The sequence below is a fragment of the Vicia villosa genome, linkage group LG1 (genome assembly GCF_029867415.1).
Source record: "Vicia villosa cultivar HV-30 ecotype Madison, WI linkage group LG1, Vvil1.0, whole genome shotgun sequence".
In the NCBI taxonomy this organism is placed as follows: domain Eukaryota; kingdom Viridiplantae; phylum Streptophyta; class Magnoliopsida; order Fabales; family Fabaceae; genus Vicia; species Vicia villosa.
This window is the reverse complement of record NC_081180.1, coordinates 113,364,812-113,508,990: the sequence shown is the minus strand read 5'-3', so window position 1 is coordinate 113,508,990 and position 144,179 is coordinate 113,364,812. Positions and strand designations below refer to the sequence as shown.

Below are 144,179 nucleotides of genomic sequence, written 5' to 3'. Positions count from 1 at the left end.
TAATTAAATGTGGAGAGAGAAAATTATTACTTATTATTTTTAACCATTAGATTGAGAAGAATCAATGACCTAGATTTGGAGTAAGTTATAATAACTTACTCTTGGAGTAAATTTAACCCTCCTCCCTATATATATCCCTCCTCTCTAGATTTGGGGACGACTCAAGCAAGAACACTTGGTTATTATGAGAAATGAGAACAATAAATCACGACCATTAAATTTTAATTTGTTGAGTTTAATGGACTAGATTGGTTTCTCTTTCTGTGATCCTTAATAGTTATTTTAAATCAACCTAGAAAGAGAAACCAATTCAGTTCATTAAAATCAACAAATTAAAATTAAATGGTCGTGATTCACTGTTCTCATTTCTCATGATAACCAAGTGTTCTCACTTGAGTCGTCCTATATATATATATATATATATATATATATATATATATATATATATATATATATATATATATATATATATATATATATATATATATATATATATATATATATATACATATCATATGAGAATGACATATTTATATGAGAATGTGAGAATGAATCTGAACAATTGAATTTTAAAATAAATGGTTGAGATTATGGGTGAATCTTTTTTTTCTCTCTCTTACATTTTGAAATAAATGATGTATGAGAGAGAAATAAAAGATTCACCCATAATCTCCACCATTTATTTTAAAATACAATGGCTCAGTTTCATTATCACATTCTCATATAAATATGGCATTTTCATATGATATGCCCTCTATCACAAATATATATCATATGAGAATGACATATTTATATGAGAATGTGAGAATGAATCTGAACCATTGGATTTTAAAATAAATGGTGGAGATTATATATGAATCTTTTTTTCTCTCTCATGCATCTTGAAATAAATGAAGTAGGAGAGAAAAAAAAAAGATTCACTTATAATCTCCACCATTTATTTTAAAATCCAATGGTTCAGATTCATTCTCACATTCTCATATAAATATGTCATTCTCATATGATATGCCCTATATATATATATATATATATATATATATATATATATATATATTTGTTTAATTCAATGATGAAATTGATTAATGACTAATTTTATATTTATGTTAAAATAAAAATATTTTTTATAAATATTATGATTTTATTTAATAAATAACTGTTCATGGTATTTATGAATAGCAAATAAAGTGTACGTGTAAAATATAGTGTCAAAATGGCATTATTCAATTAACTATTTTCATTAACTATTTAAGAGGATAATTGATTTGTTTCGAATGATTTTGGTTTGATTTAAAATATTTATAAAATAAAATTTAGGATTGTGATATTTGTCCTTGATTCGTCACGTAGGATGATCGGTAAATTAGCAAGTATATTAATTTGTCAATGAAATAATATTGGTGGTTACCGAAATATTGATATTAATGAATGCGTTATATTCTTGAGTTTGGTTTAACTTTAGAGAACAAGAAGATATTTTGGGGTTTTGATTTTGATTGTTTGCAACAAAAGATAAAATACAAGTAAATTTAATATAGTAGAAAATAATGTGAGAAGAACATTATAGGGATGAGAGTTTGATCTTAATCAATTGGTATCATAAATCAATCTTGTAACAATTAAGGTTATCTCCTTCAAATGACTGGTTCTTAAGATTATCTATTCTTAATTCCTTGATGAATAGACCTTTGGTACTCAAATCAATTTTCATGACTATTAGTAAATTGTAAATGAACCCAAACATTCAACTATCAAGAAAAAAACAGTTTCTAGCTGATATTCCTAGGTGTAGGTGATATCTAATTTAAAATATTTCAATCAAATCTTAGTTGTTGAAATGCCTTTTTAACATGTAACCAAAAATAAATTCTCAATTTATCAATAGAGCAAAGCATTAAGCACATAAAAAGTTAATCATATATTAAAAAAACTCTTGGTTATTACAATCATCAACTCAAAACTTCAAACTTTATCAAGAACTGTGACTCATTCATAGTATTTGGGAGTTTAACTGCTCATAATCCTAACAAAATAAATTGAATGAATTGTAAATATTATACATAAATTCATGATGAGGAAACTTTAAAGTAGAAAGTCATTAAAATATGTTCTCTGCCACTCTTTATGTGTTTACTCTGCCCTAAGGTATTATTTCACCGTCTAAAACAAATAATTCCTAAGAAAATTAGGTTTCCTTCATTTAATACTAATTTGGGTGTTTGACTCTAGCATACACATTTGGAAACGTGTTTGGTCAGACGATAAAAAACCGACTTAGCCTTTGATTTATTCATGAATGTTGTAGCTCTAGATGTTAGCTTTCATTTTCCTCCAGTCGCACGTCAACGGGGTTAAGAAACTCTAGATATGATTAAAATACCTTACATACATCATGATGTAGAATGTGCTGAAAAATATAATTTGTGAATCCTTCTAAAAATTGGCCACGTTCCTTTTTTTTTTCTTCCTATTTCTCTGACTTCTTTCAACCTACAAAACACATTAAGCATTTCCCAAAATATCATATTATTAAGAAACTATACTTTAATGCGCGTCATCTCGTAGGTGATGGATTTGTTAAAGTTGCATCCCGTGCGTGAAGTTGTCCATGACGCGCACGATATGCCCTTTTTCTGGGCAAATTCTGAACCGTTCTGACTGTTTTCTAAAGGCTTTACAAGAGAATTTTTGACATCTTTTTAGGGGTTCTGCGATTTACAAGTGACGATTTACAACATCGAAAGTAAGATTTGGAGCGCATTTGAAGCCATTGGAGGCCAGTTCTTCAAGGATTATCTTATGCAAACTTCTTATTATTATTTGGTATTGTAATTTAATCCTTATGAGTAGCTAAATTTCTCTAAGTTAGATTTTCTATGATGAACCTATTTTAACACTTGTTGGGAGATATGTTTGATTTGTTATTGCATGAATAATTTGAGTTATAATTCTATTCAATTGCTTCTTGTTCGTAATGCTTTTTATGTGAGATAATCTTTTAATTTGATTTTGGACACATAGGAAATACTGACCATTAGTCTATTTGTTGGACATAGAGCAATTGTTGTACTTATTCCGGTTGAATAGGGATTGGAGACCTCAAGTAGTGGCTAATGAATTAACGTGTTATTGCATCGCCTAATCTCGCTTAGCCGATTGACTAAGGATAGGAAACTACTAGTAGAGATTAGTGAGCTTTAAGGAATTGGGTATAGTAGTTTTGTTAATTCGCCGTGGAATTATAGCAACAATATCATTCATGTAATACATTGAACATCAACAAGGGAGAAATAGGGAATTCTATACAAAATGTGTCCGCTTTCAAATCTGCCATGGGTAGCGTTATCCCCACCAGAACCGCCGGATCAGAGTTGCTCTATAATTGCCGCTAAAAAAATATCACTCATCTTGAGTTCAATGTTGTAGTGGCTACTCTGGGAATTCTTAATGAAGATACACATGGTCATTCCAATGTCAAGGGTTTGAAAACAACAATTGTTGAGGGAGATGTGGTGGGAGGTACATGCGTGAACAGAGGTTGTGTTCCTTCTAAAGCTCTTTTAAGTGGTCGTATGCGAGAGTTGAGGAATGATCATCACTTGAAATCACTTGGTTTGCAGGTTTCTAATGCTGGGTATGATAGACAAGCAGTTGTTGACTATGCTAATAATCTTGCTTCGAAAATTCGCAGTAACTTGACCTGCTCAATGGAAGCACTTGGAGTGGATATACCGTTGGGTTTTGGAACTATTTTGGGTCCTCAAAAGGTGAAAGTTGGCTCTTCTAACAATGCAGTAACTGCCAAAGACATCATCATTGCCACTGGTTCCTTTCCTTTTGCACCTAAAGGAATTGAAATCCATGGGAACAGGGCCGGCCCAATCAATCCGGGGGGCCTGTTTTAATTTTAAAAATGGGCCTAAATTTTTAAAAAATATAATTTTAATAATTTAAAAATACACAAAAAAATAAAAATATATATTAATCAAATAAAATACCAAAAAATTTAAAGTATTGTTTAAAATTTGTTCTCTCAAATGCTATGCTGCAAAGTAAATTCAAGGAAGTGAGAAACATTAGTTTTAGAAGTTGATGAAAGATATTTTCCACACAATCAGATAGCACTACCACAAGTAACTATACCAGCAATGAAAATAAAAACAAGTAACTATACCGGCAAGAAAATAAAAGACACCAAATATAAAGAGTTACGAAGAAGAAGATCAAATATACATGTAATTAAAATTAAAAAAAAACTATATATAAAAACTATGAGAAATTAAGCTTAAGAAAACAATTTTAGAATCAATCAAAAATTGAGAATGTGACACAACCCAATAAAAATTTGATTTTTTAGAAGCTTTCGTGAGGTTTCTTTAATTCTATTCTGTTGCAGTAAATAAAAATTAAGTAAAAAGGGAAAACAATGATTGAAAAAGAAGAAAAAGAACATGCTTGATAGAGGAGAAATAAAACAATTCGTCGCCGCTTTCGTTTTACTGGATCTCCCTTGACGTGTCGTAAAATGGTGGTGGTCGGTGGTGCAGCTTTTCGTTATCATTTTTGACAGAACAAAACATATAATAACTCTAATGAGAGAAAGAGGAAGAAGATTGAACTTGTTTTTTTATAACTTACCAATTATGATGGATCTGGTAAGCCAGAGAAAAGAGAAAGAGGGAGGAAGATGTTTAGTTTTCCTTTTCCTAGTTTTAATGTTTTTTACTTATTTAATAATAATAATATTTTAATTTGGGGCCCCAGGATTGTAATGGCCCAGTGCTACAACACTGCCTGCACCTAGAAAGGGCCGGGCCTGCATGGGAATACTGTAATCACTAGTGACCATGCACTCAAATTGGAGACAGTTCCTGATTGGATAGCAATTGTTGGAAGTGGTTATATTGGCCCTGAATTCAGTGATGTATATACAGCCCGCCTTTGGAACTGAGGTTACCTTTGTTGAAGCTTTAGATCAGCTTATGCCTGGATTTAATCCTGAAATTAGCAAGTTGGCTCAGAGGGTTTTCATAAATCCAATGACATGCATTCTGGGCAAGTAATGTTTTTGGCTGCTCAAGTGGACTGTTGTGAAACACTTGAAGACATTTTCTCATCGCGAGAGAAAGAAGATGCCAGATATATTGAATTGGTTTGGTTGGTGTACATGGGATGCTTTCTATACTAATGAAACTTCAGAGAATGTGAAAAAAGGATTACGCAGTTTTGAGGATGGTGGAATTCCTGCTAAATTTGTGATAATTTATGATGGATGGCAATCTGTTAGCATGGATCCCAATGGTGATGAATGGAAAACGGATTCTGCAGCAAACTTTGCAAATCGGTTAACTCATATCAAAGAGAATCACAAATTCCAGAAAGACGTTAAGAAAGATCAACGGATAGAGGATCCTGCAATGGGACTTCATCATATTACCAATGAGAAAAAAAAGGATCATGCCGTAAAGCAAGTTTACGTGTGGCATGCGATAACGGGATATTGGGGAGATGTTAAACCTGGTATTAGTGGCATGGAACATTATGAGTCGAAGATCACATTCCCTATCTCGTCTCCCGGAGTCAAATCCAATCAATGTTGAAATCATAGGCTAATTTTTAATTCTTTAGTTAAATAAGTCTATGATATATTGCTGTATATGTGGCAGCTTGTGATAGGTTGATTTTACCTCCTATCTTGTTGTTCATATTGTAAGGATAAAAGGCCTTGTGCTGTGACTGTAAAGAGTGTGAAGCATAACAAAATCTTTGTTTTCTCTCATTCTTCTTCTACCTTTTTCTCTGAAAAATGCTTCATCATAATATGGTATCACTCGCCATTTCGATCCAATTTCCTCTATTCCGCTGTTAATCTTCGTTAACCTTTTCTTTCTCTTTCATTCATGGCGCCTCCGCGTACCCCACCCTTGATTCTGCTTTGGATCATTCTTCACCTTACTTTGTACATCCCAGCGACGGTCCTGGCTCCGTCACCGTTCTTCCCAAGCTCACTGATTCCAACTACCACTCCTGGGTTCGATCCATGAAGAGGGCTCTTGGTGGAAAAATGAAGATTGAATTCATTGACGGATCACTCCCAGTTCCTGATGCCACTTTCGATCCCTCTGTTCGCGCTTGGAATCGATGCAACATGCTCGTCCATTCTTGGATTATGAATTCTGTTTCGGATTCAATTGCTCAATCAATTGTGTTTATGGAGAATGCTCTTGATGTATGGAACGATCTGAAAGAAATATTTTCTCAAGGCAATCTCATCAGAATTTCTGAGCTGTAATAAGAAATCTACAATCTCAATCAAGAAACTAAATCGGTAACTGAATTTTTTTCTGATCTCAAGATCCTTTGGGAAGAACTGGATCTTTATTTGCCTTTACCAATGTGTATATGTCGTATCAAGTGTTCTTGTGAAGCTATGCGTAGTGCGAGATCGAACCATCAAGTTCTGCAAATCATACGTTTTTTGACTGGTTTAAATGATCATTTTGGTGTTGTAAAATCCCAAATATTGTTGATGGATCCCTTACCATCTATCAATAAGATCTTCTCTATGGTAATCCAACATGAGCGCCAAATCCAAATTCATACAACTACTGATGAATCACAATCTCTGATAAATGCTGCTGATTCAAAGAAAGTAGGTGGAAGGCAAAGTGGTTTTAAACATGGAGCTAGGGTTTGCACATTTTGTGGCAAAACCAATCATACAGTTGAAAAGTGCTTCAAGAAACATGGAGTTCCACCCTATATGCAGAAGCAGTTTCAATCTATTGCCAATAATGTTGCTTCCGATGGAAATGATGATGGTTCCGCATCTAATAGTGCTGATACAAGAGATGACAAATCCCCCATGACTCAAGGTCAATTCACTGTTCTAATGGAGCTGCTTCAAAAATCAAGTCTTGTTCAAAGCTCAGGAAATACTGCTTCTTTAAATCAGGTTGCCGTTGGCCATTCATCAGCAGGTAACACATATCATTTCATGCATTATAGCAATGTTAGCCCTTGGATCATTGATTCAGGAGCTACTGATCACATATGCAGCTCTGCTCATTGGTTTCATTCTTATAAACAAATTATTCCTGTCAATGTTAAACTACCAAATGGCTCATGTCTTGTTGCCAAATATTCTGGCACAATCAGATTTTCCCCTGAGTTAGTTGTTTGCAATGTCCTATTAATTCCTGAATTTTGTTTAAATTTGTTATCAGTTTCAAAGTTATGTGCTTTCTCTAATTGTATTGTCAAATTCCATGATTCACAATGCACTATACAGGACAAGATATCCTTGAAGATGACTGGTTGTGCTGAACAAAGAGATGGACTGTACTACCTTGCGCTAAGAGATAGTGCGTTGCATGATAAAGCCTTACATTCACCTGCACCAGATCCACCTTCTTATAATTTAGCAGCCAATGTTTCTTTACCCGATAGAGCCTTATGGCACTTTAGATTAGGCCATTTATCTCAAAATAGACTCATGTACTTACACACTGAATTTCCCTTCATTACTTTGAATAATAAAGATGTCTGTGATGTATGTTGCTATGCTAGGCAGAGAAAACTTCCTTACATTGTTAGCAGAAATCGTGCCAATAACCCTTATGATATGGTTCATTTTGATATTTGGGGTCCTCTTGCTGTAAAATCTTTTCATGGGCATTCATATTTTTTAATAGCTGTTGATGACTACAGTAGGTACACATGGATAACTTTAATGAAATCCAAATCTGAAACTAGACAGCATATCATTGATTTTGTTAAACTCATTGAAAATCAAAAGGGGGTTACTGTTAAAGTCATTAGGTCTGATAATGGTCTTGAGTTCAACATGCCTGAATTTTTTGCATCTAAGGGTATCATACATCAAACTAGTTGTGTGGAATCTCCACAAAAAAATGGTAGAGTGGAGAGGAAGCATCAACATTTATTGAATGTTGGAAGAGCTCTTCTGTTTCAGTCAAGGCTTCCTAAGAGATTTTGGGCTTATGCTATTTTACATGCCACATTCATCATTAATAAGTTACCTACAAAAGTTTTAAATAATTTTTCACCTCACTTTATGTTGTACAATGAAGTACCTGATATGCACAGTCTTAAAGTTTTTGGTTCATTGGCTTATGCATCCACTCTTCATATGCATAGAACCAAACTTGAACCAAGAGGCAGAAAATGTGTATTCTTAGGATACAAAAGTGGTATGAATGGTGTTGTCCTCTATGACATTAATAGTCATGAAGTTTTCACATCTAGAAATGTTATACATCATGAGCATATCTTTCCATACTCAAATGAAAAATCTTATACTTGGGAATACCACCCCTACATTGATCCTAAGGATACACACATGCCACATTCAACTCACATAGATCCTGAACAAATTCTCACAGTTCCACAAAATCAAACTCATGAGCCTTTAGGACACATAGATAAGGAACTTGATGATACTGATTATCCTCATGATATAAAAACTAACACATGAAATGATACTGTCCCTCAAAACCAAACTAACACTGTCCCTCAAAATCAAACTGATCCAAGAACTAATATTGTTCCTCAAAATACTGAATCTGAATCACATCCCAGATCTGCCAGAACTAAGCATGCACCTCCCTATCTCTCAGATTATGTGTGCAGTACCAGTGCATCTGATGGTTCAACAGCCAGGCCATTTTCAGGTAAATCCAAAGTCCTTTATCCTATCTCCAATTTTGATTCTTTGTCTTATATGTCTGCATCTCATCGTGCATTTACATCCAATATTACTTCCATACGTGAGCCAAAGAATTACAAAGAAGCATGCTTATCTGAACATTGGATGAAGGCTATGGATTCTGAACTAGAAGCATTGGACAATAATGGAACCTGGATCACAGTGGATTTGCCATAAAATGTTAAGCCTATTGGTAATAGATGGGTGTTCAAGGTAAAACACAGAGCTGATGGGACAATAGAAAGATACAAAGCGCGACTCGTTGCCAATGGTTATAATCAAATTGAGGGACTTGATTTTTTTGATACCTTCTCACCTGTTGCTAAACTCACCACAGTGAGAACATTAATTGCCGTTGCTGCTACCAATAACTGGCTTTTGCATCAGCTCGACGTGAATAACGCCTTTCTACATGGAGAATTACAAGAGGATGTATACATGGTAATACCTGAAGGAGTCAAGGGTTGCAGGCCTAATCAAGTATGCAAACTTCAGAAGAGTCTCTATGGTTTGAAACAGGCTAGCCGCAAATGATATGAGAAACTTACAGCTTTACTTATACAGCTGGGGTATACTCAATCCACTTTTGATTATTCCCTATTTACCTTGCACACAGATACTGATTTTACAGCCATTCTTGTTTACGTGGACGACATAATACTGGCTGGTACGTCTATGCTTGAATTCTCTAGAATTAAAGCATCTCTGGACATGCATTTAAGCATCAAAGATCTCGGGTTGCTGAAATATTTTCTTGGGTTGGAAGTAGCTTACTCCAAAGAAGGAGTCTCACTATCCCAACGAAAATATTGCCTTGATTTATTGTAGGAATCTGGACTGCTGGGATCCAAACCAGTCTCAACCCCCCTTGATCCTTCAGTCAAACTTTATGCTGATAGTGGAAAACCATTTGAAGATATTGGAGCTTATAGAAGACTCATTGGTCGTTTGTTGTATCTCAACACCACGCGCCCCGACATTACATATGCCACACAATAGTTGAGTCAATTCCTTCATAATCCTACCATGGCACACTATCATGCTGCTTGTAGAGTCATTCGATACTTAAAAACCAGTCCTGGTAGAGGCCTCTTGTTTCACAGAAAATCTGAGTTTCAACTCCTTGGATTTTCAGATGCTGATTGGGCAGGCTGCCTTGATTCTAGAAGGTCTATTTCAGGATATTGTTTCTTTCTTGGAACTTCTCTCATATCGTGGCGTGCCAAGAAGCAACAAACTATCTCAAGATCTTCATCAGAAGCGGAGTATCGCGCACAGTCGTTTGCTACTAGTGAACTACTCTGGCTGAAGGTCCTGTTGCAGGAATTGAATGTTACATGCTCTAAACTTCCTGTTCTTTACTGTGACAGCCTGAGTGCAATGCATTTTGCATCTAATCCAGTATTTCACGAACGAACCAAGCATTTAGAGATTGATTGTCACTTGGTTAGAGAGAAACTGCAAAATGGATTACTTCGGCTTCTCCCTATCTCAACTCATGAACAGCTTGCAGATTTTCTCACAAAAGCTCTATCCACTTCAACTTTTAACAAGTTTGTTTCCAAGCTTGGCATGATCAACATTCACCATGCTTAGCTTGTGGGAGGATGTTGAAATCATAGGCTAATTTTTAATTCTTTAGTTAAATAAGTCTATGATATATTGTTGTATATGTGGCAGCTTGTGATAGGTTGATTTTCCCTCCTATCTTGTTGTTCATATTGTAAGGATAAAAGGCCTTGTGCTGTGACTGTAAAGAGTGTGAAGCATAATAGAATCTTTGTTTTCTCTCATTCTTCTTCTACCTTTTTCTCTGAAAATGCTTCATCACAATAATCAACCAGATGAAGCTTTAGATACAATGGCCATCAATGGACTTGGTCTTGTGAATCCTGAGAAAGTTTATCACTTTTACGATGAACTTCACTCGTAACTGGCGTCTGTAGGTATTGATGGTGTCAAAGTTGATGTTCAGAATATTCTTGAAACTCTTGGAGCAGGACAGGGTGGGAGAGTGAAACTCGCAAGGAAGTATCATCAGGCTTTGGAGGCATCAATTTCTAGGATTCCTGATAATGGAATCATTTATTGCATGAGTCACAATACAAACGGATTGTATAGTGTAAAGCGTCCGGCCGTTATTAGAGCATCAGACAATTTCTGGCTAAGAGATCCTGCATCGCACACGATTCACATTGCGTCAGTTGCATACAATACTACTTTCCTTGGAGAGTTTATGCAGTCAGATTGAGACATGTATCATAGCTTGCATCCAATGGCTGAATATCATGCGGCTACAAGAACTGTTGGAGGATGCCCTATTTATGTCAGTGACAAGCCTGTACACCATGATTTTAATCTTCTGAAGAAGCTTGTACTTCCGGATGGTTCTATCCTAAGAGCTAAACTTCCTGGAAGACCCACTAAGGATTGTTTAATTGTTGATCCTGCTAGAGACGGAAAGAGTCTTATAAAGATATGGAACATGAATGATTATTCTGGAGTTGTTGGAGTATTCAATTGTCAAGGAGCTGGTTGGTGCAAAGATGGAAAAAAGAACCTTATCCATGAAGAGAATACAGGCACAGTAACTGCATGCATCATATTTTTGGTTGAGATGGCAGTAACCAACAATATGGAGCTCAAATATTGCCTCACTATAGTTGCAAGTGCATGCTCCCATGTTGTTTGAGTATTGAGTTTATGACTACCACTCTCATGAAGTTGTCCCACTCACAAAAAATATTTTCTACATTTCTTTGAACCTTGAGGAAATAGTTCAAGTGAACCCAATGAAAATGTTAGAGTATAGAATTATAATTAAAATATTATGTTACAAGTTGAATTTAATTTAGTTGGGCTTTTATTATTTAGTTGGGCTTTTTAGCTTTGAGCCTCTTACTCTATTATCCATTATTAGTTCTATATATGTACTCTCATTGAGTTTTATAATTCCTTTTATTTTACTAAGTCATTTTAGTGTTCTTCCTCTTTTTTAGTAAAAACCTTAGTTAATAGCTTTGATAGGAATGGCTTCCTATCATAGTGTTGATTTAAAAGCCATCATATTGTTGGCTGGAAATGGCTTATCAGCAGCGTCAAACATGGCTCAACATGAAGTTCAGGTACCTAGCTCAAAGTTGACTCAAATGGTTGGTGATAAATCTTGTGAACTTCTTGGCAATTAATTTATATGATTTTATAAAATAAAAAAAAATTAGAGAATGTATTGTGGCAACTATTTTATATCTGCTTTAAATTGCCTATTGTTTTACTTCTACTTACGTGATTATAATATGTGTTATGATGACACACTAATTAGGCATTTGTTTTGTGTTTTGGTGTAGCAGCTCAGTTTTCATTAGTTGATGCTTTGTTAGGGTAACTTTATTTCTTGAGTATGGAACACTTTTTTTTTTATGCTTGCGTTTCTACTTTCTACCAATAATCACAATTATTTGAAAGATGGCCATTATATTACACCTGAGGATGTTGTTGCTATATGTAGAACTACAGTCTATTGGTTGGACTCTAGGAAGTTATCCACTATTCCATCTTCACATCTTATCTTATTCCAAAAGGATTGAAAATGGAATCAAGTTTAAGAGTTTATAGTAAGTTGTTATAAAGAATTGTTCTTGTTATTGAGATGTTTGTTTTCTTTATTTAGGGATTAGTAGGGATCAGTAAGACCAAATTGATGAACTCTACCTCTGCATCAGAAGTTGACAAATCAAGGGCAATATTGATCTCAAGAAACTAATAACAGGCAGCCAATTCAAAAAATCTAGATAGTTTATCAACCCAACAATTATAAGCATCAATTAAATTTCGAAAGCACGTAGCTATAAACTAGGGGTGTTCAAAAATATGGTTAACTAACCAAGTGTTTGGGCTCGAGTGGCAAACGAGTCTCTGCAAAGGACGATATTCGGGAAATACCGAGTTGAATTCTTGGCAGAAACAACGCTTGGCCAGTGCACGTGCCTCCGTAGCACGAGCCGGATTAGTCGATCTACTATGTAGGTCGGAAACCGGTGCGAATGCAAAAAAAAAATGGAAAAAAATGGTTAACTGAATTGTATACTGGAATTGAATTGTATTGCATCATTAAAAAACTGAACCACTTAGATGGTTAATTCAGTTTAAAACCGATTTAGAAAAATATATTCACTATATGTAATATTTTTATGATTCAATAAATTTTTTTACTTAAAACTTTAAATCCATTTAAATACGAAAAAAATCAGCTTTTTCCAAAATAAAAAAAATTAAGTTTTTTGAAAAAAAATGAAAAATTGAGTTATTTGTAAACATAAAAAAATAAGTTTTTTCTGAATTTTATATTTTTTTCTGCTCCTTTTTCAATACATGAATCATTTTGGCACAAGTAGAATTGATTTGGAAAAACAATGAAATTTGGCACAACGTTTCTAAATGCTTAACATCTGAATCAATATGGATATGAAATTTTAATCAAAATCATTTGTGTTTTTTATAATTGGAACGAAACAGTCTCTATTTTATTTATTGAAAAATGGTGTATGACTGAGTTGATAAGTGATTTGGGTATAGTTGATAATGAAAGATGGAGAGACATAAAAATTCACAAAATAGTTTCAATTTAAAAAAGAAAATTAATGGAGATAATCAAAATGGTTAATACAAAAATAATACTTGTTTTATTTTATTCAGTAGACCAATTATTAATAGAGATAATGATAGAGAGTAGAATTTAGTATTTAAGTTTATTCAGAATTTATATAAGTAGTAATTTTATTGATATTGTTATTTGGGCCTTTATTAATATTTGGGCATTATAGTTGTTATCCACTAGTAACATTATATATTGTAGTTTCTTTGAAACACTAATGTCTCAATGAAACTACAATATATAATGTTACTAGTAGATAACAACTATAAAACCCAAATATTAATAAAGACCCAAATAACAATACCAATAAAATTATTACTTATATAAATTCTTAATAAACTTAAATACTAAATTCTACTCTCTATCAGATAAATTCATTTTTGTCAAAATGATTCATGTATTAAAAAAGGAGCAGCAAAAATAAAATAAAATTCAAATTTACCAAAACATTAACAAAGAAGTAAAATAAAAATGGAAATATTGGAATGGGGCAATAAAAAATACGTATATTATTTCCAGGCTAACAATAATGGTAGACCAATTATTTGAAGAGAGAAAAATCAAAGAGATATCTTTAATGACAATTTAATCTTATTCATTAATATTAATCTAATGGTTGTCAATTGATCCTCTCATCATGATAAAATCTCCTCTTACTTGATATGCTTTATATATATATATATATATATATATATATATATATATATATATATATATATATATATATATATATATATATATATATATTAAAAAGAGGGATAAAAATTAAAAAAAAAAACAATTTTGAAAACAATTTATAAAATAAATTTTACTTTTAATTATAAACTGGTTTTAAATCAGTTTATAACTAGAAATTGATTGTAAACCAGTTTATAGATACGATCTGGTTCAAAACCAATTTAAAATTGAATTGGAACTGCTTTAACAGTTAATTGGTATTTTATTAAAGTGGTTTTCAAAAACTGAACTGAACCATTAATTTGGTTTAGTTCAGTGCAATTCTTAAACCACGAACACCCCTACTATAAACCTATCAAAGAAGCAAGTGAACTGAATCTAAGGAAAGAAAAATATTCTATTACCTATGTTTCAAAGATAAAAACAGAATTATAACTATAGAAAACATATGAATAAACACTAAAATTATGTTCATATATAATTTGCCTAAGCAGGAGAGTGTTTCTATCAAATCCCTATAATGCTAGTTGTTATACAAGGCAAACTTATGCCATCATTTAACTTTTGTGTCAATAGAATGAGTTTTCTAATATTATACCAGGGGAATTTTCTTGGCAAATTAACATAATGTTAATAGTTAACTGAATCATTTAACAAATTATTATGCATGTGATATATACTAATGTCGTGCAATCATGATGCTAATATTATGTTATGTTGAATACTATAATAATAGAGTCTATCAAAAACTGATTTTACTAAGTATCCATTCATGCACAATTTCTGTTACGATTTTGATTCTTGAAGATTTTAGTTTCTTAATCATATGTTTTAAAGTGACGAATGTGTAATCTACCGTGCACAGCTAGAACACCTGACATATAAAGCTTGCCAATTAGGACAGTGATATCCCTTTTTCAACTTAATGGATAAAATCTCAAACGCCTTCTTGTTACTTAATCTCAAGAAGTTCTATGGAGACAATTTGGCATGATTCTCACACTTTTAAGGACCATAATAATCATATTCACGGTTCTAACAAGCTAGACAACTATAAGAACAAATAAATTGTTCTAAAAGTCAGTAGACACAATAGCACCACAACACCAAATCAATAGACACAAATTTCTCAAAATAATAATATAACACAAATAAGATTTTTGAGATAACAACTTATACCACTTGATCTCATTAGTAGTTCTTTATCTAGTTTGAAGAAAGAGAAGCTTAAGAGAGTGTTGAGAGAGAATAAGGGAGCACATGGATGGAACATGTTCGATTTGAAGGGGAAAATCTAACTAATTGCATAGGACCAAACTTGATTTCAAACTAATTGAATACATTAATACAAGTTTGAAAGAAGAACCTTATTAGAGAATCAAAAGGTCAAGCTATAAGGACCTTAAAAAAGCACCATATATTTGAGGCAACCCACGGAATTGTGTAAATTAATTTTCCATTTTGTTTTTAGTTCCTTTGATGCATTCGAAGTTTTTAGTTATTATATTAGAGAATCAAAAGGTCAAAACTTGTTGAAGAAAGAGTATAGAAAAAATGAATGATTTCATAAAAGAGAATTTCTTTATCCACCTCCATATTTTTTGATCACCTCTGGTGAAAAATTCAAAATACCCTCACTTCGGAAATGCATTTCCAAAACGCTTTTTTTATTTTAAAATTTGTCTTATTTCGGAAATGTACTTCCGAAAACACGAAAAAAATGTGTTTTCGAAGATGCATTTCCGAAAACACATTTTTTTTGGAGAGGGGTGTCTTCGGAGATGCATATCTGAAATATTCCGAGACCAAATTGGTCTTGGAATGTTTCGGATATACACTTCAGAAAGAATTCAATAATTATTAAAAAATTAAAATCACGGTGAATCAATACAATTAATAGGTATAAAATCAAGGTGAATCAATAAATGAACGTGAATCAATAAAATCAAGGTGAATCAAAATGTCCTAAACAATTTTAAATTTAAAAATTATTTTACTAACTTATATAAATCAAAAACATTTTAATTCCATAAGTAAATTTTGAATTATATAGAATTAAATATAAAATTTATTCATTAAATAAAATTAAGACAATAAAAAATTTTGAATTTTTTTTAATTTTTTAAAACTAAATAAAAAATTATAACTCATTTTTAATTATGAATCAGAATAGAAATATATAAATATATAATAATAATTATTAATTTTGTAAGTGAAATATATAAATATATAATAATTAATATATAAATATATAGTAACTATTATAAATTAAAACACTCATTTTTATAATTTTTATAATTATTATATAAATATATAAATATATTTATAATTAATATATAATAATTATTATATAAATATATAAATATATAAATATATAATAATTATTATATAAATATATAAATATATAAATTAAAACACTCATTTTTATAATTTTTTTGTAAATACATAATAATTATTATAAATATATAAATAAAAATTTATAACTCATTTTGTAAGTGAAATTATTTTAGTTTTTTTAATTAAAATTATTTTAAATTTTAAAATATGAATCAGAATAAAAATATATAATAATTACTATTCATAACTCATAAATTATATCAAAATATATAATTATTATTATTCATTACTCATAAATTATATCAAATTTATGATATATGAATTAATTAATATCCTAAAATTAATTTTTGGGATTTTTAGATTTTGTTTTTTGTTTTTTCGGAGATACATCTCCGAATTAATCAAAATCCTAATTTTTGGGATTTTTTCGAAAATGCACTTCCGAAGTCTGGAAAAATTTAGAAAAAAAATATTTCGGTAATGCATTTTCGAAGCAAGAGTAAAGTGGGGTTTTCGTTGAGGTGACTCTTATAGGGAGGTGGGTAAAGAAATTTTTTTCATAAAATAAAAAGGGAATTGAAACTGAAACATATATAGAAGTAAGGATCTGAGAGTGAGAAGAGATAGCTGTAACGGAAACTTGACGAAGAAGAAACAAGAAAATCCAAGATTTTAACATCTAATGTAACGTTTATTTAGAGGAATTTGTTTTAGCGGTATTTTATTAATTTAGCGTTAGATTTAGATTTAATATGTGGAATGTGGCCGTTTGAATTCAACTCCGCTCTAACAAAAAATGTATAAAAATTAGTTTTTTGGGGTTATTTGGCATATTTGTTTTTGGCATTAATTAGTTTTTCGTCAGGCCCATGGCCCATTATCATGAGAAAAACCCCTCACTATTTAATGTACTGAATTTGTGTGTTAATGGTAGGAAAAATTCAGATTGTTGTTTTATGTTTTACCTCTTATGCAACCATAGATCTAAAGTTAGTCTAGTATAATCTATCATATATGCTTTGTATGTATCAGATTGAAGGAATAATACACCAAAAATAAAATTATGAAGTGTATACAGACAAAATTTTATCTTAAGGACAATTTTGGTCTCTGAAGACCAATATTGGAATGTTTACAAGGTTGAAGAGATTGTAAATGCATGTATATACAACAATAAGTCATGAGTGTATGTTTCATATTCTTCCTTAAATGTTTGGTATATCTAGGATTTCCTGAATCTAATACAAGCTGAAATGGTTTAGTTTAGAAGAATTTTTGCATGGTTTATTTCCATTTTGAACATTACATCTTAGCATGCAATCTTTTTTTTTAGTTTATACATTTTAAGCCTCGTGATTCCCAGTTGAGAAAGGTTTCTTTAGGATATGCTTAATTTAATATATAGATACTTTTCATATTCATGTGGAACATGCTGTGCATTTCTTACCATTACTTATAAGATATTTGTCTTTGAATCTTTTCAAATTTCCACTCTAATCATTCCTTGTTTATTGAATCAGTGATCCATATGTTACTGAAGATGAGCTAAAACGTAAGGAGTGCAAAATTAAGTGGGGGCAGTAGAGAAGAAGAGCACGTAATGAAAATGAAATTTCATGAATCTATTAGCATTACAAAACTGTATTTCTACTGATGCATCGAATTATTATGTGAGTTGAAAATGCAGTTTTGTTAAATAGGAACAGGATTCAGATTTTTCTCAAAACATAACAAAATTTCATGTGCTTGGTGTATGATTAATTGAGATATGCCTTGTTAACTTAAATGCTACTTCTTCTTACTAAACTACATCCAATTTAATTATAGGGTTAAATATGATTTTAGGCCTTATAAATATGATAACCTTCAATTTTAGTTCATACAAAAATTTTCTTCAAACAATAGTCCTCACAACGCGACGTCAGTTAGATTCCATTAGATTTCACTAATAGGGACAGAAAACATTACTAGAATCATTGTTTGAAGAAAAAATTTGTAGGGACTAAAATTAAAAGTTTTCATAATTATAGAGACCCTTGACATATTTAACTCTTAATTATATAACTGTAATCTACGAGATATGATTTGAAAGAAACACAAGTTGGAGATGTTATGACCCCTCTAGTTGATGTTGTTGCAATTGATGTAACTGCAAGTCTTGTTAAATTTCAGACTATGTGGGTAAGATATCCATACTCGAGGTATTTATAGACTTTATAGCTTTAATTTAACATTGGCCTACATGGTCTATGTATGGACTAGCAAAAATAGGTTAAAAAAATGATTTTTAGAGAGGTTTTGCAACATTCTAAATATTAATTTAAAAAAATCCATTTAGTGTCGGCCAAGCCGAAGCTAATTAAATAAATCTGAATAATAGCATTCGTTTAAAGATACGTTAATAATTAGCGTCGATCAAAGGCAAAGCTAACTATTTAAACACATTAACGGAGTAGCGTCTCATTCAATTGATGCTAATAGCGTCGGATTTCCATCCATGTCTTAGCTTCACTTTAACGTCTCAAATAACAGACGCTACCTAGCGTCAGCTAGACGCTGTTGTTAGCATCAAGGTCGGAGATCCGGTTCGTAAGAGGAACCAAATGTTAAGTTGGTACTACATGCATATGAGTCATTGTTGTTATCATGAGTTGCATAACATGAATGAAATATATGCGTGACATATGGCTATGTGTGATAATGTTGTTGTTGTAGATAATATTGGGGATGATTTGGATGTGAGAATGTGATATGTTATTGTGCATGATTGTGTAGATGTTTTTCTCTATCTTACATTCTATTATATTATTATTGAAATAAATTATCATCCCTTCTATTTGAATGTTGCCTTTACATGAGCATCGTGCAGATACTCTAGAGTAGAGACGATGTTGTGAGTGGAATTTAGCTCTTGGAGCTATTTCTTTTAGTCAATTCGTTTTAGCTTTGGTTATGCTCTGATATGTAACACTGGGGAGCGAGTTATTTGTTTTATGTTGAGCTTTTCTGAGAGACAATGTATGCTCTCGTATTTGTTTTATATTTTGGTGTGATAGCACTTGGAAAAGACTCGCGAGTTGGTGCTTTTGATTTTTTTATGTAAACTATTATGAGATTTTAAATTGCTATGTTTTAATTATGATTCCGCTGTAAATATATCAAATGAGTTGGATGTCGTGTACACATTTGAAGTACAAATTAGATGTGTTGGATGTCGTGCAAACATCCTAAGTATAAACGTATGCCATAAAATATTGTGTTGCATGTTTGTTTAAATTAAGTGTTACATGATCAACAGGTATGTGTGTTTCTATATGTGTAACATCATATGTGCAAATGTTTGTGAAAAAAATCTTTGATTTAATTATAATTATGCAATGGGGAGATAGGGTGTTACAAGCGATGTCGTCCACAGTAATACTCATCTTACCAAATGGCATGTGAAATAAAAATGTCTCTAGATGATGTCTCTTTACAAATGCGGATATCAAGTTTGAGTCTATCTTTGTCAAACTGGTTCTCTAAAGTGAATATATATATATATATATATATATATATATATATATATATATATATATATATATATATATATATATATATATATATATATATATATATATATATATATATATATATATATATATATATATATATATATATATATATATATATATATATATATATATATATATATATATATATATATATATATATATATAGACATTCAAACCTCCATCTCTGCTAGGAGAGCAACATGAACCATCTGCGTAAGCTTCAGCTCATGTCCAACAACTTTCAACTCTTTCTTCACACCTCGCTCCTGAAAACAAATAAAAAATACACATATTATAAAATACAATTAAAAATTAAAAGAAGTTTCATATAAAGTAATTTTTTTTACTTACCTCACCGAACCATAAATGTTGAGCAACATAATGCTCGTACTTTACCACAAGAGGCGTATCGTACGACTCTCTTGGAAATCCAACTGGTTGTAGATCGGATGCAAATGCACCAATATGATCTTCCTCTCGTGCCAACATCGGTGGAATGTTTCGTCCTAAACTATTATTTAAAATCCTACTGCCCCTGCCTCGCGTTCACACCATTGCAAAAATAACAAAAAATACATAAAAAAATACCAAAACCAAAACACATTTTAAAAGAGTTCCGGAATGCAAAAACTCAAAAAATCTTGAACACTTTGTGAAAGCATTCTAGTATGTAATAGCACAAAACGAAAGATTTTTCAAAAGTATCTCGGATCATAATACAAAATCAAAAGACTGATAAAATGTGTTTTGATTTAAAGAATCTAAACCGAAAGACTCACTTGATCTGTTCCAGTGTGTTATTTATGAACTAGAAAAATAAAGAAAATTGTTTCGATTTGAAAGCGATTTTTGTTTATCTCGAAAGAATCTGAATCGTTGGGTGAAAAACTGAATTTTAAAAAACTATTAACTACTTATATAAAGGTATTTTGGTCAATAAAACTTTAATGTTGGGGTATGGGAATAATTGATGGGATATAAGATAAAATTTTCCTTAACTAGAGTTTTAGTAATGTAAATGGGCCATAAACCTCTTTTGAAAATAAACATTGAAACTGTTAGAGCATAATGCTAATCACACCTCCTCTCCTTTAATAAGAGTAGAAATCTTTTAACAATACTGATTTTTTTCATCTTCTTATCATTTTAAGGGGGAAAGAACCATTTTGATAGCGTCATCTCCTCATTAATTTATAACTTATTTCAATATACTATTTCTAGTAATTTATAACTTATTTTAATAAACTATTTCTAGTCATTTATAACTTATCATTTTCTATCTCAATTTTATTCCTATAACTTAATTTAAAAAAATTAAAATTTTAAATTAATTAAACATTTCCTATGTCATTTCAAATTTATAAACAAATTCAACTGCTAATTAATTTTAGTTAATAGAAATTCAATTAGTTAGTTTATCACTATATCAACTACTCTCCATGTCTCACAATTAATAACTTATTTAAATATTACACGTAGATTATAAAAAATGTACAAATGAAAGGAAAACAAAATATTTTACCAAAACACCTTATCAAGTATCAATGGAATTACAATTAATATAAATAAAAAGTGAAAAATATTTGATTAAGAGTGATGCATGCAAAATATTAATTAGATTGTATATTTTTTATATAAAAAAAATATTGCATGGAAAATTCAAAAATAATTATTTATTTTAAGATAACTTTTTTACAAATAAATCATCTATTATAGGATAAATTGAGTATAATTTATAAGTTAACAAATGTAGTATTTTCTAACAAATTAAAGAGTCTAAATTTTTATGGCCAAATTAGTTGAGTTATTCAAGATCTCTTTCTATTGTTTTTAAATTTAACCCTTAGTGAAAACTATATGCTACGTAGTTCTCTCCCATGATGTCCATTTATTGAAAGAAAAAAAAAAGTGTGGAGAGCACGTAATGCAATGAGATAGATTTTGAGACGCAAGTTAAAATACAAACAAACAGAAAAAACGAAATGGAATATTAGGGGAGTGCATGTATGAAGATAATCCAATAAGCCACGCGTATAGTTTTGGTGTTTGTGTGTCACATTAGCATTACAAATCTCTTTAATATAGGCAGTACATAGGTGATGATTGAACAGAGACAGGCATGTTATAAATGAAGTCTTTTCCATTTGGTGGGATTGAACGAATCGGCACAACAAGACAAAACCTGTTCCTAGTTGTTGACCTAATGCACAAAAGGCCAAACACATTGGTGGCCCGCACGTTATTCATTCTCAAGCTTTTCATTTTACTACTACTGGTAATTGTACTCACACACACCATAAACAGAAAAGGTAACCAAAAATGAATTTTTAAAGCTTGTAGTATGCTACACGGCAATTTTGTTTGGTGTAGTTTGAGTTTGTGTGTGGCACATGTATAGCCACCGGTTGAATATCACAACCAGACAAATACATAAATGCATGCTGTGGTTTCTTATGGTCCTTTTATTACTCACCATAAGATCATTTGTTGTAAAAATTAGTTTCACTTGAGGAAAGAATAATCAATACTTGTCAAATATGTCCGTTGCTAAAAAAGAATAGTGTTAAATATGTAAAAGAATTCACAAGTGCACCGACCTTGTTGGTGAGCTTGGTAAGCTTACAATTATTATTATTACCAAGATTGATGGCTAGATCTATGTTGTATATTAAAAAATTTATGTGACTATTAGCAAGTTGTACTTAAATTAATTATGTGGTATCTATGACTTTTCTGCCTTAGTAATACTCTTTGTCAGTTTTATTCATAGAGTTGGTCTTTTGTTTGTATATAGAGTACGTCATTTTTAAAATTCAAAATAATGATAATTATTAATTATTTTGTTACTATTAATTATTTACTGTTGGGGAAAAATAGATGTAAAAAGAGGTCGGGCTATGATGAAAAAACCATTTAGCGGGGGTTATTAAACTCAAATACCAAGTCCTGTAAAATTATTGAATATTAAAAAAAAAATTAAAATAGTAGGTTTTTTTACTGCAACGAAATAACTCCGTTGAAAATCAATAATCATTGTCAAAAATCAAAAAAGAAAAAGAAGGTTTACCGTAACAAAATATTAAAAATCAAAATATCGTTAAAAAAATTTACAATTTCATAACAAACTAAATTTTACGAGATTCTTCATTTTGTGTAAAATAACATTAAACAACACTTATTTGTATATTTGTCATTTATATAAATTTGTAACAATTAATGTTTTATATATAAAGGACAATAAAAGTTCAAACAAAGTAGTTACAAAGACACTAGAGATATTAATGTAATTCGGAGAAAAAACTTCACAAAAACAAAAACAAGTATAAAACATAATCAAACATGTAAAATAAATCTCTAAAGACGGGACTCTGAAGAAAGTAGACTAGCCAAAACGATGATCTCAATAAGAAAAGCCAATTAAAGTCCAGCACCATAAATCACCGTCTATAAAATGGAATTCTTCAAAAATACCAAGAACACTCATTTTTAAGAAAGGGGTCGAAACTTTAAAGATCCTATTGAGTTAAGTATAGAATATGATTTTTCATCCAATTAAGGAAAGTACACGAGACTACGAGAGTATGTCAAAGACATGTAAATATACCATTTTTAAGTAGTGAAAATACTTCTATCTTCTAAAATTTTGAAAGAAAAAAAAATCGCATCATTTGGAATTTCTAAATAGATATAACCATTAAATGTTAAATTATAGCTAACCAAACTTTAAATCTCGACTAATTCTCTAATAAAACAAACACCTCAAAAAGAGAAGAAAAATTTTAAAGAGGGATAAACTACCACTCAAGCCATCTAAAATCATATATCACTTTGTAGCGACAATCTCACATGTCACAAAAAGGTGAAAAATGGACTCTAAGGGTTATAACACAATCCATAGGAAATACTATCAGAGTTGAGTAAGACTTGCCGTTTAAATGAGTTCTCTTCCATTGGTATCGTGTTTTAAGAAGTTGTCAAGAGAATACAATCTCTTTAGAGAGAGTCTAACCAACTCAAAATAAGCGCAATATGATATCTTCTCTAATCAAATTGTTAAAAACACAAATATCAATTGGTCTAAATAAAGGTATTACAAATTGAGGCAACCAAGAAAACATTATCATTCCCATGTCACCACCACCAACGGTCATTATCAAAAGAAAATGTAGTTTTATGAATTGTCAATATGAGGTTCTTAGTCAACACAAATATTCCTAATTAAAAGAAGATGTGGATAATGAAATCTTTATTTCAAATTATTTATCTTTTCCTCGTTATATAGATTTCATGATTGAAAGATGTATTTATTATATGAGTGACAATAGGGCGAGACAATTTTTAGCATTATCAACCCCATCTCATCTCCCTAAACCACCCCACCTCCAAATTTTGCCGGAGGTGATTATTGAACATTACCCCCACCCCCTAATGGACATGGAGTTTTCAACAAAACAAAGCATGTTTATATTTTTTCCAATATTCATATTTCATTTCTTCATATTATAAAAAATAAATAATTAAATTAATACTTAAATAAGTTTTTGGTCCCTCTAAATATTTCAGATTTTGTTTTTAGTCCCTCCAATATTTTCCTTCAAGAAATCGTCTGTCATACCCCAAAATTTTCCCATACATTTTCTCCTGCACAAAATCAAATCAAAACACAAAGCTCCAAAATACACTCTCCTATACAAGGCCCTGAAACTAGGGTTTGGTGCATTCAAAAGAAAATCATTGAATCAATGGCTCAAGGTGGTTCCATAGGGTCACTAACATCCCAAAGTATCCCCATATAAAGTTTCAAGTCAAACAGAGCAAATTTAGTCCCTCAAATCCTGATTAGGTCAACAGTCGACTCTCAAGGGCAAAACAGTCATTTCAAGTCAAAATACAGTCGAAGTTCAAGATATTTGGTCAACGACATCCTCATAACCCTAAAATCACCATTTGATCAAGGGTTGATCATGATGATGCAAGGAAAAATCAGAAAAGTCAAAGGTCAAAAGTTACTATTTTGGGCATGAACTGAAAAAGTCAACCAAACTTTGAAAATTCACCAAATATTCATACTTCATCAGAAAAATTCCCACCAAAGCTCATTTTGAAGGGAATTCATTCCTCTATCCAATGGCCCAAGAATCAGAGCTCATAGGTCAATGGTTTAAGAGATATGGCTTCATGCATTATAAGTCCTTTTCGAAAGTCAACAAAAAGACACTTTTTTTAATGGACATAAAAGGAGAATGGAAAATGATTTTGATATGAGACCAAAGACACTGGTTAGAGGACTCTTCAAGGTTTCCAAAAAGTCCACAATCTTGAAAAAATATTGAGATAGGAAGAAATGGCATGGTGTACAAGTTCACCTATTTTTCAAGGGTGTACAAGAGGAAAAAGCCTAAAACTCAAAATATTTCTAAATGGGCTTGCATTCTTTTTGTTCTACCCTCATTATAAGCCCATCCACGTGATAAAAACAAAGACCTTTTATTTTTCATATTTTCATTCATTATTTATGATTTTAATTCATTTTAATCATGATTTAATTATATAAAATATGAAAAATAATGAAAGATTTGATTTTCCTTCAATTTCAATCATCATTAATCACCAAAATATTCCAATATTCATTCCAAATTCGTGCATAGGCTAAATGGTTGAAAAAAAATGAAATTGGCCATATTTAGAAATATTCCATTCAAGTTTCAAATCAAATCTCCAAAGATTGATTCACAAAGATTCAAGCTAGTTTTGTTACCCTAATATGTTCCTCTATATAAACAGAAGAATAGCAGGGTATTAGGGGACGAAATTCTGCAGCCAGGGGCGGTCATCGAACTCTCAAAATCCAACAAAAAACTCAAGTTCGAATTTGGATTATAAGGAGGTTTCCAAGAGATTTAAGGATAGGAATACGTTCCTGGAGGATAATTGGTTGTCTCCCGATCATAAACGAAGCCCAAAGCATCAAGAATTGTGACCCCTAAGCCACGGTTTGCTCTTCCTATTTTCTGTTCGTTTTGAATAATCCATGCATTGTTAATGAGTTTTTATGGCATAAATATGATCATATGAATGTGAGGAGACTTTCTGGATTGTTTGATTACGGTTTCGATGCAGGTTTAACACGAAGCCATTGTTAGGTTTTCGAATTCTGATTTAGGGTTTCGTTAAATAGGCAAAATTAGGATTAGAGATTGATGCCGTTGAATTCAGAAGATGAATTACAATCGATCCATGGCATCGTACGGTGTTTTTGCGTGTGTTCTTGTGTTTTTTTGATTGCAGGTGCTATGGCTATGGATTCTGGCCGTGGGTATAGGGAAAGGCTAAAGCGACGGCTGAAGGAAGAAGAAGATGTCGTGGCCGTCGCTGATTGGACCGTTTTGAAACGGGAGGACCTCGCACGCGTTTTTGATTATGCATATCCAACTTTAGTTTATGTTAGGCGTAAGGAGGTTCACTAACAGTTGATGAGACATGGCCTGGTGGTTCAAGCAAGACGCGCGTGTAACGAGGGGGTGTCGGTTCGATCCTTGGAGAGCACAGGAGTTTTGCCATTTTTATTTGGATTAACTTGTTACGAGATCCAATATCCACAGTTGCTTGCATGCCTACCGTATACGCTCAGCAAACAGCCATAGGATCGTATCATTATCAGATCAAACACACCCAGGATTGGAGACGCACCATGGACACTCAACAGCCTGTCACACATAATCCTAAGCTAAGTTTTTCTTTTAATTTTTATTAATTTATTATTATATAAACTATTCTATTTATATACTAATTTCCACTATTTTTAATTGTTTTTTTCTTCTTTATTATATAAAACTATTATATATTTTATTTTTAAAACTTTTTTATAATAAATATTTATTTATTTATTTATTAATTTCATATATACGTTTTCCTTATTTATATTTATTATATTTATTATATTTATTAAATTTTATTTATAATAATTTTATTTTCTTAATTATTTATTTATATATTTAATATTTATTCCATATATTTATTTTGATTATATATTTCCTTTTTAATTTAATTAATATTTAATTATTTATATTTATTCAAAATTCATACATATTTTATTTTATTGTAAAAAATCCATAAAAAGTCATAAAAAATATTTTTGCACCCGATTTTATATTTTTGTCTCGATTTAATTAATTAGGTCGCGAGACCAATAATTAATTAAATCGTCCGTGTTTCTTATTTCCTTTGTACCCTAATTAGGGATTACAAGAATATGCCCTACATTGATGTATTTCTTTTCCATGCCTTTTTCAGGTCTACTCTTCAAAGATCCTCCCGATCATGCGCCTTCAAAAAACCGAAGCTAAGTATTCGACGCTAAAAATTGAAAATCTATTTTATTTCCTACTTTTAGGGTTTATCCTTTTAATCCTTTTGAACACCGCATACTCTCACATCTATTATTTTGCCTTTGCCTTTGTTTCAGGGTTCACCTCTGAGCAACCTCTGACTCTAACCATATCAGATCAAATCCAAATCGAAGCTAAGTATTATTTATTTATTCATTATTAATTTATTTATCTTTTATTTTATTAGGGTTAACCCTGATTGTCTCTGAACTAATAATGCACTCACTATACTTTGCCTTCTTGTTCTTCCTCCTTTTCAGGGTTGTCAATTGCCAAAGCTACGTTATTGGTAACCCTAAACCCTATTTTTTTATTTTATGCCTTTTATTACTTGTTGATCGGAAAAATAGCAAGTGTACTATTCTTACGAAGTAGTAATAAAAGGTTGAGAACCAAGTATCGATCACGAGGACTGCGTTGGAATATAAGTTTTATAATTATTCAATTAAACAACAAGGCAACTGGTGTTTTTGATTGATTTATAAGTTCTAAATTTAAAATAAAAATAGCGGAAAGTAAATTTAAGCTTTTTCACTAATATGAGTGAATGCCAAGGCAAGGTGTGTAATTTGCTCTGTAATAACTCTGAATCCTTATTTGAGATCTTTTCAACAAGTTCATGGTATTCAATTACTACATCTTTAGAGTGTTTGCCCCTAAATCCTTATTGGGCAAACCTTTGGTTTTTCATCTACAAACCTAAGTCCTTAGAGAGAACAGATAAAACCAAGCTTGTTTTCCATCAAGAATTCATAGTGACCATAGGGTATCCCTAGCCCTAGGTGATATCTACTATGGTTCAATTTTAATACAAACCTTAACAATTGCGAGCCAGCAACTTGTTAATCACAGAACAATCTTTATTGGTCCGATAAAGAAGGCATTAAGAACAGTATAAAATTGAATTGAATAACATAAACATGAAGTTGATCAAATCAGAATATCAAAAGTCATTACAAACCAAATCAGGGACACCCCCCTAGCATTGGGGGGTTTAGCTACTCATATTGTTCAAAAGAAATTCAAAAATATCAAAGTTAAACATTACAGATAATCGGGGAATTTGTGATCTTCAATTGCTCTTGCTCATGAATGATCTCTCTTCTCCAATAATCTCATAAGTTGCTCTGCTTCAGATTCAATTCCTTTGGTTGTGTAAAAGATGCCCCTTCTCTTCTCAATTCCTCACTATATATTGCAAACCCTTCTTTTTAAGTCGTAAAGTCCAAAACGCCCTTCTGGATCACTTTTTGAGTGAAAATCATAAAAACATGAAAATCTGCGTAACCAGCCAACACGGGTCGTGTTGGGCAACACGGGTGCCCGTGTTGGTCCTCTGGATCCATCAAAGAAACAACTTGCGCTCAGTAACAGCAACACGGGTCGTGTTAAGCAACACGGGTGCCCGTGTTGCACCACTGCTTTCTCCACTTCTTCTTTCTTGACTGCCCAACAACACGGGTCGTGTTCCTCAACACGGGCGCCCGTGTTGCACTGCTGATCTTCTCTTTTCTTCTTTCTTTTGCTCTTTACGTCCGACACTTCTTGCACAGGTTCGCGTAACGAATTTCCTAGATCTGAAGTACCATTGAACAACCAAACCAACGCATAAAATGGGAAAATAAACTCGAAAACTAACAAACGGATAAAACTTGCAAAAACAAACAAACTTGCTTAAACAGATTAAAAAGACTATACTATGACATTAAACAGTGCAGAATACCTGGATTATCATCAGGAAAGTGACAAAGACATAGTGAGAATCGTGACCGATCACAACCCCAAACTTACTTCATTGCTTGTCCTCAAGTGATGCTCGAGAAACTAGCAAGGATCCCCCAATTTATCGGCAGATATCGTACCACAGTACTGCTGAGATCTTTCGCAACTTTCTTTTTGTTGGCCTTTCAATTGATTCCTTCTTCCCTGAATTTAGCGATTCAGCCCTACTTCCACAATGAGATGTTTCTTTACCTGTAAGCTTATTCACACTCTCACCAAAACTCTCGGGTTAAAGTGTTTTCACTCAAAGATCAAGGCATGCAAAGTCAGCTCATAGGTTTGTATAACATTTATCTTCATCTCCTACACACAAGAAACACACTTTTTGAGGTCTTTTACGGTTGTAACGGGGCTAAGGGACAAGGTGGGATCAACAAACAAATGGGAGAACTAGTGGCTTTTGGCTTAGAATCAGAGTTATTATCTCGCTCACTGTGTTAGTATGGAGTTCACAATTACCAATGTCGGGCACCGTTTCTTAAGATCCTTCACTGACTACTCATGTATTTCTTTGAGCATCTCTTTTCCTTCGCATTTTTATTATCAGATAAAATTCTCCTATAGGTAAGTGCCCCTTTTTGTATTTATCATTTCTTTTTCTCTTTGTTTTTTTTTTTTTTTTTTGTTCTTTTGCACTTACCTACTTTTCTGCTTTCGGTGTACCGACCCCAAACTTAAATTGTTTCACAGCTTGCAACCATAACAACTCTTATCTAAGCAGGGTGAGGAAGTGTTTGGGTTATTGGTTAATTCATGCATGTAATCAAACAAACAAAAGGCTGTATGGCTCAAACGGGGTGAACAAGGGATAACGTGAAAAGGTTGGCTTGAAAGGCTCAAGTGTAAAACAAACAAGTGCCTCAGTGTGTAAACATGTGCATTAGAAATTCCAACAAATACTTACACAAACCAAAAGTGACGATGACATACCTGACAACTCTCATGATGATTTTGTATTTGGCTTTTTATAATCCTCACCATGTTTGGTCAAGCTCACAGGATCCAGTAACACTTCTTGTGTGGTACAACTTTATCGCCTCATCAGTTCTACAGGTCTATCGTCTGGTCCAAAGCTTAGAAGTGCGTCCGATCATTAAACTCAACAGTACCAACTCTTTGGGGGTTCCTTTCATCACTGTGAGGTGCAATTCGGTTCACTATCTTAGGTTCTCGTCACTTGTCCTGCTACAAATATCAACATCCTGCACTGACATGTCATAGCTAACACACAAACTAACATAAAGTAATGATAAATTTAAAGGAAATACGAAATAAAAAGAAACTACTGAAAGCGATAAATAGAACTCCCCCCCACACTTGAACTAAACATTGACCTCAATGTTTAAATTCAAGATAGTGAGGGTGAACTCACAGAGGGTACTGCGACTCCAGCTGCCTCTTCCTTGCTTTCACCGGAGAGACCCACCCTTTTTTTTTTCTGAACACAAAACAAAAATTAAACTGCATTATTAAAACCGTGGGTTGCCTCCCACGAAGCGCTTCGTTTAACGTCGCATGGCTCGACGGTCCAATACCCTTTATTAAGGAGGGTACTTCCTCTTCCAAACTTGGTTGCTTGTCACTTCCGCAACCACAAACTTATGAAGCCGAGAAGTATGGACCACTTTTCTCTTCAAGTTACTACCCACTTTCATCTTCTCACCTTTACTTTCCACTGTTTTCTTCTTCTTGATTTCTTGAATTACCGCAGGAATTTTTATAGGTGTATGAGCTGAGGCCACCTTAGAGATGATACTTGAAACTTTTTCGGGATGGTGTGGACTTTTGCTGGCTCCCTCACTTCTGATCATACCAACTTTAGATTGATTATTCCTACCAGCCGCTTCTTTTTTTACTTCTATCACCTTCAGTGTTACCTCCTCATCAAATGATTTAACAACGAGTTCCCCTTTTTCCATATCCAAATTGCAGCGACTAGTAAGCAGAAAGGGTCGCCCAAGAAGGATTGGAGTCTCTTCATCCTCAGGAATGTCCATGATGTGGAAATCAACTGGGTAAACAAACTTGTCAATCTCTACCATTACATCTTCGGCTATCCCATATGAATTCTTAATAGTGTGATCAGCGAATTGCAACTTTGTTTCACTCTCGCTTATTTTTCCAATCTCCAACTTTTTGAAGATGGACAATGGCATCAAACTCACACTAGAACCAGAATCAATTAGCACCTTTTTGAACACTCTGTCATTTATGGTGCACGGTATTGCCACCACTCCAGGGTCTTTCTTCTTAATGGGGATCTTCCTTGCTGGCGAGACTCTACCACACTTTTCAGTCACAATTTTTGTTTCATCTTCCACTTGTCTTTTCTTAGAAATTACCTCTTTCATAAATTTCTTGTATAAAGGCATATTCTCAAGTGCTTCAAAGAAAGGTAAGTTAATCTCTAACTTCTTGAACATTGCAGCAAACTTCTCAAAATCTTTCTCTTTCGAATCCTTCTTGGCCACTCTAGAGGGGAATGGTAATTTTACCACCGGTTTAGTTTCTTTCTTATTTTTCTCTTCTAGTGGCTTAACCGGTGATATCACTACTTCAGGCTCTTTTGGATTTTCTCTAATTTCTAGATCTACCTCTATGACTAAGTTGTCATCTATTTCCTCCTCTTCTTTAGGCTCTGGCGCTTTCTGACTTCTTGTTGTAACAACATTAATTTTTTCTTGGTTTTTTGGATTTGCCACAGTTGAGCTTGGAAGAGTACCTTGTGCCTGTAGAGTGAGATGTTGTGCTATTTGACCCACTTGAACTTCCAGATTTTTGATTGAAGCTGTTGTGTTCCTATGGTTGTTTCTTGTCTCTTCTTGAAACTGGGAACATTGTCCGGCCAATCTCTCAATAGCTATTTCCCATTCTGCCTTTTGAGGAACTTGTTGTCGATCTTTCCATGAGAAGTTTGGATGATTCTTCCATCCCGGATTATAGGTGTTAGAATAAGGATTGTTCTGCTTCAAGAACTTGATTTCTTCAATTTGTTGAGGAGTTGCAAAACAATACACAGTTTGGTGAGGACCATTACAAATCTCACAACTGACCGTCTGAGCCGGTTGAACTTGAGCCACAGTTTGAGTCTCAACAGTCATCTTCTTGAGTCTTCTCTCGACTTCAGCTGCAATTTGGTCTTCCATTTTCACAACTTGATTAGCCAACTTTAAATCAATCATCCCTTCCGGCTGGCTCACACTACGATCATATAATTCCAAATGCTCATTCGCAGCAATGGCTTCAATGATCTTCTTGATGCCAGTGGCTGTTGTAAAATTAGATGAGCCACCGGCAGCTGTGTCAATGAGTTGCTTAGTCTTCATCTTGAGGCCATTCATAAAGTTCTGCATCTGTTCAGTTGCATCCATATTGTGAGTAGGACATGCAACTAATAATCGTTTAAACCTCTTGTACGCATCTCCAAGTGATTCTCCTTCCTTCTGTTTAAAATTTACTATGTCATACCTCTTACGAATATACACAGAAGCAGGAAAAAACTCGTTGAGAAATGTCGTCTCCATTTGTTGCCAAGTTGTAATGCTCCCAGCAGGTAAAGAGTAGAACCACTCTTCAGCATCTTCTGAAAGGGTAAAGGGAAACATTACCAACTTTTTCGCTTCCTCGGAGTGTCCTTCAATTTTTAACGACGAGGTCATCGTGAGAAATCTCTGTAAGTGCTTATTTGCATCTTCATTGATTTTTCCCAAAAAAGGTCTCTTTTCGAGTTGCTGGATCGTTGAAGGGTGCAACTGAAAATGAGCAACATTGACCGGTTGATTTACTATTGTCAACCGTCCAGTTGGAGCATTTGTTCCTCCATAATCACCCAGAAGTCTCTCCACTGGAGGTGGATCTGCAGCCATGGCTTCAGACTCGGTGTCTGAATGTTCAGAATGAACCGAAATTACTTCTTCTTCTTCAGATTCAGAAACTATCAGTGTTGCTTTTGATGTTTCTGGTCGTTCTTGCCTGGCTTCACGGAGTCTGGTACGCAATGCTCTTTCTGGTTCTGCGTCAAAAAGAAGTTCAGCTGAGGTCTTACCTCGCATCCACAGATTAGACAATTATTAATAGCAATAACTCAAAATATAAAAAGAAAAATTTTGGTTGCAGAGCAACAAAAATTCAATTGAATTATTATTTAACTTATATTTGGCAGTCCCCGGCAACGGCGCCAAAAACTTGATCGGAAAAATAGCAAGTGTACTATTCTTACGAAGTAGTAATAAAAGGTTGAGAACCAAGTATCGATCACGAGGACTGCGTTGGAATATAAGTTTTATAATTATTCAATTAAACAACAAGGCAACTGGTGTTTTTGATTGATTTATAAGTTCTAAATTTAAAATAAAAATAGCGGAAAGTAAATTTAAGCTTTTTCACTAATATGAGTGAATGCCAAGGCAAGGTGTGTAATTTGCTCTGTAATAACTCTGAATCCTTATTTGAGATCTTTTCAACAAGTTCATGGTATTCAATTACTACATCTTTAGAGTGTTTGCCCCTAAATCCTTATTGGGCAAACCTTTGGTTTTTCATCTACAAACCTAAGTCCTTAGAGAGAACAGATAAAACCAAGCTTGTTTTCCATCAAGAATTCATAGTGACCATAGGGTATCCCTAGCCCTAGGTGATATCTACTATGGTTCAATTTTAATACAAACCTTAACAATTGCGAGCCAGCAACTTGTTAATCACAGAACAATCTTTATTGGTCCGATAAAGAAGGCATTAAGAACAGTATAAAATTGAATTGAATAACATAAACATGAAGTTGATCAAATCAGAATATCAAAAGTCATTACAAACCAAATCAGGGACACCCCCCTAGCATTGGGGGGTTTAGCTACTCATATTGTTCAAAAGAAATTCAAAAATATCAAAGTTAAACATTACAGATAATCGGGGAATTTGTGATCTTCAATTGCTCTTGCTCATGAATGATCTCTCTTCTCCAATAATCTCATACGTTGCTCTGCTTCAGATTCAATTCCTTTGGTTGTGTAAAAGATGCCCCTTCTCTTCTCAATTCCTCACTATATATTGCAAACCCTTCTTTTTAAGTCGTAAAGTCCAAAACGCCCTTCTGGATCACTTTTTGAGTGAAAATCATAAAAACATGAAAATCTGCGTAACCAGCCAACACGGGTCGTGTTGGGCAACACGGGTGCCCGTGTTGGTCCTCTGGATCCATCAAAGAAACAACTTGCGCTCAGTAACAGCAACACGGGTCGTGTTAAGCAACACGGGTGCCCGTGTTGCACCACTGCTTTCTCCACTTCTTCTTTCTTGACTGCCCAACAACACGGGTCGTGTTCCTCAACACGGGCGCCCGTGTTGCACTGCTGATCTTCTCTTTTCTTCTTTCTTTTGCTCTTTACGTCCGACACTTCTTGCACAGGTTCGCGTAACGAATTTCCTAGATCTGAAGTACCATTGAACAACCAAACCAACGCATAAAATGGGAAAATAAACTCGAAAACTAACAAACGGATAAAACTTGCAAAAACAAACAAACTTGCTTAAACAGATTAAAAAGACTATACTATGACATTAAACAGTGCAGAATACCTGGATTATCATCAGGAAAGTGACAAAGACATAGTGAGAATCGTGACCGATCACTTGTGTCAAACCCCATTGGGGATCCGCTGGTTTCATTGTCCCCTTCCCCTTTATTACTTTATAACTGCGTGGTTAGTAATTTAGGGAGTGCAACTCTGAATCAACTAGAATAACTAAATACAAGATAAATAATTGAATACAATCACGTGATTGGTGCACACACGCACGCTTTTGGGTAACCCTCTCTGTTGCCTTGTTGCCTTGTTGCCTTGTGTTTTTTTTGCAGAATAGCCAGTCCCTCGAATACGAGGATACCTCAGCCATGTTGCCTCGATAAAAAGGTCACGACCCTAAATGATGCTGCCTTCGATACACAAATGACCTCGACCCTCGGAAGTTGCCTACGGAAAAAGGCTGAGGTATCTTCTGGCTGCCTACGAATAAGGCTTATTCTGATCCTTCCCCTTAGACTACCTGCCCTCCTATGGCATGGGACAGTCTTTGGGCAAAGGATATTTCGATGACCCTTCTACCTCCAAACGAAAGGCTTCCTGCCCTCTTATGGCAAGGATAGACCCTTTCATTCTGAAAGGCTAAAAAGAGACCTATCATCTGAGTTTAAGGTAATTGCCCCTAATTGCCTTGCAATGCTCAAACCTTTTTATTATATTCTTTCTCATAATTTTTCAAAAGGGCAACGCTTATTCACAAGCTAAAGTCCCTATCTCTTTCATCTACATTCTCTAAACAAACGAGCAAGCAAAGCAATTAAGAGCCCATGGAAAACCATGGATGCAAAGGGTGCTTTACACCTTCCCTTTGCATAAATTACCCCCCGAACTTAGATTTCTCTAAAAAGGTTTTTTTCTGTTTCTTTTAGCCTTTCCGAATTTGTTTGGATAAAATAAAAGTCGGTGGCGACTCATGCTTAACCGCGACATTTCGATCGATAAAAAGTCAGTTCACCGTATTACAGAACTGGCGACTCTGCTGGGGATATAAATTCGATAAAAGAGGGGTTACCTTAAAAGTTTAGGAATCACTTAAATGTTTTCTATTGTTTGCTTTGTTTGTTTTATTTTTTAGGGGCGTTTTGGGAAAATTGAAGGACGAATCCTATTCCCGGATTCAAGAACACTTAAGATTAGGAGTGGCATAGTCATGGAGACCCCCCTTGTGCATGCTTGGGGTTGGTCAAAATGAAGTTCACACTTGAGTTAGGCCTCCACTGGTTATTGTGTACCTCTTTTGCATGAGAGAGGTTTATGCATGTATCTTTGGGTGCGTCGGAGCTCAAGGACCTTTAGTCACCTTTAACCCATCCTGACTTTTAGGAACGTAGTGGGAGGGCTATTCTTGGTGCATGCCAAGTTATGGTCGCTATCCGATACTACAGCTCAGATAGGTTTCTTCCTAAAGTATCATTGTGTGGTATGCATTTACCATGTTCGAGGGTGCTTTAGAGGGGGCTGACAATTCTGAGTCACTTGGTAGAACCCGTTGCTGAAATCTCCTTATCCATAGAAATACCCTTGGGAAGGACACCTGATCAGACTCCATGCAAGCCTTAAGCCAAAAATTGTGTGACCTGTGTGACTTGCGTGACTCGTGTGACTTGTTTATGTTTGTTACTAACCTTCGTTCTTCGCAGGTTTTGTTGAAAGGACTTGTTTGTCCTTACCATCTCGCATTAAGTCTAACAAACTGCATTCGCATAACATCATGACATCATGACATCATAAGCATAACATAATTAACTAACCCTTTCAAGGATCTTAGGAATTTAGGGCGCGCAATTTCAGGTACTCTTATCAAGGCTGAATTCCTAATCAAGGGGCAAGAGGATTTATTTTCCTCTGGCCACGTACCTTCCAATTCAGAGACTCAGTACCTATCAAGGGGCAAGAGGATTTATTTTCCTCTAGCCATGTACCCTAAAATTCAGAGGTATCCCGAATCAGAGGCGATGACCCACTCGATATGGTGAGCTTGATTCTCAAAGAAAGACGTTCAAAGACAAGGTTCAGATTTCTTCAGACAAAGGCGCGACCAAATCATTTTCTAAAGCTTGCAAACTAAATCTCCTATAGATCCTTGAAAGCATTGCATTTGCATTCATAACATCGCATAACAGGTTTTTTGCAATAGGTTTCTCATCTTTCCTCGCTGTTTATTTCAGCATCATGGATCTCGAACAATCAGTTAAGGATCTCCAAGCTCAAAACACTGAGTTCCAAGCCTTGATTCTGAATTTGTCCAAGGGGCAAGATGAGCTGAAATCCCTTCTGACTAAGAAGGAGAAGAAGACCAAGAAACCTAAAGGTGTTCTCAATCTGGGAAGAAGATTCAAAGGCCCTCTCAAAAGGGTTGAAGAAGCTGAAACTCCCAAAGAGGGTAAGAAGACTCGAGTGAAAAATCTTAGACCGATATTGCAACTCAGGGATGCTGAAACCTCTGAAGAGAGTGGTGAGGATGAGCAAGATAATGATATTATCAAAACCGATGCAAAAAGTAACCACGAGTCTGCCAAACTCTCTGAAGAAGAAGAGGACTATTACCATGAGGACGAACATCCCGATGACAAATACAAGATGTTAGAAGAGCGTCTGAGAAGCGTGGAAATTCAGAAGATACCTGGGCTGGATTTTGAAGAGCTTGGACTTGTTCCTGGGGTCGTTATTCCTCCAAAATTCAAAACTCCCGCCTTTGCTAAGTATGATGGAGTCTCTTGTCCTAAACTACACTTGAGGTCTTATGTAAGGAATATTCAGCCTCACACTGCTGATAAGCGGCTCTGGATCCATCTCTTTCAGGAAAGCTTATCTGGAACTCAACTCGAATGGTACTATCAACTGGAAAGTACCAACATTCATACCTGGGAAGATTTAGTTGTTGCTTTCTATAAGCAATACCAATATAATTCCGATCTCGCACCAACTCGCATGCAACTACAAAGCATGTCTATGGGACCTAAGGAAAGTTTCAAGGAGTATGCTCAGAAATGGAGAGATCTAGCTGGAAGAGTCAAACCCTCCTTAACTGGCAGAGAATTGGTCGATATGTTCATGAATACACTGACTGGACCTTTCTATAGTCATTTGCTGGGAAGTTCACAATCTGGATTCACTGAACTCATACTGACTGGGGAACGTGTTGAAAGCGGTATTCGAAGCGGTAAAATTCAAGTGGCTACGTATGCTAATACCTCAAAGAAAGCGCACAATGAGAGGAATGAATCTAATACTGTGGGGACGGTCCTAGCCTCCAATCAAGTGTCGACACAACAAAGGGGCAACCAACGTAAACAAGGTGCATCTAAAAGGCAATTCACAAAGATCAACATAACTTTGGCCGAAGCGTTACAACAGTTGCTTAAAGCAGGGTTGATTACTTTAAAGGATCCTCCTCTGAAGCCCAACACCTTATCTCATCAATATAATCCTAATGCAAGATGCGCTTATCACTCTGATAGTATTGGACATGACACTAATGATTGTTGGCCATTAAAGAACAAGATCCAGGATATGATCGACGCCGGAGAAATTGAGTTCGACCCCCCTGCTCCCATGCCTAATCACAACAAGATTGCTAATACTATGGATGGCTAGAAGGATGAACTTTTTAGATCATTAGATTTACTTTTGCTTGCAATTTCTATTCTGTTTGTTTAAACATTCGACTTATGATAGACATTATTTGCTTTAATAATTATCATCAGTGCATTGCATATGTTTGTCTTGAATTAATTATTTCATTATCATTCATGTCAAATCACGTATTTACTTTGCATATGTTTTGTGTTTACTCAACTCCTGCTAAGATGTAAGCCTTTTGAGGGAGGATGACGAAAACGATACCGCAACCTCATACAGTATGCTTTTAAGCGGACTATGCTGACGATGTACATGCATTATTTCAATTCCTAAACAGTGGAGATATAAGGATGTTAATCCCTCGCTAACCCCTTTGAGCCTAAGAAGTAGAAGTTTCTTTCTTGTACTAATTAAAACCCTTGATCATAACCTGGGGCAGGGTAGTTCTCAGTTAATTTGGCTGGGCATTCTATTTTAAGAGAATCATTCAGTACACCTTTCAACAAAGGTTTCAATCATAAACGTTCAACCACACACATCAAAGAAGTGTTGGAGATGTCAATCAAAAGACAATGATGGTTCATCAATCATTAAGCAACGCAGTCAATATCTTTCAAAAGAAAAAAAAATGAAAAAACATATATACAAAGAAAAGCCTGCTAAGTCAAAAATCAAAAAGGTGACTTAAGCAAAAAAAAAAATAATAAAAAAAAATCAAGGCATCCCGCTGACTGTAAGCTCAAAATAGACAGTTCAGGCAAAAGTTAGGGATATCAAAAAATGAAGAAAAAAAAAGAGAGAAGTCAATAAACTCTTGAACAACTCAAAGTTGTGACTACCAAAAGGAAGAAGTGACTGCCATCTCAAAAGTTCTCTTTGTTTGTGAACCATCAACATTATCAAAGGTGCAAATCCAAAAGTCTCTTGGAACCTGAATGCATAAGTTGAATTAACTGAGCTTAGGACTGAAGAACATCACGAAGAAGGGGATGGGTATAAATAAATTTTGAGCCATTATCCTTTGTTTCTAAAACCGTGAACCAAGCCACGTTACAACCCTTGAAAGTCCTAACTGAAGCATGGTTAGTTCGAAAGCATACTGTCACCAAAAAGGTATCCCGACTCCTTAAGGTTTACTAAAATGCTGAGTGGATATTTCGCTTCTACAAAAAATAGCATGTTTTACAAATATCACGCTTTTACATCTCTTGTTTTAATGTGTTTCCAAAAACTCAAGACAAACGTATGCATTGCATCTCATGAATACATTATTAAACATATTCTGCTACATAATTTCAAGTGTTAGCAACAGAAAGAATTTGCACAGGGTACAACTAATGATTGAAAGATATCCCGACAGACAAAATTACTCCAAGGAAGCCATGTCTCTTACGTATACAAGGGGCATGACATGTTTTGTCCAATCAATCTGGGGCAATCAAGTCAAGATTCTGAGAATCTCTCATGGATGCTCGAACAATCAGGGGCACGCATCCAAGCATATCTAAAGCTACTCCCCAATCAACGTGAGACATTGTCATGAGCCTATGATTACTGGGGGCATATCGCCCATAGTGAACATCTCATAAAGTCCTCGCGAGGCGAATCTTTCCAAAGTTCCTGCTAACTGGGGCAAATCTATGCAAGTCCAAGTTCAACATCTTGATCAATACTCAGTGGCGTGTCCTGAATCAAGTAGTAAGTTACTATGATACTGGGGGCAACTTTCAAGACACCCATGTCTCCCCACAGAGCCAGGTTCACAAAACCACCTCCCCGCAGAGTAATCATTAAGAAGACATCTTCAAACATATTCGTCTCAACAAAGACATGACTCCCCAACAAAGTTTACATTTTCAACACTGCTGGTTCTCCAACACTTTGTTCTTCTCCAACATGGTTTATTAATATTTCTTATCCTCAGTCAGGGTACATCAAGTTACTGATCATCCCCAAGCAGAAATCATAAATCCCCAGCTACACATCTTCAAAACAAGATCAAATATCCAATCCACAAGGATACATAGATTTGTTTTCTCAGAACAACATCAGTCATACATCACATACATATTCATACTTTGCATACATTACTTTATGATAAACATACAGGAGAAACTCGTCATACAATACATGCATCATGACATTGCATATTTCTAACTTTGTTTTCAGGTTCCGCCCCGACAAGCATTCCTCTCAAATATAATCGAGATGAAGATTCGTTCTGACATCCTTCATCAGATATGGTCTAATGTATGACCCGTTCCGGTATTCTCAGTCAGATATGGTTAAATGTATGACTCGTTCTGGCATTATCCTTCAGATATGGTTTAATGAATAACTCATTCTGACATCCTTCATCAGATATGGTCTAATGTATGACCCGTTCCGGTATTCTCAGTCAGATATGGTTAAATGTATGACTCGTTCTGGCATTATCCTTCAGATATGGTTTAATGAATAACTCGTTCTGACATCCTTCATCAGATATGGTCTAATGTATGACCCGTTCCGGTATTCTCATTCAGATATGGTTAAATGTATGACTCGTTCTGGCATTATTATTCAGATATGGTTTAATGAATAACTCGTTCTGACATCCTTCATCAGATATGGTCTAATGCATGACTCGTTCTGACACCCTCCAACAAATACGATCTAATATTCTCCTGCAGATATGGTTTAATGCATGACTCGTTCTGACGTCCCCTATCATATATGGTCTAATATATGACCCGTTATGGTATTCTATTTACAAGATCTAAATCTATCATCACAAACGAGGTAGATGCGATCAACTGTCAAAATCTAAATCCTGTTACTACGAACAGAAATGACATGATTAACATTTAACAACTACTTCTCAACACTTCAAGTTCAGATATAATCTAACGTATGATTCATTCTGACTTTCAAAACTTATCGAGACAAATGGCATCCTCAAGCCCATCCCCGATAAAGGCAAATTTCTTGGTATTCTAGTGTTCAATCACCTTCTACCTTCAGATACCGACTGGCATACTAACCATTCTACATCTTCAGGTTTAAGATAATTGAACAGGGGCAGCTGTCATACCCCAAAATTTTCCCATACATTTTCTCCTGCACAAAATCAAATCAAAACACAAAGCTCCAAAATACACTCTCCTATACAAGGCCCTGAAACTAGGGTTTGGTGCATTCAAAAGAAAATCATTGAATCAATGGCTCAAGGTGGTTCCATAGGGTCACTAACATCCCAAAGTATCCCCATATAAAGTTTCAAGTCAAACAGAGCAAATTTAGTCCCTCAAATCCTGATTAGGTCAACAGTCGACTCTCAAGGGCAAAACAGTCATTTCAAGTTAAAATACAGTCGAAGTTCAAGATATTTGGTCAACGACATCCTCATAACCCTAAAATCACCATTTGATCAAGGGTTGATCATGATGATGCAAGGAAAAATCAGAAAAGTCAAAGGTCAAAAGTTACTATTTTGGGCATGAACTGAAAAAGTCAACCAAACTTTGAAAATTCACCAAATATTCATACTTCATCAGAAAAATTCCCACCAAAGCTCATTTTGAAGGGAATTCATTCCTCTATCCAATGGCCCAAGAATCAGAGCTCATAGGTCAATGGTTTAAGAGATATGGCTTCATGCATTATAAGTCCTTTTCGAAAGTCAACAAAAAGACACTTTTTTTAATGGACATAAAAGGAGAATGGAAAATAATTTTGATATGAGACCAAAGACACTGGTTAGAGGACTCTTCAAGGTTTCCAAAAAGTCCACAATCTTGAAAAAATATTGAGATAGGAAGAAATGGCATGGTGTACAAGTTCACCTATTTTTCAAGGGTGTACAAGAGGAAAAAGCCTAAAACTCAAAATATTTCTAAATGGGCTTGCATTCTTTTTGTTCTACCCTCATTATAAGCCCATCCACGTGATAAAAACAAAGACCTTTTATTTTTCATATTTTCATTAATTATTTATGATTTTAATTCATTTTAATCATGATTTAATTATATAAAATATGAAAAATAATGAAAGATTTGATTTTCCTTCAATTTCAATCATCATTAATCACCAAAATATTCCAATATTCATTCCAAATTCGTGCATAGGCTAAATGGTTGAAAAAAAATGAAATTGGCCATATTTAGAAATATTCCATTCAAGTTTCAAATCAAATCTCCAAAGATTGATTCACAAAGATTCAAGCTAGTTTTGTTACCCTAATATGTTCCTCTATATAAACAGAAGAATAGCAAGGTATTAGGGGACGAAATTCTGCAGCCAGGGGCGGTCATCGAACTCTCAAAATCCAACAAAAAACTCAAGTTCGAATTTGGATTATAAGGAGGTTTCCAAGAGATTTAAGGATAGGAATACGTTCCTGGAGGATAATTGGTTGTCTCCCGATCATAAACGAAGCCCAAAGCATCAAGAATTGTGACCCCTAAGCCACGGTTTGCTCTTCCTATTTTCTGTTCGTTTTGAATAATCCATGCATTGTTAATGAGTTTTTATGGCATAAATATGATCATATGAATGTGAGGAGACTTTCTGGATTGTTTGATTACGGTTTCGATGCAGGTTTAACACGAAGCCATTGTTAGGTTTTCGAATTCTGATTTAGGGTTTCGTTAAATAGGAAAAATTAGGATTAGAGATTGATGCCGTTGAATTCAGAAGATGAATTACAATCGATCCATGGCATCGTACGGTGTTTTTGCGTGTGTTCTTGTGTTTTTTTGATTGCAGGTGCTATGGCTATGGATTCTGGCCGTGGGTATAGGGAAAGGCTAAAGCGACGGCTGAAGGAAGAAGAAGATGTCGTGGCCGTCGCTGATTGGACCGTTTTGAAACGGGAGGACCTCGCACGCGTTTTTGATTATGCATATCCAACTTTAGTTTATGTTAGGCGTAAGGAGGTTCACTAACAGTTGATGAGACATGGCCTGGTGGTTCAAGCAAGACGCGCGTGTAACGAGGGGGTGTCGGTTCGATCCTTGGAGAGCACAGGAGTTTTGCCATTTTTATTTGGATTAACTTGTTACGAGATCCAATATCCACAGTTGCTTGCATGCCTACCGTATACGCTCAGCAAACAGCCATAGGATCGTATCATTATCAGATCAAACACACCCAGGATTGGAGACGCACCATGGACACTCAACAGCCTGTCACACATAATCCTAAGCTAAGTTTTTCTTTTAATTTTTATTAATTTATTATTATATAAACTATTCTATTTATATACTAATTTCCACTATTTTTAATTGTTTTTTTCTTCTTTATTATATAAAACTATTATATATTTTATTTTTAAAACTTTTTTATAATAAATATTTATTTATTTATTTATTAATTTCATATATACGTTTTCCTTATTTATATTTATTATATTTATTAAATTTTATTTATAATAATTTTATTTTCTTAATTATTTATTTATATATTTAATATTTATTCCATATATTTATTTTGATTATATATTTCCTTTTTAATTTAATTAATATTTAATTATTTATATTTATTCAAAATTCATACATATTTTATTTTATTGTAAAAAATCCATAAAAAGTCATAAAAAATATTTTTGCACCCGATTTTATATTTTTGTCTCGATTTAATTAATTAGGTCGCGAGACCAATAATTAATTAAATCGTCCGTGTTTCTTATTTCCTTTGTACCCTAATTAGGGATTACAAGAATATGCCCTACACTGATGTATTTCTTTTCCATGCCTTTTTCAGGTCTACTCTTCAAAGATCCTTCCGATCATGCGCCTTCAAAAAACCGAAGATAAGTATTCGACGCTAAAAATTGAAAATCTATTTTATTTCCTACTTTTAGGGTTTATCCTTTTAATCCTTTTGAACACCGCATACTCTCACATCTATTATTTTGCCTTTGCCTTTGTTTCAGGGTTCACCTCTGAGCAACCTCTGACTCTAACCATATCAGATCAAATCCAAATCGAAGCTAAGTATTATTTATTTATTCATTATTAATTTATTTATCTTTTATTTTATTAGGGTTAACCCTGATTGTCTCTGAACTAATAATGCACTCACTGTACTTTGCCTTCTTGTTCTTCCTCCTTTTCAGGGTTGTCAATTGCCAAAGCTACGTTATTGGTAACCCTAAACCCTATTTTTTTATTTTATGCCTTTTATTACTTGTGTCAAACCCCATTGGGGATCCGCTGGTTTCATTGTCCCCTTCCCCTTTATTACTTTATAACTGCGTGGTTAGTAATTTAGGGAGTGCAACTCTGAATCAACTAGAATAACTAAATACAAGATAAATAATTGAATACAATCACGTGATTGGTGCACACACGCACGCTTTTGGGTAACCCTCTCTGTTGCCTTGTTGCCTTGTTGCCTTGTGTTTTTTTTGCAGAATAGCCAGTCCCTCGAATACGAGGATACCTCAGCCATGTTGCCTCGATAAAAAGGTCACGACCCTAAATGATGTTGCCTTCGATACACAAATGACCTCGACCCTCGGAAGTTGCCTACGGAAAAAGGCTGAGGTATCTTCTGGCTGCCTACGAATAAGGCTTATTCTGATCCTTCCCCTTAGACTACCTGCCCTCCTATGGCATGGGACAGTCTTTGGGCAAAGGATATTTCGATGACCCTTCCACCTCCAAACGAAAGGCTTCCTGCCCTCTTATGGCAAGGATAGACCCTTTCATTCTGAAAGGCTAAAAAGAGACCTATCATCTGAGTTTAAGGTAATTGCCCCTAATTGCCTTGCAATGCTCAAACCTTTTTATTATATTCTTTCTCATAATTTTTCAAAAGGGCAACGCTTATTCACAAGCTAAAGTCCCTATCTCTTTCATCTACATTCTCTAAACAAACGAGCAAGCAAAGCAATTAAGAGCCCATGGAAAACCATGGATGCAAAGGGTGCTTTACACCTTCCCTTTGCATAAATTACCCCCCGAACTTAGATTTCTCTAAAAAGGTTTTTTTCTGTTTCTTTTAGCCTTTCCGAATTTGTTTGGATAAAATAAAAGTCGGTGGCGACTCATGCTTAACCGCGACATTTCGATCGATAAAAAGTCAGTTCACCGTATTACATCGTCCTTTCAAACTTTTTCGTCTGAATAATGGATCTCTAACGTCAAATACAACTAACAACTGCTTATGTCGCAAGACAAGTGGATTAAATCTTTAATTTATTTTAGTGAGACGGATTTCATTAACTTAGGTGGAATTTGTAATCTTGATAAAAAGCCTTAATTATTTCAAAATCTCTAATTCTTTCAACGTTAGTGGTTCCTCTGTTCCCTCTCTCCCAAACATGATTCCCTCTCTCCATGCTTGTTGTCCAAACATTGATGAAGCTTGAGTTACTTGATGCAGTCCCAACAACGATAAGGTAAGTCCCACTTGCAAATGTTCATTCCTTTCGAGTATTGATAGTTTGTTCTGGTGCCCTAGTTGCTTTGAAAATGATACATGTTTGTTTTGTTGTGTTCACTGAAAAAATCTAGGGTTTTTGCTTTGACTTTGATGGTAATGTCTTATTTACCCTTGTTTATTCTTGTAATGTGTAGGATATGGGGTTATTTAAGGTTGTATTTTATACCAAAGGAACTTTTGTAAAGGATGTAGGGTTAAGATATGAAAGGGGTGTTTATGCTATAAGTGGGCAAGACTCTTATTTTTTGTCATACTTTGAAGCATGATTCTTTGTTTGAAATTGAAGATGTGAAGATGTGGTGGAAGGCTGAACATGGCTGTCTTGAAAATGATCTAAAACCATTTGTTAATGATGATGATGCAACAATATTAGCTATGTGTGCCGAGGAGACTAAGTGTGATGTTGAGATATATATATAGAGGCGATATTATCAAGTGGTGAGAAGACTTATATGGAGAGGTTAATAGAGAAAGAAAAAGGCCATGTTAATGTTGAGGAAAGTGAAGATGCTGAGGACAGTGAATCATTTGAAGACTCTTTAGATGGTATATACTTTGAAGATAGTGAAGATGAGAAAATGCAGGATTTTGATGAAGACATAGGTGAAGGGTTAAACAATGTATTGGATAATGGTGCTGGTACAGGTCATGTGTATTATGGTGCTAGTATAAGTCAAGTGGATAATGGTGTTGGTACAGGTGAAGAGTTAAAAAATGGAATGGATAATGGCATAGGTCAAGGGATTCATAGATGTTTGACTATTTCTTAGATGGAAATGGAACATGTAATTGAAGATGTTTAGATGACTGATGAGCTTGATAATGAGGCAGATGATGATATTGTTAATGATAGGCCTCCGGTGATAAGATTTAATGAAGATGAAAAACTTAGAAAAGAATTCTTATTCAAGGTGGTAATGGAATTTTTATCTCTGAAGCAATTTAAGAAGGTTGTACTTGAACACAGTGTGTTGAATGGTATGGAGGTTAGGTTTGCCAAAAATGATGCGAAAAGGTGTAGGGTTGTTTGAGACCAACATCATTTAGTATCAAAAATCTATTTCAGAGGCTTTGTTAAGGCAATGAAAATGTATTGTGGTATAGATCTTAATGAATTAGAAGCATTGTTGAATGATAATGACATACTAGATGTTGAACCATTAAGTGTTGATATTAGTCATGTGTAGCTAAATATGGCTAGTCCCAAACCCTATGCAAGTCCAAGTTCTAAGGTACCAAAACCTGTTGTCAAAACCTTCATTGATCCAACACCAAAGGTGTCTAAGCCTATTGTTAAACCAATGCCAACTGAAGCCAACAAGCCAAGTGTGAGTGGTCATGTAAGTGTGTAACTTGTTCCAATATACTTATTTGGTATGTTATGTTTATTTACCTTGATAACTCTATTTTGTTATACCATGTAAAAATAATGATATCATCAAGAAAAAATTCCAAGATTGTTGCATCTCCAACAAGAATTATGTTCATCCTAGCCTTTTTTTACCTTAGTAGTTACCCATGAATGTACTACTAAGGTAAAAGGGCTAGAATGAACACATTAACCCATGGGTACAGACTTTTCATAATGAAACCTGAAGAAAACATTTAGGATATGGAAAATGGTTTATTCACAATGTGAATCATATGAGAACTATGGGTAAAAAGTTTCAAAATGAGGATTTTGTTATAAAAGTTCTTAGATGCTTAAACCGCGAGTGGCAACCTAAAGTCACTGTGATTTATGAATCTAAAGGCTTGTCTTGTATGGATTTGACTACTTTGTTTGAAAAATTGAGGAATATGAAATGGAACTAAAAAGACTAGCAGAGAATGAAGATGGCGATAAAAAAGAAAATTTATTGCACTAAAAGTTACAAAGGCCAAATATATGGATTCAAAATATGAAGACTACCAAATTAAAATTGATGAAGACATGGATTTCATGTTTCACGGATTCAAAGAATTTCTAAGGCACGAAAAACATACTCCACAATTCCATAAGTATAGTAAAGAAAGACCAATCGCCATTCCAGCTTGCTTCCTGCATGGAAAAAAAAAGGTCACATAAAGCTATAATGTCCATAGAATCATAAAGACTCGTAAAGAGGTTATATTGCATGGGACGAAAATGAAATGGACTCATCCGATGAATATGAAGAGAAAAAAACCCTACTTATTTCCCATGAGAATCCATGAAGAAAATAAGGTAAATATTATAACTTATGAATTTACTCTTAATGAGGTATCTCACATCTATTAAAAAAAGTTAGATAAAGATTCAAGTAAATTAAAGAATCTTGTTTCTACCTCTAATACTATATCTCTTCTATTGAAATAAAAAATCAAAAGTTGTTGGAAGAAATAGATAGCCTTAAAGAGGAGCAAAGTATTTTAATTCAAAATTTTCCCTTCTTCTCCTTCTCACGAGGGTATAGTTGAACCTACCAAGTTTGAACAGTGCAATATTTTGAAAAATAAAATCGACAATTTGTATAATACACTTGATAAATTTACCAAAGGAATAGATAACTTGAATCTTCTTATATGTAATCAAATAGCATCTTATAACAAAGTCGATTTAATTTATGAACCTAAATATAATGTTAAAAGTTTTATCAAACTCGTCTCTTTTCTAAGATATAAATAGTGTCTGTGTATAGAGAGAACACTCATCCAAAACTACTAGAACATAGAGCTTGCCGCCAAATATTTTGGTTATGGATGGGCCAAAAGGATCCATGTGCAAAATTCATAATGGTCGATTTGTAGAACCAATATTTTTAGCTTTAAAATAGGCCCTTACTTGTTTCCTTTTTTGGAACACATCACATAACCTACTTTTCTCAAAACATAAGTTTACAGGCCAATCATTAAGGACTAACTTGTTTAATTGGTCCATGTGAATATGGGCCATTCTCCTATTCCATAACCAATATGCATCCTCATTACTTAAAAGACAAACATCATTTGAAGGAATCTTGCTTGGATTCACGGTGTAGGTATTTGCACTCTTGAGGAGGTAAAAATGGTTTGATCAAATTTATATAACCCTGCATCGAGAAGAATCAAAAGTTACAATATTATCTTTGTTGCATAATTGAATAATGCTTAGTAAATTATGCTTTAAACCATCAACTAAAAGAACCTCCCCAATCATTGGATTATGGAACTCACCAACGATACCAACACAAATGATTATCCCTTTTTATTTTCACCATGGGAGACAAAGCCTCCTTTTCTGGGCGTGAAATAGAAGAACAGAGTTTCAACAAATGCCATCAAAGTACCACTTAGAATTTGTTTTGAGTTTTCTCTTACTTTAGTGATTATTTGAAGTGTGTTTTACAAATATTTATTTCCACTTTTCACAATATCACATTGACTACGCTTGAGAGATTCATCTAATACTTCGTAAGAAAAGGAAGAGACTTGAGATAAAACACTTTGTCTTTCATTAATATTTTTCACTTCTTCCATGAGGTTTTTATTTTCAAATTCAAGGGAAGAAACAACTTCCCTAGAAGTGGAGACAAGTTATTTTTTATTACTTGTTTCTTTATGTAACTTCTAACAAATATGAAATAAGTCATGACAAGGAAAATGGAAAGTTACCTCATTATCTTCATGATTTTCTATGAGACATATATTAGCTTGTTCTTCATCATAAAAGTCAATGTCGTTGTCCTCCTATGCAATGTAAGCTTTCTTTTCTTCCTTTTGATATTTCTCAGACTCCTTATGATTATGAGTGTAGCTTGGTCTTATATGCCATTTATTTCCACATCGGAACCTTATTAGAGTGAATGACAATCTTCTTTAGTTATTTAAACCTCTTTAATGCAATTGTATATTCATGGATAACTTGAAGAGTGTCCCATATTTCTTTAGTAGTCTTGTAGTGTGAAACACACAGATATTCATCAAGATCGAGGGAGACAATGATGATAGTTTTAGATTTTAGACTGTGTTGCACTTGTTCTCTTTCCTGTTTGGTTAAATCATCTTCATTTTTGTTTACCACAACATCATTGATTTCATGGGTGAGAACAAATGGACAATTCTCTACAACCTTCCACATTTCAAAATCCATACCTTCTTTGAACATCATCATCTTCTCTTTCCACAAACCATACCCTTCTCCATTAAAGGATGGAGATTTGTTAAGTGAATTGCTTGAAGACTTTCCTTCCTACGGGTAAGTTTATTCTTTAACAGGAGTTAGACTCTAATATCATTTGTTAAATAAGTGATTCTAAACACAAGAGGGTGGTGAGTTGTGAAGTGAGTAAATTTTGATTAATTAAAAAAACATTACTTTGAAAAACAATTTAGATTAGTTCAGAGACAAAGAAGTGGGAAAATATAAAGAAGGGATTATAGATGAAAGAGAATTAATCAACAAAAATAAAAGAGATAAGGATAGAAAGATTGCACCATGATTAATAAAGAATCGACCTAACCACTTAACTTTCTCCCCCCCAATAAGTTCTTCTTGAGAGTTCCACTAAAATAATGTCTTGAGCTTTTATGGACATGCTCACGAATCTTGTTACAACATAAGAGATATGTTACATAGGTTGATCCATAAAACCAAACAGAGCTTTTAACGACAAAGCTCACGAGAACCAAATAAATCAAACAAGTGAATCAGGCTCTTGATGAAGAACACTTAAGCACGAACATCAGTATAATAAAAAATTCTATGAATTATTTTTACTCAATATCAAAAGGCGAGAAGAGATAAAATAAGAAAAGGATAATAAAAATTTATATTCTAGTAAAATTTGAAATGAAGAAAAGCCTCCATTTATATAGGAAAAAATACAACTCAAAAAGAAAAATTATTCATGTGCTTTTTAACGCTCATAATCGATTATGAGCTAAGTCTTATCGATTATGCTGGCCAAATATGGAAGATTTTCAAACTCTTAATTACTAATAGATTAGAAGCCCTCTTAAAAATTAAGAGGCATTACAGAAGAGATAATTGATTAATCGTAGTGTTCTAATCGATTATTTAGTGTAAATAACACTCCTAAGGATTTATTAAGGTTAGTAACCAATTAGTTACTTACGTAAAACGTTTTCAGGTTTCAAAAATATTTTTGTGTGTGTATGAGAGAGAGAGAGAGAGAGAGAGAGAGAGAGAGAGAGAGAGAGAGAGAGAGAGAGAGAGAGAGAGAGAGAGAGAGAGATGGGGGGAGATAGAGTTTCCTTAATATCTTGAGAGATACTTTTATAGTTTTATAATACACTGATCACTTAGATATAGGATCATGTGAGCTTTCACATTTTCTCTCTTTCACAATCTTGAAGCTTCAAGATCCCTTGTTAGATTCACCATTGATTTAACACGTCATATTAGATTTGAATTATTTTATCTGACGAAGCTTGGTATAACTTATTTGATATATGTCATCATCATAGATTGCTTCATCAAAGATCCTCCAGGACTCTGCTGAACGCCGCTTGACATTAGATGTTGTCATCATCAAAACCATCAAGGATCACTTACCATCAAAATCATCTACATATGATTGTACCTGTAAACACATAACTTAATAAAAATTACTATGTATTCCATACTCCACTCAACTAACGAATTTACTAACAAAGTTTCTTAAGCCATTGCCTTTTTCCCAATTAGTTTTCAAGTTTGGCCTCCATGGCATCCAGTTACAAGCTTGAGTCATGGTATTACTTGTATATCTTATGATTAATTATTGCTTCATTATTATTTATTAGTTAAGTTAGTTAGCATAAGTTTAATAAGTTGTTATAGTTTTTGTTTCATTTCCCTTGTTTGTATGATTAACCACCTTGTATATATTTTACTAAAAAAAAAAGAATTCAAACTCTATTCAATTTACATTCTATTACGAGTTTCATTGAATTATCTTCAACGGTCAAACTCTATTCAATGAAGTAGTGCTTGCTATGGTGGCCTTGAGCTTACGGGCGATGGAGAGTGGGGTGTCTGTAAAGTTAGTACTTTAACACTCAAGTCATTAAGATAATGAAAAGTGATGTGAGATTGATAATACATTTGAATACTTGAAAAATTACATCTCTTTCCTCTTAAATAGGATAAACAATTAACAACAAAAAGTGTGAAGTGAAGCGTGAGTTGTGTCAGATTGATCTGAACCATTGGGTGAAATTGTCTATTTTTATAGAAGAAAAGGTCTACCTGTTATGCGTGCTCTACTTCTCCCATTGTACTATCACTAAGCCTTTCTTCTTAGACCTAGCGAATGACGCGGGATTGATTTGATTTTTTTTATCATGTATAATGTATCTTGACTATATATAAACTAAATACATTAATTATTTAACGTATTTAAGAAAATTAATTGGTTTTAATAATAAGGATATAGTACTTTGTAATCTTGTAAACCGGTCTTACTAGTGGGTGAACTTAGGGATGGCAAGCAAACTCAAATCTGCGGGGCCCACCCGCACCCGAACCCGAGTCAACGGGTGAAAACCCCAGTTAACTCGATTTGGGTTTGGGTTCGGGTTCGGGCGCGAGTTTGGGTAGTGTGAAATCCACATCCGAAACTCAATATCGATCACACCCGCTTTTATATATATATATATATATATATATATATATATATATATATATATATATATATATATATATATATATATATATATATATATATATATATATATATATATATATATATATATATATATATATATATATGGAGCATATCAAGTGAGAGCATTTTAAAAATGAGAGATGAGAGGAATAAATATCAACTATTGGATTCATCAAGAGAGAGAAGGTTAATGCATTAATGTGGATATTAATTTCTCTCTCTTAATGAATCTAATGGTTGATATTTATTCCTCTCATCTCTCATTATAAAATACTTTCACATGTGAATGCCTTATTTATATGAGAATATGAGAATGAATCTAAACTATTAGATTTTAAAATAAATGGTGGAGATTATGTGTGTGCGTATATATATATATATATATATATATATATATATATATATATATATATATATATATATATAATATATATATAGGGCATATCATATGAGAATGACATATTTATATGAGAATGTGAGAATGAATCTGAACCATTGGATTTTAAAATAAATGGTGGAGATTATGAGTGAATCTTTTTTTTCTCTCTCCTGTATCTTGAAATAAATGAAGTAGGAGAGAAGAAAAAAAGATTCACTCATAATCTCCACCATTTATTTTAAAATCCAATGGTTCGGATTCATTCTCACATTCTCATATAAATATGTCATTCTCATATGATATGCCCTATATATATATATATATATATATATATATATATATATATATATATGGGAACATATCAAGTGAGAACATTTTATAATGAGAGATGAGAGGAACAAATATTAACCATTGAATTCATCAAGAGAGAGAAATTAATAGCCACATTAATGCATTAACATTCTCTCTCTTGATGAATCCAAAGGTTGATATTTATTCCTCTCATTATAAAATGCTCTCACTTGATATGCTCCCATATATATATATATATATATATATATATATATATATATATATATATATATATATATATATATATATATATATATATATATATATATATATATATAGAGAGAGAGAGAGAGAGAGAGAGAGAGAGAGGAGGGATCAAATTACACCTTTTTTTTTGTAACAAAGAGGGCCTAAGCCCTAACAACCAAAGAAACTAGGAACAAACAACTCTATCTATCGGGATTCCTCTAGCATCTTCATCGAGAAGTTGCTGTAAGCAAACAGGAGCTGACTCGAACATGGTAAAAACCTGTCTTGAATTACAACTAATATTGGCTAAAACATCCGCACAACGGTTAGCCTCTTTGAAGGTATGACCAACAATCACGCTCGCAAAATGACTCATCAGTCTTTGAATATGTGAAATAATTGCCAAGCTTTCCCGAACATTAGAGTATCCTTTATTAATGGCTTGAACCACCAATAAAGAATCCACTTGGATATCAACCTCCTGAACTCCTATGGAGATAGCAAGCTTAATACCTTCAAAAACTCCCCACAGCTCCGCCATAAAGATGTTACAGCTTCCGAGATTTTTAGCAAACCCCCTCACCCAGCCACCCTTATCGTCTCTAATCAAACCCCCACAACCAGCTGCCTTATTCACCTTACACGCTCCGTCAACATTCAGCTTCAACCAATTTCTATTAGGAGGAGACCACACAATCCTCTTAGTAATCTTCTCTGTGCCCATGACAATATTATTCACCTTTGCAGCTTGTTCATAATCTTTGGTTTTCTGATAAATAAATTCTGCCGGCGCATACGGTCGTTCAAAATCTTCAACATGTTCCTCTCTATTGCGCCAATTCCAAAGGAAATAACACCCCATCACCCAATAACAGTTCCAATCAACACCATTTCGCAAATTAGTATTGATATTCAAAGTGATCCATCTGCTAAAATCCAGTTGAAAAAACTGGTTTGTTATATCACTTGGGACAACATAACTCCAAATCTGCATAGCTTTTGTGCAGTCCCGAAACACGTGAATCGTATCCTCACACACATGACCACATAAATTACACACTGCACTCCCTAATCCTTTACAACTTTTATTGAAGTTGGTTAAGAGCTTATTATGCTTAAGCATCCACACGAAACTACGGACCCGTTGAGATACGTTAAGCTTCCAGATTTTCATCCAGTCAGGATCAACATTCTGATTCGCGTTCACATCTGCCAGAGCATTATACATATCCTTAACTGCATAATTCCCTGACACAGTACCAGCAATAATAAGCTTATCCTCTTCAAAATCCTCATGAGGCGGTATAACCGAACGTAGCTTGTTCAAAATGCTAGGCGGCAACCAATTTTGCAGCAGACTCCAATGCCAATCGCCATTCCCGTCCAGCAGATCCCGCAACTTCGCGCCATACATATCTGTTGGGATGCTAATATCGTAGTCGTTAAGACACTCTCCCGACGTCAACCAACTATCATTAAAAGCATCAATTCTGTTCCCGTTTCCAATGCTCCAAAAACCAGTCTTAGCCATCGGATCCACACTCTTACAAATTGCTTTCCAAACACCAGAGTTAGTGTTTTTATATTTTGGCTTCTCATGTAAATTGACGGTTCCATACAGGCCTTGCATCACCCTACACCACAAATCGCTTGACTCATCCGCCATTTTCCAACTCAGTTTCATCAAGCAAGCTTGATTCATCACATCCAGTCTTCTTAAGCCAAGCCCACCCATACATCTTGGATTTTGAAGAGTGTCCCAATTCACTGCATGAAGCTTCTTTTTCTCCGCTGTATCCCCCCATATGAAGTTTCGCTGCAGCTGGTGTATCTCCTCTACACAGGCTTTAGGTAATAAATTCGTCATCATAGGATATATAGGATTTGCCTCGATAACGCTCTTCGCCAAGGTCACCCTACCTGCAAAAGACAAAACGTTAGTTTTCCAATTCGCAAGCCTCGTCGAGACTTGCTCCACCAAATACTGATAGTCCGCACGCTTGAGGTTTTTGCCACTTAAAGGCACCCCAAGATATCTCCCAAAATTGTTGGTTTCTCTAAATCTCGACAGATGGCACATCTTCACCTTCACACTTCTTGCCACATTCTTAGAAAACATCACACTCGTCTTTTCGATACTAACCTCCTGGCCCGACATATGACAGAATTTACGCAGAGTTTGCATAATGCAGTGCATCTGCTTCTCCGTAGTTTCTCCAAATAAAAGCAAATCGTCCGCGAACATAAGATGAGAAATAGTAGGACCATTCTTCCCCATTTTAATCCCTTTCCAATTATTATTCAACACCTCCTGCTCAATAAGGTGGGAAAGCTTATCCATGCATAACACAAAAAGATAAGGTGAGATAGGATCACCCTGGCGGATTCCTCGTTGCGGTCTGAAAAAGTCACTTCTAGCACCATTCCATAAAACATTCGTCTCGACACTGCTAACTGAATGCATAATAACATCCAACATATTAGAAGGAATATTAATTTCTGTCAATACTTGATTAATAAAGTCCCAACTAAGCTTGTCATAAGCCTTAGAAAGGTCAATTTTAACTGCCAAGATTCCCTTCTTTCCCTTCTTGTTGTGCATAATGTTCATGGACTCCTTAGCTATAATTATATTTTCATGTATCGATCTACCTGGAACAAACCCGGTTTTATACGGAGAAACCAACTCAGCCATACAATTCTTCAGTCTTTCAATAATAACCTTGCTGACAACTTTGTAAATTGTGTTGCAAAGCGAGATAGGGCGAAACTGACCAACCGTTTGGGGGTGATCTACCTTAAGGATCAAGCAAATATCAGTTTTGTTCACTTCTGCAATACTGCCAGGATTGCACCAAACTTGCTTCACAAAATCACACACACTCTGACCCACCGTATGCCAAGATTTCTGGTAGAATCCCGCTGGAAATCCGTCAGGTCCAGGCGCCTTCCAAGGTTTCATCAAGAATAGGGCATGTTTCACTTCATCATCAGTAATAGGAGCTTTGAGAACTTCTAACTCTGCTTCCTTCAGGCTAGGAAAGGAGACGTTGGTCTGCTCCGCCTGTCTCCAATTAAATTGCAGCCTGAATAGATCGCGGTAGAAGTTATTAACTAACATTTTCAACTTATCCGTGTCATCAGTCCAAAGGCCATTTTCATCCTTGAGCATAGTAATCCTATTCCTTCTTCTTCTGTTTATAGTTTGTAAGTGATAGTATTTTGTGTTTCTATCCCCATCAATAAGCCAATTCGCTCTGGATCGTTGATACCACATCAGCTCTTCATTCTTGAGGATGCTGTTCAGTTCAGCTTGCAGCTTCTTTTCTAATTTCCTGAGCCCTTGCCTATGAAAAGATCTCTGCATGCTAATTTGGATACCATTTAATCTAGCCATTATCTCTTTCTTCTGTCTGATAACTTGATCAAAGGTGTGAAATTTCCAACGTCTAATTTCATCTTTAACAGTCTGGAGATTCTTATGCACATTCTCATTACTCTTCCAACAACTATTAATCATCTCTTTGTAATTCTCTGCAGTCATCCAAGCACTTTCGAAGCGGAAAGCACGAGCGGCTAAATTGTTGTTGCTCTTCACCGGAGTAATTAAAAGAGGATGATGGTCAAAAAATTCAACTCTTGGCACCACTTTAACCTCAGCATCGGGGAATGCTAAAGTCCATGCATCATTGCTCAAAGCCCTATCCAGTTTCTCGTAAATCCTCTGTCCACCATGGAACACCGGACCTCTCCAGGTGAACTTTGGACCAGCAGCTTTTATGTCAATAAGATTACAATAAAGAATTCTATCTCTGAAAATTGTACACTTTCTCTTCGAAGCTATGGCACCACCCTTCTTATCAGCACTACTAATGATATCATTAAAATCACCCGCCAATAGCCACGACTCCTTAACATTAATCGCAATACTCTTGATATCCTCCCACAAATCCTTTCTCTTATTCTCATTTGGACTTGCATATATGGCTGTAAACAGCCATCCACTTCCAGTTGATTCATTTATGATTACATGTATAAACTGAGCCTCTTGCTTCCTTAATTGCACAGTCATACTGTTTTTCTTCCAGACCATCGCTATACCTCCTGAAAACCCTTGGTTCGCCACAGTTAAGATATCCTCATATCCTAACTTTTTGAAATTTTTGCTCAACCTCAGAGGATCACACCGAGTTTCAAGCACCACAAACATTGTTGGCTTATACAAATCAATGTAATGCTTAACGTATCTATAAAAGGCTTTGCTAGCAGCTCCCCTACAATTCACACCATAACTTTAATGTATTCACTAATCATTAAAACACTATATAAGGGTAGGACAATTCACCAGACTTTCTAAATTAGCAGCCCAACATTTGGGTCTCCTTAACAACTTCTCCTATCTCAGAACTTGCACCAGAAAGAATTTGATTCCATTGAGGGCTCAAGTCGTTTCCTGCTGCACCAATCTCTTTACTATCCTTTATACTGTCAATTGAATTCGCATTAGCTGAAACCTCCACATTGTCATCAGGAGGTCTGTTGTTATCAGCATAGTTGCTGATTCCATAATTCTCCCCACTGCCTCCTGTAGTAGTATCCCCTAGGCATATCTCGTCATTGCACTCACGTTTTGATCCGTCCTTTGCACTAATAACCTCAACGTCGTCTTTCTTGTGGCTGCTGTTATAATCAAATATCCTCCTCCCTCTTCTCTTTTTGCTCTTCTCCTTTTCACAAGTCAAGTCCATGCTCTTCTTATTAACCTCACTAGATTTCTCTTTAAAGCTGACTCCGCCACGCGCAGCTAGTTTACTAGTTATATGTTTTTTGATTCCTACCACACTCTTCCCTTTTTTGCCACGTGTTGAAGATTTTCCTCTACCTCCAATAACTGCCTGCCCCTCTTCCATATTGTTGTCCACTTCCTTATTAAGACTGAGCCCAATCATTGATGTCATAACTCCCTCATTGACTGCCTCTACGCCCACAATCTCGTTCTTTTTGGTCAGGATATTTTCCACGTGTACTTTATTCAAATCCACCACCACTCTTGCCTCAGTTGTCTGATTCAAATTATCAGTAATAATTGCACCAGATTTTCCTTTATTGCAATTATTATCAATAATGTCCTTATTGATTTCTGGTATCTCAGCACTTATAGCAATGAATCGAGACTTCCCCCATCTATGCTCCTCATTAACTGTCACCGGCATAGTGTTCTTCCGGCCCTCTACCATTTTCTTTCCCCTCCGTTGCTTCTGCACCACCTTCCAGGGGCTTTCTCCTTCCTCACCTCCGGTATTCTTCTCCCTGATTATTGACGGCCCAGCTCCTTGTGTTTGATGTTTCTTCTGAACCTCCGCTTCCACCACACCCTTCCCTCTAATAATTGAAGGACAACCTTCCTTATAATGCCCATACCTTCCACATGACAAGCATAGTAAGTGTAGCCCCTCATATTCAATCTTGTATTTCCTTCCCTTAATGCTGAACATCGCAAGCAACGGTTTAGATAAGTTAACTGCAACACAAAGTCGCGCATACTTCCCCCTCTCATACTGCATTGTATTCTTATCCACTTTCACAGCACGACCAATCCTGTTACCAATAAAAGTCAGAACTTTGGCATCGTAATATTCTATCGGTAACCCAGCAATCCTTGTCCACACCGTAACCTCCTCAATAGTGTCCGTAGCTGGTTGGAAGTTAGGACTCCATTCCTTAACGGTAAGGTAATGATCATAGATAAACCATGGACCATCCACCAGTGCCGCCTTCTTATCCTCCTCATGTGAAAATGCCACAAGGTAGTGATCGTTACTCAGATCAATTATATTGATAACCCCTTTGCGCACCCACATCTGTTTGAGCCGTGTCTCAAGAGCTTTATAGTCAATTTTCCTGCCTAGCAGCTTGACTATAACTCCTATTTTCCATGGTCGATGGATTCGTTTTTCCTCTATCTCAGATAGGATGAATGTAGGACATTCGTACCCTCCGATGCTCTCTTCTTCCACTATCAGTTCTCCCTCCTCTCCTTGTGAGATCTGATCTAGAAGATCCACTTCAGCTTCTATCATGTCTTCCTCGTCGTTCACATTCCTCCCAGTTACCATATCTCTATAAGACATGACTTTAACCGGTGGTGATTGTTGTGCAGATATTTCATCGTTGGCACTTTTGGGACTGCCATCCTTGTATGCATCGTCGATCATCTGGTTTGCATGGTTTGCATGAGTAACTTTCACAAACCCTAGCAGAGGGTTTGTATCCATGGGCGGCAAAAACTTGATCAAATTACACCTTTAAATTACACTAATAGTCACACTCCTTTATGACCTTTGATTTTATTTTAATCTAACGGTTATTAAATGACTTTTGAACTCACATGATTATTACTAAAAAGAGATTCCTCCACTTTTGGTAATAAATAAACACATGATTCTTTTTAATATATCTTAAAAAAAAATTCAGAATTCTCAAATATTTTTCATGATTCTTAATAAAAAATTGTTTCTTATTATTTTCAAAATAATATATTAAAACTTTGATTTTAATTTAAAACGAATTTTCATAAAATGATCACTTTATGTATATATTTTTGGATTTACAACATAATTATTATGCACATTACACGTTAATTTTATTTTTTCTTTAATATTTTTAATACAATTTTATAATATATTTAAAAACTTATAAATTTTATAGTGTAGTTTAATTGAATATAATATTATTTTATTTAAGTAAAAAAAATAAAAAAATTTGTTTAAAATTGAGAGGAAAGAAACTTTTTATAAAAAATAAATTTTTTTATTAATAAATAAGTACTAGTTTCATTATTTTGTACAAAATAATATTGAACAAAATAATATTCAAATTATGTGAAAAAATTAAATAGCAAGTAAAGAGTGTATAATAATTTAGTTTTGAATAAAATAGATAAAAAATATAAAATAAATTTTTATAAAATGATCACTTTAAATTATTTTATAAAGTGATCATTTTATTAAAATGCATGTAATATAATTTAAAGTGAAAAAAAAATCCTATTTTTACATAAATTTAATTTTTTAAATTTTCTTTAAAATATATAAATTATATTAATTAAATGAAAATAATAAACCAAATTTATCAAAAGTGAGAGAAGACTAAATTTATCTCGTAATAAATAAAAAAGTAATTCTTTTTAATATATAAAAATTTTGAATTTTAATATTTATTAATAATAATTTTTATTTTTAATAAAAAGTTTCTTTCCTCTCAATTTTAAACAATTTTTTTATTTTTCTTACTTAAATAAAGTAATATTTTATTCAATTAAACTACACTATAAAATTTATAAGTTTTTACATATAATAGAATATTGTATTAAAAATATTAAAGAAAAAATAAAATTAACGAGTAATGTACATAATAATTATGTTATAAATCTAAAAATTTATACATAAAGTGATCATTTTATGAAAATTTGTTTTAAATTAAAATCAAAATTTTAATATATTATTTTAAAAATAATATGAAATAATTTTTTATTAAGAATCATAAAAAATATTTGAGAATTTTGATTTTTTTTAAGAAATATTAAAAAGAATTATTGTTTATTTATTACCAAAAGTGGTGGAATCTATTTTTAGTAATAATCATGTGAGTTTAAAAGTTATTTAATAATCGTTAGATTAAAATAAAATCAAAGGTCATAAAGGAGTGTAACTATTAGTGTAACTTAAGGGTGTAATTTGATCTCTTCTCATATATATATTTACTCCAACAGTAAATGTTTAGCACTTATTTCAAATCTTAACCATTGATTTTTATCAGGGCCGGCCTAATAAACGCATAGGCCCCGTTCTAATTTTGAAAATGGACCCAAATTTAAAATATAAATACAATTATAATAATTAAAAAATACACATAAAAATTATATTTATGTATTAATCAATAATATATTTAATTAAAATCATTTAGAATTTTGATATATCTCAAATTTTGTATGTATTGAATTTTTATTATAGCACTTTTTGATTTATTGAGTTTTTATCATAACATTTTATTTATTTCTATTAATGAAAATCAATGGTTAAGATTTGGAGTAAGTGCTCAACACTTACTCTTGGAGTAAATATAACCCTCATATATATATATATATATATATATATATATATATATATATATATATATATATATATATATATATATATATATATATATATATATATATATATATATATATATATATATATATATATATATATATATATATATATATATATATATATATATGAAAATTGCAGATAAATTGTAGGAAAAATGTATTTTGTTGCGGGTTCGGGTTTGGATGAAAAAACCCGAACCCAACGGGTGTAGGCGTGGGTGTTATTTTACCATCCGAATAGCTTTTAGATTTGGGTTCGAGTTCGGGTGTCAATTTCAAGTGCGGGTTTGGATAGTGTGAATCTCGTACTCGACCCGGTCTGTTGTCATCCCTAGGTGAACTTCATTAAAAAAAACGATAAATAGGTTTGATGTGATCCTAAATTTGCATTAGAAATAGTTCGAATGTTTCATAGACAATAAAATCTAGGGAAATCTAACTTCCTTTGTATATTGCCTCTGTTTTAAATTATATGATTTTAAGATATTTTGCATAAAATTTTTATGTAGTTAATCTTATATAAGAAGTTAGTCTTTCAATAATAAAAGTTTTAAGCTTGAAATGTGTAGACTTTCTATCTCACCAAATGATGAACTATGTTAATAATATATTCGGAAAGAGTATTAAAGATAAAGTTTGTTAGTAGGTTGTTAGTTACACTTAGTTATCCTTATTACAGTATCCTCTTTATTCATATAGACTTACACATAAATAATCAATCAATTAATTAAATCATCAATAACACTCGCAATTATTTTTTATCAACGTCTATTAAAAAGAAAATACTAAATAGGAAACGAGGCTAAAAAAGGAAAAGAAGCCTGAAAAAAGCAACTGATTTTAACGAGAAAGAGCTGGAAACCACTTTAACAAAATGCATTGCAATTTTTCAGAAAAAGGAAAAAAGACATAACACACGAAACACTTGGTTGCATGAACTTGATACAGTAAAGAGTCCAAATCCAAAGATGTATTATTACAGGAAGAAACTGGTACAGCGTGGCTATCTTCATTCCCATTTGATTATTTGTGACACAACACAATCCACAATTTCATCTTCATTATTTTCCGCGTGCCTATCCATCTTCATAACCAAAACCGACGGCTGTAATATAATCCACTGGTATAAGTGGGTCCCAATCAAAAAATAAAAATCTAATTAATCATCATCGCACTATAGCGTTAGCATATAGGTAATATAGAACAAGAGTGAGAACAAAGGGTCCATTGATCATCGTACAAGCTTGTTTTCGTGATAATATTAGTTGGGACCCACTTGTGTGTGCTCACATCACACGGTGAACAAGACACATACAATGAAACCGCTTCTAATACGACAAATCTTAATAATTTAGTGATAATATTATTTAATTTAAAAATGATGGAAAAGAAAAATGAGAAATAAAAGGTTGCTTTCGCTAGGCTCTGACAAAAAAACATGGCGTCACGCGTATTCAGAAGAGGACAAAGGGGGTGTCATGGTCAGTGGTAATTTGGAGATATTGTGGAGAGTGGAGGGTATTTGTGGAAATGGAAAGTGGGAGGTGGGTTTGGCAAAACGAAGAAAGGTTGAGACGAAACCCTTTGTCGACACGTGCTTGGCGTCGGCCGCACGCTGAGAAACTATTTTGTCTTGTTATGGCTGGCTCACTTTTCCACCCAAAAGTTTTTCCATATGATATGGGTACAACTCTTGCCCCTACCCTCTTTTTCACTACTACCATACCTACGCACTCTAATACTCCTACTACAACAATAGTAGACGTCTTCAGAATCAAATCCGTCCAATAAAAAATTGTAAAACTAAATCAAATTAAATCAAAACTGTAAAAAATTATATTTAGTTCGGATGTGTTTGAGTCATTTTTTAACAATCTGTACTGTTCGGTTTGGTTTGCAGTTTATATTTTACAAACCGAACCAAATTGAATGAAACCGCATTATATTACAACCCTTCAAACTTCAATTAACTTATATCAAACTCAAACTCAAATCTATTATGCTTTATCTTTATGATTACGAATGATTTTCTCTTTCTCACACGTAAGGTTTCAATTTAAGTTTTCTCAAATCTCTCCTAGAGGTATTGCATTTTCTTCTTATCTTTTTTTCCAAATACATATCACATATTCTTTTCAAGTCTTTCGTCTCTTAAGTTATTTCTTTTTCATCTTCTTATTTTTATTATATTGTTCTCTCTTCCAATTACGTTTTTAATGTTCCACTTCTTATCTAATCGCATCTCTTATGCTCTTTCTTTTTCATCTTCTCTAATATTTTATCTCATCTTTTTTTAATTTTATTATAATGTCTTTGATATTATTTTATGCTACTATTTTATGTTTTTTATTCCACTTTTATCTAATATTATTTTTGTATATTAAATGGAAGGTTATTATCCAAATATGATGAATTTTGTTGTTATTTAATAACGCATAAATGACTAAATACAAAGTTATGTTGTCATCAATATGAGTCTGTATGACTCAATAAATTTTTGTAAAAAAAAAACGAACCAACCGAACTAATCCAAACCGCATTGGTTTGGTTTGGTTTTATTTCTAAAAGTCAACCTAACCAAACCGCACATTTTTTCCTCTTGCAGTTCGGATATTTTTTACGTCAAAACTGCTCAAACCGCACAACGAATACCCCTAAACAATAGTAGTGATATTTATCCTAATACTATGTTACATATGTATTATGAAAAATTATGATTGAATAAATGAATTTGATAATTTTATAAAATTGTTTTTAATTAGGTTTTTTAGCGTAATGGATTAAATTTTCTTTCGTTTCAGGGTTGGGGATATTTATAAGAATCTTGGAAAGCAGGTACATGACGAATCTTGGAAAGGCTCACTGGCAAGCATTGAAGTGGATTCTAAGGTGCATAAATGGGTCTCTGAATAGAGTCCTAATTTATGGTGGAGCTTGTGGTGAAGATACTAAAGCAATAATCGAAGGGTATGTCGACTCTGATTATGCAGGTTGTATGGATTCTAGAAAATCTATTTCTGGATATGTGTTCACTGTGTTTGGCACGACAATCAGTTGGAAAGTGATGTTTCAGAAGGTTATAGCCTTATCAACCATTGAAGCAGAATATATCGTCCTCACTGAAGCTTTGAAAGAAGCACCATGACTTGAAGGTTCTGCTAAGGAGCAGAAACTTTAAGGTCAAGTTATCACTGTTAAATGTGATAGTCAAAGTGCTATACACCTGTCGAAGAATTCAGCCTATTATGAGTGAACTAAGCACATCAATGTGAGGCTGAATTTCGTCAGAGGTGTAATCGAGCATGGAGAAGTCCAAGTGCTAAAGGTTTCGACACATCACAATTTTATTGATATGATCACCATGACATTGTCAAGTTGCAAGTTTTTCCACTGTATGTAGTTGATAAAGTTGCATGAATAAATCTAGTTTGTTCTTTGTTGTTATAGAGTTTGTTCCAAGATGGAGATTTGTGAGATATTGGATCTAACTCTAATATGGTCGACGATTAACTTCTTGGTTCGATAATTCAACATGTTCATAGCATGGGATCGAAGTCTATTCTCATGTTGTAGTCGAAGTATGCTAAGTATTCTATCATGTCAAGTTGGGACTGTTTGTTAAGTTTAATTATTTAAGTTAGCTTGTTCCCTGAGTTAGCTTGTATAATGGGCTTGTGTGTAAATGCCCATTAGTTTAGTGTGTTAGTTTTCTTATAAATAGCATACTAGTCTCTCATCATTGCATAATACAAATCCTAATTAGGGTGAGAGAGGTTATTTGTTATTCTGTAACACTTGTACTCTTGCTTCAAATAGAAAGTAAAAAATAACAGTTTATAACCAATTCATTGTGCTCTTCTTGCTTCCCTCTTTTCTACCCTTGTATGTTTCTTGTCGATAAAGAAATTAATTATACTTTGTTATTCACACATCATTTTCACAACATAATCTAAAAAATTTATATAATTAGGTTTGTAAAAAATAAAATATTACAACTATACGTATAATTTGTTTTTAGTAGTCATTTTAATATCATTGGTTAAAAGTGGTGTTTGTCAACAGGCACATGTCAAAGTGTGATTGTTGGTCGCCATAGTACTGATTGTTGGTTGTTATAATGGTGGTAGTTCATGGTGGTTGATGGTCATGATCAGTGGTGGTTTACTGCAGTTGAAGTGGTGGTTAGACTGGAAGTCGGATGGTGACTAGTAGTGTGGTTAATGATCAGTGATGATCAAAGTGGTTAATAAGGTGGTTAATAGTTGTCAGTATAGTGGCTAACAGTGGTCATAATGGTGGTTGATGGTGTCCATAATGGTGGTTAAAGATGGTTAGCATGGTAGTCAAATTAGAGATTATATATGGATAAAGTGGTTATCAGAAGTTGTTAGAGTTGTGGTCTATGACGGTTGGTGGTAATCATAGTGATGGTAAAAATAATGGTCGAAATAGTGGTTGGATCGTTGGTTGGTAGTAGTTGATGATGGTAAGCAGATATCGTTGGTGGTTTATGGTGGTTGAAGGTGGTCGTGGTGGTCATAATAATGGTTGACAACCATTAGTGATTTTTTATTGCTTTGAAACAAAAATGTGAATTCGTAAAAAAAAATCAAATCAACTCCATTTTTGTCAAACATGTTTTCATCTTGAAATTGTCTTTCAAAACCAAAAAATAAAAAATTCACAGTCTCCCGAATGAACCCTAAAATTTAATATTTTGTAGTATTTATTAATATAAAATATTATATTAATTAATTATTTATTTATATATAGTTGTTTATATTTATTAAGTTGATTTAATTTAGTTTTTTCATTGTCTCATAGGTTCCAAACATTAAAAATACTTAATAAGTCATGTTTTATAGTTTTTTGTTGTTTAATCATATGATTTTACTTAAGATTTTGCTTCTTTTTGTTTCTATTTTACTTCCATTTATGTTTCATATGTTTGAAGAGGAATAAAGGATCAATGAAATATACAAGTGAAAGAAAAGCTAAATCAGAATGTTGCCTAAACATCCTGGGAAGTCTGAACAAGAAATAAGTTATTTCTGCATTAATTAGAGGGCATTATGGTCACTCCATAATGGTCATTACGGTCGTAATGAACCGATGAATATTGGTTTTCTAAGGTTTCATATTGAGTAGGAAGCAATGGGAATTACAACCATAATGGCTCCCGTGGCTCTTGGGATTTCGCTTTTTGTTGTTTCGTTTTTTGACTTTTTTTTCTTTCCGTTTGTTACACATTGATAAGCCATGGTCTAATTGAAAACTATTGCCCATCATAATGGGCTAGAGGCTATATAATCATGTCGTAAACATCAGTTGATCTATTTCTTAGGCTCCACTACATTCTACACACTTCAGATTTCTCTAATTTTTATTTTTATTTGTCTTGTAATTGGAAGTACAATCAAGCTTTGTTGTATTTTACTTTATTTGGTTAATTGTGGTTCTATTTTGTTATTTATCTTTTCTTTACTCAACTTTATGCAAATGTTTATATTCATTAGCATGCTTGTGTTTTCTAATGCCATGAGCAAATAGTTTCATCATAGGCTAAGGATTATGAGGATTGTCTAAACGACAGACCTCATGTAGACTATTATTTTTAATTTTGTTATGACAAAATATATTATTGCTTTTAACTTTTAGGGTTCTTCACATACATCACTACAAAGTAGAGATAGCATTAGGTATCAGATGACTCACTAAAAGGGGAGGACTGATATCTGAGTAAAAAAGGTCAAACGGTTAAACTAAGACATGAAAGTGTCTAGGGTTTAACATAGAAAACTGTGTGTTTTTAAAGGTAGATTTTCTTAAAAGGATCTTGAAGGATTGAATTAACTTTATTAAAGTAAGTGATTCATTAGTTCGATACATGATCATATGCTCTGAAAGGATATATGTGCAAGTGATTTCCAAAATATAATTTGGCTGTTGTATTTGTATAATGTATATAAATTTCAATTGAGATTAAAAGCAAAATTCCTTAAGGATACTCTGAATTCCTTAATGTGAACTACATAAACAAATTAAGTTTATCTTTTGATAATCGATTACATAAAGATGTTTCCTAAACTTCACTAATGAATTAGTGAAGTGAAATATGATTTAGGATAATTGAAATGATAGAAAAAAGGCTATGTATATTTCTATTTTCATGTACTTTATACTTCTCAAGTGACTATATTTATATAGAAGTTCATGCCACTTAATCAAGAGAAACACCCTTTGAAAATAAATTGTACACCTGTATAATGAACGTCTTTGTTCAATCCCATATTCATAGAAATTTGTATAGGCTTATCAAGCCTCAGAGAATAAAGGAAAAATGCAGTAAGAGTTGTAATCCTCCATATATGTAATTTGATATAACTCCTCAATAGTGCAAGTTCCAATCCTACTGCTTATGTTCTCAGTCTGATTAGTTTTAAACATAACAGTAAGTTGTTCCTTGTTGTCCATATGCTCCAGAGTAATAACTTTCCCTTCAATAAAATTATTGATTAGTTTGAAATCAAGATTCTTGTTCCATCCATGTTGAATGAGATATCTGATAATATTCATATCAGCACAGTGTAATGTCAAGACATCATGTTTGACATTAAAATCCTTCAACATCTGTTTCATCATCATCAGTTTTGAGAAACTTCCTCTTATTTACCTAAATTCAGCTTCAGCAATACACCAAGAAGCACATACTCGCTTCTTATTGATCCAGAAAAACAAATTGTTCCTCAAGGTAAAACATCCATCAACATTAGATACTTTCTCATTAGATTCAGCGACACTCCCTTCATTAAGGTGTCTTGTAATCATTCCCTTGAGTTTTTCTATTTGTTCTCCAGTAGATAGACCTTTGCTGGATTGAGAACTTACTGATTCAGTGCTTGTGAGTTCACAAAGTTCCTCCTTTAATGCTTCATCAGTCTGCACATAATATGTTCCAACATTGTCTTTGACATCCATCTTCCCTTCAGTAACTTAATCATCAATTACTACACTTATGAGTTCCATTGTAACTTTCTTTCTAGAGTAAAATACTTTATAAGCTCCGTCGTGTGCAGAGTTGCTCATAAATATTCCTTCATCTCTTATAGACTCTTTGTCAGTCAATATATGGCATTTATTTCCAAAGATATGAAAATATTTGACTGAAGGCTTCTTTCCTTTCCATAACTCATAGAGAGTGGTTGAAGTACCTCCTCTCAAAGTCACCCTATTATGAATATGGCATGCAATATTCACAGCTTCGGCCCAAAACTCCAATGGCAATTGCTTAGTATGAAGCATGATTCTAGCTGATTCTTATATAGCTCTAGTCTTTTGCTCAACAATTCCATCTTGCTGAGAAGTGAATTCATAAATAATACCTTCAGACTCAAAAAATTCGGAGAATTTTGCATCCTCAAGCTCTTTGTAATGGTAACTTCTAACTTTGATAATCAAGTCATTTTTCTCCTCTTGAATACTTTAACACAAATCTTTAAATACTTCAAATATGTCAGACTTTTCTTTAATAAATCTCATCCATGTATAGCTAGAAAAATCATCTATAATCACATAGACATATGAAGAAGTTCCAACACTTTGGAAGTAGTCTGATATTGCAACATTAGGTTGACACTATAGTTTGCTTCTTCAATTCACACTCATCACAAACTTTCCTTTCTTCAATCTTGAACCCTGGCATTCCTCTAATGGCTCATTTAGATCTGATTTCCTTCATTCTTTTGAGCTGAAGGTGTCCAAGTTTCATGTGTTATAACTTCACTTCATCCTCATTGGTTGTTGAACATACGAAATTCTAAGTAGTTATTTGATATTCCCACAAGTAACAATTGTCTTTAGACCTAATGCCCTTTATAAAAACAACATCTTTCTCATCTTTGACTAGGAATTTTGATTTAGAGAAATTAACCAACAACCCTTAATACATAGTTGACTAATGCAAATAATATTAACAGATAGTCCTTTGACAAGAAGAACATCTTCTAAATTCGGAGAACCAACACACATCAATTTTCCTATTCCGTTGATTTCTCCATTAAAACCATCACAAAATCTAACAATACCTGTGGGGTAATATCTAATATCCGCTAATAATTTCTGAACCCCTTTTATGTGTCTAGAGCATCCAGTGTCAAAGTACCAGTATTCTCTATTTAAACCTCTCAAGGAGGTATGAGCTATTAGGTTGACATATCTTTCTTTGACACTTCTCTTTTTGCGAACTTGACTAGCCTTAGAATGAGCTGAAGATTTTTGAACTCCAAATAATTTATAACAAAAAGAATTAATATGACCATACTCACCACAATAATGACATCTCTAAGTTGAAGATTTGGAATTTACAGCAGGAAAGAGCTTTTCTACAGATCTTTTATTTTGTTGATTAACAAATGAATGATTAACCTTTGTATTTTCAGCTTTTTTCATTATATCAACCCTATTTTTCATCCTTTTCAGAGAGTTTGTCAAGTTGTCAAGCTTGGAATTTAAGAAAAATACCTCACTTTGAAGATGAGTAACTGTACATAGAGGCTTGTTCTTTTCATTCTCCAATTCAGCTATGATTTTTCTTTGTTCTTCTTCTGTCTTGTGAATTTCTTCACGCCTTCCATATGTATCCTTGTAGGATACATCCAGATCTTTGTAGAGATCGCTCTCATCACAAGATTCTACTTCATCTTCCCATCTGCTAGAAAGAGCCATCACTAGTTTGGTAGTCTCAATTTTAGACTCATCTTCTGACTAATCATCATCAGACCAAGATACAGTAAGCCCCTTTTGCTGTTTCTTGAGGAAGGTGGGACATTCTAGTCTAATATGACTAAATCCTTCACATTCATATCATTGAACATTTTTAATTTATTGGACTTCTCTTTAGGTCTGGTATTCTTCTGAGGATCATTATCATTCCAGATGCCAGATGATGTGTTCTTGACACCTGGTCTACCTGTTCTATCCATTCTTTTCAGGATTCGATTGAATTTCTTCCCAAGTAACACAATGGTATTGGACAGTCATTCATCTGTATCTTGATTAAATTGATATGTTTCATCTGTAGCATTTGATACAAAAGCTATGCTTTTGTTCTTTTTCTCAAACTTGTCACTAATAGCCAATTCAAAAGCTTGAAGTGAGCCAACAAGTTCATCAACCCTCATGGTGCTGATGTCATGGGCTTGTTCAATGGTTGTCACCTTCATGTCAAATTTTCTAGGTAGAGACCTAAGACTTTTTCTTACAAGCTTTTCTTCTGTCATCTTCTCTCCAAAGGCACTAGACGCATATGCTATTTCAAGAATCTTCATATGATATTCCTGGATAGTCTCGTCATCATTCATCTTCATATTTTCAAATTTTGAAAGTGAGAAAATGAAGTCTAGACATCTTCACTTTAGATGTGCCTTCATGAGTTGTTCTGAGGATGTCCCAAGCATCCTTGACTATAATACATGTATTGATCAACCTGAAAACATTCTTTTCTACTCCACTGAATAGAGAATTCAAAGCCTTGGAATTTCCAAGAGCTAATTTATCATCCTCATCAGACCAATCTTCTTCTGGTTTAAGGACACATTCCTTTATTTTTCCTTCACAACAAGATGATCCCATCCTTTCAAAACAGCCTTTCAAGCTCTGTTGTCCATGGATTTCAAAAAACCCACCATTATGACCTTCCACCAGTCATAATTTAAACCATCTAACAAAGGTGGTATGTTGTTGTATCCTCCTTATTTATCCATAGTACCAGAAAATATTTTCCTTGGAGCTCACTCAATAAACAGAACATGGTCTCTGCTCTGATACCAATTAAAATTCTAGCACTAGCAATACAGATGTCAAGACAGATGTCTCAACACAAAACACAATGTTAGGACAGATGTTATAAGATAACCTGCTGACAGAACACTTTCTAAAACAAAATATTGTGCAAAAAGTAAATTTCAGAAAGATAAATAACACAATCAAATTGTTAACCTAGTTCGGTGTAACTCACCTACTTTGGGGCTACCAAACAAGGAAGGAAATCTACTATAATAGTATTAGTTCAAAGCCTAAAAAGCCTCAGTTTACAACTAATCACCTAATCACTACTTCTATGCAATTTCTACACACGAACCTCGTGGATATGAGAACCCCCTCTCACTTTCCACTATCACCTCAGTGATAAAAACAATTACAATCCCAGCAACTGTACCAGTCACATTCCCAATGACTAATAAAAAAGAACCAAAAAGAAATATTACACTTTCCAATAAATAATACTTGATCTTGCTGAAAATCTTCAACCAAGAACAATACTCAGCTCTTTTGCTCAAAAGCTTTAAGAGTGAGAATAATTAGTCTACCTCAATGTATCGGAAGACACATGAGTGGCATACAAAGAAAACACACAAGGAACTTGAACTCCTCTCAAAACCTAAACCCTTATTTACACTCACGGTTTCTTCTTGTGAATGCTTGCTATTCTAGGTTTAGCAAGTCTCCTTTTATAGGCCATTGCAGTATGAGCTTGGACTCTTGACACGAATCCAATCTTCTCCTTTTTAGGAAGCAGCAAAATCTTCACACAAAATATGAACAAATCAAATCAAATCCAAGTTTCCTAGAACAGTCTCAAATATCCTTTTTATGAAACCAAATTAAATTTGCATTGTCCCTAAAAATTCCTTGATTGCCTATCCCTGTATGAGTGGCTGAATCTTCCAAAATCTCATATTTTTCAATCAATCTTCAAGGATTAAAAACCAGTATGTACTGTCATGATGTTCTGGTATAGCATGTCACAACATCTTGCAGAACATCTATCAAAACTCATGACAGCAGAATTTGTCATGACAGTGGGCAAGATGTTACAACATCTTGCTCAACATTAGATAAGAACTATATTTTAGCAAAATTTATACCAACCATAAAATCATGGATCTAACAAAATTAATAAAGGAAGTAAAAGACAACCAATATTATTAAGTAGGGTAACCTTCATCAGGTTACTCAACCCTATAATCGGTTGATCCCTAAAAGCTTTGAATACAAACACAATTCAAATGGAGTAAGTAGGGTAACTTTCACCAGGTTGTTCTTCCCAAAAGTTGGATTACCGAAAAATTGAAAGAAAAAGAAGAAAATGAAATGCTCAAGTATATATTTCAACAAATCCAATTTTTTTACCTTAATGAAACAAAATGCCTTATAATTTCATGGTTATTTAGGAATGAGAGGTTCACGATCAAGCCTATGATGTAGCTTAATATTTTGAAACTTTTAGTATATAACCTCTATAATAACCAATGACTTAGATTAATCTTAAAAAGAATCTAACTTAGAACCTATATGAGTGATTTTGAAAAGTTTGAAATTTTCAATTACTTGCATATGTATGTTTAAATCTCCATAACTTTTTTCATTATATTTTTATTTAAGCAAATTGCTTGAGGACAAGCAATAACTTAAACACGGGGGAGTTTGACAAGTTATGTTTTTTTATCATTTTTAATTGTTTTTTTATATCATTTTATTTATGATTTTGCTTTGTTTTGTTTATATTTTACTTTCGTTCTGTTTTTGCATTATGTTTAAGGACTTTAGATAGGATTGAAGGATCAAGGGCACAAACAAGTGAAATAAAAGCTAAACCAAAATGATTTCTAAATGTCTCGGGAAGTCTGAGTAAAAAGAAGTGATTTCAGCACTAACTAGAGGGATCACGATCGTAATGACCCCGTGAATATTGGATTTCTGACTTTGAAAACTTCGCACAAAGCAGTGGTCATTACAACCAGCCTATAATGGGCATTACTACTGTAATGGCCCCAATGGGCTCTTGGGATTTCACTTTTTGATTGTTTCATTTGTTGTCTCTTATGCTTTCTGTCTGTTACACATTGAAAAACCATGGTATAATTGGGAATCATCTCCCATCATAAGGGGTTAAAGGCAATATACTAATGCCGTTATTTGAAATCTCGCTTAGGCTCTATTATATTAATTGTTCTCACTTTAGATTTCTCTGCATTTTTTTAATTTTTCTTATAATTGGAAGAACAAGCAAGTATTGTTGTATTTTACTGTGTTTGATTAATTCAGTTTCTATTTTTTATTTCTCTATTTCTTATTTGTTCTTTACTTTACTTTAATTTATGCAAATGTTTATATTCATGATTATGCTTGCGTTTTCTAATACCATGAGCGAGTAATTTCATCAAAGACTTAAGATTGTGAGAACTATCTAAACGAAAGACCACATGTAGACTATTAGTTTGCATTTTGTTATGAGAATTTATATGATTGTCTTGACCTTTTAGGATTTTTCACTTATATCTCTACAAAAATAGATATATCAATAGATATAAGTTAATACACTAAGGTGAAGACTGATTTCCAAGCTAAAAAGTATTTATTGTTTAATCGAGAAAATTGTGTATTTTTAAAGGTAGATTTTTTTAAAAGGATCATAAATGAATGAATTAACTCTATGCAAATAGGAGATTCACCGGTTATGGACATGATCATATGCTCTAAAAGGAGACATGGTTATATTTATCTATTTTATTTATGCAAAATTAAAATTTTAATAACAGAGCAAGGACAAGGTTTTACATGCCTAAGTCATAGGCAGATAATCACAATTTTAAGGCTATTATTTATAAAATGTTAAATCAATAAAAATATTTCAAACCAACTTATTGTTGTTTTAGTTAATCACTAAATACACAAAAATTGATAATTCAAATAGTTCCGAACATAACGATATTTTACTACTCTAATATACTCTAAACGAGTTCGGATCTGCTCCATTTTGCTATCCTCCATTTATTCCTTTTCGTTTGATAGATGTATGACAAGTGGCAAAAAGTTGTTTAATAGTCTAGATTAAAACTGAATATACGTTTAATAATTAAAATAAAATAAAACAATACAGTATAATGCCTTCTTCTTCTGTGCTTAACGTTAACGCTCTCTCTTCCTAAGTCCTAACAGAGAGCTTTTTCTTCCTCTTATTTCTGTCAGTTCAACCTTCTCATTTTCCATCAAGAACAGATTGATATGTTCCTCTTCGGTGACCCAATTTCTTTTCATTTCTCCGATATGTCACCTCATGCTCATCGTCGTTGCGGTATCTCAGTTGTGCTGACGTTTTGATTAAAATTGGATGTTCATATAATGACAATCACAGTGAAAATTATGTTATCATTACAATTGATGTTATTTGCATTCAATTCATATTTAATTCGTGATTAAGGAGAAAATCAAAGAGGAATCATATTCAATTTCGTAATTTTACGGTGGAGGTTAACATGGGGAAATGGTGGAGAGCGGTGTTTGAACGAAACAAAAAGAGGACAAAAGGGAACGGGAATACGAAAACAGTGCTGACGGTCGTTTGAAATGACGGAGAGGATGACAGCGGCGAAACAGTAAACTCTCTATTATGGATAAAGAACATTAAATCTTCAGAGGAAGAAGAAGGCCCTAGATTGTTTATAGAATATTTTATTTTACTTTTATTATTAAATCAGTCCTCATCTTTAATCTGAACCATTAAATTTATTTTAACCACTTGTCATACATCTATTTAAAGAAAAGGAATAAATGGAGGATAGAAAAATGGAGTGGATCTAAACTCAATATAAACATGCACATGCAGCTTATCAATAATAAATTATATTGTACCCTTAATTGTCATTTAATTAGCATTATATTATGTATCTAATATTTTACCTTACTGTGACGATATAATTTTTGAAAATTTTTAAATTAATCTATTTTTGAAATTTTTAAGTATTTGTAATCTATCATATAAGAAAAGTCTATCATTTGAGCAAATTCTTAGGCTATCCACATCAGCATTTGTTCCATGGTAATTCCACATCAGCTTTGGCGGTTAACCCTGATTTTCTGATCATTCATCTGCATGGTGGGCTGCGGCAGTTATTGCTGTGGGAGTTTCACCCTCCCAGCTTCTCATGTTGTTGCAGTTACGTAAGGTCCATCATTGTGTGCCTATCCACGTTCCAAACTGCACAATGCGCAGTAATGACCTACTTAAATGGCTTACCTATTTATCAGTCACTTTCATTCTTCTCTTTCCATGCTTGCTAACTTCTGCGGTTATAATTCAGTGCAGTGTGAATTTGCATTATCTTGTCAAGGCCTGTTGAGAGAATAGCAGAGATCAATGATGGAAAAGAGCTTTGGAAGATTGTTGTTAGGATTCACCACAGATGGAATGTTGTGTCCAACAACAAGGAACATTTTGAAATGATCTTTGTTGACAAATTGGTGATTACCCTGTTTATGTTTCGGTATGTTTATCATTTACCTATGTTTGTATAATTTGATTCATTTTTTGGTTTCTGGCGCAGGGAGATGATATTCATGCTGTTGTTCCAGCACCACATGTGTCGGTGTTCACTGAAAAATGCTTATTAGGGCATACTTATATTGTATCTAATTTTAAGGTGGTGCCATATGTTCTGGCGTTCAGGGCATCAGGACACAAATATATGATCAAGTTTACTGCTGGAACGTTTGTTCTTGATGAAGACAAACATGAGATCCCCCCGAAATCAATTTTATTTACAAGTTTTTCGGACATCATAACAGGGAGGTTTGACAAACATGTTCTGATTCGTGAGTATAGTTTTTGCTGTTTTATTATCTCATGTTTGGATGCCTTTTAGCCGTGTGAAATTAATAAATTTATTTCAGATGTCGTTGGAATGGTGGATAGTATTGGTTATGCACAGACTGAGTCGGGCGCAAAGAAGCAGCAAATTAGCACGATGTTGCGTGACCACAGGTTTATTTTTTTATACATAAGACTCCCTGATATATGAATCATGTGATATATCCTAATGTGTTGTGATCATGGTTTAGCAACAACATGTTGAACTGTACTCTGTGGGAATCATACGCGGATCAGTTCATCAGGTTTAACAAAGTTAGGGTTGCTGCATCACTCCCTACAGTTGTGTTGCTTCAGTATGCCAAAGTGAAGGAAGAAGGTTATTCAATGACTTATTTTTTAAATTAATACTAAAACTACAAAATCTGTGATAAATCCATTGACATGGTATAATTTGAATTTGCAGGAAAGTATCCTCTGTCTGTGACAAACACCTACAATGTGACCCTTTTATGTGTTGATGCTGATTTTCCTGTCATGAAAGACTTTATTGATAGGTATGTTAATAGTATCATCCATTATGTGCAATTATTTTTTTCATGTATGAATTTGATAATGATCCATGCTCTTCAGAATGCCTGGGGAGAGCAGGGTAACCCTGTCTGAACAACTCGGAGGGAATTCCCAATATTCCTCCCAGAGTTCTGAAAATCAACAGCTGACTCCTGTGCAAAAATTGTTCTCAAAGGCTGTTGTTTTGCCTATTGCTGAGATTATTCAACTTACGGATGTATGTCTTTCTATTTTTCTATATTATCATAATTATAACCTCATCATTTAGTGCGTCACTTATTTCGGATATTGACTGCTATTTGTCCAGGTTACATTTTGTGCTACTGTCGCTACAACAAAATTATTAGTAGCGTCTCCATTTGGATGGTACTATTGTGCCTGTCATATGTGTCAATCTATAGCGCGTGGGGACAGCCCCCCGTTTGAGTGTGAAGCTGGTCTTGAAACCATGGCTGAAGTCCTTAGGTTTTAGTTGTTCTCACCTAATATATGTTGTTTCTGTCATGTTTGTGACGTTTCTATGTTGTTTGCTTTTTTAACGGAACGACTTCTTATGATGTTCAGGTATAAGATTGAGATTGAGGTTACTCATGGGGGCAAAAGCTGCAATTTGTCTTCTGGAACAGAGAATGTGAAATGCTTTTGGGTTTATCTGCATCCCAACTTCGTAACACTATGATTCAGGTTATATTTATACTGTGCAGACGAATTAGAATGTACTTTCCGATACTCTGCGTACACTAATATGGACGGTTGTTTAAATAGGGTGGAATTACTGATCCATTGGACTTTCCGTTAGCACTTGCTCAGTTGTTGAAGTTGGAAATGGCTATGAAGGTTAAGTGGCATCCACGCTTGAAGAACTGTTCCGTCGTTATGATTATAAAAAATGATCCTATTATCCAGCAACTTAAGGAAAAATGGGGAACAGATGAGGTCAGCTCTTATAAACTGTCATTTGTTTTATAAAAGAGGACTTCATATTATAATAATCTTTTGCCTGATTTTGATTTTCTTTGGTAAATTCTCAAGGAACCTATTCCAATCCAAACTGTAATACCTGAGACTCTGGAGGTAGAAATTTTAAACTATGTATGCCTTTTTTTACTTTTCCTGTGATTATATTATACTGAAAACTGTGTTTATCTATATATAGATTAAAGAGAGTGTTGATGAGGCTAAAACAGATGCCATTGAAGACTGTGAATTGGTTACGGTAAGTTTCACTGCAACACACTTACCTACTTACATTTATATCAATATTCCTAACTAATAGTCTTCATCGTGATCTTGCAGGACCTGGAAATTACATCTGAGCACAAGCCTGATGCTGTCGCACCTGGTGGTAAGAGGCATCTTCCTGCTGCATCAAGTGAATCCACTGATTTTGACGGATTACATGATGGAGAACTGTCATCAAACAAGCTGAAGAAGATAATTAAAATGGAGAAGATTGATTAGATCTATTGTTATTTCGTGTGTGTTTCGCTTAGGTGTTTGTTATAAAAACTGGATGTTAGTTTCCTTTGCTTTTAATCATGTGTGTGATTTTGTTTTCTGTAATAATTAGTGCATGAATACTGGCTATGTGCTTCTGTTATGTTCATTTTGATTTAAGAATTATCTATGGTTTGTGTGTCTTATTATATTCAAATGATTCAAATTCAACTACATATTATATATACTATTATTAATTATTTTGATTCTTTTTGAACATATATCGAACATTCCATTTTAACTGTACCTCTTATAACGGGGCGCTGCTTTTTTATTATTTCGACAATATAAACTTTACAATATCGATCCGAAGTTGACCGTGATATACTAATGAATATTCTACTGCATGTAGTTACAATAATGATGTCGCAAAGAACGGTTTGTTTGGATTTGCAAAACCTAAGCTTTCTGTCATTACATTGTAAACTGAAACATTGATTGTGCCTCACAAAGAAACACCAAAACTTTTAACATTTGACTATGTTAACTATCAATAAATAATTTTATGACTGATCTTAGTATAATGTTGATACGATATTATGGGACAGATTTCATTTTAACTAACAGCATATCAAAGCGGATTAATAGAATATAATAGGAGAACTTCAAAAATTTGTCCCGAAAACGATTATACATTAGATCTTCAAATAGTCACAATATTACTGTGTTCCCATTTTGGATAAGGTGCTTACAAAATAACATGTAGCAGAATATATAAAACACAATGTACCAAAATAACATTCCCAACATATAATATAACCATTAAAATTCAGGTATAGTACAGGGTTAGCTGATAGCAGCAGTTTCTTCATTGTCTTTCAACCTTCACATAGATATACGGAGAGAATCGCAGCATACTCCACGCTATTGTATCCCCATTACGCAGGTTAAGAGATTTGGCAAATTCGTACCATCCCAGGGCCATGTACTTTTCATATGGCTGGGGTATTCCCTTTCTGTTAGCTTTGTGAACCTGACAGGTAACAATGTTCTTCGTCCTCACATCCAGCAGGTTAATTTCATCTTGAAAGCGACGGAGGCATCTTTTGGCGATTTCCTTAGGGAAATGCTGCATACAGGAAATAAAGAAACTATTAACATTATATATTATTTACATTTTCAATAACATGATGCTCATATTCAAATATCTCCTTACCATTACATTCTGCTGTGTAGATTTAGCATTTGTAACATGGGTGTTCCAGAAAAAAATTTGAGCACCTGTAGAACTGTCTACAGTAATGTCTGTACCCACCTTTTCTTTTTTCACCACTTTACCCTTTTGTTTCTTACCCTCTTTTGATCCACTTGCTTCACCAACTTCTGAAACTTTGATTTCATTTGTGTCAATGTCTGTTGATTCCTCTTTTACCTTTATAGGTCTTGCATTGGGATTGCTTTTAACACTTGCGCTATTTTGTGTGCCAACATCAACATTCGACACAACACGACCAGGGGTGACATTGCGCTGTTTATTCCTGCGTTTTCTTTCCACCTTAGGATCGTACCCTGTTTCCTTTACCAATTCTTCTATGATTTCCATTGCCTGATCATTACTGTTCCAACATCAAATATGGATTAAAAACGAACCGCATATGAAGCATTCTTTACTAAGCAATAGTTATATACCAAGCAACCACGGGCTATACACAAACTGGATAAAACAAAAACTAACTATATAATCCAACAATAAAAAACCACAATAGTCATTCAGTCGCATTTGATTTCTTGACAAATATCACACATAATACAACATTAAACTATATTGATACTACACCCATCACTAAATGTTGTTAACTGTTATTACCACACTACCATATTTTGTATATCAATATACCCTATTTTGTACGGCAAAGCAAAGGTGAAATAAAATTAACTGCTCATACCTGAAATCATTTTCATCATCAGAGGGAATCCGCACAGAAGGACCACCGTGTGAAGATGCCATTGTCGAAAACCCTAACCGGCAAGCAGTTGCAATGCTAAACTTCTATTCAGTGCAAGAGGAAACAAGTACTTGGTACATGCAGAGAGTGGGTTAACTGTTCAGTTTCTATTTACTTATAATATTAGTTTTTACTTAAAGTCTTTTTAAAATAGTAACACATCCATCAAATAAAATATTATAAATAACCTGTATAGATTAAATTAAATACATTTAACACACACAACAGTTATAAGGGAGGGATAATTGATAATTTAAATCTATAACTATCATTCTATTCATATTTAGTTCCAACTTCATATATATTCAAGTATGAAAGAAAAATTAAAATCAACACTGCATTCATGACATTTTAACCCACCAATGCCCCTTCAATTAGAAACTGTAAACTTTTAGTATTCAAAGCCATGAAGTAGCATGTTATACATCTCATATTGTGTGCATAAATCTATACAAATCAATCTTATTTGTATTATTCATCCTACTTTTGTGTTTGTGATGGTAACAGATGTTGTTAAAAACACTGGTCCTCAAACATCCATTGCAAGAAAGAGGAGAAAACTTATTCTCAAAGCGAAGAGGGATTATCGAAACCGTGTCAGATCAAGCAACCTCACTTCCCATTTAAATCATAATTTTACATCCTCTGCAACATATGAAACCACTATTGAAACGGCTATGGCTAGAAAGAGAAGGAAGATAATCTTGGATAACAGAAAAAGATTGAGAAATTTGTTCAATACTGAAGTTAGTAGGGTTCAAAATACAAACAACATTGTTAGTCAAAGTCAGAACATGGATCATGCATCTACTTCAAATCATAATATGTCAAGTCAGAACATGGATCATGCATCTACCTCAAATCATAATATGTCAGTTGGATCTCATTATCAAGACAATGATGACTCCAACTCTGACAATAATTTAAATTCTTCTAATAGTTCCGACTCTGACGAGGATTCAGTCCCGGCACAATTACAGGAGGCCCATCTTCAAGGTATATCCATATCATACACTGATAACCAAATGATGTACACTTCCTCTGTTAATAGACATATTCAGTATTGTGCTTTCTTCTTTCAGAATATTACGATATTGGCGACCAAAATTATGAATGCGCACACTGCCAAGCATGTATGTGGTACCAAGAAAAAGTGAATAGACACAAAATTACAGCAACTCCTCGCTTTCATCGTTGCTGCCGTGGAGGAAAAATTGTTCTCCCGTTCCTTGAACAACCTCCACAGGTGTTGCAAGATCTTCTATTTAATAAAACATATTCAGATAGTAAAAACTACCAGGCTAACATACGAACATACAACGCAATGTTCTCCTTCACCTCCCCTGGAATGAAGTTCGACACAACATACTCTAAAAGAGGAGGACCCCCTACTTTGAGACTGCAAGGTCAGACCTGTCATCGAATTGGTACACTACTGCCAGAAACCGGGCAAGCTCCGTAATATGCTCAATTATACATCTATGACACGGACAATGAAGTTGAACACAAAATAAAATGTTTCAAGTAAGCTTGCTCAGACATAATTACACAATTGTTTTAAAAAAATATTTTGTTAAACTATTTATTCATGACTGCGAAAAATACACAGGGACAACAAAGGCATCGAGCGCCCGGTTGTCAATAAGCTCAAGATGATGTTAGATGAGCACAATGTTCATGCCAAAGCTTTTAGAATGGCAAGGGATGTTTTAAGGACAAATTCTTTCACAGATTTAAAACTCAAGCTTATTTCTGATAGATCCGAAGATGGTCGTGTTTACAACAAACCTACTGTCTCAGAAGTGGCTGCACTCATTGTGGGAGACATTGATTCTGCTGATAAAAGGGACATCTTAATTCAGCGCCGCAATGGTGGTTTGCAACGAATAGATGAGTTTCACCCAGCATATTTGGCTTATCAGTATCCTCTTATATTTCCTTATGGGGAAGATGGTTACAGGAAAAATATAATGCACAGATATCGCCATGAAACTGAGGTCACTAGGAGAAACCGTCAAAGCATTAAGGATTGGTTTTCTTACCGGTTACAACAACGTCACAAAGAGGCAAAAACACTACTTTACTCAAGACGCCTATTTCAACAATTCTTAGTCGACGGCTATGCTATGATGGAATCCGAACGACTGAATTGGTTGAGAGATAATCAATCGAAGTTAAGAGTGGGAAAATATAATAATTTGACCACTCAAACTGATGGCGATAGAAGAAATGAACACCAAAAGCGAGGAAAACGAGTTGTTCTGCCATCAACATTTGTTGGTAGCAAGAGATATATGGATCAACTATATTTTGACGGTATGACCATTTCAAGTCGATTGGAATTCCCTGATTTATTTGTTACTTTTACCTGCAACGCAAATTGGCCTGAAATTAAAAGAGCATTGTCAGGAACAGGCCTACAACCCCATGATAGGCCAGATATCATTTCAAAAGTTTTCAAAATAAAGTTTGATACCCTCATGGATGATATTACAAAACACCATGTCGTTGGAAAAGTGATTGCATGTAAGTTGTTTCATTTAATTATACTACTTTTCAATCATGTGTCTGTGTAGTACCAAAATATTACATCAAACTAACTTTCAATTTAATAGATATGTACACCATTGAATTCCAAAAGCGGGGATTGCCACATGCTCACATCTTGATATTCCTACACCCTCAGAGCAAATACCCAACACCATCTAACATAGACAACATCATTTCTGCTGAAATTCTCGACCCGACTGTTCATCCCAATTTATACAAATTGGTTAAGGCACATATGATGCATGGACCCTGTGGCCTTGCGCGCATGACTTCACAATGTATGAAGAATGGACGATGTTCTAAATACTATCCCAAAAAGTTTATTGAACACACTATTGTTGATGCAGAGGGATATCCACTGTATAGGAGAAGATCAAAAACCTTCACTATTGAAAAAATGGTATCACCTTGGACAACAGACATGTGGTTCCATATAACACCAGATTTCTTATGAAATACCAGGCACATATAAACATGGAATGGTGTAATCAGAGTACTTCCATAAAATATCTTTTCAAATATATCAATAAAGGCTATGACAGAATAACAGCAGCAGTTTCAACAAATAGCAATCAACTTGTTGATGAAATCTAACAATATCTCGACTGCAGGTATGTCTCTCCCAGTGAAGCATGCTGGCGCATTTACTCTTACAATATTCATGGCAGAAAACCAGCTGTGGAACGTATGTTCTATCATTTGGTTGGGGAGAAACCTATCTACTATACAGATTATGCACGCATGGAAAATGTGCTGGAAACTGCAAGTGTGACTGAATCAATGTTTACTGCATGGCTGGTGGCACAAACATTAACTTATGGTCAATTTGTCTCAAAGTTTGTTTATCACAAAAAACAGAGAGAATGGAAACCGCGGAAAAAAAGGCTTCACCATTGGACGTCTCATATGGGTTCCGCCAACAACTGGTGAACTGTTTTACCTACGCATGATGCTGACGGTGGCAAAAGGACCAACAACTTATGAGGAAATCAGGACCGTGGATAACATCCAGTTTGATACATTCAGAGATGCATGCTTTGCAATGGGATTTCTTGAAGACGACAAAGAATACATAGCTGCTATAAAGGAGGCAAGTCATTAGGGGACTGGTCATTTTCTTCGAAAACTGTTTGTTATCATGCTTTTGTCTGGTGCTGTTAATCGCCCTGCACATGTTTGGGAACAAACTTGGCTCCTATTATTTGATGGTGTCTTACATACACAAAGAGCATTGGCTGCAAATCCAGGTTTGTTAGACATAATAAAATAGCAAACAAAACAATTTCTTAATAATAACCTACAGATGACTAACCAACAGTATTATAACTCAATTTCTCATATCAATGCAGAATTGGTCCTCACACAAGAAGAGTTACAAAATTTGAATTTAATAGAAATTGAGAAACTACTTCAAGCAAATAGAAGGACACTAAAGGATTTTAGTCCTATTTCATATCCGGATGCTTATGTTCTTGAACAGTTGGGAAACAGGCTCATATATGATGAGCGTAATTATGATACAGCGTCAATGAACTCAGAATTTGAAAATTTGTTTGCCGCTCTTACAGGTTTATATTGCGTCAATTAAATTCATTTTATTTTACGCTTTGAAATTCTATGAATCAATTATTTTAACACTATTCTACCCTCAATATTATATTCCTTAGATGAACAAAGAGGTATTTATGAAAAAATCATCCACGCTGTGGAGTCTCAGAAACCTGCCGTTTTCTTCCTTCATGGTTATGGTGGTACCGGAAAGACATATATGTGGAGAACACTCGCAGCAGCTTTAAGATCCAAACACGATATATGTTTAACTGTTGCAACTAGCGGTATAGCATCATTGTTACTTCTAGGAGGTAGAACTGCACATTCAAAGTTCAGGATATCGGTACGAACTATGGACAATTCTAATTGCAAGGTTGAATTCAACGATGATGTTGCAGACATGTTACGACAGACAAAGCTTATAATATGGGGTGAGGCACCAATGGCGCATAAGTATGCAATAGAATCGCTTGACAGAACTTTGAAAGATGTTATGAGTGCAAACAAAAATTCAACTGATGTATTTGGTGGAAAGGTTGTTGTTTTCGGTGGCGATTTCAGACAGATTTTACCTGTCGTCCCCAGAGGCAGTCGTTCCGATATTGTACACTGTGCCATAAATGCATCTTACATATGGCATTCAGTTGAGGTATTAACATTGACAAGAAACATGCGGCTACGAACAGGATCAACACAGACTGACAAAAATGAGATAGCACAGTTTTCAGATTGGCTTTTAAGAATAGGAGAGGGCCGAATATCTGAGCCTAATGACGGCACCGCCGAAATCAAGATACCACCTGATATTTTGATAACAAAATTCGATGATCCAATTGTGGCCATTGTCAATACCACATACCCTGATTTCATAAATAATTTCCAATGTGTTGATTACCTTAAAAGTCGAGCGATACTGGCCTCTGCACTGGAGATTGTTGATCAGATCAATGACCATATACTTAACTTAATGCCAGGTCAAGCAACAAAAATATATAATTTAATGGATTATATTAATGGATTTTATGCTTTTACTAATTATGTTCAGTCAACAATGCATGAGAGATTCGTGACTACTACAGCGCAAGTTCAGTTGACAAGTCTGAGATTCATGACCCAGCAGTAGTTGATATCCTCACGCCAGAATTTCTAAGTTCCCTCCGAACATCAGGTTTGCCAAACCATCACTTAAAACTAAAGGTTGGGACACCTATAATGCTCATGAGAAATATAGATCAATCTGAAGGTTTGTGTAACGGCACAAGGCTGTGTATAACAAAGATGGCAGCCCATGTACTCGAGGCTTCAATAATGGGCGGTAAAGGTTTGGGAAATTTGGTTTACATACCTCGAATGGACATGTCACCATCCCAATCACCATGGCCATTCAAACTGAATAGGAGACAGATCCCTATTATAGTTTCCTATTCTATGACAATCAACAAATCACAGGTACAGTCATTGGATAACGTTGGTTTGTACTTACCAAGAGATGTATTCACACATGGCCAGATTTATGTCGCATTGTCAAGAGTAACAACAAAAAAGGGAATTAAAATACTGATACATGATGAAGAAAAGAAATTCAGGGGGAAAACTACAAATGTTGTGTATAAAGAGGTTTTTAACAATGTCTGAGTTTTAAACATTAATCTCGGTAAATCTGTAACAGCGGTAATATATATTACTAACAGCATATTAGTAATGCAAGTAACAGCAGTAATATATATTACTAACAACATATTAGTAATGCAAGTAACAACAGTAATATATATTACTAACATGTTGTTCTATAATATTAATATAAAACAACATTAGATTATCCCATTAACTGATAGGGAAAGATAATAAGCTTAAAACGAATAATAACTTACAAGAAGACATGACTGAGCCATCTTCCCATTGGCCACATCTTTCTTCCAGATACAATATGGTAACTTAGCAGGCTGCTCTGCATGGCAACTAACATCCTCACCATCCGGTTCATGGCATCTGAAACATAATACAAACAAACAACATGGCCAATGAATAAATGTGTTATCAAACCTTCTAAATTAAAGCATAAAAACATATACTCAACGTAAGCTAATTCAAACATACACAGAGTTATCAGAAGTGACAGCTTTCCCCACAGCCATTTGGTTCACCGAGTTTTCTTCACCTGCATGCAACCATATATAACTTTTAAATTCAAAATGTAACAGAACAACCATTCAAATGATATGTTTACCTTTACCTCTCATTGCTTGATCAACTCTTCCTTCCATCTTTTCAGAAGTTCGCAGCTTACACTATTGGTTGCAGAGTAATGATGACTGCTTCAGTTTTTAGTGCTTTCAAACTTCCTACACCTTACTTATATAACACTTTAAATGGACTCTTCACATACCTGCAACTTTTCCACCGTCCAATAGAATTCAATGCAATTGTTCAATTAGTCTTCTTTGCATTTACATCACTTCAAAACAGTTTTCATTTTATTTATATTCCTCACGAAAAACATTAACTGCCCATAACCCAATTGATCTTTCACATCCCAATATAATATAACACATTACAACTATTTTATAACCATTTAATATTACCATACTACTGTTTAACATATACTATTAAATTGAATTTTCAACTATTCATAAGTCCATTGTTGTATGTTCACCATTTAGATTTAATAGCCTACCATTTACAGGACCCGTATCCCTACTTATACCAACAATAATGAAATTAGGAACCCTATTGAAATCAATTTTGATAGAAATCCTGTTCACTACTTATAATAAGCAATACTTAATTTAAAAACAGATTGGTAATCAATTTTGCATATAAAACCATGGCAGATTTGGCACATTCGATGAAACTTAAAACCAAAACTGATAATATTTAATTTAAAACCATACATAGTACCATAATTGTTAATCTTTGTTCACATCCACCATTACAATAAAAAACAAAATGATAATTCGTATACAAACCAAACTGACAAAAAACTGTCCTATACATCCACCACAAACATTGCCTAACCAACAGCTCTATCAACGATCACCACTGCGCTCCACTGTTACCATAATATCTAACACTGGCAGGTAATAAATCACAAAGTGCACTTTATCTCCTTCTTTCAATTCAGCTGCCCTTACATAGTCAAACCATTCTCCATACAAATATGTTTCATTTTTCTTTGGCCTCTTCTTCACAATGCACTCATATGGGTACCCTTTGTCCACATCATTGAGGGTAATCTCTGACATTCCAGCAAGACCACATTTGTCTACTATTTCTGCAGGAATATGCTGCACTCATTGACAGACAATATCAGTTACATTACTTCTGTGTATAACACCATTGTGCCAACAACTATAGACTTTGAACACTGCTTACCATAACATTTGAGCAAAACTTCTTTACATCATGAACTTCACGAGTCCAGTACGCTTCTTCCAGCTCCTCCTGTATAGGACTTATTTCCCTGAAATTAACACCACATTTACAGCAAAATGCCAACACAACAACATCAGTATACCTATAACTATAATATATTCCCTATCACTTATAAAAAAACTACCTCTCACTATCCGAAGAGATCATTATGTATTCATTCAAATCAGCAGTATCTGATAATCCCACAGAACTTCCTATCCCATCTCCATCATTCCTTCAACACAATAACATACAAACTATTCATTAAACTAAGTTGTAACACATTATTTGGGAAACACATTCAATTTTGTGGAGGTTAAAAAAAATTCTATTAGCAACAATTAACACAATACCATACATTTATCAATATTACCATCGTAACATGCAAAAAAAATAAAACTATAAGATTACCCTTTATTTTCGACAACACTGGCAGCCTCTACAGAAACTTTACCAGCATCTTCGACACGATTCAATCTTTCATATTGTTTCTTCCATTCCTCCATAACATCCTCATTCTCATGTTACCCACTCAGTATCCTCTCAACTGTGAGCAGCTTCCATGGTGTTTGCAACTCCAACCGATCGGGTGAACTGGAATTAAAACATTGCGACCTCTAAATGGATGAATATCTTATAATAAACTCTGCAAACAACATAAACAGTAACACATGCACATACCTCATTCGGAGAGGATGCCTTCTTGGTTGTGACATGTTGTTCTTCAAACTTATCACCGAACCCTGCGTTTCTTACAGCAACAATGCCAAACACAGACTTAAGAAGACACAACCTTTGATTGCCAACTCGTTGAAGAGTTATGAAGTCCAACGTTTCTTTAATTTTAAATGCCAACGTTATGTAACAATAACAATAATAGGATTCTTTTGTGGGCCTATTAACCTATTAGGTCTAACAATAAAATTAGGTAATCTGCACCAAGGCTAACCATCTAAGGCCCAATAAAGTTTAATGTCCTATTAACTTACATATATTAACCAACTATAAGGCCCGACATATATTTTTAACCTATTTCAATTATTTTACCTTATTATATGAACTTACCCATACATATTCATTTTTCCTATTTTATTTAAGTGCCCTAAAACCCAATGCGCAAGACCGACGGGTACCCGTGCGAACGCACGGGTAAGACACTAGTTTGGTTGATATCCACACCCTTTAATAGGGGTGGACATTTTCAAAACAATTGAGCATAATTGACCGACTTGAATGGGTGATTAAGCATATGGTCTAGTTTTCTCGATTTCGTAGGTTGAGCGAGTGAGGAAAATGAATTTTAAATGGTTTTTGTGGTAAGGTTTAGATGGTTTGGTTGGGTTTGTCAATATCATATTTGAGCGAAATTATCATTATTATTATTATTATTATTATTATTATTATTATTATTATTATTATTATTATTATTATTATTATTATTATTATTATTATTATTATTATTATTAACTAGATTATGACCCACGCGATGCGCGTCTTTGTGTCAAACAAATTATAAAAATTTATTTTATTGTTTGTTTGAGAAATAGAAATAAAAATTATGGGTTGAAAAAAATATACATTTTTTTATGATTAAATTAATTTTACATTTATACGTTCAAGGGCTTTGTTGTTGCTAAAATAAAAGAAATAATAATAATTGTATACGATATTAAAATAGAAAGGACAAATGACACCAAAAATGGTCTAAGACGCAAAATAAAAAACAATATAGTTTAAAAATATATTTTTTATTTGTTGTGAAAAAATTATAACGATTAGTATATTATTTTTCATTGTGATTATAAAAAAATTATTCATTTTAAATGAATTTTAATAATTTGTAGTTCATTCAACCTCAAGAATTCTCCAATGCTATGAGAATGTAAATTGATTTAAACAAATATAAAATTTAAATTTAAAATAAAATTATTACTTCCTCTGTTTTAAAATGAATGTCGTTTTAACAAATAAAATTTGTTTCAAAAAGATAGTCGTTCTCGTTTTTCAATGTAGAAACGATTACTAATTTTTCAATTATATCCTTTAATTATTACTCTTTGCACTACTTCCAACACATTAATAAGGTTAATTTAGTAAGAGTGAAATGTATTATGACAATATTATTTCATTTCTTAATGAGTATGCACAAATCTTAAACACTAGTCATTTTGAAACGGATAGAGTAAATTAGTAAAATAATGTGTAAAAAAAATATTATTATTAATAGAGTAAATTAGTAAAATAATGTGTAAAAAAATATTATTATTAAAGTGTCTATTATAAACTGCAATTGTAATGGTTAAAAATGTGTGAAAGAATTTTAAGAGACAAACGTGTTTCTAAATAATCTATATCTATAATAATATGTAATAATATTAATCTTAAAACCTATCATTTTTTTCAAAAAGAAAAATGACTTGAGTATTAAATATTAAAATAAAATGTTGCTCAATTAAAAAATATTTTTAAAAAATGAGTAAATAAAATTGATTATTATATATATATATATATATAGCTCAATTAAAAATCACATCAAATAACTAAAATTTAGCCTTATTTTATATATATATATATATATATATATATATATATATATATATATATATATATATATATATATATATGCTATTAGTGAGTCAACTTTCTCTTTAATAGCATAATAGATACACTTATGAATTTCAAAATTAGAAATCTAAAAGTTAACATAATTTGGCTTCTATAAATTTAATAATAATATAAGAATGTATAGAATATTATAAAAAAAAGCTGTGAGATTTTTTTAATTAATAATTTTTTAAATAATCTAATATTGATTCAATATTTTTATAATTGTCATTACATTTTTATTTAATTAAATATAAAATGTTATCGAAATAAAATAATTATTTGAAAATAAGTATCAAATTCTTCTTTTAAAATAAGTTTTTAGTCTTATACAATATAGTACTTTTAGAGTAAAAAGTTTTTTATTGCAATTTCATATATATATATATATATATATATATATATATATATATATATATATATATATATATATATATATATATATATATATATATATATATATATATATATATATATATATACTATTAGTGAGTCAACTTTCTCTTTAATAGCATAATAGATACACTTATGAATTTCAAAATTAGAAATCTAAAAGTTAACATAATTTGGCTTCTATAAATTTAATAATAATATAAGAATGTATAGAATATTATAAAAAAAAAGCTGTGAGATTTTTTTAATTAATAATTTTTTAAATAATCTAATATTGATTCAATATTTTTATAATTGTCATTACCTTTTTATTTAATTAAATATAAAATGTTATCGAAATAAAATAATTATTTGAAAATAAGTATCAAATTCTTCTTTTAAAATAAGTTTTTAGTCTTATACAATATAGTACTTTTAGAGTAAAAAGTTTTTTATTGCAATTTCATAATATAAATAGCACATGTTCAATACCATTAATTTAAAAGTGAATAAAAATATTTTCAATAATTTAATATAAACATGTTCAATACTATGAATTTAGTATAGTATAGTATAATGAAAATTATTAATATCCATCCTATTTTTCTTCTTTTATCATCAATTCTTTACTTGTCGGTCATCTTAATATCTCATAAAATCGTTTAGATCTCGAATATCTAATTTGGATGAAGTGTTGCATCTGAACAAAAACGTAGACAAATATTATTTTATCTTACACAATTTAAAGCTAAATAGTATTAATATTTGATACAATTTTTATTGACGTGATACATAATCCATCCATAAAAATATTAAACAAATAAATAGGAAAAAGGAGTTATCCTTAATCTTTATATCTGTGGGTTTAACTGTGAAGAAGAGGTCCCGAATAGAGGAGAATGGAACAACCGCGACAAAGCCCGAAGCGGCAAAATGTGTGAATGAAGACACAGTCTGTAGTGATGATGTTGGAAAACTCAATTTAGCTGCTGGAAATGACACAACCATGCAGGCTGAAGCTGGAAACGATGTCAATTTTGTAATGGCAGGCACTGTTAATCAAGCCTGCCAAGAGCCATGAATGTTATTAGCTGGAACTGTCGGGGTTTAGGTAGCCCGAGCACAGTTCCGAACTTAAAGTACCTCATCCGAAGATATAAACCGGATGTTTTATTTCTGTTTAAAACAATAAGTAATGCTAATAAAGTTGAGGAATTACAATATTCGTTGGGTTTTGAGTCGTGTTTTACTGTTAATAGAGAAGGCAGAGGTGGTGGGCTGGCAATTTTATGGAAGTTTTATAATTTTTGTTCAATTCAGAGTTACTCTATCAATCATATTGATGTTATTGTTCATGACTCAAGAGTTGGCAATTGGAGACTCACTGGTTATTATGGACACCTTGAAAATTCTCGTAGGAGGACTTCTTGGAATTTAATTCGCAATCTCGTTGATTATTCTAATTCACCTTGGTGTATCTTGGGAGATTTCAACGATATATTGTCGCCTGATGAAAAAAAAGGTAGAGTAGAAAGACCAAATTGGTTAATCAGCGGGTTCAGACAAGAGGTTCAAGATGCTGGCTTGGTAGACATTCCAATGGAAGGCTACGTGTTCACGTGGTTCAAAAGTCTAGGTACGGCGCGAGCAGTTGAAGAAAAATTGGACAGAGCTATGGCAAACAACGCTTGGTGCGGGCTGTTTCCGAATGCTAAGATGAAGAGCTTACCGGCTACAACCTCTGATCACTACCCCATCTTTCTCTGCTGTGATCCGCTTTCGGCTCACGTAACGACTCGGATTCAGATTCTAGAATGCTTGGTTGATGGAACCAGGTTTCAGCGATTTTGTTCACGAACAGTGGCTTAGACATGGTGAAGATTATGACAGTATTATGAAGAAATTGGAAGCCTGTGGGGATAGTTTGCTTCACTGGAGTAAAAATAATAGCAACAAGACTAGAATTGATATTGAGAATATCAGTAGAAAGCTTAATATTGTTAGACAGCACGTTGAAGGGGATAATTTTAATTACTTTACAGCTCTTAAACGCCGCTTGAATTCTATTCTGGTTAAAGATGATATATTCTGGAAACAAAGAGCAAAAGTGCATTGGTATAAGGAAGATGATTTGAATACTCGCTTCTTTCATATTTTTTCTTCTACTAGAAAAAATATCAATACAATTCGGTCGCTCACTAATGATGATGGGGAAGTTATCAGAACGTCGGAAGGGATGTGTAAATTAGCTCATGACTACTTTATTGATTTATTTCAGAAAAAACCAAGTTCTCGGGACCAAACTCTTCAAGCTATTAACACATCCATTACTACTGAAGATAACAATATGTTGACTAATCCGTTTGTTATTACTGAATTTAAAGAGGATATTTTTTCTATGCAAGCGGATAAAATTCCGGGTCCTGATGGTTTTAATCCCGACTTCTACCATCGGTTTTGGGATATATGTGGGGTCGAAATCTTCAATGCCAGTTGCTTATGGCTGGAAAGAGGTATTTTTCCTGATAAGCTCAATTCGACAAATATCACTCTTATTCCGAAAGGAGATACCCAAACCACCATGAAAGATTAGAGAGCGATCGCGCTGTGTAATGTCTTGTATAAAAACATAGCTAAAGTTCTCGCTAATCGGCTTAAGCGAGTCCTCGACAAATGTATTTCTGATAACCAATCGGCTTTCGTGCTGGGAAGATCTATTTTGGACAATGCCATGGCAGCTATTGAGGTGGTGCATCATATGAAGGCAAAGACTAAAGGTAAGATTGGAGACATAACTCTTAAACTTGATATCAGCAAAGCTTATGATAGAATTGATTGGGATTATCTTAAGGATGTACTTTCTACTATGGGTTTCTGTCAGAAATAGATTGGGTGGATTATGCTTTGTGTAGAAACTGTTGATTATTCTGTGGGTGTGAATGGTAATATGGTGGGTCCGATTGTTCCGGGACGGGGATTGAGGCAAGGTGACCCTTTGTCTCCGTATTTATTTATTTTGTGCTCTGAAGGACTCTCGGCCCTCATTAAACAAGCAGAAGCGCGAGGAGATATTCATGGTGTTAAAATTTGTAAGAATGCTCCCATTATCTCTCATTTACTTTTTGCCGGCGATTGTTTCCTTTTCTTCAGAGCAGCTATTAGCGAAGCAAATATGATGAAGACTATTTTTACCACTTATGAAGAAGCCTCTGGTCAAGCTATCAATTTCCAGAAGTCTGAATTCTATTGTAGTAGAAATGTTGATTGTGGACTTAGAAATCTCTTGGCTGGTATCTTAGGAGTTCAACAAGTATTAGGTACCGGAAAATATCTTGGAGTCCCCTCTATGATAGGAAGAAACAGGAAAACTACTTTCAAGTTTATCAAAGACAGAATTTGGAAGAAGATAAACTCTTGGAGTGGTCGAAGTCTCTCGCAAGCAGGTAGGGAAACACTTATAAAATCTGTTCTCCAATCTATTCCGACATATATTATGAGTATCTTCTTACTTCCTTCCTCCTTGATTGATGAAATTTAAAAAATGTTGAACTCGTTCTGGTGGGGTCATACAAAAGATAACTCAAGAGGTATTCATTGGTTATCATGGGACAAACTGTCTATGCCTAAGAAATTTGGTGGTATGGGGTTCAAAAATCTAAGTGCTTTCAATTATGCCATGTTAAGCAAACAAGCTTAGAGCCTTATGACTAAGCCTAACACCTTGGTTTCGCGCCTTTACAAGGCTAGATACTTTCCTAAGTGTGATTTTCTTAATTCAGAGATTGGACATAATCCGAGTTACGTCTGGCGTAGGATTTGGAGTGCTAAATTTGTGGTGCGAGGAGGGTACAAATGGAGCATTGGTACGGGCGAGTGCATCTCGGTTTGGGATCAAAACTGGTTATACGACAGCTCTGCGGTTACTAATTTGTGGCCCGACAATCCGATGGTGGAAAATCTCAAAGTTTCGGATCTTATTAACCCAACCGGCAAACAATGGAAGTTGAATTTGATTTATCCGTTAGTAGGTGGTGAAGCTGCGCAGAAAATTGCAAACACTCCATTATTTGAAGCAGTACATGAGGATAGAGTGTTTTGGAATCTTGAGAAGAATGATATTTTTTCTGTGCGTAGTGCCTATCGTTACTGTGTCAACGAAGCCATAGACACCTCTCATCTGTGTAATAATAAAAATTGGGATTTAATTTGGAATATGAAGATCCCTCCAAGAGTCAAGAACTTCCTGTGGCGCTTATGTAGAAATTGTGTCCCTACTAGAACACGTCTCATTGACAAAGGTGTCGGGTGTCCTGATAGTTGTGTGATATGTGGGAATGGTTATGAGAATAATAATCATTTATATTTTCAATGTCCTAAGAGTATTGTCTGTTGGGAAAAAGTGGGGCTTTGGCAAACTATTCAGTAGTTAGTCAACAACGGAGGAGATTTTAGTTCTGTTGTATTTTCTTTTCTGCAGGTCTCTACTTATGAAAATCAGGCGGTCTTTTCTACTATCTTGTGGAGTATTTGGAAAAGTAGAAACAATGCCCTTTGGAATCAAATCGAGGATTCTCCAGATAATATCTGCTTGCGAGGTTCGCATCTATCATCAGGTTGGCGAGACGCTCAACAGGCCAGGAACATAGCTTCTCATATAGATCAATCAGTCACTGATCCTAAGTGGTGTAAGCCACCCACCGGTTGGCTAAAATGCAACATCGATGCATCTTTTTCTAGCAACAAGGTTGGTATAGGTGCCTGTATCAGAAATGATGAGGGTATTTTTATTACAGCTCGGACGAAATGGTTTTCTCCTATTACTGATGTTGATACCGGCGAAGCTCTTGGACTCTTAGCTGCTATTAATTGGGTTTTGGACCTTGGCTATGATAATGTGGTTTTCGAGTCAGACTTTAAAAGTGTAGTGGATAGTGTGACTATTCCTAAGCCAAACTACTCAGATTTTGGCGCCATTACTCGAGTTTGTTAGCAGGTCCTGACTCACTCTACTAGGAACTTTCAGGTTAAGTTCATTAGAAGACAAGCTAATGAGGTTGCTCATGCTTTGGTTAAGGCGGCTCCATCTCTTGCTAGTCTTCATATTTTTAACGATGTACCTACTTGTATTTACAATCTTATTATTAATGAAATGGTTTAGTTTCTTGCTGTCAATATATATATATATATATATATATATATATATATATATATATATATATATATATATATATATATATATATATATATAGTTCACTAAATATTGAGGGACATTATATCAACATTTTTATGACTTATTCTTTCTTCATTCCTTTTGTTTTTATTTTTTTTTATATAATAACTATTCATGTATTTACTTCTTTTTTCAATTTTTATGTATTATCTTCATGATAGTGTCTATTTGTTAAAATTTTAATGACTATTAAAATGAAGATTAAAAAAAATGAAATAAAAATGGTGAGAATTAAAGTTACAAAAATAAGAAATTTGAAACAGACAATTTAATGAACAATTAAAGAAGACAATTAAAAAAGTGAATGTCAATTAAGAAATAGAAGAGATATTTATCTTTCATAAAATATTTTTTATCCTCTTTTTTACTTTAATGATGTTTTTTGATGGAGTACAAATAATATAAGTTTTAGAATATATTATCAAAATTTAACTATGAAAATTATAATAAACTTATAAGAGTCTTTGTCATAATATTTTTTAATCTTAATTTTTTGCTTATTTTTTTATTGAGAAAAGAAGAAAAAAAAGGTAGAATATTTCACATTAAAAGACACTAAAAGTTGAACTATATAATAATTCACCTTAAAAGAAATGGAATTAAAAACATAAGAATTAAAGGAATAACATCATTAAATTGAAATTAATTTTTATATATTATCATAATTTTAGTGATCATTAAAATAAAAATTAAAGAATATGTAAGAATTAAAGCTTTTAAAAAAATGAAGAGTTTTTCCTACTCAAACTTTGAGGTAAAGTTTGTCAAACGTCAAGCGAATTCGGTTGCTCATTCCCTTGCAAGGGTGACCAATTCTTGGGCTCGACATAGTTTATTGAGTTCGATTCCTCTTTGTATTGAACATCTTTTGATTAATGAAAGTCGTTGAGTTTGTTTTGTTCAAAAAAAAATGAAGAGTTTTATAAACAATGAATCCAATGAAAATTAAAGGGGGAGCATGGTCGAAGAAGTGATAAAAATTATTTATAGTTAAAAAAAATATTAATGATAAGTGAATTATTAATATTATTGTTTTATAGTTAAAGAAAATAAATGTCTCCCTCTCTACAATTTTATTTTTCTTCTCTTTTTAATAGTTAAACTTTTGAATGTAATACTTTAACAATTTTAAATATTCCATTCAACTTAGAATATACGGACAAACATGCAATATCCCTTATAAAAAATTGAAATTCTATATAACTAATATGATTGCTAGACTGTGAGACTTTATGCTTATATATGAGGGAGTTGTTGTCCAAAGAGTTTGTTATTTTAATTAGGTAATAGTCAATTTAAAAAAAAAATTAATTAGGCATAAGTTGAATGAAATGTTTAAAAAAATTTAAATATTAAATTCAAAGTTTAACTATTAAAAAGAGAAGAAAAAAAGAATAGTAGATAAGAAAAAAAAAGAGAGAGAGAGAGAAAAAACAACAAAAAAAGTGAAATTTAATTTACATGTCATTAGGGGACTATCAAATATAAAAGGGGGACAAACTTAAAGAAGCAAAATTAAGCAATTGAAACTTGGGGGCCAAAATCAAAACAATTAGAAAACTTCGGGACCAAAATCAAGCAATTAAAATATGAGGGACCAAAATCAAGCAATTGAGAAATTTGGGGGGCCAAATGTAACACCCGAGGCCGAAGAAAGCGAGGGGTAGTTGCACCGCATGGAACACTTGAGGCCAAAGTGGGCAATGGTGGTCGACACATCGGAATGAGAGGGATTCTGAGGCTGTGCAGGTATGGGACTGCATGGTTGAAGGAAAGCTTATAAGGATTGATGGGTACTACCTATACCAACAAGATGCATCTTCTTTTCGGTAGCTCATTCCATAAGAACTCCACAGTTAAGCGTGCTTGACTTGGAGTAGTATTGGGATGGGTGACCTTCTGGGAAGTTTCTCAGAAAGCGTGTGAGTGAGGTCAAAGCATGCTGAAAAGAGTCGTGTTGGTTTGTGGGGTCAGTCGATCATCCCGAAAGTAGTCTGGGGCGTTACAAATGGTATCAGAGCCAGACCTCTCCCAGTACGATGTGGTTCGAGGACGAACCATGCGGAAGCTGGTGGGCATGTAACACCCGAGGCCGAAGAAAGCGAGGGGTGGTTGCACCGCATGGAACACTTGAGGCCAAAGTGGGCAATGGTGGTCGACACATCGGAATGAGAGGGATTCTGAGGCTGTGCAGGTATGGGACTGCATGGTTGAAGGAAAGCTTATAAGGATTGATGGGTACTACCTATACCAACAAGATGCATCTTCTTTTCGGTAGCTCATTCCATAAGAACTCCACAGTTAAGCGTGCTTGACTTGGAGTAGTATTGGGATGGGTGACCTTCTGGGAAGTTTCTCAGAAAGCGTGTGAGTGAGGTCAAAGCACTCTGAAAAGAGTCGTGTTGGTTTGTCGATCATCCCGAAAGTATTTCGTTACACCAAAACTGCATTTAAGCCAAAATATATTAAACAAAAATTTTATAATTTAAAAACATATAAAAAAATGTAAATATATTTATGAGTTTTTATTTTATTAATTTTTCAAAATTTTTTAGATAATAAGAATAAAAATGGTAAGAATTAAATTCTAGAATACAGATAATTTTTAAAATAGTCAATTCAAAAACAATTTAAGGAAGAAAGTGACGGAAAACTTATAAAAAATAATTTAAATTTAAATATATTAATGATAAAGAAATTATTAAAATTTTTATATAGTTATGTGTGAATTAAATTTTCAAAAAACAAATAGTTTTATAGACAACCAATGACCATTTAAGGGAGAATTAATAAAGAAGTTATACAAATAATTCATAATTAAAATATATTAATAGAAATGAATTATTTAAATTAATTTTTAATTATATTAGTGTTATTATCTTTTATAATTTTTATAAATTAATAAAACTAAAGCTTAAAATTAATATAAATTTTAAACTATCACTTAATCTTTAGTTCAATTTTTAAACTATTATTTTTTTAATATTTTATCTACTTCAATTATTTAATATAAGTATTTTGGTTTGAGAGATTTTTTAAATAATAATTATATCAATTTGATTTGAGAAGCTTTAAAATGTTACGTATAAAAATCAATTTTGACAAATATAAAATAAGAAATTTTATAATAATTTTATTTTTTATAAATAAAAAGTATTAATGTTATTTTTGTTAAAAATTATCTGTAATGTAATATCTTATGACCTATTATTTTTCACTTAAAATTAAAAAGAATTGAAAAACTAAGTAATTCAAAATTTATATAAAAATATGAGTGAAGTAGTAAATATTTTTATTATGATCATTTTAGTGTATTATATATAATTTTAGTGATTATTAAAATAAAATTTATTTTTTATTTTTATATATTATCATTTTTGTAGTGTTTAGTTACAATTTTAGAGATCATTAAGATGAAAATTAAAGAAATTATAATTATAAAATGTAAGTATTAAAGTTAATAAAATAAAGAGATATATTTTTTGGTTAGGAGATTTTTTAATAATAATTATATCAATATAATTCGTGTGAAACTACAATGACGAGAATTTGTTCCATGTTACTTCAAACTTTTTTTTTGACGGGAAACGATTAATTCATTTCATTAATAATAATATTCTGAATACATGCTGGACTATCAAAGAAATTATGAAAACTAGCAAGAGATGGAGCCACCCGTGCAAGAGCATGAGCAACCTCATTAGCTTGTTTTCGTACGAACTTAACATGAGAGTTCCTAAAGAAAAGAGCCATCAACCGGTTACATTCTCCAATAATAGCTCCAAGGTCCGAGTCATCTGGTCTCAGACTGGTCACGCTATCCACCACTCGCTTGGCATCTAATTCAAAATCCATATTGTCGTACCCCAAACCATGAACCCAATTTAAAGCTTTCAAAAGACCTAGGGCTTCTCCAATAACAACATCGGTACACGGCGTAAACCATTCAGTCCGGGCTACAATGAATTTACCCGTATCATCTCTAATGCAAGCACCCAAACCCACCTTATTTTGTGAAAAAGCTGCATCAATATTGCACTTGAACCTGCCCCTCTGAGGTTTTTCCCATCTGATAACAACTGACGGGGAATTTATAATCCCATTGTTGGGACGCTGATGCTGAGCCTCTCTCCAATCGGTCAATAACTGATAAGTCCTCTGACATATATGCATCGGAGAGTCTTCCACCTGGTTCCAGAGATGATTATTTCTCCCTTTCCAGATACTCCATAAGGATACTGAGAAAACCGCTTTTTGGTCTTGATTGGATACCTGCAAAACGGAGAAAATAACAGACGCAAATGACTCGCCATTACCACTGAGTTGCTGTAACATAGACCACAATCCCACTTTTTTCCAGCACTCGACGCTTTTAGTACACTGGAGAAAAAGGTGATAATTGTTCTCTTCGCCTACTCCACAAGCTAAACAATTTGGGGAACAATTTACACCTTTATCCAATAATCTCCTTCTAGTAGGCACACAATCTCTACACAAACGCCACATGAAATTCTTAACTCTTGGAGGGACCTTGATATTCCATAGCAAATTCCAGCACCCATTAATTCTAAGATGGGAGGTATCAATAGCGTCTTTGATACAATATCTATAAGCGCTTCGAACTGAGAACTTTCCATTAGATTCATGCTTCCAATACAATTTATCATTATGAACCGCTTCAAAAAGAGGAGTATTTTGAATCTTTTGAGCTGTATCTGCTCCTACAAGCGCATAAATCAAATTATGGTTCCACTCTTTACCATCAAGATTCATCAAGTCCGAGACTTTAAGATTACTCACCACTAAATCATTAGGCCAAGGATTGGTCAGAGAAGTACCATCAGCCAGCCAATACTCACCCCAAACCGAAATATCCTCACCGGACCCTATGCTCCATTTCAAACCTCCCTTAATCACAAATCTTGAGTTCCAGATACTACGCCAAACATAGCTAGGATTATCACCAATAATTGAGCTTAGATAATTGCTATTCGGAAAATACCTGGCTTTGTATAGTCGGGATACGAGAGAATTTGTATTAGTCGCAAGCCGCCATGCTTGCTTGCTTAACATGGCCAGACTGAAAGCATTTAGATTCTTGAACCCCATACCTCCTTCACATTTTGGCATAGATAACCAATCCCAGGATAGCCAATGAATACCTTTAGCTCTATCTCTTTTATGGCCCCACCAGAACGAGTTCAACAACTTCTCAATCTCATCAATTAAAGAAGAAGGAAGAAGGAAAATACTCATGATATAAGTCGGAATGGATTGCAAAACAGATTTAATCATAGTTTCCCTCCCTGCTTGCGACAAGCTTCTACTGCCCCAAGAATTGATTTTCCTCCAAATTTTGTCTTTAATAAAATTAAGCGCTGATTTTTTACTTCTACCAATCATAGAAGGAATACCGAGATAATTTCCGGTGCTCAGAACCTGTTGAACCCCTAAACACGTAACCAACTCAAGACGAGTATCAGGATTAACATTTCTGCTGCAATAAAATTCAGATTTTAGGAAATTAATAGCTTGCCCGGATGCTTCCTCATAAGTGGCTGAATATCCTTCATAACATTTGTTTCTTCCATATTAGCTCTGAAGAAGAGAAAACAATCATCGGCGAACAATAGATGAGATATTATGGGAGCATTTCTACAAATTTTAACACCATGGATATCACCTCTATTTTCAGCTTTCCTAATAAGAGCAGTAAGACCTTCCGCACAAAGAATAAATAAATACGGATGTAATACGGTGAACTGACTTTTTATCGATCGAAATGTCGCGGTAAGCAAGAGTCGCCACCGACTTTTATTTTATCCAAATTAATTAGAAAGGCTAAAAGAACAGGAAAAACCTTTTAAATAAAATAGGGTTCGGGGGGTAATTATGCAAAGGGAAGGTGTAAGGCACCCTTTGCATCCATGGTTATCCATGGGCTCTTAACTTGCTTTGCTCTTTTTGTTTCAGAAAGGTAGAAGAAGAAGATATGGACTTTAGCTCGTACATGAGCGTAGCCATATTGAAGAATTTTGAGAAAGAATATTTGAAAATATTTAGAGCAAGGCAAAGCAATTTAAGAGCAATTTACCTTATATTTGAGAAATCTGTTCTTTCAGCCTTTCAGGGCGAAAGGGTCTATCCTTGCCATAAGAGGGCAGGAAGCCTTTCATTTGGAGGTTTAAGGGTCATCGAAATATCCTTTGCCATAAGACTGTCCCATGCCATAGAAGGGCAGGTAGTCTAAGGCAAGGATCAGAATAAGCCTTTTCGTAGGCAGCCAGAAGATACCTCAGCCTTTTCCGTAGGCAACATCCGAGGGTCGAGGTCATGTTAGTGTATCGAAGGCAGCATCATTAGGGTCACATGACCTTTATTTATCGAGGCAACATGGCTGAGGTATCCTCGTATTCGAGGGACGTGGCTTATTCTGCAAAAACACAAAGGCAACAGGCAACAAGGCAACAGGCAACAAGGCAACAGAGAGGGTTACCCAAAAAGTGTGCGTGTGTGCACCAATCACGTGATTATATTCAGTTATGTTATCTTATAAAATTACGTGATTCTAATTCAATTAACAGGCTTGCACTCCCTAGAATTACTAACCACACAATAATATAACAATAATAATGGGGAAGGGAAATTGTAACCAGCGGAGGAGAGGGGAATTGAAACCAGCGGGATATAAAAATAAAAGGCAAAAGGTTTAACACAAGTAATAATTTGTAAATAGGGTTTAGGGTTACCAATACTTGTAGCTTTGGCAGTTGACAAACCCTGAAAATTGGAAAAGAAAGAATAAACAGAGGGGTGAGTGCATTATCGGTTCGGAGGCAAATGAGGTTAACCTTAATAAAATAAAAGATAAATAAATTAATAATGAATGATAAATAATACTTAGCTTTGATTTGGATTTGATCTGATATGGTTGCTTGGCGCTTTTAGGGTTGACCCTGAAAGGCAAGGCAGAAAAGGGGGTGAAGGCAAAGCAAACCCTAATATCGACATAATTCAGATATAATTTAGATTAAGTGAAATTAAATTACTTAACTTTGAGATTTGTGGAAGGCGCGCGCTCGGGACGAATCATGCTGCTAACCCTGATAACATACAGAAAAGAAACTAAAATCAGTGTAGGGCATGCTCATCCTAAACCCTGATTAGGGCATAAATCAAAATAAATGACTTAATTAATTATTGGTCTCTCGACCTAATTAATAAAATCGAGGGTAAAAATAATTTTTAGGAATTTTTTGGAATTAAAATAAAATAAATACGAATTTTTGAACATATTTAATTAAATCAATAAATAGATGAATAAACAAATGATAGATATTAATAATTAAATATTATTATTATTATTATATATGAAAAAATATGTGTATAGTTTTATAAGCAAAATAAAAAGGAAAAAAACAAAAATATATATATATGAATATAAATAACCGGCTGTGTAATTTAAAATAAAAAAAAATAAAAAAAACTTAACTTTTGATTCTGTGTGGCAAGGCTATGATGGTCCATGGTGAGGACGCATACCCAGGAGCGTGAGATCTGGAACCAGCAAGATCACATGGTTGGAAACGTGAGGGTACACGCTAGCGCGTGTTTCTTGATGCATGGGATCCTTCTAATTTCCCCCAGACTTGCGCGCGTTTTTTCGTTTGAACGGACCAATCACATGTCGCCACCGCATCGTCTTCTTCCCCAGATTTCTGAAACAAGCCCTTTTACAGCGCTTATTGCAAAAGGCGCTACGGATGCATGACCTGAAAACAGCGAATAGGGGCAAAAGGCAACAAAAATGTTTCGCGATAGTGCTTTTGAATTCGTCTCAATCATACGAATCCAGTGGTACCTGTCTCAAAGCTTAATTTTACCTCATTCAAAAAGCCCTAAATAGAGCTCGGAAACCCTAACATGGTGATATGTTTATAACAGCATAATAACACGCCAAACTCTCCAGAAACGATCAACACACCAAGTTAAACAATAATATGCAATTTAATATGAGTATGGATGCGTAAAACAATGCAATCGAAGAAAAGTATAATTCGGACAAAAGAGGGCTCACAGTGCTTGTTCTTGAGATTTCAGTGCTCGAGAACGATTGGGATTCACTCAGTGATGATCCAGGAATGATTTGAGATTGATTAGAGGCCTTGGATTGACTTAAATCTCAGAATTGAACTTTGGAATTTTGGAGTTTTCTTTGACTCGGATTAGGGCTTCCAGCTGCAAAAAAACTTGAACCCTTGCCATCTGAACTTGTTTAGTACTTATAGGAGATGGATTAGGGTAACAAAACTGAACCAAATCCCTTGTGAATCTTTGATTTGCAAATTGAGAAAATTTGATTGAGAATTAGTTATGAATCTTGCTAAATTTGGCTAAAATTGATTCAATCTTCTCTCAATCACTTATGCACGAATTTGATTTGAATTTGGAGAATATATGATGATTAATGATGGTTGAAATTATATCTTTGATAGAATATTTGATTTTTTTAGTAATTTACTTGTTTTTAATCATTTTAAATGATTCAAAAAATCAAAATAAATTACATAAATCAAAGAAATTCGTGGGAGATAGTTTATGGGCTCCTAATGCCATGAGGGACAAGTTTGGATATTAACAACATAGGCCCAATAGCAAAAAATTCAAAATTCCTTTATATTTTCCCCTCCAAAATAGCTCAATTTTGCCAAGGTGTATCTCCCTCAATTTTTGAGGTATGGGGGTGTTCTAGGACTTTTTAGAAACCTTAGAGAGTCCTCTAACCAGTGTCTTTGGTCCCACATCAAAATCATTTTCCATTCTCATTTTATGACCTTTTGAAAAAAGTGTCCTTTTGTTGACTTTTGAAAAGGACCTATAATGTATGAAGCCATATTTCTTAAACCATTGACCTATGAGCCCTGATTCTTGGACCATTGGATAGAGGAATGAATTCCCTTCAAAATGAGCTTTGGTGGGAATTTTTCTGATGAAGTATGAATATTTGGTGAATTTTCAAAGTTTGGTTGACTTTTTAGCTCATGCCCAAAATAGTAACTTTTGACTTTTGACTTCTCTGATCTTTCCTTGCATCATCATGATCAACCCTTGATCAAATGATGATTTTAGGGTTATGAGGATGTTGTTGACCAAATATCTTGAGTTTTGACTATATATTGACTTGAAATGACTGTTTTGCCCTTGAGAGTCGACTGTTGACCTAATCAGGATTTGAGGGACTAAATTTGCTCTGTTTGACTTGAAACTTTATATGGAGATACTTTGGGATGTTAGTGACCCTATGGAACCACCTTGAGCCATTGATTCAATGATTTTCCATCGAATTAATCAAACCCTAGTTCAGAGCTTTTGTATAGGAGAGTGTGTTTTGGAGCTTTGTCTTTTGTTCTGATTTTATGTGTGAAAAATAACATGGGCAAATTTTGGGGTATGACAGCTGCCCCTGTTCAATTATCTTAAACCTGAAGATGTAGAGTGGTCTGTATGCCAGTCGGTATCTGAAGGTGGAAGATGATTGAACACTAGAATACCAAGAAATTTGCCCTATTTGAAGCAGGGACTTTTGTCGGGGATGGGCTTGTAGATGCCATCGGATAGTTGTTGGAGTATGGATTGTTGCAAAATTTCTGCTTTTGTTGTCTTCCCTTTTTTTGAATGTTGAGGAACCGTCAAAGGTATCGACTCAATTTTGAAGCATATTGTTGAGGCACCGTCAAAGGTATCGACTCAAATATGCTGGTAGGTTGTATAAGGAACCGTCAAAGGTGTCGACTTATATCTGAGGTGTGTTGTTAAGGAACCGTCAAAGGTGTCGACTTAACTTTGAAGCATATCATTGAGGCACCGTCAAAGGTATCGACTCAGATATGCAGATAGATTGTATAAGGAACCGTCAAAGGCGTCGACTTATATCTGAATTGTGTTGTTAAGGAACCGTCAAAGGCGTCGACTTAACTTTGAATTGTGTTGTTAAGGAACCGTCAAAGGCGTCGACTTAACTTTGAATTGTGTTATTAAGGAACCGTCAAAGGCGTCGACTTAACTCTTGATGTATTAAGGAACCGTCAAAGGTGTCGACTTAATACTTGAGAATAGATTGTTAAGGAACCGTCAAAGGTGTCGACTTAACTCTTTTGCAAATAGAGATAGTAATACCCTGAAAAGTAGAGGTTAGTTTTCTTATGTCATGATGTATGTGTTTTATGTTATGAGTATCTCAAAATAAATGAGAAACTTTGCATGTTATGGATTTGTTATGCAGCGATGTATGCGATGTATGAATATGTTTGTGTCATATGGTATGCGAATATGATTTATGTTGTCGAGAAAATAAATCTTCAGATGTTTAATCTTGATGTTTGATTTCGTCTTGAAAGGTGCTCAGCTGGGGATTTATGATTTCTGCTTGGGGGATGATCAGTAACTTGATATTCCCTGATTGGGGTACAGAGAAAATAGGGATGTAAACCGTGCTGGGGAGCCATGCCTTTGTTGTTGGAAGACATCTTCTTAATGATTGCTCTGTGGGGATACATCCATGTCAATTGATTTGCAGGAGGATTCTTTGACTACCTCGGACATTGTCTCTTTGCCTTTCCTACTAACAATCTAATTGATATTCTTATGGAAGAAAATAAATGATAATCTCATTCATATGCATATGTTCATTCAAAAATTATCATCGGACGTTTGCGTATTCGAAAAGACAACAAGAAAATGAATTTGAAAGAAAGAAGCAAATTGTATTGAAAAGAGCCATAAATAGGCAAGATAAAACATATTGTGTGTTTCTGAAAAGGTACAAAAGACAAAAGAAAAAGTAGCTATGTAAAAACAATCCTATTGAGTTTCCACTCTGCTATTGCTATTATGTCTTCGAGCATCTCATCCCATGCTTGTCGGAGAAAGATGACTGAGTTGATCTGAGCCCTTTGAACTTGTTGTTGTAGATGCGTCTGATTGATGGATGATATGAACGAGACATAGTCGTACGCTTAATCCTTAACTTTTGCCTAGACCGCCCTTTCAGGTTTTCAGTCTAGCAGGATACCCTTTTTTGCCCAAGTCGCCCTTTTGGGTTTTCAACTTGACGGGTGTACACATTTTTTATATATATATCCCTAATTTTTGCCCAAACCCTTTTGGTTTGTCGGGATGCCCTTACTTTTGCCTAGGCACGTCGACCTAGCGGGTCATGTTATGCGTAGTATTTTTTGACTATGTCTGCGTTCACAGGTTGCGGGAAGTCCTCTCCATCCATAGTAGTGAGTATCATTGCTCCTCCAGAGAAGATTTTCTTGATGACGAATGGTCCTTCATAGGTGGGAGTCCACTTGCCCCTAGGATCACCTTGTGGCAGAATGATTCTCTTTATGACCAAGTCACCAACTCGATAAACTTGTTGTTTGACTCTTTTGTTAAACGCCTTGATCATACGTTTCTGATACAGTTGTCCATGACAAACAGCCGCGAGCCTCTTTTCGTCAATCAAGTTTACCTGATCTAGTCGAGTCTGGATCCATTCATCTTCATCTAGCTCTGCTTCTTTCATGATCCTTAATGACGGTATCTGAACTTCAATTGGTAATACAGCTTCCATACCATAGACTAATGAGAACGGGGTTGCCCCAGTTGATGTACGTGCGGAGGTACGGTAACCATGAAGAGCAAATGGTAACATTTCATGCCAATCCTTGTAAGTTACAGTCATTTTCTGCACAATCTTCTTAATATTTTTGTTGGCGGCCTCCACAGCGCCATTCATTTTTGGTCTATAAGGCGAAGAATTTGTGATGTTTGATGTTGAATTGTGTGCAGAGCTCAGTAATCATCTTGTTGTTCAGATTGGTACCATTATCAGTGATGATTCTTTCGGGAATGCCATACCGACAGATGAGATTGTGTTTAATGAATCGAGCCACCACATTTTTGGTTACGGAGGCAAATGAAGCAGCTTCTACCCATTTAGTGAAATAGTCGATGGCTACCAGAATGAAACGATGTCCATTGGAAGCAGTAGGCTTAATTTCTCCAATCATATCAATGCCCCACATTGCAAAAGGCCAAGGAGCAGTTAGTACGTTCAGAGGAACCGGAGGCACATGTACTTTGTCGGCGTATATCTGGCACTTGTGACAAGTTCTTGAATGGTGGTGACAGTCAGTTTCCATAGTAGACCAGTAGTACCCTGCTCTTAGAATCTTCTTGGCCATAGTATGTCCACTAGAGTGGGTCCCAAAAGTACCATCATGCATGTCTTCCATGATCTTTTCAGCTTCTTTCTTGTTCACACAACGAAGCAGGGTTGAATCATGGTTGCGCTTGTATAAAGTCCCATTGCTCAGAAAGAATTTGGATGCGAATCTTCTTAAGAACTTCTTGTCATTAATGGATGCCCCTTCAGGGTATTCTTGAGTCTCGAGGTACCTTTTTACTTCGTAAAACCATGGTTTCTCTTCAGCCTCGTTGTCAACTATCTCATAACAATATGCGGGTTCGTCGTGTTTTTCAATGATAACTATAGGAGCCTCATTGTCCCAATTGACTTTGAACATAGATGACATAGTAGCTAACGCATCGGCCAGCTGATTCTCTTCTCGGGGAATATGTTCGAAGGTAATCTCTTCAAAATATGGAATTAGAGATAGTACAAACTCCTTATAGGGTATGAGATTAGGATGTTTTGTATCCCATTCCCCTCTGATTTGACTGATTACTAGGGCTGAATCCCCATACACTTCCAAGAATTTGATCCTTAAATCGATAGCAGCTCTGAGCCCCAAGATACACGCTTCATACTCAGCCATATTGTTGGTGCAGTCGAAACATAATCTTGCGGTGAATGGGGTGTGTCCACCAGCAGGAGAGACAATTATAGCGCCAATGCCATTACCAAGTGCATTCGAAGCTCCATCGAAAACCATAGTCCATCGGGATCCTGGTTCAGGTCCTTCATCCGGGCCAGGTTGCTTATAGTCAGTAACAAGCATCACATCTTCATCTGGAAATTCAAAATTCATCGATTGGTAGTCATCTACCGCTTGTTGCGCCAAATGATCTGCTACCACACTACCTTTGATTGCCTTCTGTGTTGTGTATTGGATGTCATACTCTGTTAGTATCATTTGCCATCTTGCTATTCGTCCAGAGAGAGCAGGTTTCTCGAATACATACTTGATGGGATCCATTCGGGAAATCAACAAGGTGGTATGGTTCAACATATACTGTCTTAGTCGGCGAGCAGCCCAAGCCAGAGCACAGCAAGTTTTCTCGAGCAGTGAGTATCTTGTTTCACAGTCGGTAAACTTTTTGCTAAGGTAGTATATTGCATGCTCTTTTCGACCAGACTCGTCATGTTTCCCCAGTACGCACCCCATTGAGTTCTCTAACACTGTTAAGTACATAATTAGAGGTCTTCCTTCTGCAGGTGGTATCATGATCGGAGGTTCTTGCAGGTACTTCTTTATTTTGTCAAAGGCTTCTTGACATTGGTCGTTCCATTTCACTACTTGATCTTTCTTTAGTAATTTGAAGATTGGCTCACAAGTAGCGGTCAGATGGGAGATAAATCTAGCAATGTAATTTAGTCGACCCAGGAATCCTCTAACTTCTTTCTCGTTTCGTGGAGCGGGCATTTCTTGTATGGCTTTCACTTTTGCAGGATCAACTTCGATACCTTTGCTACTAACAACAAAACCCAGCAGCTTACCAGACCTTACGCCAAAGGTGCACTTGTTTGGATTCAATCTCAACTTGTACTTCTTCAACCTATCAAACAACTTCTGTAAATGGACCAGATGTTCTTCTTCAGTATTGGACTTTGCAATCATATCATCAACATAGACCTCTATTTCTTTGTGGATCATGTCGTGGAATAAGGCTACCATTGCCCGTTGGTAGGTTGCCCCAGCATTCTTCAACCCAAATGGCATGACTTTGTAACAGAAAGTGCCCCAAGGCGTAGTGAAAGTCGTCTTTTCCATGTCTTCGGGTGCCATCTTAATCTGATTGTAACCTGAGAAACCATCCATAAAAGAAAAAACCTTGCATTGTGCAGTACTATCAACCAGGATGTCAATATGTGGTAATGGGAAATCATCTTTAGGACTTGCTCGATTCAAATCTCTATAGTCTACACACATTCTGACTTTTCCATCTTTCTTCGGTACGGGCACTATATTGGCGATCCATGGCGGATAACTCACTACTTTCAGGAACCCAGCATTGAATTGTTTTTCGACCTCTTCTTTGATTTTCTGAGCCATGTCTGGTCTGCTTCTTCGTAACTTCTGTTTAACTGGAGGACTATTCTCTTTGATAGGTAAATGATGAACCACAATATCAGTATCGAGCCCAGGCATGTCTTCGTATGACCAAGCGAAGATCTCAACATTGTCTCGTAACATCTGAATCAACCTTTGCTTGACAGCATCCTCTAATTCAGCCCCTATCTTGATTTCTTTCTTTTCTTCATCGGTACCTATGTTCACAACTTCAATTGGCTCTTCGTGCGGTTGTATAGTCTTTTCTTCTTGCTCTAATAAACGGGCAAGTTCTCTAGGCACTTCACAACCTTCCTCACCTTCATCCTCAGCTTGATAGATCGGATTTTCAAAGTCATATTTAGCAATAGCAGAATCGTTATCAACAGGATCCAGCGTGGATGTGGATCTGCAGTGCATTATGTGGGTGTGTGTGAGAACGCATAGCTATAAAAAATAAAAGAAAAAAATAAAAGCAAACACACAATTTGAATACGAAACGTCCAATGCTTTATTGAATGAAAATATGCTTATGAAATGACAAGCCCTAACAAATGGACCATTGTGCCTCGGGCGGGACACATGGCTTTAGCGTTTTATTTTCTTTATTGAAATACAAGAATTAAACTGGAAATAAAAGAAAAGCAGGAAATAAACTAAGAACGGCAATTACTCCTGACTATAGGAGATAGAAACAATGTCCTCGGTCTTCCAGTTGTTCAGCCCTTTGTCTGATGTAGGGGAGATCCATTTGTCCAAGTTGTGATTATCTTCGTCTTCTTCAATGGCATTAACTCCCTTGCTGACGAAGTGATGTTTCAAGTCTTCTGTACGAGGAGGTGGTGTTCCCTTCTGATCCTTAGCAGTGCAGCCTAAACCCCATTTGTTGGATTTATACGGAATGTCAGGTAGTTGCCCCCAGATAGTGCAGCCACCTTCTTCTACCACAGCCCTAGCGTCTTTCAGGGAAGCCATCGTAGGAACATCTCCAGGGATTTTAGGAGGAGTGTAGACATATTTAGTTTCTGGAACTGGTTCAAACTTCCATTCATGTGCTATGCGGGGTGATTCAAATGCCTCTCCAGTGAACTCAAGATACTTGGTCTCATCTACGAAACTTACCAAATTTTCATCTTCACCATGCACAGTGACAATCTTGCCTTCCATTGGGTATCTCAACTTCTGATGGAGAGTTGAAGTCACGGCATTTGCTTTATGTATCCAGGGACGCCCAAGTAGACAGGAATAGGCGGGGCGAATATCCATCACATAGAACACAGTACTAAAAGTTTGGGCGCCTACTCTGATGGGAAGCTCTACTTCGCCATACACAGTACTCATAGTGCCATCATAAGCCTTGACTATCACATTACTAGATTTCAGCTCAATTCCATCGACCTTGAGTCTGTCCAACACCACCTTGGGTAACACATTCAGAGACGAGCCATCATCAACTAGTACATGAGCCAGGGTAGTACCACCACATTCGATGGAGATATGCAGTGCCTTGTTATGATTCTTTCCACTAGGACTTAAATCAGCATCAGAAAACCCAAGGTAGTTATCAGTTGTTAAGTTCGCAATACAGTTCTCGAGTTGAGTGACAGAAATCTCTTGTGGCACATGGGCAGCCTCTAGAAATTTCATCATAGCCTTGGCATGGGTCTTTGAACAACTTAGGAGCGACAGCATAGAGATTTTGGAAGGAGTATGCCCCATTTGTTCAACAATATCATAATCACTCTTGCGGATGTATTTCAGGAACTCATTTGTTTCTTCGGAAGGCGCATTTCTAGTGACAGTTTCAGGTTCAGGCAGCAGTCCTTTACCATGTGCGTCAGTATTCGGGGTGATAGTAACGGTAGGCGAAGTAACATTTGGGGAGATCTCTGGAGAAAACACCCTTCCACTTCTCGTCACCTTACTAGTTCCAGCAATGTTTCCTATACCAGTGTTGACATCTTCAGAAACTTTATCATATTCAAGCTCTTGCTTGACTCCTTGAACAAAAACCTCAGCGCCATAACTCCAAGGGATAGCCTTGTCGGAAGAATATGGTATTGGACCAGGTTGGGTGATAACAATCGGAGCCACACGGGGTTCAGCAGAAATCTTGAGAGGAGCCTTGGTAGGGATCTTTAGTGGTACTTTAGAGATCACGGATACATCTTCGAACTTCAAACCACGGGAGAAGCCCTCACACAACTCTTCGACAGTGGGAGTCTTCTCAAATCTGATAGTGCCACGATCCATCCAGCCTTGGATGCCTCTTTTCAGGTTCTCACAACCCTCGGGTATGAGTGCACAGTAATAACAGTCAGGGTCGCAACCTGGAAATAAACCAGCTCGCAACAACTTTCTCTTGATATCGGGGAGAGGAGTCGACAGATCTCTCACATCATAGACATGAATGGTATCCATGATGGCATTAACAGCGTGGTCGTGTTTTGGCATCGGAGCAGTGATGACATTAGGAGTCTCAGGCGCGTCAAACTCAATTTCTCCAGCCTCTAGCAAGTCTTGGACTTTGTTTTTCAAGGCCCAGCAATTATTCTCATTGTGTCCAGGGGCGTTGGAATGGTAAGCACACGTAGCCTTAGGATCATAAGTTGGACTAGCAGTGTTGGTAAACTTCGGAGGGTCTCTCAGTGTGATCAGTTTTGCCTTCAGTAGATGTTGTAGGACTTGAGACAAAGGCATGTTGATCGGGGTATATTTTCTCCTTGGTTTATCAGTCTTGCGTTGGTAGTCTTGTCTAGAAGCTTGTTGAGATATTGGTGCAGAGATAAGGACGGCGCCAACAGATTGATTCTGATCCTCCTTACCACGACTCTTTTGACTATGAATAGCATTAGATTCGTTTCTTCCTTGATATGGCTTCCTTGTAGTACCAGAGGCAGAACCCACTTGAATCTTCCCACTTCGAATACCATTTTCCACACGTTCTCCAGTTAGAATGAGTTCAGTAAACCCAGATGAAGAACTACCCAGCAGATGACTATAGAATGGCCCAGTTAGCGTGCCCATGAACATGTCTACTAACTCCCTATCATTTAAAGAGGGTTGGACTCTTCCAGCCAAATCTCTCCATTTTTGAGCATACTCCTTGAAACTTTCTTTAGGACCCATGGACATGCTTTGAAGTTGCATGCGAGTCGGTGCAAGGTCAGAGTTATATTGGTATTGCTTGTAGAAAGCCACAACCAAATCTTCCCAAGTGCGGATACTAGCACTTTCCAGCTTATAATACCATTCGAGTTGAGTTCCAGATAGACTTTCTTGAAAGAAATGGATCCAGAGCCTCTTATCAGCAGTGTGAGGCTGAATCTTTCTCACATAAGACCTCAGATGCATCTTAGGACAAGATATTCCATCATACTTAGCAAAAGCGGGCGTCTTGAATTTCTGCGGAATAACGACTCCAGGAACGAGTCCCAGTTCTTCAAAATCCAACCCAGGTACCTTCTGAATTTCCATGCTTCTCAGACGCTCTTCTAACTGCCTATACCTCTCGTCAGATTCATCCTCGTCCTCAGGATACTCTTCTTCTTCTTCTTCTTCCCCATCAAAACCTACATGGCTTCCCTGATTGTTCTTGATACTGATATCATCTCTCTCTTCATCTTCCTCATTCTTGGGAATTTCAGCATCCTCAGCTTTCTTGGGACGACCTTTGAACCTTCTACCCATATTGATCACTCCTTTGGGTTTCTTGGTCTTCCTGTCCTTCTTAGTCAGAAGGGCTTTCAGCTCGTTTTGCCCATTGGCTAGGGTCAGGATCAGAGTTTGAAATTCAGCATTCTGAGCTTGGAGATCCTTGACAGATTGTTCGAGATTCATCTTTCTTACTGAAATAAACAGCAACAAAGATGAGGCATTTGTTTTTATGAAACCTGTGATGTGATGTTTATGAATGATATGATTATGCATATGCAATGTTTCGAGGACCTTAGAATTCAAATTTGCTTAAAACAAAACAAGAAGAAACTTTATTAATAATAATTAAGAAAAAGTAATTGTAAATTGTTTTATTGTTGTCTTTTACAATAAGGAAAGTATAAAACTAGAAAATAAAATAAAACTTAGAAAAGATAAAGTCTTCAAGTCTCCCATGGACGCTTCCTTTTTGAACCAATGAAGTTGTTGATGCCTTGCTCCGCTTGAAGTAGCCTTGTGAGCTCTAATACTTTCTTTTCTTTAGCACGAAACTGAGCTTCGAAAGTGTCTCTTTCTTCCTTTAATTGAATCCAAGATCTCTTTAATTCTTCGATGTCAGTTGGCATGTCTGGATGAGCAATAACTTGAGGAACTTTTTCCTCGCAATCAGGCTCCACTATCACAGGTAAGACATACGGATAAGGCATGATGAGACGTTGAGCACGAGTGCGCACCCATCTAAGATAAGGCCCCAAAGGAATGGAGTTTCTTTGTCCCAAGCTTTTGTTATCAACTCTATTTACCATATCCCAAGCTCGTATGAACTTCCGGCGGTGATTCTGAGTATCATCTTCATAATCAAACACAATCCCTTGTATAAGCATATGGTGAGGACCATCTCTTCGAGCGTAACCAAATTGTCGTAAAGCCAAGCAAGGATTATAAGTGATACCCCCTCGTATGCCAAGTAAAGGCACATTAGGATATTGTCCACAACGGTCGATCATGGTGAAACTCTCCTTGGATAAAGACAACCAACGGATATCAGAATGTGAAAGTGACATTATTCTCTTGTGCCACTTCAACCTTTGGTCGTTCCTCATTACTGAGCGAGGCAAGTGCGAAATAAACCACTTAGATAACAAAGGTATGCAACACATAAGAGTCCCTCGCTTCTTCATAGTACGAGTGTGAAGAGAGTGTAGGATATCTCCAAGCAAGGTAGGAACTGGATTGCGTGTCAGAAATATCTTTATGGCGTGCACATCAATGAACTGATCAGGATTAGGGAATAATACCAAACCATAAATGAGTAAAGCTAATATGTCTTCGAAGGCTTGATAACTCATGGACTTCAAAAACATGCGAGCTTTTCCGAATAAGAACTTAGCGAGGAATCCTTTGACTCCACTTCTGGTTTCCCAATGACCATCAATATCAGACTTCTTAAGATGTAAAGCGGGAGCGATAACTTCTAATTTTGGAATTTCTTCCAAACCAGTGAACGGAATCTGATCTCGGATGGGGAGTCCAAGTATGTCAGCAAACTCTTCCATAGTAGGCACCAGCTGATAATCCGGGAAAGTAAAACAATGATGCTCGGGATCGAAGAATTGAAATAGTACACTCATCATTTCTTCATCAAAACCTGAAGTAACTAAACTGGGCAAGAGACCATGTCTTTCAGAGAATCGGGAACCTCCAGGAATCTCTAATACCAATTCTTTCAGTTCGGAAGGTATCTTCACAAAGTTAACTCGAATGGTGTTTCTAGTCTCCATGACCTACAAAACAGAACAAAGATGAATTCCTTGGTCCTCGAATGGTTAGTCATGATGTTATGATGCTTATGATGTTTATGATGTCATGATGTCAAGTAGATAACAAACACAAACAAGTCACACAATTTTGCCTTAAGGTTAGGCTTGCATGTGGTCCGGGGGCGCGTACCCTCCCCACTGAAGTTTAGTCGGTTCAAACCTGTCCTATATACAGATCAGGTTCTAAGGAGCTCATATCATTGACCTTTCTCGAAGGCGCTTATCTCAGTTCGGCAATCGAATCGCCAACCGAAAAGGTCCTGAAAGTCCAGTCCATACGAGTGTAGCTTCGAGTATCAACCAACTTCAGTCGGAACCAAAGCCGGCCATCTCGCTACTTTCTAATAGGCCAAAGTCAAGTTCGACTAAGGTTCTAAGGGCAAATTAGTGCTTAATGACACCACGCGGCAGCCAAGCATTTCCTCAGGTCGGATCCCGAGGAACACCAGGACAAACCAATGTGTCACACTAACGATGGCCATCAGATCAACCACATCAGTATACGCTGTGCAGTCTCCTTGATCTCATGCCATATACCTAAGGTACTCAGATCCGGGTTAGGATCTTTCACACAACAGAATACCCAAAACAGCCCTGCAAAATTAAATCAAACAAAGCAAACAATAGAAAACATTTAAATGAATCCTAAACTTTTAAGGTAACCCCTCTTTTATCGAAATTTTTCCCCAGCAGAGTCGCCAGTTCTGTAATACGGTGAACTGACTTTTTATCGATCGAAATGTCGCGGTAAGCAAGAGTCGCCACCGACTTTTATTTTATCCAAATTAATTAGAAAGGCTAAAAGAACAGGAAAAACCTTTTAAATAAAATAGGGTTCGGGGGGTAATTATGCAAAGGGAAGGTGTAAGGCACCCTTTGCATCCATGGTTATCCATGGGCTCTTAACTTGCTTTGCTCTTTTTGTTTCAGAAAGGTAGAAGAAGAAGATATGGACTTTAGCTCGTAAATGAGCGTAGCCATATTGAAGAATTTTGAGAAAGAATATTTGAAAATATTTAGAGCAAGGCAAAGCAATTTAAGAGCAATTTACCTTATATTTGAGAAATCTGTTCTTTCAGCCTTTCAGGGCGAAAGGGTCTATCCTTGCCATAAGAGGGCAGGAAGCCTTTCATTTGGAGGTTTAAGGGTCATCGAAATATCCTTTGCCATAAGACTGTCCCATGCCATAGAAGGGCAGGTAGTCTAAGGCAAGGATCAGAATAAGCCTTTTCGTAGGCAGCCGGAAGATACCTCAGCCTTTTCCGTAGGCAACATCCGAGGGTCGAGGTCATGTTAGTGTATCGAAGGCAGCATCATTAGGGTCACATGACCTTTATTTATCGAGGCAACATGGCTGAGGTATCCTCGTATTCGAGGGACGTGGCTTATTCTGCAAAAACACAAAGGCAACAGGCAACAAGGCAACAGGCAACAAGGCAACAGAGAGGGTTACCCAAAAAGTGTGCGTGTGTGCACCAATCACGTGATTATATTCAGTTATGTTATCTTATAAAATTACGTGATTCTAATTCAATTAACAGGCTTGCACTCCCTAGAATTACTAACCACACAATAATATAACAATAATAATGGGGAAGGGAAATTGTAACCAGCGGAGGAGAGGGGAATTGAAACCAGCGGGATATAAAAATAAAAGGCAAAAGGTTTAACACAAGTAATAATTTGTAAATAGGGTTTAGGGTTACCAATACTTGTAGCTTTGGCAGTTGACAAACCCTGAAAATTGGAAAAGAAAGAATAAACAGAGGGGTGAGTGCATTATCGGTTCGGAGGCAAATGAGGTTAACCTTAATAAAATAAAAGATAAATAAATTAATAATGAATGATAAATAATACTTAGCTTTGATTTGGATTTGATCTGATATGGTTGCTTGGCGCTTTTAGGGTTGACCCTGAAAGGCAAGGCAGAAAAGGGGGTGAAGGCAAAGCAAACCCTAATATCGACATAATTCAGATATAATTTAGATTAAGTGAAATTAAATTACTTAACTTTGAGATTTGTGGAAGGCGCGCGCTCGGGACGAATCATGCTGCTAACCCTGATAACATACAGAAAAGAAACTAAAATCAGTGTAGGGCATGCTCATCCTAAACCCTGATTAGGGCATAAATCAAAATAAATGACTTAATTAATTATTGGTCTCTCGACCTAATTAATAAAATCGAGGGTAAAAATAATTTTTAGGAATTTTTTGGAATTAAAATAAAATAAATACGAATTTTTGAACATATTTAATTAAATCAATAAATAGATGAATAAACAAATGATAGATATTAATAATTAAATATTATTATTATTATATATGAAAAAATATGTGTATAGTTTTATAAGCAAAATAAAAAGGAAAAAAACAAAAATATATATATATATGAATATAAATAACCGGCTGTGTAATTTAAAATAAAAAAAAATAAAAAAAACTTAACTTTTGATTCTGTGTGGCAAGGCTATGATGGTCCATGGTGAGGACGCATACCCAGGAGCGTGAGATCTGGAACCAGCAAGATCACATGGTTGGAAACGTGAGGGTACACGCTAGCGCGTGTTTCTTGATGCATGGGATCCTTCTAATTTCCCCCAGACTTGCGCGCGTTTTTTCGTTTGAACGGACCAATCACATGTCGCCACCGCATCGTCTTCTTCCCCAGATTTCTGAAACAAGCCCTTTTACAGCGCTTATTGCAAAAGGCGCTACGGATGCATGACCTGAAAACAGCGAATAGGGGCAAAAGGCAACAAAAATGTTTCGCGATAGTGCTTTTGAATTCGTCTCAATCATACGAATCCAGTGGTACCTGTCTCAAAGCTTAATTTTACCTCATTCAAAAAGCCCTAAATAGAGCTCGGAAACCCTAACATGGTGATATGTTTATAACAGCATAATAACACGCCAAACTCTCCAGAAACGATCAACACACCAAGTTAAACAATAATATGCAATTTAATATGAGTATGGATGCGTAAAACAATGCAATCGAAGAAAAGTATAATTCGGACAAAAGAGGGCTCACAGTGCTTGTTCTTGAGATTTCAGTGCTCGAGAACGATTGGGATTCACTCAGTGATGATCCAGGAATGATTTGAGATTGATTAGAGGCCTTGGATTGACTTAAATCTCAGAATTGAACTTTGGAATTTTGGAGTTTTCTTTGACTCGGATTAGGGCTTCCAGCTGCAAAAAAACTTGAACCCTTGCCATCTGAACTTGTTTAGTACTTATAGGAGATGGATTAGGGTAACAAAACTGAACCAAATCCCTTGTGAATCTTTGATTTGCAAATTGAGAAAATTTGATTGAGAATTAGTTATGAATCTTGCTAAATTTGGCTAAAATTGATTCAATCTTCTCTCAATCACTTATGCACGAATTTGATTTGAATTTGGAGAATATATGATGATTAATGATGGTTGAAATTATATCTTTGATAGAATATTTGATTTTTTTAGTAATTTACTTGTTTTTAATCATTTTAAATGATTCAAAAAATCAAAATAAATTACATAAATCAAATAAATTCGTGGGAGATAGTTTATGGGCTCCTAATGCCATGAGGGACAAGTTTGGATATTAACAACATAGGCCCAATAGCAAAAAATTCAAAATTCCTTTATATTTTCCCCTCCAAAATAGCTCAATTTTGCCAAGGTGTATCTCCCTCAATTTTTGAGGTATGGGGGTGTTCTAGGACTTTTTAGAAACCTTAGAGAGTCCTCTAACCAGTGTCTTTGGTCCCACATCAAAATCATTTTCCATTCTCATTTTATGACCTTTTGAAAAAAGTGTCCTTTTGTTGACTTTTGAAAAGGACCTATAATGTATGAAGCCATATTTCTTAAACCATTGACCTATGAGCCCTGATTCTTGGACCATTGGATAGAGGAATGAATTCCCTTCAAAATGAGCTTTGGTGGGAATTTTTCTGATGAAGTATGAATATTTGGTGAATTTTCAAAGTTTGGTTGACTTTTTAGCTCATGCCCAAAATAGTAACTTTTGACTTTTGACTTCTCTGATCTTTCCTTGCATCATCATGATCAACCCTTGATCAAATGATGATTTTAGGGTTATGAGGATGTTGTTGACCAAATATCTTGAGTTTTGACTATATATTGACTTGAAATGACTGTTTTGCCCTTGAGAGTCGACTGTTGACCTAATCAGGATTTGAGGGACTAAATTTGCTCTGTTTGACTTGAAACTTTATATGGAGATACTTTGGGATGTTAGTGACCCTATGGAACCACCTTGAGCCATTGATTCAATGATTTTCCATCGAATTAATCAAACCCTAGTTCAGAGCTTTTGTATAGGAGAGTGTGTTTTGGAGCTTTGTCTTTTGTTCTGATTTTATGTGTGAAAAATAACATGGGCAAATTTTGGGGTATGACAACGGAGATAAAGGGTCTCCCTGTCTCAGCCCACATCCGGGAACTATCGGTCCGACCATATTACCATTCATGCTTACTGAATACTCCACCGTTCCAACACATAGCATAATCCAACCTACCCATTTTTGACAAAAACCCATAGTGATAAGAATGTCTTTCAAATAATCCCAATCAATTCTGTCACAAGCTTTACTTATATCAAGCTTAAGAGCTATCTCTCCAACTTTACCTCTAGTTTTGGTCTTCATATGATGAATCACTTCTATAGCAGCCATAACATTTTCCAAGATAGATCTCTCGGGAACAAAAGCTGACTGATTCTCTGATATGCATTTACTTAAGATCTTCTTGAGACGATTAGCGAGAACTTTTGCAATAACTTTGTAAAGAACATTACACAAGGCAATCGGACGCCAATCTTTCATGGTGGTTTGGATATTACCTTTCGGAATAAGAGCAATGTTGGTTTTATTAAGGTTTTGTGGAAAAGCACCTGTTTCAAGCCATTCACATGCTGCTGTAAAGATATCATTACTACACGTGTCCCAGAAGCTATGATAAAAACTGGGATTAAAACCGTCGGGGCCTGGACTCTTATCAGCTTGCATCGAGAAAATAACATCTTTAAATTCAAGCAAAGAGAATCCAGCAGTAAGCATATTATTATCTTCTTCCGAAATAACACTGTCCATAGCTTGTAGAACGCGGTCCCGGGAGCTTGGTTTCTTTTGGAATAAGTCAGTGAAATACTCATTAGCCAAATAACACATCCCTTCAGTAGACTGGATAACTTCGCCATTCTCATTGGTAAGAGATTTTATAGTATTGGTGGATTTCCTAACAGTAGCAGTAACATGAAAAAACCTTGTATTTAGATCACCGTCCTTATACCAATGGGCTTTGGCTCTTTGCTTCCAAAACAAATCGTCTTTCACCAACAGAGAAGTCAAGCGTTTCTTAAGGGCGGAGAAATAATTGTGATTCCGCTCCGAAACGTGTTGTCTGGCTGTGTCCAATTTCTTACATATTCCCTTTGTGCCTAAGATAAATGTCATTTTAACAAAAAAATTTGTTAGAAAATGAGTTTCCTTTTATATTTTTAATTCAAAATTAATTAATTCATTTAAACTTTACCCTAATTAATATTGTATACACTAATGTCAAGTTATTAAATTCCATCACGTATTTATGATAATTTAAAATAACCGGGATAGTTTTGTAAAATATCACATATACTCAATTATTTATTATTTTTTGGATTTAATAAAATACACTAACGGTGTAAAGCAGTCAGAGCCGGTGGAGAGGGTGTGCAAGCATACCCCTTGCACAGGGCCTCTCATTTAGTGGGCCTCACATTTTCAACTCTTTAATCATTCATTAATAATAAGAATACCTCTTAATATCAATAATTTTCCAATTTTCCAATACTGGGTAATTCATTAAGTGTAAGATTATATAACAGCTTTTATTTTATTTATTTATTTATTGATGCAAAAGTGAAACTACTTCTACTTTAAATACAATCTCTCTGTACATAATAATTCTGAATTCTAACATTAATTTGATTTTCCTTCTATTCATTATCTTTTATATTTTATTTGTCAGTTTCTATAAATTAAATCTTCTTTAAATTGTTTATTATACTATTTTTTTTATGAAATTGTTTAAAATATTAATACTTATTTTGACCAAAAAACTATATTTGTTGTGTTTTTGGATCTTTTCATTTGTTTGATTGATGAATTCACTTAAAAAGAAAAAGGTATGAGTTGTTCAGATAAATAGAAGATTGTATTTATTTGATATTGTATTATAAATTTTTTATGTTATTTATCATTAAATTAAATAATATTAAATTTTTGAGTTTTTTATAAGAGTTTAATTTTAATATTGAACAGGGCCTCTATATAGTTTAAGACAGCCCTGAAAGCAGTTTTACACTGTCAGTGAAATCCAAACCGATAACTTTTATAAATGTTTGACTTTTTCTTTAAGAGAAAAGGGGTGATGCACTGACAGTGTAAAATATTTTTACACTGTCAACCAATCACCACCCATGTATCCAATTAAACCATTTTTTTATTTAAAAAAAACTTAATGACATGACACATTTATGATTCTCTATTGGATGACAGTATAAAGTTATTTTACACTGTCAGTGCACTACCTTTTAACTCTTTCTTTAAATAAACATTTAAAGTATTTATTTTCAAAGGTTGTGATGCACTGACTGTGTAAAGAATTTTACACAGACAGTGTACTACCTTTAAGTTTTTTTTTTTTAATTTGTGTAAAATTACCGTATACAATTTTATTTTTTTGACAGGCTGGGTACTTGTTGTTGATGTGATTGTGATTTTAGCTCCGTAAATCAATTAAAGAAAATTTAAATTTGTTTTTTTCACTTATAATTAGAATTAAGTGTGGGTTATATTCATTTTAGGGTTCCTTACAAAGAAATTCCTTTAATGCTAAATTGTACACGAGAGACTTGTAATTTAGTCATTTTTAATGCTTTATTTGAAGGATCTAATTGAATAATATCTTAATCAAAGTAACAAATTAAATGAAAAACAAACAACATGAGTATGAAATAAATAATATAGATTACCACATTTCATGCAAAAATAATGAGATCAAATTAAAATCACCACAAATTAATTTTCTTTTTCTCAAAAATCCAACATGTATTAATTTTCTTATTTAAAGTTTCTCAAAAATCATATTAAAAAAAAGACACGTTAAGTATAACACAAATGACCAATAATTTTTTTTGACAAGCACAAACTTAACTCATATCATTTATCAAATGAAAGTCAATACAAGGAGGAATAACATTAACGATACTACGCGTAGACAAAGAATTGGTCGCCTTAACTAACGAGTCGACAACCATATCCGTTTGACATTTAATAAACTTTACCTCAAAGTTTGGAATAAAATCTAATAAACGCTTTATAGAAAGAAGAATAAAATTAAACTCAGACGAACCAGTAGCTGTAGAATGAATGCCTTGAATTACCACTTGAGAGTCGCTTTCGAATATCACATGATCCAAATTCATGGTAATATGTTGAACAACTTCTTTCAAAGCTAAAGCCTCAACTTCTATAGAAGACATACAACCTATATCCCAAGCAATTCATGCAGTAATGAATCTATCCAAGTTATCACGAAAACACCAACCTCTGTTAGTAGAACGGTAAGTCCTATTGAAGTCGGCATCATCATTACACTTTACCCAACCTTCAGTTGGAGGAGATCACACTACAAAAATTTGATTACTAGCATTCCTTTCATGATTATCCCGGGCTGCGAACCAATCCTGCCAATTAAAATAGGCCTGCAAGCCTAATCTAAAGAACCCCTCCCTTTCATTATTCCATACTATATTGTTTCGGTTCTTCCAAATCACTTCTACCATCATAGCAAAACGCCCTGCATCCTTCCTATCTTCTCTACTATAAACATCAAGAATAAGAGATTTAGCATCACTAAAATCTTGTAGACGAGGCTCAATGATAGAAGACAAACCTGCTTCCCGCCAACACTGAATAATGATGTTACATTTGAAAAACACATGTCAATCCTCTTCTTCCTTGTCTTCGCAAACAGGGAAATCCAAGAGAACATAGTGTTGTCGGAGTCTAATCCGCGAAGACAAGCAACCTTTACAAATGACCGAGAACTTAAATTAACCACAGTGGTACTTAAGTTAACACGTATTATAACCCATCTTTTAAAGTTTAGTTTGAAAAACAAAAAGTAGCCTTTAAGTTGAAATAAAATTTGACTAAGGTGACCCAATATAGATAAGAAAAAGGTCCCAAGTTGGACCATCTACCTTTTTTTTTTTTTGAGTATAAACATTACATTTTGTTTTTAAAAAGTTACACAATATTTTACTAAATATAGTAATGGTCCACTTTTAATATAATTTAACACTTTTATTTGTTGAATTTAAAAATATTTTAATTCATTTAAAGAATTGAAATTTTAAATTATATGGATTGGTTCGAATTTGAAATTAGAATTTAAGATTTTAATCCAACCTAAAATGATGAAGAATAATTTGGTTCGGTAACATGTTAGATAAATACTTAACCAACTTAATTTATATACATTTCTAACGACAACATCCCTTTTTAAATTCACACATATTTTTTGGTTGGCTTTTATGTGTTCAAAATATTTATTCTAATGTCTGAATTTGAAGAAAATTTATAACTAAGTGAGAAGATTTCTAACTATCTTATCCAAGTTCTCTTATATTAGAAGATAACATGATTTAGAATTGATAAACATTTAAAAAGTTGTAAGTACCTTAATATCGGTATTTATGGATTTTCGTAGCGCCTATGTCCTTTAGGAATTGTGTCTAGTGCCTAAAGATAGACACCCATAACTTCTCAGTGTGCCTTCATTCTTTACCCATTAAAAATGAAAAGATTTGAAATTGATTATTTCAAAGTGTTGTGAAAAACGATACCGTAAACAAAGTATAAACAATTTCTTCTTGTCGGCAAGAAACTCACAAGGGTTAGAAAAGATGGTAAAATAAGAAGAACACAATATTTGGTTATAACTATTATTCTTTCCTTTCTCTTTAAAACAAGATTACAAGTTACAAGAATAACAAATAACCCTCTCACCCTAAATTATGATTTGCAGTATGCAATGATGAGCGACTAGTATGCTATTTATAATAAAACCTAACATATTAACTAATGGACTTTTTCCACAAGGCCCATTACACAAGCTAACTTAATAAACAAGATAACTTAACAAATTAGAGTTTAAATACTAAAAACTAATTTAACATGCTAACAACCCTAGCATCTTCGACACCTGTATGCTAGACCCATCTTCGACTACAACATGCACATTTCGACACCAACTATCCTTCGACCATACTAGAGTTCGATCCAATATCTCACAAATCTCCACCTTGGACCTAACTCTACAACATCAAGGGAACAAACTAGCTTTCTTCATGCAGCTTTATCAACTGCATACAGTGGAAAAATTTGTAACTTGGCAATGTCTTGATGATCATATCAACAACATTGTCCTCAGTCGAAACCTTCGGCACTTGGACTTCTCCATACTCAATTACTTCTCTGACAAAATGCAGCCTCACAATAATGTGCTTAGTTCGCTCATGATAGGCTGAATTCTTCGACAGGTGTATTACACTTTGACTATCAAATTTAACAGTGATACTTTCACCTTGAAGTTTCAGCTCCTTAGCAAAACCTTCAAGCCACAATGCTTATTTCACAACTTCAATGAGGGCAATATATTCTGCTTCAATGGTTGATAATGCAACAACCTTCTGAAGAGTTTCTTTCCAACTAATGGTTGTGCCAAAAATAGTGAAAACATATCTAGAAATAGATTTTCTAGAATCCATACAACCTGCATAATTAGAGTCAACAAATCCTTCAATTTCGACATCCTCACATGCTCCACCATAAATTAGGACTCTGCTCAGAGACCCATTTATATACCTTAGAATCCACTTTACTGCTTGCCATGTACCTGCTTACAAGACTTACTGCATATGCTATGCCGGGTCTTGTACAGACCATGGCATACATCAAATAACCAACTATGTTAGCATATGGGATGCTACTCATATAAGTTCTTTCAATCTCAGTACTGGGACACTGTTTAATACTCAGCTTGAATTGAGGATTTGTCAGAGTCACAACAGGCTTTGAATTCGACATACCATATTTATCAAGAATCTTCTTCAAGTATGCCTCTTGAGATAAGCATAATCTCAACTGCTTTCTATCTCTCCTGATGTCCATCCCAAGAATTCTGGTAGCTTTACCAAGATCCTTCATCTCGAACTCCTTACTGAGTCCAGCCTTGACCTTCAATAATTCTTCGACATCGACGCTGGCTATGAGGATATCATCCACATATAGAAACAATATCATAAATGAACTACCATGTCAAAATCTGAAGTAAACACAGTGGTCGAACTGACTTCTGGTGAAACCTATGTGTGCCATGAACCTGTCGAACCTCTTATTCCATTGTCTGGGAGATTGTTTCAGGCCACACAAAGACTTCTTTAATTTGCACAAATAATCCTCATTGCCTTTTTATTTATACCCTTCAGGTTGCTTCATGAGGATTGTTTCATCTAGATCACCATACAAGAAATCAGTCTTCACATCCATCTGTTGAAGCTCTAGGTCAAACTTTGCCACCATGACAAACAACATTCAAATGGATTTGTGCTTCACAACAGGTGAGAAGATATCATTAAAGTCCACCCCTTCTCTCTGAGTGAACCCCCTTGCGACTAACCTTGCCTTGTATCTCTTCGACATCACTCCTTTGATTCCTTCCTTAACTTTGAAAATCCACTTACAGCTAACTAACCTAGCTCCAGCAGGTTTCTTGATTAGTTCCCAAGTGTGGTTATCATGATGAGATTTCATCTCATCATCCATGGCCTTCATCCATTCAATCTTATTTAGAATCCTCAAAAATTCCTTATAATATTTAGGTTCATCATCAAGAACATCACTGGCGGAGATTAATGCATAAGTTATGAGGTCTGCATAACCAAGTCTCTGAGGTGCCTTAATGACTTTTCTCGACCCGTCTTTTGACAACAGGTAGTCATCGAAGACTTCCTCAGTTTCATCAGCATCTTCTGTTCCTTCTTCGACTTCATCTGGGTTATACAATTCAACATCAATATGCTCCACCTCAACAGGAATCTCTTCCCGTTCCAGCTCTTCTGCACTTCGACCATCATCATCATCAGTTTTCTTGAAAGCCATCTCAGCTTCATTAAAAACTATATCTCGACTGGTGATACACCTCTTGTGACCTGGATCTAGGCACCATAGCCTATAAGCTATGACTCCTTCAAGGTATCCAATGAACATGCATTTAAGAGCTCTAAGTTCGACCTTGTCCTGCCTAATGTGAGCATAGGCTACGCAGCCAAATACTCTTAGTTTGTCAAAATCTGGTGGATGTCTTGACCAAACTTCTTCAGGTGTCTTCATATCTAACATTGTCTAAGGACATCTATTTATCAAATATGTTACTGTCGAAACAGCCTCAGCCCATAACACCTTCTTTAATCTAGGACTAGTCAACATGCATCTGACTCTCTCCAAAATAGTTCGATTAAACCTTTCAGCCAAACCATTTTGTTGTGGAGTATCTCCAGTAGTTCTGTGCCTTGCAATACCAGAGGTAGCACAAAAGCTTTCGAACGCCTCATTGCAAAATTTAAGGCCATTATCGGTTCTTAACCTCTTGACCTTTCTGCCAGTCTGATTTTCGACCAGAGTCTTCCAACTTTTGAAATTCTCAAAAGTTTCATCCATAGTCTTCTGGATAAATACCCATAATTTTCTAGAATAGTCATCTATTATGGATAGAAAATACCTCGCTCCTGAATGTGATGGACACCTTGCAGGCCCCCAAAGATAAGCATGGATGTAATCAAGGGATCCATGTGTTCTTTGTTTTCCTTTGTTGAACTTCACTCTGCAAGATTTTCCAAGTACATAGGGTTCACAAAATTTCAGCTTTTCGACTTTGTCTCCACCAAGCAGATTTTGTTTCCCTAATTCGACCAGACCCCTTTCACTGATATGGCCCAATCTCATGTTACAGATTTCCGTCTACAACAAAGGTTTCATGGATGCAACAATTGTCGAACCAGTTACAACTTCAACCTCAAGGGTATACAAGCCTTCTTTCTACACGCCTCTCAAGACTTCCTTCGAGCCCTTCATGACTCTTAGGATACTTTTCTCTTATTGGAAAACATATCCTTTCTTGTCGAATTCTCCAAGAGAAAGAAAATTTCTCTTCAGATCAGGAACATACCTGACTTCAGTCAACAACCTTATTGACTCGTCATGGAGCTTGAATCTCACAGATCCAACACCTGCAATTTCGTAAGCTTTGTTGTTTCCCAGCAATACTGATCCACCATCTTGATCACATAATTCCTCGAACAAGTCTTTGTTTGGAGTCATGTACCAAGTGCAACCTGAATCCATAATCCACTATCTTCTCGAGTCACTACTCGAAACCACAAGAACATCAGATGATTCGAAATCATCTTGAACAATGGATGCATTGCCATTATCCTTACCTCCATGATCTTTCAGGCGTTCAGGGAACAATGGATGCATTGCCATTATCCTTACCTCAATGATAGCATTGAATACCATATGCTTCGCCACTATAAGACTTCTGTTGACTTTTGCTCTTCTTCTTGTCGAACTTACCCTCCTTTCGCAAGAATTTTACTTTAACGGCCAAACCTTCACCAATAGTAGAAGGTTTATGCTCCTTTCGTTTGTTCAAGTTCTTAGAATACATGGCTGATTGAACTTCTTCAACGGCCAGAGACTCCCTTCCATACAAGAGAATTTCATTTAAGTGAACATGTGATCGAGGCAAAGCGCATAATAGTAACAACATTTGATCTTCACATCAATATTTTCAAGATCAAGAATCAGCTTGTTGAACATATCCAACTGCTCAGCTAACACTTTGTCTTCAATCATCTTGAATAAATATAAAGCTTGCTTCAGGTAGAGTCGATTTACCAGTGATTTGGTCATGTACAAACTTTTAAGTTTCACCTATAACCCTGATGCCATCGTCTCCTTTGATACTTGTCTAATAACCTTATCACCAAGGCTCAACAGAATTTCATTGTGGGCTTTCTCTATCATGGAAGTCTTCTCTCTTTCCGTTAACGTAACCGCCACAACCGCCACTCCCTTCAACGCTTCCAAACAACCCTACTGAACCAGTAGGGCTTTCATCTTCAAGCGCTACATACCGAAATCATTCACTCCAGATAATTTTTCAATCTCAAACTTTGTTGAAGGCATATTCTCCATGCTCACCGCACCAATTTGTTGTGAAAAACGATACTGTAAACAAAATATAAATTGTTTCTTATTGACGGCAAAAAACTCACAAGGGTTAGAAAAGATGGTAAAATAAGAAGAATACAATAATTGGTTATAGCTGTTATTCTTTCCTTCTCTTTAAAACAAAATTACAAGTTACAAGAATAACAAATAACCCTCTCACCCTAAATTAGAATTTGCAGTATGCAATGATGAGGGACTGTCGCTACCGCAAAAATTAACAGAGTTGCCAATAACATATTTATCCTGAAAAGGAAGGGAATGCCAGCAAACCACAAAACAAAACAACGGTCTCACGACCAGAGAAAAAGGGTAAGGGAGTCGGTTACGCGAGGGGAAGGTATTAGCACCCCTCGCGCCCATCGTACTCGATGGTATCCACGCTTGTGTCTAAATCTATGGGTGTGTAACAAATCTACGCTAATCTGGACTAAAATGAATGCAGAATGTAGGGAAAAGAAAGTGTTATGCTCGCACGGGCCCTACCCCGCTGCCTACGTATCTGTTTTGCAGAATCAGAGCTACCGTAGCTCGGCTAACTAATTTTTGTTTGTTTTGTGTTTTTTAGGTGAACGAGTTACATTCACACTCCGCTGCTCGACCTTTGGAGACTTATGCTTGGGAATGGAGCGGAAATAACGAGTTCTTAAGAAAAGAAAATCAAAGAGTGTGGTTTGTGTTTTAAAGAATGCATGAGGAAGACCTAAGCTAAGGGGGAAAGCTTGCTACCTAATGTTATCATACAAAGGGTACAAGTCTAAGCTAAACTAGCAACCTTCGAGAAAAAGGGGAAGCACACAATAAGCACACAAACGAGCATCCACTCGTAAAGCAAACAAAACCAACGGTACTGACCGAATGGTAGAAAAGCGGTCCCGCCATAGCCAAGGGGAGCAGCTCAACCCAAGTCAACCAAGCATTAGACCTCGCGAAAATGATCGGGCCATAGACAAGAGGGCGGACCCCTCTCAGCAACCAAGCCGTCACGGATCATAAAGGAAAACGGTGCGTGCGTACACCGAGCATCAACGTCGAGCGACGCGAGCTATAGGAAAGACGGGGGTCCGATTGCATGAACCCTTTACCTGACATACTCGATAACAAGATCTTTTGCACGTTTGGAAGCAAGCAACGCGAGGTGTGCGCATACCAACAAACTCGATGAGACTAGGCGGGGGTTGATTACGAACCCTTGACCGCATGCCTTCCATGAGGACTTAACGGAGTGCCATATAGGACTTATTACACCGTGACTCCCTGCCGCAAAGCACAAATATAAACACACCAACAAAAACAGAGCCTCTTTCGAGGGCTTGGCCAGATGCATGTCTAGGTCCTACTTCTCATGTTAAAGGATGATGCGAGAAAGCGGTAAAAGGGACAAGGAGATACCGAACGGATAGCAAATCCTCAATGAGCTAGCAACGCAAGCAGAACTAAGAAACTTCACGTAATCTAACATCCAGCAAAGCCAGGAGTCCAGCATAAACGTCAAAGCGATGTGAAAATAAATCACAACCGCTATGTGGTGCGTATAAAACACAACCACACAAGCAACCTGCAAGAAATACAATGCAGACAATACAGGAATATACATCTCAATGAATGAGAGATCAGGTGAATCGCATCGAGAATAAGTTCGTGTCCCACACATAAAGTGGAACACGATGCAAATCAATCGCACCGGAAGCGAATTCATGTCCACAAGCAAAGTGGAACACGAAGCAAGTCGAATTGCAATCAAAGCCTCTCTCGAAGTACCTCGCACATCTCAACAACCAAATCAGTAATAACAAGGAAGCATGCACCGACCATAGAAAATACTAGCTATTAAATTCTAAGTAAATTCTAAAATAAAAATCTAACAAGATTAAATTGTTTTTTATGGCATTTTCAACTAAAACTAGAATAGAACTATGTACGAAAACAATTAAAGTCTATCAAGCAAAAGATTACATGTTTTTCATTATCTCTTATCATGTCAAAATGTAACAAAAATATCAATGATTTATCATACCAAAAAAACTAATCTAAAATAGAAAACATTCTACACAGGGGGTTCAGATTGAAATTGATGGTGCAGTCAGGAACAGGACGCAGGCCCAAGGGAATATGGCCCAAACAGTTTATTTTGTACAGAATTTTGTGGCCAAAAACGTGTGATGCTGGGCTTATGAGGGGTGTAACATAGCAATTCGTGGCAGGCCTAATAGAGATGATTTTGATCCATCACAACTTTATTCAGATTTTGTTAACCAAATTAGACTTTAATCCCAAATTAAATCAGATTTATTCAGTTTTAATGTCAAATTAACTAAAAAAATGAAATGCACAATTAGAAGAAGGGGTTAGGGTTACGTGAATGGCCGTTGGACTCTCTTCTCTTCCTCGCGTGCGACGGCGACGGCGGACCTCCATATTTCACCAATCAAAATCTCCGGCCACCGTGAAACAAGAAAACCAAACAATCATCATCTCATCTCTCTGTCTTTTACCGATTCGGATCCTCTCTCAATATCGCTCTCGATCTCTCGATTTCTCTCCGTCTCATCAATCTCGCTCAATCTCTCATCGCATCTCTCGTCGATAATCAACCTGAATTGAGGACCAACTGTGAGTTGATGAGAATAGGCTCCAATGCTCAGGTACGAACGTTCTTCTCAATTTCTTGCTTTCCGTTCAACCTCCTTCTTCTTTCCATTCGGATTCTTCTGCGTAAACTCATTGCGGTGTGATTGTTGTTGTTGTTGGTGAATAAGGACGAATATCGTTGTTGTTGTTCTGAGATGAAAATGAAGAAGTTGATTGAATCGATAAAGATTGCGATTGAAGAGAGATCGATGGAGGAGATTGAAGATAAGCTTCTGAGTTTTCTGGTGAGGATTGACAGAAGATGAAGAGGATGTAGATTGCAGAGATGACGATGTTGATGCGTTGTAGGTTACAGGTTTTCAATTTCTGTTACATTTTCGGTTATCTTCTTTTCTGTGAATTTTCTATGTGATGAAGAAGATGAAGAGAGGATTAGAGAACTTTCTTTGAGGATGGTTGTATGGTGAAGAGTTAAGGATTGGAGAAGTTCGTTATCAAGTTTGTTAGGTTTCAGTTAGAGTTTTGTGGTGAGTTCTCTCTTTCTTTTCGATTATGAATTTTCTTGTTCTTGTTTACAGACTGAAGAAGGTTTGAAGATTGGAGAGGGAGGAGTATGAAGTTTGGTGGTGATGTTATGAGATTGAATCGAGAGAGCGAGAGCGAGTTGAAGAGAATCGTGAATGTGAAGATGATGAAGATAGATGGAGTAATAATGAACGATGAAGGTTCTTGGAGAGGCTCAAAGTTTGTTACGTTTTCGGTTATAGTTTGTTACGTTTCTCCCCTTTTCTGATTCTGAGTTTCTCTGAGTGAATTCTTTTTTGTTGAATCCCCCCCTGTTCTGAGTGTTTGATTCGGTTTATATGTTTCATTGGCCGCAGGGACCGATCCATGGTGCGAGAATTGATATGATTTGGTCGAGCCGGTGATGCATCTCGTCATAATCAATTGGAAGCGTATTGATTCTTGATTTCTTTCTCTTGCTTTTTGAACTGATGTAGAGCTATGGTGAATTGAATGTCTAGCGGTTCTTTTTGTCCCGTTGCAGGATATTTTTAGTAGATAATATTGTAATGGATGTTTGACTTGGGACATGGTTTTTGAATTGTAATAAAGTGTATGGATTTTTGTATAACTTGAACGTTGAATGATAAGTGATGTAAAGCTTTTGAAAGAATGAATAAATTGTTTTCAAATTGTTATTCAATCCACAGGACAAACTTCATCTCCTCCAAATTGATCTTTAAATTCCCATGAAGTTTCTTTTGAATATTAATCAATAAACTCTAATCAACTCGCCATTTTGATGAAATTTGGTTCACTTGGTAAATCTTCGCTTTTAAGCTTCAATGACAACCTTGAATCCTTAACCTTAATTCTCAAAATGCCAATTAACTCAATTAACTCGTGATTGAAGTAACAAGTATTTGACGAGAACAACAAAGTGTATTGGCCAAAGCAAGTGAACCAGTCAATCTCCTATGCCACCCACTTGTATTTCAAAACACCACAACACCAATGCATTGAAGAATCCTTGAGGAAGAAAGTATTTGAGGCGTAGAGGAAACCTCAACATATAAGCCAATTAATCCTCAATCGAACCTCCACAAATACAAGCACTCAGATGAGAAACCCTTTATAATTTTCTTTGATTTTTGAGAGACGAAATAAACGTCCTTGATAACTTAGAGCACGGAGAAAGAGGGCAAATTTTGGGGTGCAACAGCTGCCCCTATTCAAACTTCTTGAACCTGACGAGCGAGAAACGAAAGTTTCGAATCGTTGTGGTGGAAGGAGATTGAATACCAGAATGAACTCGAAAATTTGCGCTCTTGATCAATAGAAGATTCCGTCTTGTAACAAGAAGGAATGTACCACCCCGCAAGCAGGGAGAAAAAACTTCAATTGACCTGGATAATAAATAAGCTCCAACTTGTAAAAAAGGAGGAACAGGCACCCACAGGCAGGGGAAACACTTAAAATGATCTGGGCATCAAGAGAAGGAACATCTCGACTGATCTGAGTATCAGGCGTTGCAGATGTCTCCGAACATGCATCGGGATAGATGTCTTAAATCGATCTGGGAATCGAAGGAGATACGCCGGTTGATCTGAATATCAACGGGTAATAAGTATCTCTGATCTGGGAATCATGATATGGGAATCTGGGCAGACATCTCTTCTGATGCAATTAAATCATCAGGTAGATATTCCTACTAATCTGGGAATTAGCGGCTAGCTCCTTCGTAAGACCACGGGGATCCGGAGGCGGTTCCTTCAACTGAACTGGTAATCAGGATAGGAACAATACCTCTTCCGAACTGTGTACGCCGGGGAAAGAATGCCTTTAAACTGATCTGGACATGATGCCAGAAAATAAGTAGGACAATCTTCATCTGAAAGACAAAGTCGATCAGGCAAACATCTCCATCTGATCTGATGATATCAGTGGCTTGCTCCTTAGTAAGATCACGGGAGATCCGGAGGCGGTTCCTTCAACTAATCTGAAACTGGATATTAGGATAGGAACGGATGTTTCTTCCGAACTGTGTACGCCGGGTAAAGAAAACGTCCTCAACTGATAGTAAGATATCAGGACTGGGCAAACGAGTTTCTTCTTCTGAACGAACTAAATCGTCAGGGAGTAGATATTTCCAACTGATCTGATGTATCAGAGGGCTTGCTCCTTCGGAAGATCTTGGGAGATCCGGAGGCGGTTCCTTCAACTGAAAGTCTGATTTATCAGGAATAGGAACAAATATCTTCCACCGATCTGGGGGCATCGGGAATAGGAATGTCTTTGAACGGATCTGAGCTGTGCCAGAAAATAAGTAAAACAATCCTCTTCTGAATGACAAAGTCAACCAGGCAGACATATCCATCTGATCTAGATATCAGTGGCTGGCTCCTTAGGAAGATCTTGGGGAGATCCGGAGGCGGTCCCTTCAACTGATCTGAATATCAAGAATAAGGACAGATATCTCTTCCGAACTGTGTGCGCCGGGAACGAAATGTCTTCAACGGATGAAATAACATTCCTCTTCTGATCTCAACATCAGGATAACGCCCGTAATGATTAGGCGAGTATTGCTCTCTGGGGAGCATTCGTATCTGGATAACTTTCCTGCAGAAAGAAACAAATATGATATGATTAATGCATGATGCATGTATGAATGTATATGGAATAACGCTCCCGAGAGGGAAGGCGCTATACGCTTAGAGAATGCAATGCGAATGATGCATGATTCTAACATTGCTTTGGGAAACAACGGAGGAGCACTGAATTGTTGAAGCAGTCCTGAAGAGAGTATATAACTCTGCGGGGAGGACAAGATGAGTGACCACAAGTCACAACTACGAGCTGTCAAAGATGGATCAGAAATCTGCTGGAGACGATCAAATCTAGACGCGAGATCTGATTGGGGGATAAATCCTGCTTGGGGATATGAACATCCCAAATGACTGCTTGGGGAATACCTTGGCAACTTCATTGGAGAAGCAAATTCTCGACATTCTGGGGATGCGGAGATAAGAGCAAGTCATGAAGACAACTCTGATGGGGAGTGACCAACTAGCTTGCGTATGACGCATTCCGCTGGGAAAATCCTTGAAGGAAATAGATTCTGCTGAGGATGCATGCGAATCTCTGCTGAGGAAAGACTCGGTGGGGAAGATGAATACTTCTGCACAAAGATCCACTGATGAGATGAGGAATCCTTTGGGGATAAGGAATCCGGCATAAGAATCTTTTGCTAAGATCACTCCACTGGGGAATAAGATGACTCTCCTGGGGAAAACGGGTCAATCCGTTGGGGAGAGAAACGCTCTACTGGGAAGAACGAGGAACTCGGGCAAGGAACCTCATTAAGAGCTAGCTGGGGAATCAGACACCATTCCATCATGATTCAACTGGGGAGAAAGCATTCCGTCGGGAATAAGGCTTCTGGAGCATAGAGAATGCATTAAGATGTGCTTTACTGAGGATATGAGAATCTTGGAACAAATAAACCTCGTCTGAATGTACTCAGCTGGGGAATGAGAATCTCTCACTTGGATAGATCCGCCGACGTGCTGACATGGTGTACTCGAAAGGATGTACTTGCGAGATATACATATGAAAATGCCCCAGGATATAGCGTGACGTCTTCAGGATTCTTCACATGGCAGAGGCTAGTGATGTTCACCCACAATGGGCAAATGCAAGAGCAAACAAATTGTCAGACATCTTGGCTTTGAAACCTTCCATCCAGGCAATGGATTCAATGAGTTGATAGGCAAGCAGTGGTTAGAACACCAAACAAGTATCGGCCGAAGCATCAAACATGCATTGATTCTCCAAGAGAATGCCACCAGGAAGTAGGCTTAAGGGGTCAAGCAAGTGTTGACTTCAAAGGGACCAAACAAGCATTGGCTTTCATAGTGTTATGCAGATATGCATTGATTGAAAGGATGCCAACAGGTGGACTTTCAGTCTCTGACTGCTGAGGATGAAGACCCTGACGATTCTCAAGTTCATAAGTTGTTTAGCTCACACCCGAACTTTAAACTGGACACCTCCTGATGAGGAAAGAATGCCATTGTATATTGCTTTACCCCAGCCTGTAAGGACTTTGGAGGAATTCGTCTCGTAAGGACTTCTTGATATTCGTGCTATCATAGCCAACTTGCCCCAGTATCATGAATTTTGGAATCATGCCCCTGCATGGCCTGTGTTGGAGGTAGCTTCAGCTGTGCTTTGGTGAATGCCCCTGATTGCTCAGCACTTTGAGAGATTCTTCGAATCTTGACCTGATTGCCTCAGATTGATTGAAAACTTACTCGATAGAGTATTAAACTGCTTTTGTGTCCCTGAGGGTGATCAGACTTGAGATATTGCTGCCTCTGCTCAGCGGAGTTCTGAAGAAAACTTGCCCTTCGGGAGGAATAAACTTTTCATCTGAAGTTCATGATGGAAACTTTCTTGATGTTAAGCACTTGTTCATATGCAAAGAATGTTTATTATGAGAAATATAATTCTAATGCATAAAGTATGTTTGTCTCGAAGTTTAAAGAAACTTTGAAAGGATGTCGTAACATCGATTTTTTATGAAAGAAAGAAAAGATGGTGTGATACCAACTCAAGCGTTTAGCGGATCTCCTAGGAGTCAGCTTACCGTATTCTCATGTATAGTCTGCTTTCGAATTAACCCATGCTTCAGTTAGGACTTTTAAGGGTTGTAACGTGGTCAGGTTCACGGTTTTTAGAAAAAAGATTTTTAGGCTCAAATTATTTGGTGCCCACCCCCTTCGTGATGTTCTCCAGTCCTAAGTTCAGTTAACTTGACACGAGCATTCATCTTTCAAGAGGAGGTTGAGATGATTGAGGAATCAAAGAGGTCTTCTGGACATGGCAGTCACTTTACCTTTTGTTTTTGGTGTATGATCACACGACTTTGTTCTTTTGATGAGGATTCTTATTTTGTAATCCTTGTTTTTCACTTTTGCTTTTCTTTTTATTTCCATAACTTTTGCCTGGACAAATTCTTTTGAATTTTGATTTGGATGTCCAGCGGGATGCCCTAATTTTTGCCTAAGTCGCATGTTTTCAAGTTGTTGACTTAGCGGGCTTTTTTTTTTCATTCTTTTCTTTTGAACAAGTCGTGTGATCCTGAATCTCAGATTTGTTGGATGTGATTGTGACTGCCTGAGTCATTGATTGATGAAGAATTACCATTGTGGTATCGTCATATTTTGACCTCCTGATGTGAGGGATAAGCCACAACGGCTTTGATGTTGGTCTCGACCTCCTGATGTGAGGGATAATCATTGTGGATCTGAGTATCCTCAATATGTTGAAGGATAACCATTGTTGTATCCTTAGATGTGTGCTCCTTATGAATTTTGAATGCTCGATCAGGTTAACTGAATACTACCCTGCCCCAGGGTTAAAATAAGGGTTTTTTTTTAGAAACGAAACTCCCACTTCGAAGGCTCAGAGGGGTTAACGAGGGTTTCACTCCCTTATATCTCCAGTGTTTGGGAATTTGAAACAATGCCTGTAAATCATCAACAGGGTTCTACTCAAAAGCACACCATTTGAGGTTATTGGTATTATGTGTATCATTCTCCCTACAGAGTTATCATGCTTTGTTAACAAGAGTTGAGTATCACAACAAGCATATAAAAACATATAAGAGCAAAAGCGAATGGATTTTTCTTTTTTAAGACAAACATATCCAATGCATTATGATTATAGTTCAAAAATAAACAAGTTTTACATACAAACAGTATTGAACAAAGCAAGAAAGCTTAAACATGAACATGCATGATGAATTTAGGAATTGCCAACATTGAGGAGATCCTCTCCGTATGGACTTATTGCTTCAGAAGATCCGCTGAGTCAAAGGAGAACTTCAATTATGGCCTTCAAGTGCAAATGTGATAACCTTGGAATCAATCAGGTCTTGTACCTTGTCTCAGAATGACTGACAGCCTTCAATCAGATAACCAAGTGTCCCCAGAGTGGAAAGTACACCAAGCACTACTTTAGAACACTTTAGATCACTTCCTGGAAGAAGATTTCGGCAAAGTTATATAGAAGTTGCAAGTGTCCAACTTTTAGGGATTTGAGCCATGCAAGTGGTGCACAAACTCAAGATACAAGGCGTCTTGCTTATCCCTCGGTCGGGAGCCCCAAATATCGCGACTGGAGTTTGTAGAATGCTTTAGGGATTTGAGCTGCCAGTGACGCGAACTCAAGAACACGGAGTCTTGCTTATCCCTCGGTCGGGAGCCCTAAATATAGTTGCTGAAACAGAAAACACCATTATGAATGGAGAAACTTTGTATTACTATTGGTGAACAACCATAACCTCTGCCGTCTGGCCATCAAAGTCGTTACTTGGAACACACAATGGTTGTTGGGAAGGAAGCCTCTGGAGTTAGAGATTGCAAGTGATTCTCATGAGTTACTTCCTTGAGGAAGAACAAACATTCTAGTTGCAGCAGATGAAATGAGATTGACCAGTAGACCATTATGAATAAACTCAAACATCTCTGTATCGAGCAAGTCTGGACTCTTTGTACCTCAACACCTCGTAAGGCATGACATTATGATCAGGTGCCCTCAGAATGGAAAACACCGAGTATTGTCGTCAAAATCAAGAGAGCTATCTGTGGTGAGAAACACCTAAAGCAACCAACTTAAATTCCAACAAGCAAGGAAGTAACTCGAATACAAGGCACTGGGAGTACATCAACTTGTTTCTCTTACTCTTTCCGTCTCGATTGACAAGCAAAGGATACTGACAAGGAAACTCCAAGAGAGGAGGTGACTCTGGATATGAAACAGAACCTTGAGAATGAGAGGTGCTTTTGCAGATCACTCTTAATTACTGTCTGGTAGAAGACTCTGGCAAAGTCACACGGAATTTGTAAGTGCTTTAGGGATTCGAGCAATGCAAATGGTGCAATGCTCAAGATAGGCAATGTCTTGCTTATCCCTCGTGCGGGAGCCCCAAGCAACTTCAAAGACTTGCAAATTCTAACATCACGACCAGGTGCCCCAATTAGAACTCACACCTAGTGTTATTGTCATCCAGCAGAGAACTTGCAAACATCCACATAGTACAGACCTTAACCAGTTGCAAATACAGCAAGCATGGGAGCAAATGAGCATAAGGCAAGTCTTTAAAAAGAACCTCAACTGAGCTTTCCTCTTGATCACCCACAAAGTTGTCTCATGACTGATCTTTGAACATCCAATAAGAACAAATCAAGTCTCTGAATCTGGTGAGAATACCAAGTCTGAATAAGAAATCCTCAATCCTGAACACCTGTTATGCATGAAATACATGAGATGCATGATATGAATGCAATGCCATGTTCATTCGATTTCCAAGGAATCCTCGTGTTTTGATTTTTTTAGAAAGCAAGAGATGGAAAAGCTCGACACGAGACTTAAAGATATGATTCCTTGAAAATGGAAGGAACATGTATGTTAGTTATTTTTTGTACATCATTTTTCACAAATAAATATGGAATGATGCAAAGTGGTGGGGCTTGTTGCCGCCCACCAGGCATTCTGCACTGCCGGTAACACACATAGTACAAAGCCAAAGGTTCGGCCCCAAATGATATACCACACGGAACACGGAATATCAATCCACGGAACCAAAGCCCATAGTCAATAACATCCTGGAATAGAACACAGATTACCACTCGAACAAGAACCATAGTACCCCACGAACAGGAACCAATAGTACACACGAACGAGAACAGCGGTAACCCACGAACAAGATCCGAAGTCACCATCAATGTACCTGTTAAGCAATGATTGATTCCCGCCCCACTCACGGGTAAATCTAGGCCAAGGTAGGTCAAAAAAGCCAACAGAGGATCGAATGTAGGCGCTATCATACGATATTGCCTCATTCCACCAAGCTCTGCCCGTGGATACGTGATCAGATCGATCAGGCATACGCCTTCTGTCCGTCACGGCCACTCTATTCCTAGTTCCTATGGTATCACTCATAGCCTGGGTATTGGGCCTTTTACCTCTTGAAACACCCACCCACAGATAGAAATCCAGACAGTCCAGAATATGATGCAGAAAAGTAAAAGTGCACATAGAATGCAATGCAAACAGGTAAATATGCAAAGCAGTAAAAACACCCAAAGATAAACACACAAGCGCTAAGATCGACTCGCTAGGTCCGGACCAGCAACAGGTCGAGACGTCCCCAGCAGAGTCGCCAGCTGTCGCTACCGCGAAAATTAACAGAGTCGCCACTAACATATTTATCCTGAAAAGGAAGGGAATGCCAGCAAACCACAAAACAAAACAACGGTCTCACGACCAGAGAAAAAGGGTAAGGGAGTCGGTTACGCGAGGGGAAGGTATTAGCACCCCTCGCGCCCATCGTACTCGATGGTATCCACGCTTGTGTCTAAATCTATGGGTGTGTAACAAATCTACGCTAATCTGGACTAAAATGAATGCAGAATGTAGGGAAAAGAAAGTGTTATGCTCGCACGGGCCCTACCCCGCTGCCTACGTATCTGTTTTGCAGAATCAGAGCTACCGTAGCTCGGCTAACTAATTTTTGTTTGTTTTGTGTTTTTTAGGTGAACGAGTTACATTCACACTCCGCTGCTCGACCTTTGGAGACTTATGCTTGGGAATGGAGCGGAAAAATAACGAGTTCTTAAGAAAAGAAAATCAAAGAGTGTGGTTTGTGTTTTAAAGAATGCATGAGGAAGACCTAAGCTAAGGGGGAAAGCTTGCTACCTAATGTTATCATACAAAGGGTACAAGTCTAAGCTAAACTAGCAACCTTCGAGAAAAAGGGGAAGCACACAATAAGCACACAAACGAGCATCCACTCGTAAAGCAAACAAAACCAACGGTACTGACCGAATGGTAGAAAAGCGGTCCCGCCATAGCCAAGGGGAGCAGCTCAACCCAAGTCAACCAAGCATTAGACCTCGCGAAAATGATCGGGCCATAGACAAGAGGGCGGACCCCTCTCAGCAACCAAGCCGTCACGGATCATAAAGGAAAACGGTGCGTGCGTACACCGAGCATCAACGTCGAGCGACGCGAGCTATAGGAAAGAAGGGGGTCCGATTGCATGAACCCTTTACCTGACATACTCGATAACAAGATCTTTTGCACGTTTGGAAGCAAGCAACGCGAGGTGTGCGCATACCAACAGACTCGATGAGACTAGGCGGGGGTTGATTACGAACCCTTGACCGCATGCCTTCCATGAGGACTTAACGGAGTGCCATATAGGACTTATTACACCGTGACTCCCTGCCGCAAAGCACAAATATAAACACACCAACAAAAACAGAGCCTCTTTCGAGGGCTTGGCCAAATGCATGTCTAGGTCCTACTTCTCATGTTAAAGGATGATGCGAGAAAGCGGTAAAAGGGACAAGGAGATACCGAACGGATAGCAAATCCGCAATGAGCTAGCAACGCAAGCAGAACTAAGAAACTTCACGTAATCTAACATCCAGCAAAGCCAGGAGTCCAGCATAAACGTCAAAGCGATGTGAAAATAAATCACAACCGCTATGTGGTGCGTATAAAACACAACCACACAAGCAACCTGCAAGAAATACAATGCAGACAATACAGGAATATACATCTCAATGAATGAGAGATCAGGTGAATCGCATCGAGAATAAGTTCGTGTCCCACACATAAAGTGGAACACGATGCAAATCAATCGCACCGGAAGCGAATTCATGTCCACAAGCAAAGTGGAACACGAAGCAAGTCGAATTGCAATCAAAGCCTCTCTCGAAGTACCTCGCACATCTCAACAACCAAATCAGTAATAACAAGGAAGCATGCACCGACCATAGAAAATACTAGCTATTAAATTCTAAGTAAATTCTAAAATAAAAATCTAACAAGATTAAATTGTTTTTTATGGCATTTTCAACTAAAACTAGAATAGAACTATGTACGAAAACAATTAAAGTCTATCAAGCAAAAGATTACATGTTTTTCATTATCTCTTATCATGTCAAAATGTAACAAAAATATCAATGATTTATCATACCAAAAAAACTAATCTAAAATAGAAAACATTCTACACAGGGGGTTCAGATTGAAATTGATGGTGCAGTCAGGAACAGGACGCAGGCCCAAGGGAATATGGCCCAAACAGTTTATTTTGTACAGAATTTTGTGGCCAAAAACGTGTGATGCTGGGCTTATGAGGGGTGTAACATAGCAATTCGTGGCAGGCCTAATAGAGATGATTTTGATCCATCACAACTTTATTCAGATTTTGTTAACCAAATTAGACTTTAATCCCAAATTAAATCAGATTTATTCAGTTTTAATGTCAAATTAACTAAAAAAATGAAAATGCACAATTAGAAGAAGGGGTTAGGGTTACGTGAATGGCCGTTGGACTCTCTTCTCTTCCTCGCGTGCGACGGCGACGGCGGACCTCCATCTTTCACCAATCAAAATCTCCGGCCACCGTGAAACAAGAAAACCAAACAATCATCATCTCATCTCTCTGTCTTTTACCGATTCGGATCCTCTCTCAATATCGCTCTCGATCTCTCGATTTCTCTCCGTCTCATCAATCTCGCTCAATCTCTCATCGCATCTCTCGTCGATAATCAACCTGAATTGAGGACCAACTGTGAGTTGATGAGAATAGGCTCCAATGCTCAGGTACGAACGTTCTTCTCAATTTCTTGCTTTCCGTTCAACCTCCTTCTTCTTTCCATTCGGATTCTTCTGCGTAAACTCATTGCGGTGTGATTGTTGTTGTTGTTGGTGAATAAGGACGAATATCGTTGTTGTTGTTCTGAGATGAAAATGAAGAAGTTGATTGAATCGATAAAGATTGCGATTGAAGAGAGATCGATGGAGGAGATTGAAGATAAGCTTCTGAGTTTTCTGGTGAGGATTGACAGAAGATGAAGAGGATGTAGATTGCAGAGATGACGATGTTGATGCGTTGTAGGTTACAGGTTTTCAATTTCTGTTACATTTTCGGTTATCTTCTTTTCTGTGAATTTTCTATGTGATGAAGAAGATGAAGAGAGGATTGGAGAACTTTCTTTGAGGATGGTTGTATGGTGAAGAGTTAAGGATTGGAGAAGTTCGTTATCAAGTTTGTTAGGTTTCAGTTAGAGTTTTGTGGTGAGTTCTCTCTTTCTTTTCGATTATGAATTTTCTTGTTCTTGTTTACAGACTGAAGAAGGTTTGAAGATTGGAGAGGGAGGAGTATGAAGTTTGGTGGTGATGTTATGAGATTGAATCGAGAGAGCGAGAGCGAGTTGAAGAGAATCGTGAATGTGAAGATGATGAAGATAGATGGAGTAATAATGAACGATGAAGGTTCTTGGAGAGGCTCAAAGTTTGTTACGTTTTCGGTTATAGTTTGTTACGTTTCTCCCCTTTTCTGATTCTGAGTTTCTCTGAGTGAATTCTTTTTTGTTGAATCCCCCCCCTGTTCTGAGTGTTTGATTCGGTTTATATGTTTCATTGGCCGCAGGAACCGATCCATGGTGCGAGAATTGATATGATTTGGTCGAGCCGGTGATGCATCTCGTCATAATCAATTGGAAGCGTATTGATTCTTGATTTCTTTCTCTTGCTTTTTGAACTGATGTAGAGCTATGGTGAATTGAATGTCTAGCGGTTCTTTTTGTCCCGTTGCAGGATATTTTTAGTAGATAATATTGTAATGGATGTTTGACTTGGGACATGGTTTTTGAATTGTAATAAAGTGTATGGATTTTTGTATAACTTGAACGTTGAATGATAAGTGATGTAAAGCTTTTGAAAGAATGAATAAATTGTTTTCAAATTGTTATTCAATCCACAGGACAAACTTCATCTCCTCCAAATTGATCTTTAAATTCCCATGAAGTTTCTTTTGAATATTAATCAATAAACTCTAATCAACTCGCCATTTTGATGAAATTTGGTTCACTTGGTAAATCTTCGCTTTTAAGCTTCAATGACAACCTTGAATCCTTAACCTTAATTCTCAAAATGCCAATTAACTCAATTAACTCGTGATTGAAGTAACAAGTATTTGACGAGAACAACAAAGTGTATTGGCCAAAGCAAGTGAACCAGTCAATCTCCTATGCCACCCACTTGTATTTCAAAACACCACAACACCAATGCATTGAAGAATCCTTGAGGAAGAAAGTATTTGAGGCGTAGAGGAAACCTCAACATATA

General features: G+C 35.3%; 3 protein-coding genes and 1 pseudogene across 3 annotated transcripts; 3 read left to right on the top strand and 1 right to left on the bottom strand.

Annotated features, from left to right (window-relative positions):
- The first annotated feature begins 3,329 nt into the window (after positions 1–3,329).
- On the top strand, positions 3,330–11,417 carry LOC131651977 (probable galactinol--sucrose galactosyltransferase 1; annotated as a pseudogene).
- Positions 11,418–75,319: 63,902 nt separating this feature from the next.
- Positions 75,320–77,285, top strand: LOC131651973 (uncharacterized). Its single transcript, XM_058921725.1, has 9 exons — positions 75,320–75,387; positions 75,558–75,687; positions 75,771–75,851; positions 76,089–76,207; positions 76,285–76,412; positions 76,500–76,590; positions 76,667–76,823; positions 76,914–77,071; positions 77,171–77,285. Exons 1-9 carry the CDS (start codon positions 75,320–75,322, stop codon positions 77,283–77,285), a joined length of 1,047 nt encoding a protein of 348 aa, XP_058777708.1.
- Positions 77,286–80,546: 3,261 nt separating this feature from the next.
- LOC131651964 (uncharacterized) lies at positions 80,547–83,701 on the top strand. The gene is made up of 6 exons (XM_058921713.1): positions 80,547–81,045; positions 81,132–81,507; positions 81,659–82,575; positions 82,665–82,959; positions 83,211–83,381; positions 83,458–83,701. The coding sequence occupies exons 1-6, from the start codon at positions 80,547–80,549 to the stop codon at positions 83,699–83,701; spliced, it is 2,502 nt and encodes an 833-aa protein (XP_058777696.1).
- Positions 83,702–99,358: 15,657 nt separating this feature from the next.
- On the bottom strand, positions 99,359–127,326 carry LOC131651945 (uncharacterized). Its single transcript, XM_058921678.1, has 8 exons — positions 127,323–127,326; positions 126,329–126,637; positions 125,451–125,851; positions 123,226–123,490; positions 122,932–123,066; positions 120,002–120,976; positions 101,304–101,486; positions 99,359–101,217 (listed from the first exon to the last, which is right to left on the bottom strand). The coding sequence occupies exons 1-8, from the start codon at positions 127,324–127,326 to the stop codon at positions 99,359–99,361; spliced, it is 4,131 nt and encodes a 1,376-aa protein (XP_058777661.1).
- Positions 127,327–144,179: the final 16,853 nt, after the last annotated feature.

Coding starts and splice junctions, on each gene's coding strand:
- LOC131651964 (XM_058921713.1), top strand. CDS start 80,547: ATGGTAACAGATGTTGTTAAAAACACTGGTCCTCAAACATCCATTGCA. Junction 82,960..83,210: donor GATGCAGAGGGATATCCACT/GTATAGGAGAAG, acceptor TCTCGACTGCAG/GTATGTCTCTCCCAGTGAAG. Junction 83,382..83,457: donor GCAAGTGTGACTGAATCAAT/GTTTACTGCATG, acceptor CACAAAAAACAG/AGAGAATGGAAACCGCGGAA.
- LOC131651973 (XM_058921725.1), top strand. CDS start 75,320: ATGGTGGGCTGCGGCAGTTATTGCTGTGGGAGTTTCACCCTCCCAGCT. Junction 76,824..76,913: donor AGATTATTCAACTTACGGAT/GTATGTCTTTCT, acceptor CTATTTGTCCAG/GTTACATTTTGTGCTACTGT. Junction 77,072..77,170: donor ACCATGGCTGAAGTCCTTAG/GTTTTAGTTGTT, acceptor TATGATGTTCAG/GTATAAGATTGAGATTGAGG.
- LOC131651945 (XM_058921678.1), bottom strand. Junction 125,852..126,328: donor TGGAGCTAGGTTAGTTAGCT/GTAAGTGGATTT, acceptor ATATCCTCATAG/CCAGCGTCGATGTCGAAGAA. Junction 123,067..123,225: donor TAATCATGAAAGGAATGCTA/GTAATCAAATTT, acceptor CTTGGGATATAG/GTTGTATGTCTTCTATAGAA.